The 144179-nt window shown below is 39.4% G+C and overlaps 5 protein-coding genes across 7 annotated transcripts in view; 1 reads left to right on the top strand and 4 right to left on the bottom strand.

Annotated features, from left to right (window-relative positions):
- Nucleotides 1–141, bottom strand: part of LOC306897013 (5-hydroxytryptamine receptor 4) — a 4613-nt gene extending 4472 nt beyond the window's left edge. The window contains exon 1 of the mRNA XM_079461460.1: nt 2–141. The gene's annotated coding sequence lies outside the window, so the exon portion shown is untranslated. The remainder of the gene's footprint in view (nt 1) is intronic.
- A 5510-nt stretch (nt 142–5651) lies between these two features.
- Nucleotides 5652–21037, bottom strand: LOC306898069 (atrial natriuretic peptide receptor 1). 2 transcript variants are annotated; one of them, XM_079463300.1, is made up of 27 exons: nt 20859–21037; nt 20214–20399; nt 19397–19518; nt 18951–19040; nt 18698–18843; nt 18360–18481; nt 18097–18243; nt 17870–18024; nt 17582–17717; nt 17383–17471; nt 17155–17293; nt 16149–16227; nt 15510–15606; nt 14880–14972; nt 14641–14718; nt 14360–14464; nt 13974–14045; nt 13716–13863; nt 13291–13443; nt 12990–13164; nt 10522–10665; nt 10156–10279; nt 9475–9543; nt 9203–9377; nt 8016–8114; nt 7643–7734; nt 5652–7314 (listed from the first exon to the last, which is right to left on the bottom strand). In XM_079463300.1, the coding sequence occupies exons 1-27, from the start codon at nt 20863–20865 to the stop codon at nt 7264–7266; spliced, it is 3093 nt and encodes a 1030-aa protein (XP_079319426.1). In that variant the 5' UTR covers nt 20866–21037; the 3' UTR covers nt 5652–7263. The 2 variants fall into 2 exon arrangements, with proteins under 2 accessions (XP_079319426.1, XP_079319427.1); XM_079463301.1 differs by having other exon boundaries at nt 20214–20387; nt 20859–20985.
- Nucleotides 21038–24197: 3160 nt separating this feature from the next.
- smox (spermine oxidase) lies at nt 24198–35076 on the bottom strand. The gene is made up of 7 exons (XM_079461419.1): nt 34906–35076; nt 31694–31928; nt 31097–31323; nt 27611–27784; nt 26124–26823; nt 25102–25262; nt 24198–24713 (listed from the first exon to the last, which is right to left on the bottom strand). The coding sequence occupies exons 2-7, from the start codon at nt 31899–31901 to the stop codon at nt 24561–24563; spliced, it is 1623 nt and encodes a 540-aa protein (XP_079317545.1). The 5' UTR covers nt 31902–31928; nt 34906–35076; the 3' UTR covers nt 24198–24560.
- Nucleotides 35077–49467: 14391 nt separating this feature from the next.
- On the top strand, nt 49468–84325 carry rnf24 (ring finger protein 24). Of its 2 annotated transcripts, XM_079463187.1 has the most exons (7): nt 49468–49882; nt 53973–54026; nt 62653–62802; nt 73800–73842; nt 73987–74028; nt 78099–78178; nt 80510–84325. In XM_079463187.1, exons 2-7 carry the CDS (start codon nt 54010–54012, stop codon nt 80655–80657), a joined length of 480 nt encoding a protein of 159 aa, XP_079319313.1. In that variant the 5' UTR covers nt 49468–49882; nt 53973–54009; the 3' UTR covers nt 80658–84325. The 2 variants fall into 2 exon arrangements, with proteins under 2 accessions (XP_079319313.1, XP_079319314.1); XM_079463188.1 differs by lacking the exon at nt 53973–54026 and having other exon boundaries at nt 49487–49882; nt 80510–84320.
- Nucleotides 84326–91695: 7370 nt separating this feature from the next.
- On the bottom strand, nt 91696–133994 carry fbxo41 (F-box protein 41). Its single transcript, XM_079462242.1, has 13 exons — nt 133772–133994; nt 120212–121184; nt 105038–105245; nt 103896–103969; nt 101300–101661; nt 99126–99349; nt 98896–99011; nt 97714–97866; nt 97499–97594; nt 97123–97241; nt 95605–95763; nt 93529–93644; nt 91696–92125 (listed from the first exon to the last, which is right to left on the bottom strand). The coding sequence occupies exons 2-13, from the start codon at nt 120928–120930 to the stop codon at nt 92063–92065; spliced, it is 2409 nt and encodes an 802-aa protein (XP_079318368.1). The 5' UTR covers nt 120931–121184; nt 133772–133994; the 3' UTR covers nt 91696–92062.
- Between the last annotated feature and the right edge of the window lie 10185 nt (nt 133995–144179).

The following is a 144179-nucleotide window of genomic DNA, read 5'->3' as shown; positions in this document are numbered from 1 at the left end:
CCTTCTATATAAAAGTCCTGTTTTCCCCTCTAAACTGTCATGTTTAATCGATTATTCTTTTCTCCATTTCTGCGGGATGCAGTGACCAACAGCGGCGGTGAAGTGAGGATGGAAAAGTGTCTGTGTTCATTTGCCTATGCCACATTAATAACCAAACCGGTTCTCTTGATCATGATGTAGGCGGGGCGTGTGTGGGTGCCTGTGTGTTGGCTATTAAGAGTTGGGCATTGTTATGCAAATCGGCCTCGCATCCGACAGATTCCCTGAGCTGTTTGCTTTATTCCGTATAGCCGATATAGACATCAAAGTCACCCAGGCTCGCTTAAAAAATAGTTGTCATGTTTTCTAAACTGAATGCATCAGATAAAGTAATTGCAGTTTCTAGCGGTGCACTAGTGCACAGAGTACATCAGTAAACATGCTGCATTCAGTGCATTCCATACTGATCTCAGACTGAATTTTACTGGGCTGTGCTATGCATGTCTGTACCAGTGTATCTGATCACACATCCTGACCTTTCACACACTAACAATAATGCTAGTAAATACTAAGCTGAGATATGGAAGAGGTAGATATGGATAATCAGTTTTCCTACAAGGATCACAAAAGCAGTCTAAATTAAATTAGACTTAAACAAGTCTAATTTAGTAAATCACTACTAATAAGCCCTCCGCACTAACCAAAACCTTTTACTTAAAGTTACTGAGTGCAGCTGTAACACGTCAGAGGAGAACTGGTCCTCCTGGCTAAGTCTGTTTTCTCCCGAAGTTTCTTCTCCATTTATTCATCATTGGAGTTTTGGTTCCTTGCGTGTTGGCTTGCTCACCGGGAGACTGCTTATAGATAAGAGATTATTTAATTTAGAATAACATTGAATTGAACATCACATTTAGAAATCTCTGCCAGATTTGCTTATCATACAAAGTAAACAAAAATAAAACATTGATGAGTCTTAACATTTCCAGGACCAAACAGAAAAAAGTATAATTTACCATTTAGCCGTAATGTCAAGTGAATGGATGAATTTGCACCACTGTATCATAATGTCGATTTGAGCGCACAGCCTTTGACGTCAACAGCAGAAGATTAAGGCAACATTTTCACGCCTGTAAATTCAAAATGTTTATTTTGCTCTCCTAACTATGTCTGATCACATGGTTTGTTGCATTTTATTATTTGCATTTTTTTGTCTACAATCAAAATCCACCAATTTAGAACTGCTGCGGTAGAGATTCATTTTTGTTTAAGCATGTTTAGACCATGGTGGTTCACCAACAGCTCGTTGCTCTCATCATCCTGAAACTGAAATGAATACATAAAACGAGCGATTACTAAGAAACGTTCTTGTGGATCCATTTTGAACATCTGCTCATGGCAGCTCCAGTGCTGACCTATTCAACAGCGTTGTGAGCCGACCAAGTTGCCCTGGCAGTTCGCAGGAGACAGAATGAGCTCAGATGTTCTTTTATTTTTTGCACAAGCATCAATACATCCAAAAGGGCTGGAACTCTTAAAAGAACTTCAACTTCTTTAAATGTATCAATAACAGTAGATTAATGCATTTGCACTTTTATTTAAAAAAATGTATCTTGTGTCACAAACCTATGGTATTGCTAGCACCGTGACTTCAGTCAAAGTGTGTTTACGGAAGTCGTGCCACTTGGCGGCCATTGTTTGCAATGCCTCTGTGCAGCTATTTACGTCATAGCAAATCCACAGTCCTATCTACTTGAATGGGGTAAGCCAGATATTTCTAAAATCGCTGGCAAAATTACAATTGAACAGCATATTTCCTATCAATGATAAAACATGATATAATATTAATATATTTGCTTCAGTGTGCACTTCTGACCAGTAGTTGAGATGCAACTGGGTGTGAGTAACTTGGTTGTCATGGAAACTCTGCTATATGATATGTCAGAAGTGTCAAGGGCTGATAGGCAAACTACCCCAAAATCTTCCGTCATCTTCCCCAGCCTATCCTACACGCACAGTTCTCTACCCTATGACAAACCCTGTTGTTCGATTCCAAAATATTTTACGCTAGACAGGCACATGAGGTGCTATGCACATCCCCCTCCTGTCCTAAACCTCTCGTCCCCTCCGCTGTGCCACCTCAGGCAGGTGAAGCATCGCTCTAGGTACCCGGAACGTTGGTCTGTGATCAAGTCTCTCAAGTGTGTAGGATGAGCTTTAATTAAACATGTGGGGTTTTCAATTGCTTCCAGATAAAAGGCACACTCGCTCCTTGGCGCTGTCTACAGTCCAGTCATTCATGTGTAATGCGAGTGTTTGTCAGGAGAGGAGAACATCTGTGCTATTGAAAAGGCAGATTGGGACCAACAGGCAGAGATGTGTTACATTGAGCTTTGTATAATGAGAGTTCTGTTTAATTATGAATATGATCAAGGATACTGTATGATTATAAAGCAGTAGAAATCATTGGAGACAATCACAGGCTATGTTACATTGTTGCACATGCTAGATGATAACTAAACTTTGCCGGGTTTTGCGAACATGGTAATGCATTTAGAGTAATCGAATTAATAAATTAATACTTGATTGTGTGCTTTAAATGTGTGCTTTAATTTTTGATTGTGTGCTTTTATCCAAAGCGACTTACAAGTAGTTTTTTTTACAGTGGCACATTACTGCAGGGCAATCAGGGGTAAGGTGTCTTGCTCAAGGGCACTTCAGTCATGACCTGCTGGCACTGAGATTTGAACCAGCAACCTTCTTATCACAAGCCCAACTCTCTAACCACCAGGCCACAGCACAGAAAAACTGAAATGTAAAACACAGCACAGTACATGGTGTTTATAGAACAAGTTAAATTATTCTAGTAAATCATTTCTAATAAATATATGATTCTTAATGGGTAGCCAGTGAAGGGTTGATAACATTGGGGTTATGTGATCGCATTTTCTGGACCTGGTTAGAACTCCGGCAGCTGCATTCTGAACTAACTGTAGTTTGTTTATTGATGATGCAGGAAAACCACTTAGTAGTGCATTACCGTAGTCAAGTCTTGAGGTCACAGATGCATGAATAAGCTTCTCTGCGCCAGCAACACATAGAATATTTCATTGTCAATCAATTTGGCAACATATCTAAGGTGGAAAAAGGCTGTTTTTGTGACATTTGAGATGTGATTTCGAAATGACAGGTTACTGTCTAATATAACGCCTAGATATTTTACTGTATTTGTTGGAGTAACAGTACATCCTTCAAATTGCAGGTTATAATTCGAAATATTCGGCTTACGTGTCTTTGTCTGATAAGTAATAATTCTGTTTTATTAGAATTTAAAAGAAGAAAATTGCAAGTAAACCAATGGTTTATATCTTCGATGACCTCTGCCAATTTGGATAGCCGGGAGGAATCACCTGGTCTTGATGAGATATATAGCTGAGTATCATCTGCATAACAGTGGAAACTCATTCCATGTTTTCTAATAATGTTTCCAATGGACGTCATGTATATGGAGAATAGCAAGGGTCCTAAAACCGATCCCTGAGGTAATCCATCATTTACTTTAATAATTTGATGAATCCCAATTTAAATGGACAAATTGATGTCTGTCTGATAAGTAAACCATTCTGAACCATTGTAGTGCCTGTCCGTCAATACCGGTATAATTGTGCAAGCGATCTAGAAGTATGTTATGGTCCACATTATCGAACCCAGCACTAAGGTCAAGCAGGACTAGCAGTAATTACATTAAATATGTAGTGTCACAAACACTTTTTATGATCTGGAATGGTCCTTCTTAATCCTTGACTTGAACTCAGGAAGGGACATCTACTAAACATCTAGGTTAGTTCATGTGACAGTGATTTGAGAGGAGTTTTGTGTTGCCAAGACAACGTTTCCAAAATTGTGGACTTCCTGCTGGGCATGTAGTGTCAACCATTTTTAAAAAGCTTTAACCCAATAAACAATTGTAATGTTGAAATACCATGTAATTTCAGTAATTTCTTAAATTATCCAAGGTACTAAAATATTGCGGTGATCTATGTTACAACAGGCTGTAAACCTTACAACTGTAGCTTTATTTCAAAAATATTTTCAGAAAAGTGTTCTATTTGTTTTGGTCTTAACTCTTTTCCATTTAAATGTGTCTGGGTTAAATTAAAATAATGCATAGACCATTATGATGTCACACTTTATCACAATGGAAGTGACCAATTTATTATAAGCTGTTTAGCAGAATTTAAACAGTAGAGCAAATTATATAAAAGCTAAAAGGCAATGGACAAACAATAATCGCTGTTGTCTCCAAAATATTAATATAGGCTATAAAACAACACTAAAACTTCTGTGTCGTTTTCAACCCATGGTTGGGACAAAAAGAAACAAAAACGTTAAATAAACTATATTTGTCTCAAACAATGGTTGGGTTAATTTAACTCAGCGGCTAGGTTTGTCCCCTTTTGAGGTAACGTGTGTTGGGAACCACCCTGCATTTTCTAGACTGTATGACATTTTTTACCTAATTACCTAATAAAATGGCTTGCACAAACCTGACAAATATGCTCTACTGAGAAGACAGTTTAACTCTTTAAACTAGATTTAAAAAACAGCATGTGAATTCTTTGCTGGAGAAAGCACAATATCATTAACACACTCCTCAGTCTGGCTAAAGTAAGCAGGATATCCTTTAATCTGTCCCAGGATGTTTGGGTTAAATTTCTCCTGTTGACTTGCCCCATGTAACAAGAACAATGATCTGATCAAGAATTTAAGGTCACTCATCGCAGCCTCTTATCAGGTCATCACCAAAAGAAAACAAGCCCATAATTGTTGTGCAGCCAGCAAGGTTGTACACTATGGAAAGCATTGACAGACTCCATAGATTGATGGTAACCAGGTCAGAGAGAGATAGACCCATCCAGACACATCTCCAGGACCTTTCTCACCCAACCCTGCTTTGCTCCTGACTAGCGCCACCCTCTCATCCAGCCCATGTTTGGGTGACAGCCAGGCATGCGGCCAAAGCAAACAAACCGCAAAATATCTTTCTACTGTATACATGACCTCGACGTAGCTTATAACAACATCGATTCAAAAGGCTGATCATAGGAAGGAAGCAACCCCATCAGCACTTTCAGTGTTTGAAACAAATCAGCCTTTTGGGGTCTCGGCTCATTGCAAAAGGACACGGTCTTTATTCAGTGATCCAGCTCCCGTGACAAGAATCTTAACCGAAGGGAAATTGCTAAAGTGGCCTTGGAAGAATGCCAGGAGTCCCACTTAAGAAATATGTTGTATCCTATATTGCAGGAAACAAGAGCGACAGGAGGAAAAATGAATTAAAGGAAAAACATGCCCAGAAGCTCACATTACATCTTTAAGCGATACAACGTGTCATGTGCAATTTGAATGAAATAACAGTAAATGTTCTGTGAATTTCTGATTTTGGAATGTTTTGATAAATGCAAAAAGCTATGCACAAACAGACATATCTGCATGCCATTTAAAAAATTTATATATCAGGAAGTTTTAAGGACTTTGGTGGACTCATGAAATATAAAATATCTAATAAAAAAATCATTATAATAATTTACTGTAGGGGCTAACCTTTAAGGGTGTACACATTTAACAATTTAGGTATTTAAGACTCAAAACTCAGAACAAAACAGTCTAAGTAAAAATATTTTAATACATTTTTAGTTTGAAGATTATATACAGGAAAATATTTCAGCCAACTCAGATAAGTTTCGTTTGAATTCTAAAAACAGCGCAATAATAATAACGCTTAAATGGATAGTTCACCCAAAAATCCAAACGTGCATGACACAAGAGATAAAATATTTTTGTTGATTGTTGATAACCAAACAACATTGGCACCCATTGACCTCCACAATAGACACAAAAACCACTGAGACATTTCTCAAAATCATATACATCTTTTAAATGACATGAGGGTGAATAACTGATAACAGAGTTTTTATTTTTAAACTATTTTATTTGATATTCTCACCCTAACAAGACAAAAATCGATTAAATGGCGCAATTCTATCAGTCAAAGCCTTGCCTAAAGAAGGGGGTAAAGGTTGATTATAACTGGGAAGAGTGTGCGAAAAGAGTAATGTTGACATGGATGGTTCTTTTCAACATTGGCAATTTGTAGACCATTAAGATTGAATCTGGAGTTTTAAGTGGCCTGCTGTCAACACGGCACATCAGTTAAGGGCTTTTAGTGAAAGCACCAATGGCTGTACAGGATGGGGACGGCCAGAGGGGGCAATGAATCATCGGGGGTCAACTGTGAAATGGAAGGGCTATTAATATATTGACCTACTCTGACCAGTGCTGGGTCCGTACAGGTAACCAATTATAGAATACATTCAGGGTTATCAGTATGAGTGGTAGTATTACTTTATTTGTAGGCTTCAAATATTGATGAATGTTCGAAATTGAATACGCAAACAACACCTAGAAGAACAATTGAATACAAAAATTGACATATCAGACATGATTGTTTGCTGTTGGCTATACAAAGTCTAAGTGACTTGCTATTGAATTGCAATTACAATTGTGCTCTGTAACTAAACCACAAGGGGCTTATCCTAAAACTAATTTAGAAAGTATAATTTTGACAGTCTGTAAATAACACTTCGCTATTTATAGCATAGTTATCCCAAAAATGAAAATTCTGTCATCAATTACTCAGCGACATGTCATTCTAAACCTCACTGACTGGAAAGTGAGCAATTGATAACCGAGTTCTTTGGCTGAAATATTCCTTTAAAATAAGAACAATTTTGATAAGTGAACCAAACTTTTGAGAACTTTAGAGATGAAGTATTTTTGTAGGCCAACCCAGAAGTTAGTGCCACACTTGTTCCCTCCACCAAAAGCCTATGCATTTTTCCCATAGACTTTTGGAAGATCCCAAAAAATAAGCTCTGTGATCTTTTTTCTTTTGAAGCCTAAATACAAATGCCAGAAGTAATAAGCTAAGATAAGGCTATAAACTGATTAAACTACTGTCGCTCAATATCAATGTCACCACCACCAAACAACTTAATGTCATAGATGAAAACATACAAATATTTAGATGACTATTTAACCATAGATCAATTTTTAAGACATTTAACTTTTCAAAAAATGCATAGACTTTGGGGCGTTGGAACCGCAAGTGCTAAAATGCTAACTCACTTCCGGGGTTTGCATACAAAAATAAGTCATCTATGTTGTCCTCTATTGCAAACAAAAATATACAAGTAGATGAGAAGGGAAATGTATTTAGTGGGACATCTAAATTGGATCTTCTCCCAAAAGCCAGAACGTCCTCAACCAGCCCTTTCCCTGAAATGGAAAAGAACAGTTCAGATTCTTCAAAACTGTTGTTAATATAAATCCACTGAGATCTATTTCTAGTTTCTTACCAGCTGTACCTCATTACTGAATAAATATTTCCACACTTTCAGAAATGATGTTTCTGTGTAATGATGTTTCGGTTATGAATGTTTAATTGCCTTACATGTTTACAGATGATGATATCATTTGATTAAAAGGTCCCAGTAAGAGTTTTGTAATCAAATGGATTTGTCACTATTAACGCAAGAAATTTACCGGATCTCAAAAAATCACATCAAGCATAAGAAGAACCAATAATCAGTGAAGAACACGATACCTTTATGTGAATGTCACCTCTCAGATCACAGTGGAATGTCTTGAAGGTGTCAAGCAAAGTCTTGGTAGAACTGCTCACGTGGATCTTCAGTGCTGGAGAAAGTCATGTAAATGTCATGATTCTCATATGTTTCTTATTGATCCTTCAACATTATATCTCTCTGCAACATTACAATGATAAAAATTGTATCAACCCTCAAGAAAAGACCAGCTTTGTCCAGTGAACTACACAAAACATGGATTGCTGACCAACTGATCTTTTCAACAGGGAGGTCAATGCAGTGAAACTAAAGTATACCACGGCATGTCTCATTTAAAATGCTTCTCTGACATCTTTAAACTCCTGTCAGCATGTCCTTCACCAGTAATCTTACGTAATCCACATGTCTCCATTCTAGAGGCAGTGTTCACGGTGTCTCCAAATAAGCAGTAGCGTGGCATTTTCAGACCCACAACACCGGCGACACAGGGCCCTGTAACATGAAATATGCATGTTTTTTTTAGGAATTGGATATTGAAAAATCTGTTCTGAGTTTGTGAACATTCTTAAGTAGTTTTAACAAACAGCACAAACAGTCCCAGTGTCCTTTTTTCTAGTTGCAACAGTACTTAACCTGTGGTTCTATACACTTACTAAATGAACGTATCAATGAATTTTTGTATATCTTTTTAATATGCGTAATTCAGGTGCATACAATGTTAAATTCATTTTATGTGAGACTATGAAAGTTTAAATCACTGCACAAGGAGACCAGCATGTACAAAACTGAACAATAATAATATAATGTAAATGCTTGCAAATAATGCAAAAAAGTCATCCAACAGCAATGTAAAAGACACGTGAAACCTATGAGGCTATCACTTAAAAAAAACTATTTTTGTACTGTTGTATTGCTTAAAAGATTATGAACTTGTTTTCTTGGCAGTATTTGAAGTCTGAAAAAATACAGAGCATCTTTTCTGTTATTTTGACCTGTTTCTCCAGTGCCCATTTTCTGCAAAGAAAGGCAAATATAAACGACATTTTATTTGAAATTGATTCAACAGCGTATCTGCGGAGCTATGAGGCATATCTAAGCCCATGCTTATTTACAGCCCCCACTTACCTATTTATCATTGGCAGCTGTGTTTTCAGGGCAAAACACTGACTCCTTTGAGAGTTGCTTATTTCGACCTCTGTTGTTGCAACATTAATGATCAATGCTGTTTTGCACAGCATTATGGGTAAGCATGAAGCGCATTCTCAGACTGAATGTGGCGTTTTCAGCTACACAGCCAGAATTGACATACAGTATGTTTGTAGCTGTTTAGTCCTGGAGGTCACCCTTTGTGTCAGTTTTCTTAAAGCTAGCAGCTTAGCCTAAAGTTTGTGTACCCACAGGCTAGAAAATAAAGCACTGAATGTTCAGAACTGACTGGGAACTTAAAAGCTTTTCCATGTTCAGAGATTTGACTCAGAATGAGCAAATTTATTAAAGTGGCTCTCACAGACAAAAGAAAGTAAAAAAGAAGTGATGTTTAACATAGTACACCCAAAACCTGTTCACTCTCCAATCATTACCTGAATGGACTCCAATGCGAACCCTCAGCTGCTGTTGAGGTACATGTAGAGTGTGGAAACTCCTCATGCCCTGCACTATAGCTAATGACATTCTAGAAATTTCCTTCACATGTTCGAGTCCATTTCTTATAGGCAGACCCGACACTACCATATATGCATCACCGATGGTTTCTACCTGGACACAGAGAAACATACATATAAAGCAGCCCATTTTTATTTTAATATGTCTCACAGGCATTCACGCTGGGTCAAAGTGTGCATTCTAGTCATACCTTGTATACATTGTGATTGCCAATGATATTGTCGAAATATGTGTACAGGTCATTCAGGACGTTTACAACCTACAAGAAAAGAAATGACAACGGTCAGTTTATAGCTGTCAGCCTGGATAGATGAATATAAACAGACACACACGTTCAGACATGAAAAGTTTCCAAAGGGTGACAATTGTTTTCCATTGGGGTTCGGCTGTGGGCAGCAGGAAGATCCTGAAATAAACTCATGTGAATGTATTATTTCCACTTTGAGATGAGGTAGCGAGCCAGCAGCTATGCTAACAGAAGCCCGGCATTCGTGACTGAAAGGAGATTTCCGCACTTGTGTCTTGTCGCCCTGTAATGCCAATAGGTCTCATGGGACATGTGAGAGCCATTTCAGAGCTGACAGGGCTTACACGGCATTTGATCTTGCAACAAACCCCCTATATATCCACACATGTACACACACACACACGCATGCACGTACAGACACACACACACTGTTGATAAGATTGTGCAGGTCTTTTTATCATAGAAGCTGGACTGTGATTACTGTAAATCTTAATGTCCCTTTGAATCTCAATAAAAGTAACGCAAAATTTACATTTGATGAAAAAATTTGTGAACTGTTTCCAAAAACCCTGAAAAACTTGCTGTCAAGTTACTTGACGAAACCTCTCTGACATGCATCCTTACCTGCATTGGAGTGAGGGAAGCTGACATGGCAGTGAAACCTTCGATATCACTAAAATAGATGGTGACGCAGTCATAGGTCTCGGCTGTCACTGTCTTTCCTGCTAAGAGCTGCACAGCTACGGATCTAAAAATATGCCAAGATTTGCACTTTTAAAAATGGAAGGCAAGGTAATGTTCATTACAGGTCTCATCACGTAGGCCCATTGTTAGGCCAGGTGCAGGTAAATATTTAGTAACATGATAGTTCAGAATGGAAAAGACAGACATAAAGCAAGAAAGACAAAAAACAGGATTTAAAGGGCAAATATAATGTGTAGGTAGGTTTGGATCAGGATTTTATGGTTATTATGTGGATTGGTGTGTTACCGTGGTAACATCTGCGTAAGTAGTCCCTCTGCCCGCTTCTTCTCCTCCTGGAGTTGAGCGGTACGCTCGCTGACTATCTCCTCGAGATTACACGCATACTGCTCCATGCGGGACAGCAGGTTATCTAGAATGTTCTCCGAACCCCTAAAACACACACAGAAATATGTACACACATACAACCAGATGATTACCCATGTCTATTTTTTTGCTTTTATATTATAAACCCGGTGACAATTCAAAGGAACAACATGTATCCACAAACAGATACAGTAAACAACAAATATAATACAAACACACATCGCTGACCATAGAAATACAGAGACGCCTCATTGACTGATTTAGCCCACAGCTGCAATGCCAACAGTGCCACCATGTAAGGAAAGGCAAGGTTATAAACATATGAGAGAACTTTGATTTTCACCTTATGACAAAAAACACATCAAATCATTTTGTAAATCATTAAGAAATGTAACCGATGCTGGACTTTTCATCCAGAAAATCTGCAGCTCCCCAGTGTTTACAAGGCAGACTTGCCCTCCTCACTATGACAGCACCGTTGACATACAACTCAGCAGCCAATGATTTATGATTGTGGTTATAGAGATACAGCTACACTCAAACTCTCTCAAACCCAACCCTAAACCTAAAGGACTTTGTTTTTTAAATACTGGTTGAATTACATTTATGAGAAACACTTCAATTCTTCTGTTACATATCCGTGCAAAAATTATATCGATTATTAAATTCAACAGTTAAGTAGATTTTGTTCCCTGCCTGTCTAGCAATGTGTGTTTATACATAAAATTGTCATTTGTCTTTTCAAAAGATCGATCACCTTTTATGAAGTTTATTGAGTTGGCTTGTCCGATTTTGGTTAAACGGCTTTAAAAATGGTAACGTGATTTCCGGCACGGGAACATAGGGAGTACTGATGCTCCCTGCTTTTTTGCGGAGAATTGTGGGAATTTTTAAGGATGTTTCAGTGCACTGGAACGATTTTACGAACAAGACGGCCCTTAAAATGGCCGACTTCCTGATCAGTGCCCTGACTACTGAACAAAGGAGCTGATTGAGACGTACAACTATGCTGCGTCCGAAATCGCAAACTGTGACAGAACTTAGTTCATTTGAATAAGTACTATTGGCTGTTAAAACAGTACGTTCTAAATAGTATGAGTGGGAATAGTATGAATACATTTTGGACATACTGCATCTGCCATGTTATTCCCGTATGCGCTTTGACCTATTTTTGATATACTTTTAAATCTGACCGTTGTTCAGCTTCCGAGGCACCATGGGATCGATAAGTGTCCGTCCGATCCACAGACATGAATCCCGGCAGAAGCAGTTGACCATCCGGGTATTTGTCGCCTACTGTATTTTGCACACTGAGGATTCTGACATACTATTCGTAACTCAAACTTAATTGTCTATTTCGGACGCAGGGCTAGTGTTGTAAGGGATTCTGTGATGGTGATTTGGTTGCTATGTGGGTGCTAGGGTGTTAAGCTGTTAATTAAATGCATGGTCATGATATTCAGGTCCTTGATATGAGTTGTGTAAATCTTCAACATTAAAGGAAATTGTGATTCATTATGAAAAGTACCCAAAACATAAATTTAGGTCTCAATGATGTTGTTATTGCAACCATTTATAGTGTATATTTATATCTGTTCATAATTTCACCACTAACAAGCAGTAATAAAAGTGCTCGTCAAATCATGTTTGCTAACTATGTTGCCCTGGTCATGCAGGCAAAAATAGCCATATGGGACAGAATTTGTTGCATGTTAATTCTCCTCATATTGTTCCCTGCCAGTCTCTCTCTCTCTCTCTCTCTCTCTCTCCAGGACCAGAATAAATGTTCAGTGTGACACTCAGTGACAGTGTTGCTCTCACGGGGCCCTGTGCTTACTGGGCTGTGTGTCATTGGTCCCCAGTGTTCTCATATTGTGCCTGTTTGTATACCTTATTAAGCCCTGTCATCTGTAAGTATAATTAATGAGCCTTTGTGTCTCTGCGCTGTTTTTATTTATCACCGCAAAAGTGCTCATTAGTCACAACTACTGAAACGAGTACAACGAGGAAGTGTGCGCTGTGTGCCACTGCTTCCATGTCAAGAGAGAGTAAACGGACGAGGTTGCATTCACGGTTTGTTTTAAGTGCTTTAAATCAGACTTGACCTGGGAATCGGACTTTACAAATAGGCGAGATTATATCAACAGAAACTCCAATAAAAGAACAGCGTGCAGAGAAGACCATAAAAGTCAGTGTTTCTTTCTCTGTTTGGTCAGCGTTATACAAGTGCCAATCATCGGCTGCCAATCAAATACCTAGCATAAATAGCATGACTCAACTGGCACAGTATGGTGGTGGACAGACATGGGTTCAACTCCCAGGGAATACACATACTCCACAGAATTACACAAAACATATGAACATGTCCTGTTTCGTGTCGCACTACAAACCCTTTCGGACAGAGTTTCTTGATGGCAGTTCTCAGAAAAGAGAAGTCTGGTCTCTCCGCAGGTTTTTCTCTCCAGCAGATGTTCAGAAGATCCTCCAGCTCCTCTTCACACTCGCCACAATCTGTGTGCGGCCTTAGAGGGCTGCAGCCCCCTGTTCTGACCCTCTCCACAATCTCTGAGAAAGAAAAGATCAAACGATCTCCATTCCTGTTGTCCATCTGAAGCTGTTCTCAGTTGGGGTCTATCAAAACAGAAAGCAGTTTTTGAGGCTCCTTAGGGGTAAAGGAGTGTATTGTCATACCTTTAGCACTGAATGGACAGCTGGGGATGTAGAAAGGCCCTCGGCGATATACAACTTCTTGAGCGATGATGGCAAAACTGTAGACGTCCCCTTTCTGGGTACCATTAGAAGGCATGGACTGCCTCAGCAGCTCCGGGGCCGTCCATAGCAGAGCTTAGAAAGCCAACATAGAAACAGAACATAAAATACTTACTAAATCTGACAGGGTTTAACACATGCCATTTAAATATCAAGCTATGTGTGCACGTTTACACAAATCGGGGAAGTCATTTACATTGTTTGTTCGATTGTAATACGTACTATATATAACCAAACCTTTTAAGAAGTCCAATTTAGAGTGAATTGGAGCAATGCTGTAAATTTGAATTAAAACACAAAGTCAAAAACACAATATCTGCAGCTATAAACGAATAGAAGATGCTCACCGGTCCAGGGGTCCTCTTTGTCTGAAAGCCTGAATGAGCTAAATCTAAAACCGGTGACCTTCAAGACAAAGCGACTGTCCACCACACAGCTGGATGAAGAAAGGTGACCGTGAGAGTGCAGAGGACTGCGATGCAAATAGTCCATACCCTACACCAAAGTCACATTGTATTTATCACTACTGCTATCCATCATTATACATTCATATACTACTGTCGGCAAAATCTATTTAAACTGCAAAATGACACAAACACAATGACCTTTATGATGTCCGACATGAGGGAATACTTAAAGTTCCAGTCCAGCTTGATAGAGTCATTCTTCAAAATGTCCTGCAAAATTTGCATAGAAAGATCTTATCACAATTCACATTAATGAACAGAATGGCATATAGCATATAACATTACAAGATGGTAAAATAAATTAAAATGCTGTGTTGAAAAGCTATGGTGTCTCAATTCTAAAATAAAATAAAACGCTGCAGTATAGATACAGATGTGCGGTCATGAGAAGAAAGAAAGATGTGCATATGATTAATGTCCAGGATATTAAATATATTTATATATTTATAATGTTGATACCAAGAAAGTAAATTTTTTCAATAACTTTTAGAAAGAAATGTATTATCTTCGCATCGTGGTTGTACCTGCAGGCTTCCTTTAGTGCAATACTCTGTGAGAATGAAAGATTGAGGGGTCTCCAGGCAAACTCCAATAAATTTACAGATATTGTAGTGTGTCAGATCTCTGCACTGTAAAACAAACACAAGCATATGCCTATGACTTCCAACGTGTTTTGATAGTTTGAAAACATCAAGGTGCTGGCTGAGTGGCTTAGTCGCATCTTATTATAGATTTAGATTGGTGAATGCACGTTGTGACGTTAATGAATATGAACGCATTTGTCAATGTTCAAAACAAGGTTTACCTGTTTAAGCTCAGTCAGCAGCTTGCTGTTCAGATGAGCGTTCTTCTCATTCAATAAGTAAACAGAACAAACGGTTCCCTTCATACAGAAAGAAAGTAAATTCAGGTCATTTGGTGAGTCATGTAACGAACTTGTTGGTTGTCATAAATCATGACATTGTGTCACAATTATGTATTGTGCACTATAGGCTGTATTACGTAAACTGGTAATATATAGTGTTACTTTTAAGACAATTTTACTTTGTAGATTGCAGTTCTTTGTGCAGAGGGCCTGTCCAGCATGCTGCTAATGATGGACTCCAAAGATGCCTGTAGGGATTTAGATCTGTGGGACTTAATCAAGAAGGAACATTTTACTATATTGTGCAAAGTTTTGTGTGTGTGCGTAAGTGTGTGTGACACTTACTGTTTACGTATTGATCAATGGAGTTTTCTTACAGGACAAACATGACATAAACTTGTTAATTACTATTACAATTACTTTTGATATTTGAAATTTTATGTAATTACAATGAAATTGTAATGTAAACTGTGACATACTTTTGATATTTGTTAGGTATGTAATTACAATGATATTGTAATGTAAACTGTGACATACCTTTGATATTTGTTAGGTATGTAATTACAATGATATTGCAATGTAAACTGTGACATACTTTTGATATTTGTTAGGTATGTAATTACAATGATATTGCAATGTAAACTTTGACATACTTTTGATATTTGTTAGGTGTGTAATTACAATGATATTGTAATGTAAACTGTGACATACTTTTGATATTTGTTAGGTATGTAATTACAATGATATTGTAATGTAAACTGTGACACAAAAGAGTAACTTCTGTGTTTTCATACTAATGTGCTCTAAACCTTTTGCCTAGTCAAGGGGTGGTGCTCCATCATTATGACATCAGCAGCACTGACTTCCCACAGCATCTTGGCAGCATCTTCCTGGAGTTTATACTTTCTGTTAATAAAAATTTAATTGTATGAAGTCTAGAGAAAATCCACAGACTCGTTTCAACAAAGCAACTATTTAGTCTTACAGTTCTGCGAGCCAGTGATAAGAGAATTTCAGAGGGCTTGACTCAAATAAGGGTCAGCACCAATATTTTGTCTGAATTTTGCCTGACATCCGTTAAACTATCTAAATTCATTGTAAATACCAAATTACAATGTTTTAACAAAATTCATTATAGCATGCAAGTGGCATACATCCTACACAAATGACATTTATAGCATACAACAATTTTCAAGTTCTTAAAGGAAAATTTTGATAAATTGTGTTATTTAAAATGTTCCTTCTGAAAACAGCATATTTTTAAAGGAATCAAAATCTATACATATTATAGTATTCACGAAGGTCAATGATGAAGGTCAGGCACCATCATATTATTGCAATTCAATTTATCTTGTCCGAGCTTGACTCTGCCATTTAAAAAGGTAAGTTACTAAACATACGGTCTGAAAAAAACACATGAAATCTAATATTTTATTAAAAATAAATACCTGTACAAAACATAGATTGTAAGAGTCCCTGTGGTCACCAAACCAGCAATAATGCCCAAAGCAATAAAGAATTTTCCGTCTGATAAAAACATACATTGCTCATTAGTAGATTTATTATAGCGTTCACTTGGTGTCAACAATCGAATGCTTCCACCTTTTTGTAGTAAGCAAACCATACATTGCTAGAAAAAAAGAAAACCAGACATTGCCAGAGGTAATTCTACACTGCAATATGAAACATATTCAGCATTCTGATAAAATAATTATGATTTGCTTTTTTTAAGTCCGTCCAGACTTTATTACTTTTACCTGTTACCTTGGGGGAGATCCAGTCGGTGGATTGCTGAGAAATCTAGATTGTTAGTGAATTGGAGATTGAGGTCTTTCAGGCATTGTAAATTATTCAAGACATTAGTTTTAATCAAAAAAAAATGGGGCAATGCCACAAGACAAGGATAGGGTATGAGAAAGCTGTGTGTGATGGTAGAGGTGAATGGGCTTGTGTGTAAATGGTAAAGATTGGCATTTAGTGCCCCCTGCTGGAAACAGCGTTGCTGAACAGATACGTTGTAAATTTGAGTTTGAACTTTCATTTAAAACCGAAACAAAAAATTATTTGCCGTTTTAACACATTTTGGTTTAGTGTCCCTTTTCGAAAATGATGTTCAACAAAAGAGTACGCTTTTATGTTAAAATACTTTCACCCCGCCAGCTTGTAGCCTAAACATTGTTCTGATTTATATTCATTTCTTGTGTGGGAACAATTGTTTTTTTTTTTAGAAAATGTTATAGTGTTTTAATTTTTAGGTACTGATAATCTCAATGGCTAGAATTGCATAAACATACCCTGTTAAACAGAGAACAAAAATGTTGCCTTAAATGTTAACTTTATAAGTAATTTATAAGTAATGTTCTTACATGACATAACTTATCTATAAATACACTTATTTACACAAACCGTAGACCTCCAAAAGTGGACGAACTGTGAACATGAAATTTCTTGTACCTAGATAGACACAGAGTTCTCCTCTAAAGCCACAGTCTGGAGAGTCTTTGGGTGGACTTGTCCGACCTCCAGGCCAGCTGATGTGAACCCCTTTCACTTGCATATATTTTTTACTAGTCCCAAAATAGTTTGCAATGATCTGTAAAAAGCAGGTTCTTTAACAAATGTGATTTAGAATAAAATATTAATTTTAATTGGTTGCGTAAACAGCATATGCTAGCATCTCACCTGAAACTGGTTTGTACCTTGGAGTTGTTTCATCATGTATGCTGACTCGCGATCTCCACTTGCATCCATAGTTACTTCTCCTTGGATACCTGTAGGTCAAAGCAAGGTGTTATGATAAATTTCAATTAAAAATATATCACAAGGAATTGTGTAGGATATGCTGCGAGCAAAACCAAACCACAGAGGAAGCACTTCTTACCTGTGATGGTTCTGTTCCACATTCTTCTTGTGATGGCAAAGCCATCATATGGGTCTCCATTTTCTGCCAAGGTTTCGTTTAATGCCTGAGCGTAGAGCCAAACACTGTCATGGGCTATAGCTGCTAAAACTGATACCTGTACACCCAATAAATACATCATACATCATCCATTAAACAACACATCTAATATATGGAGACATTTTCAGTCTATTTCAATCTTTCACCTTGACAGAGTGTGGTATATTTGTCTCTACTCTACTGCTGTTTATCTATATCAACTACACCCACCTTTTCATTATGACAATATGTATAGCCGAAGTATTTTTTTGATCTTCTTTTGACGATCTCTGAGAAAGCCTTGTACTGTTCACCATCAGGTTCATACAGAGACAGGAAAAACAGGGCCTTATAGGCTTCCTTTGCCACAAAGTCAAATTCATCACCTGGGAATTAGAAAATATATTATATTGTGTCGTATTTTATGAGAGTCGCAAAGCTTTTTGGTTATATAACACCTTGTTTCCAGTCAAAATTTCCAAACAACTTCTTGAGCCTATATGGTTCAAAACAGAAGAAAACGAAATCTCCGTTGGTCAGGCCTTTCTTGTGAGCTTCAATCAGCAAGCGCCGGACCACCTCTCCACGCGCTGATATCACAATGACTGTAAGTCCAAACAAGACTTTACTGTTTTATTATTTCCTATCAGGTTTTATGAGATATGATGGTTCAATAATGTGGCAAATGTAAAAGCTGACATAAAGATGAGATTTGCCTTACTGCGAGACACTTGGGTGATATCAGTTAAGATTTGGGCGCAGGTCGACGTGGAGTCTTGCGGGAAAGAGAAACGTATTTCTAGATACTTGGCCACTGTGATGTTATTATGGTCTGCTTGGTATCTTCGGAGAAAACAAATTTCAGTTAGGAGCTTTGCTATTAATTTGACCAAAAATGATAATAGTTGTAGTGCAAAGATTTACATGCCTATGAAATAAAACAAAATGTAGTGATTCATCTCACAGCGTGTACTGTATTTAACTGAATTTTTATAAAAATCACAGCTACAAATAAGCAGACAAGATTTGGCTTGAGTTATAATAATTTCATGGACACACCTGATTCCCTCAGCTGGAATATTCCATGCCGGCTTGCTGTCATAAATTATGCCAATGTTCTGCCAGCCAAACCTTTTACAGATCTCCACAAAGAAAGCTCCCAGTTTGGTAAAAGGTCCAAACACTCTTGTTAATGTTGGGTAGGCCTGAGGTCCATGGAGCCAAAACAAAGAAAGAGACGCAGCCGGTAAACAAAATGCATAAGATGCAACACAAGCAGATTCATCTTAACATCATGCACATAACAACTGACCTTTTTATCAAGAAACTGTTGATGGGCACATATGGGACTGATGACAGCAATGTTCCAATATGCTGCTAGTTTGGCAGTCACTGCACAAACCTTAAATAGCAAATGATTAAAACGGGATGATATTTTTCTTTTTCCAACTAAATGAACATTTCATAATTCATAGTCTTGTGATTAATAATATCTTGTGACGAATGATATTATAATTATTTCTGTGATTACCTTTTGATGCCCTTTCAATGTGATAAAAGTCGATTTTAAGATTTAATTAAAAATGTGCTCTTGTTGAAGACGGCTATCTTTATTTTACATCACATTGACTGAGTAATAATAAAGCCAGCAAGGGATTTTTATTTCTGAAACGTTTAGTTTCTGTTTGCTGGATTTCAATTTATTTATTTGTTTTGATCTGCAATGGTCTGGGAAATCATGCTAATGAAAGCACGTACGTTTGAGCAAGAAGGTCCGATGAAAGCGCTGTATTTGTGTCTATGGTAAAGGGCAGCAATCTTTCCAGGGCCACGCAGATCACTGCATTCATCATCCACATAATGATAGTCCAGCTGATGACCTGACACAAATCATACATCTGCATTACTCATTGGCCTACTGTACTGTTTTTATGTAATGTTCCTCATGCTATTAAGGAGATATTTTCAAAATAAGGAAAACGTTTTGGAAATGATACCATATGGCATATTTGTCCACCAACAATGGTCTAAAGATTTTATGAAAACGTGAAGCAAAATTTCAACTCTAATTAATATCTTGCATATCTATGTATTTACAATTATATTACAAGAAAATCAATCCGACATTTTGTACAAATATAACTGCATTGATGCACTTGATACATGTATAAGCATATAAACACTATAGAGTACTATTTAAAGCACTTCAACATTTATTAATCACAAAAAATTGGGAATAACAAAATTGTAACTCTTTTTTTGCCAAAATGTGTTGGCAATTAACAATTATTTTGTATACAAACTTATTTGTAAACATTTAAATACACCTTTAAATAAGATTAAATAAAATGAAGATCATAGGAAACATTTCAATCAAGTGTGTCAAAACATCTAAACGGTAGTGTATTTCAAAATGAATACATACAATTTTATAATTATTAATACCACCAAAAACTTGTATCCATAAAGTTGCTGCAGTTCTATAGTGGAACAGATTTGCCATATACGATAACGTGACATAATATAAAGTTGTTCTTTCAACAGCATTACATTTTCAAAAAGTTTGCTGACCTACCTTGCAGGAGGTCTGGACTTCTGTTTACCGCATTGATAGAAATAAGCGCTCCAGCACCAATCCGCCCAGCGCTGAAAGGACTGGATGTATTGGGCATGGAGATCAACAGAGTAAATCTGGCGCCAAGACTGAGAGGAACCACAGCCATCAACAAAACCAGTGAGACTGGAACTCCTAACGGAAACTCTAGGTGACATGTTACATATAAAAGGAAATTTATGTTGATACTTACATATTAAACGATATATATATATTAAATAATAACATTCAAATGGTAGCTGACAGATAAAAATGTAAGGGTTGGTAAATTGTCCAACAAATATGAAACCAAATGGCAAACCAAGGGTGCTAGACGTTTCCTCAGAACTAACTTTGAGTCATTTCTACAATTACTTCAGCCAAACTATTATCTTATTGGATGCATGAAGTGTATCAGATTATCTAATGTGTTCCACAACATTTGATCAGAAACAAATACTTCGTTTCGGAATCTAATATAAAGTTCATAAAGTAAAATGTTTCTTTATAATGCCATGACATACATTTTGAACTGTAATGGCTTTTAGAGTAAAAAAAATACAAAGATAAGTTACAAATATAAAACAACGCCTCTAAATAAATAAAAACAAAACATAAAATACTCACCACTCATTGCAGCTTTAATCCAGCTTCAATTCAGGAACATTTAAGATGAATGGAACAAAGAATCCAATCTTGTATATAAAACAACCTGTATCGGGGGTGGGAAACACATCCAATGATGAACCATGGCCATATGGTTTTGCTCTGAAACCAGCCATCCAAAACAAAGATCTCTCTAGAGTGACTGAAATTCAAGGTTCTCACATTAATATTGCTTTGTATCTCAGGCTCTGTTGCTTCTCTGACGTTTGTTTACAAGAATATGAGAAAACACTTATGTAGAGGCAGCTATGGGAATTCTCGTGTCCACGAGGTCTGGAAAATCATGATATGTGTTTAAGTGATACGATGTCTTTCTGTTTACATACATGAAACATATTTTAAATAGTTTTTAAACATTAATGTGACTGAATATTGAGCTTCATTAAACAACTGCTTTTGTGGGGGACATTTGCTGTGTCTCAGTGTGTTAAATACAAACAGAAATTCAGCATAATTATCTCAAATAGTATTCACTAAAGTTAACTTTCCAAAACCTTTTGAGGAAGATTTTCTTAGACACTTTCGATTTGGATCCAAATTCTCACAGTAAAAAGTAAGTTACTGAACGTTTAGGCCTCTGTCATTCTTCTTCTGTACATCGTGGGAATGGTCAATTGAGCATGCCCTTGTCATAATCCTGAAACATTTTAAATACATTTAAATAGTTGACAGGTTTGTCACACAGTGATAAAACATGGCTAATGTGTGAACAGAAGTTTTCCAAAATATGTTTATCTATGAAAAATCTAAGTTCTCATTGGGGGATCAGTTTATTATATAGTTGGTGAACCACTGTTTTAATTTCAAAGAGAACACAAAGCAAGCTAATTCTACCAAATATAGAACCGTGTACAGGCCAAGTCAGTGTAGGAGTGTTACTCAACCAGTAGATGGCAGTGAAAAGCTCAGAGGAGTGAGTAATAATAATTATGGCAGAAAAAAGAAACAACCAACCTTGTGAAAATAACCCCAGACCAGTCCATCTCTAATTTGACATTTTGCAGCTCAACAGAAAAAAAAAGTTAAACCAGCCAAGTATTATTTGGTCTTCTAACCAGGACTATGGACATTATTTACAGGTTAAACAGCTCAAACTTTCATTTTAGTCTTATGTACCGATATATTTATATATATATATATATATATATATATATATATATCAAAATTATACTCTACAAATACTGACAAAATGACTTTTAAAAGTTGTATTTCATATTCATATACAATCAACCTAAGCATTGTTTAGCCAAATCGGACCATATCATACATCTACTGAATTTTGTTATGATTTCTGTCGGTTTGGTATATCTGTCTTTTAATAAACCTAATTATTTGTAAACCCGTTTGAATTTAAAAACAGGGCGCAAAAAAAGAAAACAACCCACCGCGTACAGATAAAACTATTTGATTGGCTGATGGGGTGGAACTCAGACAGTACAGTTTGGTACACAGAAACAATGTTAAGTAAATTGAGGTTTTCTTGTTTTAATTAGTCATTTTGATATGTGTTACACCTTAAAAAAATGCCCAAAGGGTGGATATATAACTCTTGCTGCAGTTTGTGAATGAAAGACATCCAGTACTGGTGGTGTTTCAATGTGATGTTTTATAATTTGCCGTTGCTCACCTTTGCATTCAGTCCAAACATGCAGCCTTTATTACTTGATCCTATACCCACAGGGTTGTTTCAATCGTGCTTTGCTGTTTTGTGTCCAGTTGTTTTGACTATTATAAATAAGTCCCTTTGTTCTTGGGTAGAGCCAACAGCTTTTAAAATGACTGCATTCACTCCTGTTCCAAAAAAATATAATGTTGACTTTAGATTCCCTTGCAAATTTCCGCCCCATATCCGATCTCCCATTTCCATCAAAGATTTCAGAGCACGTTATCGCCTCCCAGTTTAATTCTCATTTATCTGAGAACAATCTTTTTGAGCCTTTGCAATTGGGCTTCCGTAAATTACATAGTACTGAAACAGCATTGGTTAAGATCACTAGTGACTTTCAGTTTTGATACTCCTTGACCTCAGTTCAGCTTTTGATATGGTTGATCACTTGTTTTAATTACTCGTCTAGAAAATGTATTTTTGGGTCTCTGGTATTGCCCTTAATTGGTTTAAGTCTTATCTCACCGATCATACACAGTGCAATGAGTGGTTTTAGATCTAAAGTTGGTGTTGTGAAATCTGGAGTCCCTCAGGGATCAATTTTGGGTCCCTTATTTTTAACATCCATCATTTTCCACTTAGTCAGCTTTTGAAGTCTCTTCGTCTAAAATGTTATTTTTACGCTGATGATTTATATACATTCGAAGCCCAATGATTGTGTGCATGTTGATTTTCTTTCTTAAAGTATTTCTACGATAAAATGGATGTTGCAAAATGTTCTCTGTCTTCACTAAGACTACGATTATGCTCATTGGTTCTCGCCATCAATTACATAAGGCTGTGTCAGTCAACATAACTGTCGACGGCTCTACCACAGAGTTTCAAACTAAACTTAGAAATTTGGGAGAGGTTTTTGATGCCAATTCAACTTTTGTGCCACAAATTCAAAACACTGTTAAAACATCATTCTTTCATCTTAGAAATATCAGTAGATTACAGCCAAAGTTGACGTTCTCTGTCGCTAACACCTTTGTGTTTCCCGTATCGACTATTGTAATGCGTTGTTGGCTGGGGATTCAAAAATTTTGCTGTCAGAATTCTGACAAGATCTATTCTAAGAGAACACTTCACTCCAAGTCTTTGCATTGGCTCCCTGTTAGGTTAAGGGTTGATTTAAAAAATCTTGATGCTTAGGCCTACTTATAAGTCTTTGTATGGGTTGGCACCTCCATATCTATCTGAGCTTTTAATTCCTTACTCCAGGGCGTGACCTTCGCTCATCAGCTTTACCGAATGTGATAAGGCAGTCTAAATCGCTAAGCACTTTTAAATCTTGTCTTAAAAAAATGTATGGTAGCTTTTACTTAATTTTTGTATTTTATATTTGCATGGTTTATTGTTAAATTTTATAATTGTGGATTGTTTTGTACTGAATTTAACTTGTAAAGCGCTTTGAGATGCACTTTAAAGGCCCTATACAAAAATAAAGTTTATTATTATTAAAATTATTATATATAGTCATCCTTTCACTAGAATAGATAAGTCTCATAGCTTTCCCAGCAAAGCACTTTGTTTAAAAACCCAGAAGGCTTTAATCTCTAGCTGGTAAATTGACTTAGTAAATAAAATTATGCCGCATTGTTCCCTATACAAGAGATAAAAATATTTTTTGATAGTGAAGAAAGAAAAGTAGTCACATGAACATACACTTTATTCATATCAAGTCTTTTTTGTTTTAAGTTTTTAAGACGTAACATTAAATACAGAAGGCACTTACAAAATTTTTAAATTATAGAAACATATTAACATTGATTAAAATTAAAGAAAAGGATAGGGACCAGAGATGCCGCTTCATTGGCAGACTCGTACAGTACATCTCAAGTCAAATCTACAGAATTCTAATCTAAGTACAGTATAAAGAGGATTTGTTGTTATTAGTTTAATGCCCCTACTAGGTTTTCATACATAATTTACTCATTTAAAATACAGATAGCACAAAACACAATTGTTTTTGTCACTAGTAAGTGGTTCTTGTTTTTCGTTGCAATTTGTTTCCTTTAAACATCAGGCTTTGTGGTTTCAGCACCCAGAGAGTACTGGTACAGCTCGATCAGGCGGTTAGCCTCCCTCTGTCCTGACAGCAAAGCACCATGGGTAGTGGAATAGTATTTTCTGTGGGTAGCCTCTCCAGCAAACAACACCTGTAGAGGCTTTGGAGAGATGAAACAAAGTAAGAATAGTCAGCTTGACCAATATTTCCTCTACAGCCTTAGGGCCGGTGAGCTATTTTTGACACAGAAAAGTAACTTAAAACTTTTTTTGCACAGTAACCCGCTGTGGGGTCAGACTGTTCCTTTCACTCCTAATTGGCCAGAGCCTCTCTGTGTGTGTGTGTGTGTGCGTGCGTGCGTGCGTGGTTGTTTGGCACACAGAGTTATGTAAATTTCAAACAATGACAAAAGGTGAAGAGGGCATCAACGTGCCTCTAAACAGGATGTCTTCCATTAAAATAAAAAGAACAAATCAACTGCCCAAGATAGACATCTACTTTTCATTTCTACTTAAGTAGAATCCAAAATGAAATGAATGTCCACTCACTGGAGCCTTTCTGTTCTTGTTATAAGGCATTGGCTCGGCCAGCTTTTCCACATCTCTGCCGCTGGAGCCCACTTGAGTAAAGGAGTAAGACCCTCGGATGTAGGGATTACTTCCCCAAGAGGAACGCAGGATTCGCCGTGGCTTCGGAATATTCTGGTTCCCTGTTAAAACATTAAAATAAGAAAATGTAAATTTTTTTAAATAATTATTATTTTGGTCACCAATTGACAAAAACTTCAGACCAGTAGACCAAATGATGAATGATGAGTTAATACACTATATGGGCAAAAGTATTGGGTCACCCCCTTCTAATAAACATGTTTATGTATTCCAGCTATTCCAATCAAAACAAATACTGATGCTACATCATACAATGCCATATTAAATGCTCACAATTCTTTAGAAGATCATGATATCCTGTAGCATTAAAGTTTGTGCTCATGTAATAGACTAAAGTAATCAAATTTGCTCATTATAATGCTTTTGTCCATACAGTGTACTCAACTTATACTTATTAGCCATATACGGTTGCCTCTTTAATGGATTCCCAACTAATATTACTTACATTTGTATTATTTTTCGGTCATAATGAGGAATAAACAGATCTTTCGGTTATCACTGCTAAGGTGTGACCAAATCCAATTCAACACACTAATTAGTGTATATAGGACTCAGCAGATTGTATAGGGTGCGTGGAACTGGATTAAGACCTACTGACCTAGTTACGGTAACAACCAGGTGACGTCATTGACAGAGAATGTGCTGACCCTGAGCTCTGACTACAGTACGTGTTCTGTAACTAAACGGTTACAACAGTAAACTCAGTACTGTTTGCAGAAATGTTCAACACTTGGGAACACTTGGAATTTCAGAGCTGAGTTCTTTACCATTAACCATTTATTTTTTGGGTGAACTGTCCCTTTAATCCGGGTACTGTGTGTTTGTTATTTGACATAGAGAAATGTAACTGTCTTTTTATTTGAAAAACAAACCTTTACACAAATCTTCACGCATATACTGACCTGTGAACTTGCGCAGCAGTTCGGTGCATATCTCCGCCACGGTCTCATCATCGCAAGTCTCCATGCTCAGCGCTTCTTCTCCACAGATCCATCCGCTCAGCATGTGGCCATAGCGCTCGGGTGGATACAGCACGTCAAAGCTGCAGATCTTCCTGTACCAAAGCTCTTTCGTGTACGACAGGCTCTCCAGCTGCGCCTCATCCTCCCAGACGAACTGGATGCTGTTGCACTCGGGGCTCCAGAAAGGCTCCGCGAACTCCAGAAAGATCTTGTCGGTGGTACTAATGCCCAGTTTCTGAATGGCCTGCGACTTGTCTTGAGGCAGGCCCGGGGAGAAAAGCGTTTCGTGAGCCTTCTGCAGGACGCCTAGAGAGGCCGTTACGATCACGTGGTCTGCCGGCAGACACTCGCCGTCTTCGCACTCCACACAGACCGGAGGGGGGCTGGGCCGCTCATCCTGGTTATGGTCGGCCTGGTCGGGGATTTCCTTTGCATCCTGAAAGCTGCAGTTCCAGTGGATGCGGCGGACGGGTTTGCTGAGGCGAAGGACTCGGTTTGGGATGTCCTGAGCCAGGATCTCAACGACTTTAATGAAACCGACCGGAATGACGTGGTGAGCGCCGGGAATCTCTGTCCACTCACCGAACTCGCTTAGAGACACTTCATCCATGCTGGGTGAACTGCTCTCGCAGCTCTCCACCTGAAGAACCCAAGAACATGCTTCTTAGCACCAAATCCACATAAATATGGCTACATATTACATTACATGTGTAGAGTTCAATTTACAGTTGTTTCTGTGCTCTCTGTAAATGCTTCAGCTCTGTATTCTAAGGTTACCGTTCCTGCTGTAAACAAAACAAGGAGGGCGTACCCTAGCAGGCACATGAACAGCTGAGAGCTTTTACTGGTTTTGCACCTTCCTCTCATGACTTATTGCATTACAGGACACCATTTCAAATCTGGTTTGCTTTTACCTCAAAAGTTCAGAGCTTTCATGACGGAATTTTAATCAGAATCATAGTGACTACTCTTACATAATAGAGTACAGAACATGAGATGTCATGAAGGGGATTTATTAAATAGTTGATTACAATTAAAAGTCCATTGTGAATCCAGAACATGTTAGAAATTACCAAAAAGTAGTAGGGCTAGAATCCAGCTCTAAAGTTTTGGATTTCACAATATGAAATCGCTATTGTGACAGTGTATAAAACGTGCGTAAGGATGAGCCTGACATCACTTGCATTACAAATATGAGAACACACGCAACAGTGCTGATGTCATCGAGGTGCAGTATATCAGTTAATACCCAGAACTATATTCCCTGTTGTGTTGTCTCGTGTCTTGGCTTGTTAAAGGGCTGGCGGACATGTATGTGGCACTTTCTTTGAATAGGACACATTGTGTGTATTTCGTATTTTATTTCCTTCATGTTCATATTTAGTCATGCACACACAAAAAATTTTTGACATTATAGATCTGCCCACCTTGAGGTACTGTTGTAGCATAGATAACTTGAGTTTCTTGGTGCTTTCTGAGTCATAAGGATCAAGCCTGATCTTCTTGCGCACAACATCCCGTGTGAAGATCCCCACGCTGTTCTGACTCTCAGCTCCCACTGGCTTTCCGTTCTGGAAGAACTCCTGAGTCAGCTCGTACACCTGCCCCAGAGAAGGAGAACGAGATTAAACCAGGGATATCCTTAAGTCATTAGATCATGGTGGTATGTTTGCCACGATCAAGAGTTTAATTGCATTAGTTGCAGTGGTTGCATTAACTTCTCTGTATAATCGCTGAATGGCTTGTCTGTGGCACTGCGTAGCTAGAAGCATTTATTACACCAATTAGATGGAACAAGAGAAAGATTGAGGGAGCGATACGAAAACAGCGGTTCAAGATGAGGTTACAACTGTGCAACAATTGACCTTAACCCTTGCAGCTGTGAGCGAGAAGTGACATGTGCTTTCTCTGAGGGAAAACAACTTTTTCACACAAGTGGAAAGTAGAACGCAGGGTATCACACATATTTTAAGTAAGTAAGTGTCCCGAAGTAAAAGAAAATGGTGCGGAGCAAATTCCTGTGTGATCCATTCATGTATATACAGTACTGCCCAGAGGAATGGAAAAACAAACATGAGATGATCTCATCTCACGTCTTTCTCCTAGACAGAAATGAGATCAAGTGAACATCAAATTGAGACATAAGGTTTAGTCTCCTGCTTATCACATGTTTCTCCTGAGAAAACTCTTGTTTTCTCCACTGAGATTCAGAAGAGATCTCCATAACATCTCACACTGTGCTCGGATTATTCTCCTTCGCTAAAGACTCTAACATTCTCCCATTTATCTCCTCTAAAGTTTCATAAGAGATCTCAATAACATCACACTGGCCCTCATTTATCAAACGATCGTACGCCAGAAAACTGTGTGTACGCTAACTTCAAAACTTGGCATTTATCAATTTGGACGGTTGCTACGATGAAATCTGACGACAGGTCTCAGCTCGTGTACACAAGTTTTGAGATAAACTGAAGGTCCGTCTATGCTTTACCCTTTTGATAACTGAAAAGGAAAAATGACAAATAGAAAAAACAATAAGTTAAGTATATCAATTCCAAAGCTATTTCTTATTTTCATTACATTAATAATGTATTTTATTTTCTAACCTTATTCTATGAACACGTAAATGTTTGGAATTACAAGGTAAACGGGTTCTTTTCCGTAAAAAAAATGGATGAGATTTTATGCTACTTTTTATGACAATTAAAATACACAATTAAAAGTAAAACATTAAAAACTACAATAAACAATATAAATACAGGCAAGGGTTACGTTTATCTATTTATAAGGTGATAGCTTCTTTGTTTGAAAAATATGCATTCTAATGAAAACAGACAACACGTGTTTTGTAATGTTTTTTTTATTTGTGTGATGTTTTTTTGTGCTTTGGTGTACGTGAAAGATGCGCACAGGGTCACAGCTCGAGGTTGCCTGGCTTTGAGTGGCAGGCTCCAGGCTGGTTTGTGGGGGCTGAAGACCGCTGGTTCTAGCCTCCGACAGGTCTGAAAGAGAAACAAATAAATGAAGCAAACATAATACTGTGTGTGCTTGATTTAAACAGCCTGAAATACAAGATTAGCAGCATTAGATTTTAAACATTTATCATCTTTAGAAACATGCATCTGTCTCCTCCGCCACAGACCCCCTAAATGAAGAAAATTGTAAACACATCTACATGTTTACATCTGCGCTGCAAAAATGATCAGTCATTTATATCTACATTAGTTTTAACATTAACACATTAATGTAGGCTAACTACAACATTGTTCTTCAAGACAGATTATGATAGTGTTTAAATGCACTATACAAACAATGTAATTTACAACAATACTTTAAGTGTTATAATAATAATAATAGTGAAACAATAATTTGCAGTTATATTTATATATATATATATATATACACATACATATCCAATAAAAAAATACAAACCTGATGAGCTGCAGTTCTGTTCACTATTCCAACGCTGTTGACCGCTGTAGTGATTGTCTTTCCAAACAGTTTTGTTTAGTCCCTTTGATTCCGCTTTTCAAGGTTAAAGATTCAATTTCTAAATCGGAAAAGTTCCTCTTTATGGCTGGATTACGTTTCTTAATGTCGCAAAATCGAGGGGTGGAGGCGTCTACACCCTGAATTTATAGGGGCATGATATGTAATTTATGATCGATTTCAGCCGGCGCAGTTATGAAGGTACGATTACTCGTACGACGGACTTTGCCGCACGTGAGCGTTCTAAACTCATTATTCTGCTAGGATCTATGCTGGTTTGTTTGATAAATGAGGGCCACTGTGTTCAGTTTATTCTCTGTCGCTTAAGACTAACATTTATCTCCTCTAAGGTTTCATTTCATTCTTATTCAGGTGCACTTTAAATATCTTTCATTGAAAATAAAATCCTCATTAAAAGTCACATTAGAACACATTTTTAATAAAACACAGGGTTAATGTGAAGAAATGTGCATTGTGTAGAAGTAGTACTCCAAATAAAGTTTAATTATAATTTTACATCAGTTTGTCATGTCAGTAAATATTTTAATACATTTAAACTATACTTAGTATGAAATAAATCTATTTTAAATTAATAGTTTTTTACTAGGGCAACTACAACTTGTTCTTAAGTAACTATTAAACAAATTATATGCAGCTGGCACAGTAAGACAAACCTGATACATAAATGAGACATGTTAGAGAATAATCAGCCCTGAACTAAAATAACTCCTTGTCAGAAACATAGCCTTGTGGGCAACACATCAACATCGAAGCACAGCAGCACCTCAGGCAGCACGAGTTTGAATCCCAGCTAAAGGTACTTTCCTCTTCCCTTACTGTCTCCTGTCCTACGGTCAATGAATGTAAAAAAACTATATAATAATCGTCACAAAAAACACAACAATAAAGGTTTTCCAGTTTTTCTTCTTTCCATGACTTTCTCATGTCTCACTTCTCACTACTTTTATTTGGAATTGTAGGAGAAATATCCGATACACTGCTGACACTGAATCACGAATCACAACTTTGTCTCCCGAGCTTAGAAAAAGCAACGAATGAGAAAAAAAATCCTCTGGATAAAGACAAAGGTATCCCTGATTTATGAGCCCTTTGCATCCTAAGGAAAGCTTGCACAACATAATCTTTCACATGCTCCAGTATCTTAGAGCAATCGCACTGAAACATAGCTTTGTAAAGTGAGACGAATACAAATGTCCCTATTTAGGTTAATGAGTCAAGAAGCAAACACCAGATTTGCATTGCTTTATACATACCCAAAGCAATTCAAGTCAATTTCATGTGTTTACAATGCTCTACCAGCTACAGGAGATTGATCAATTCAAGCCTATAGATTATAAGAGTATAGTATAGTGGCCCAATAATGTTCCAGCTCATTGGGTGTACTGTACTGTACTTTTCATCACCTCATTGTACAGGTCACTGAACTCCTCAACCAGGTCCTTGGGGATGCGCTTGCCGTTGTTGGTCTGGTAGTGGGCCACACCATTCTTGGCATAGAGGCTGATGCGGCCCACGCTTCGCTCCTCCTCTGTGGTATGCTCCAGCAGCCCATTGTCCTCGGCCAGGTGGTAGATGGGGTTCCCGTTCGCGCCATGGATCCAGGTTGCTCCAAGTTCCAAAGTAGCTTCACCTGTGGAGAGGAGTTGGAGCTTGTTATGATTCTACATTTTCATTAAAGAATAAAGGTGAATGTATTGACATTATCTATTAAACAATGACATGTCAATTTAATCACAGAACAATGTGAAAAATTCTGCATGCGATGAACTGATTATATATCCGCCCGAAATATGAAATTGACCCCTCCAGTCGAGCCAGCCTGGGAACGGCTTGTAATCAACATTTCTGATTTTAACACACTCTCAAGAAAGATGTGTTAAATAACAAGTTTTTGTGTGAGGTAATTTTAACACACTTGTCAATGTGTTTTGATTTTAGGATAAATAAATAAAAAGGACAACATAAGATTGAGTTGTCTTCAGGAAAGATAGGTTTCTCACCCTGCCGAATGCTTTGCACTCTGCCTCCGATACGGTCCGCAGCTTCTAGCACTGTGACATTGGCGAAGCCGCTCTCCAATAGGGTTTTGACAGTGGCGAGGCCGGCCAAGCCCGCACCGATCACTACTATTCGCGGTTGTCGTTGTCTGTGTAAGGCTCTACTAAGAGGATCATCAGTGCTGTCTGAAGATATTTCACAACTTTGCATGCCGTCCAAGCTCTTCTTCTAAGGAATCTGAATGAGGAGTGAGAAGGAGAGTGAGAAGGGGAGAAACCATTAGAGTGAACACAGCAGACGAATGAAGGGTGAGAAGGGGAGAAACCATTAGAGTGAACACAGCGGACGAATAATAGAAACATGGGAGGAAAAAGAGTCTTCCACTTTGCATCTTTAAACATGTGGTCTAAGGTATCAGGAGGATACACAGTGCCTATTCAGAGCACAACCTTAAATTAAACTTTAAATGGTTCAAAGTGTAAGTGTGTGGGTTTATATCGCCACCTGAAGTGTTGAAGACAAAGCAAACAGACCGGTGTTCAATTTGTTTAAACTTGACTTTGCCATCTCTGAACATTATGTTGGACAGAGCAGCGGCCTTACATCAACATGTCGTATATATACGGAGTCCATCACACCAGTGAATTGAAAAGCACTGTGAAAATAATTACTCTGCGATAGCCGCGAGGAAATGAATGTACTCTTCACATTTCCGTTTTCATATAAACACGCAAGGTTATGTGTGACAGCCGAAAGAAATGGACGCATGATGTTAGACAGACCTCATAAGAGACGTTTATCAAGGACCTGAAGTGGGGTAGAGGCTAAATGGAACAAGGTGATGGATACAGGATGTTATTATGGTAGACCAAATTCGACTTTAATCAGTAATGTTGTAATCTATCAGCTCATCAAATTGAAAGGAAAATGTACCACTGGATTTAGCCATTAACACCCACACATACACACACACCCTCATTGTCTCCCAACATTATCATTGTACCATAGAGAGATATTCGTTCACGTATGCTAAGTAAGAGATGATCTGAATAAATAGGATCTGAATGAATAAGGTTATCTAGTTTTACTGTGTTTTGAGACCTACAGATGGGATTTTTGTCTTAACATCCATCATGTGGGATTAACTAACTTTAAAACCCTTTTTTAGAACAACAGAAGATTGACAAAGTCAATAGGCTGTCCTTCCCTGTTGTCGCATCAGAGCACTTTAGTGTTTACCCTACAAATACAATGTGGGCGTGTGTGTTTCCGACTACCTGCATGTTTTCAATGACCATATTGAGATCATTTAACACCTTTATTCATCGCTCTACATGGACGTGTAAACGCGTTTGGAGTGTACCTGTGACGTTTAACAGACACCAGAGATTGCTGAAACACTGCTGTAGGCTGTAGAAACAGCTGTACCAAATAAAACGTCACTAAAGTCACACACATCCCCTTTTTCCATGCAGTGGTAACGGATGAGAGGGTTTGTATACTGTACACAAGAGGAAGTCCTTGACTCGTACTACACCTTATTTCAAAGCAAAAGCAGGAGGTCACTGATCTTATCTACTGTCGATTCATGTGTGACCACGTATGAAACTAAACATTACAATGCGCTTACAGAACAATCTGTTCCATTAAATTGCTTAACACTGGAAGTAACTTTTATAAATTGAAATTCTCTTTTTGGAGTGACCTCAAATGGCACATAGTTGATCACCTACACTGTAGCTCTCCTTCTTCCATTTTGTGAATAGATTTTTCTTTAGCTAAACTTTAAGCACCAACGCCTTAAACAACGATAGATATCTTGAACTTCATGAGTACTGGAAAAGGATAACTATGACAGGTTCGGATTCCTCACTTACCCCAGACTAATGCAGATTTTGGGGGAGGGTTTCCCGGACAGGGTTTAAACCTAATCCCAGACTCATTTTAATATCAGAGATGTCTTGATCGAAAACAATTTATACTGACATACCTTAAAATACATCAGTGCGATTGTTTTGTCTCAGTAATCTCTTTTGTAAAGTTTGTTTTTAAAAATGACATAAATATCCTAATTTAACGCCCTGGTTTAAAATATTCCCTGTTCACAAACCGCCCCCGGGGGTCGCGAACGCTCTAGATGACCTACAAATTATAACCAGCATCCTTTGTGATGCCTGCCCCTCATGTCTCAAACTGGACAAAGGACATAGGTCCAAAACATTGCCCTCTCCTGCATAATTTTTTTATACAGATTAATACATGATAAGGAAAACCTAATACAGATAAGATGGGTTCTTATAAAAATGCTCAATATTACGTTTTTACACTGTTTTACTAAAGTAACCCACGATGTTTGCAGTTATACAAATGGCACACTTACAGGGCCTAAGAAAACCATGGTTCATTTTCCAAAATGTCTGTGTGTTTGATTGTTTAAAACCAAACACAACCAGAACTGATGTAATGTATTATACATAATGTGACACACTTTCCCGTTTATGACAGTAAAGCTGCTTTAAAATGATCTGTATTGTATAACGCACTACATAAATACGCCTGGACTCGACATTTACCGAGCCTTTATCTAAAGAATCTTATTCGGACTGGGATTAAATGGTTTGAACTTTGACAAACGAAAATAAGCTTGTCAGTAGTTTGTTTTTATTGTTATGTTACGGATAGCTTGAACATAACACGAATGTGATCATATAAGTAGCTTTGTGCGCGAGAACCGAGGCGCAGGATCATTTGAGTTTCGATAAGTTTTGGTGCTGATGAAGTAGCGGCACAAAGTACACGCGTCCAGAGGAATCAGCGCTGCCACGTAAGTAGCCTACATACTGTCATAGGCGAATGGCCTTCATTGATAACCAAAAAACATATCCCTGTTAGCGTTTTAAACACCTCTTTCGTAAAATCAGCCATCGGCTTTTACCATATTACCGAATATTGACATGCCCATGTAACGCCGTAGTAATAGGCAGCTGAATGAAACCACAGACAATAGACTGCGCTTTCGTGATCAAAACGAAGAAATACCCCAAAATTCCGGATCCAATATAAAACACCGACCGAAAGCGATTACTGGTGGGAGTCAGTTTTGTTTACAATTCGGCTCTGATTCTCAATATCACCGTTAGAAACATTGAACATTAAAAAACACGGGTGGGCTACCGTATCGCTAAAACAGCATGTTAATTCGTATGGTCATTACCTGACTTTATCGTCTTCCGCGATCCTCTCTGTTCTTTGTGTATTCGCAGTGTCTCGCTGTGTATTTATGTGTCTTGAAACCAGAAGCAGCCAGTTTGGACGATGCCGCTGCCTCCTCGCTGAATAAATATGAGAATCTGTGACGTACCGCACAGCTTCACGAGCGTGACTCCCTCTTTCACCGTCACACACTGTTAAACTATAGGCTACACAAAGCACACTTTTCTTCTACTTTTCTATACGACAGAATGCAGTTTTGTTGAGACTTTTGTTGTCCAAGAAATGAGATGCGTGGATTGTAAAGGGCGAGCACAGCTTATTCTCTCCGCTCTTGTTATAACACAGGCTTCAAAGAAATGTGAGAAAACTGTGTGGCTGCTCTTTCAGTGTTTAACAAAATTTCTCACTCAGTCACAGAATAAGATTCATGATATGAATAAGACTGGATTTACAAAAGGATATTTAATGTTTAACATATGTTCTCCGTAGAAAACGTTAGGATAACATGTCATGTTTTAAAAGTTTGTTTGCTTTTTAGTTGTCCTTTAATAAATGTTACACACTGACTTAATGCTCAATGGTCTATGTATTTCACACACAAATAATTGATCAAAGTGTGATTAAAGAATTAATTTGACACTGCTGTTACAAGATTTACTTTAGATTAAAAGATTATAAGAAGCTTCATAAAACTAATGAAATTATGTGGCATCTCTTTATATGTGTATTCGGTTTAATCCCATCGTACCTTCTAGTATAATGACATATCGCTTATTGCTCCCTGAACTCTTTGTAAGTCGCTTTGGATAAAGCGTCTTCTAAATGACTAAATGTAAATGTATTCGTTTCACAAGATTCTAGCCAGTTGTTTGAGTATGAACTCAGTTTAGCATATTCATTTTACCAAGAAAAAATAGGAGGTTCCATGCTTGCTGATCAATACGTCCTTTTTCTGACAAATTGTATTGTTCATTTTGTTATGGTATCATGTTTATTTGCATGTATCGAATCATTACGTTTCTTTGTACATTACGTTTTATCCATGATTTACATGCTGTTTTACAAATATCCTTGACACAGCTCAATGTGTGTGTGGAACAGTGAAAAATCTTGAGCATGTCAAGATAATGCTTGAAGAATAAAATATGACGAAAATGTAAACTGGGAAATATAAGGTTTTAATGCTTATAATATCCATAAACAAAACTGCAAAATAACATGGCTCTCATGAGTGCATAGAGATTTATCAATAAATTCTTGTATATTCGTGTATGTTTAAAGGCAATTTATTCTTTAATTGGTTGACTGATAAAAGCACAAGAAAACCTTCTTGTTTGAATGTGAGTTTTATTTTGTTGCGTCATTTAGTTTCCTTTCATATAGTATGAGTTTAATCATTAAAATATCATCGGAATGATTCATTTAGACAGTTACTTGGCTCTAATTCTTTCAGGGATTTCACAGTGTGGCCTTAACAGACAAAACCATCACAAGGGGTCAAAGGCGTTCAAATGTTAAGTGATTCATCTTCAAAAACTCAGCTAGAACATTCATGCTAATTTGATTTGATGAAATGTATTACTTCAACCGCTTTCTCCTAATTTTCACATTTTCCTATTCCTGAAAAAGCACATTAGTTGACCCAATCAGTAATGTATGTAAAAAATCTCACACAGTAAAGAACCCCATGCAGCTGCATTAAAAATCCAGCCACACCGCATTTTACTGGACTTCTTTCACTGACCTAAAACCAGCTCAAAATCTGACAAGGCAATTTTAACCAACACTCATAAATAACGTACTGTATGTACATCCAGCATATGAACAGAAAACGGGGCCTGTCATATTCCGTACCGTGTAATTAAAGAGCAAAATTCGGCAGGCTTTGGTTGAAAAAATGGGATTAGCAGTGATAAATACGTTACAAGCTGCGTAAAACTATTTAAAACTCATGAATACACACACCCTTAATGAAACTGAGGATTGAATGTTCAAATTTGGAATTTTGCATTTTCAGACACAGTTACAAAAAAATATGGGAGTGTTTTATTGAGATCTCAAAGCTTTACTTTTAAATCAGGAAACGTTTCAAAAACCAGTAGCCCAGAGTAGTTACCGTAGATCACATTAATGTTGAACGTGTGCCTGGTGCTGAGCCAACAAAAAAATTGTCTGTCTGAGAGAACCACAATGCAGAGATTTCACCACACAGTCTGTGTTGAGTCACATTTACGAAAGGTACCTTAAGTCTATTCAGAATCTCTTGAGTCAGCAGTGAGATGTTAGGCAATCGGTGTAAAAATTTGCTGAAATGCAAACTGTGTGAGACAGAGCAACAACATGCTCGTAAACAGTCTGGCGAGCGCTACATTCTTGCAATCCTTAACTGATTGTTTAACATTTTGACAACAATTACAGATTTCTTTAGAAGTCAAAAACAAATGTGAATCAACGAATGTCAGGTGTGAGCATGAGGTTCTTTTAGTGAGACAAATGTCCTTGTTTGGGCGATACTGAAGACAGTAGTGGTGGTGGTTTGCAAAGGTGTGGCATTAGCGTGTGCAGTATTTCAATATCGTCATCTTAGACATGCAAATTAGTTTTTTTTTTAATTCTCAAAATTTAGTTAAACGCTATTGTTGGATAGAAACATTATCCATTGACACAGGGTCTTTATAATGCAGTGCAAACAATCCTGCATGCAGGTGTTACATGTACACAATAAATGTACCACAATCACCCATCATTTTGATACTGAATCCTACATTGAATCTTATTACTTGTTTCACACTAACATGAACACATTAAAAGTTATGTTACAGGGATAGTTAACCCACAAATAGAAATTCTGTCATAATTTACTCACCCCGAAGGTGTTACAAAGTTATGTAAATTTCTTTGTTCTGTTGAACACAAAAGAAGATATTTTAATGAATGCCGGAAACCAATCAGTTCTGGGTCACCAGTGTAGTTTTCTTCCTACTATTGTAGTCAAGAGTGCCCCAGAACAGTTTGGTTACAGACATTCTTCCAAATATCTTTCTTTGTGTTCGGCTCAATAAGAAAATGCATAGGTTTTGAACAACTTCTGGGAGAGTAAATTAGTCATTTTTATTTTCGGGTGAACTATTGCTTTAACATTGTAATATGTTGTAAGCATTTTGAAGTGAGCCATTTAAGGACCGCTAGCACCACCAAATTGCTAAATTATACATACAAAATTTCACAAATATCCATCTGGGGTTGGTCAACCAAACTGTAATTCCTGCCACACTATTCGATGAGTTAATTGTGTTGTGTATTGTGAGACAGGTCCCTCAAAACAAACAGGTATTTTATAGTGCAACAGTACTAAATTTTAAGAAATTCTTAAGAAGTAGCCTACTTTGGAAATTCAGAAAAAAAAGAATGATTTCAGAAGATAAACTTTATACCGCCTGTCAAATATCCCTGTGAGATCACTTGGGTCACTATAAAACATGTTTTCCACTTTGTTTGTTGTCCAATGATTATTTAAAAGCGAGCCAGACCAAACAGAATGGTTTCTGTTATGTGGCCTGCACGCAAATAGACATGAGTCTGCTGAATAAGAGGAACGCGGTGGAATGCTGTAATAGGCCTTTACCAGTGGACAAGTCTACTAGAATGACTCTTCTGTTGGTGTCTTCAGAAGAGTGCATAGACCACACATAATGAATGCTGCCCGCCTATAGCCTCCGTATAGCAGTCCAATTGGCACTGGCCGTGAGCCTCAACAGTACAAGAGAGAAGGAAGAAAGTGTCTTTATATTGATGCAAACTAAAAGCAAGCACAGGAACTGGGTCGAAGAGTTCTCATCAGCAGGCTTTTGTGGATGTTGGCAGTGGCTGATTTGTGGGCTGATCTGCTTTGTGGTTTCTCTCATCGCATGTTTAGAACGGGGATGTTTGTCCTGAAGGTGTTTGGATAAAATGCACCTCACGTTACTTAATGAAAACAAAAATCCATTCGGTGTTTCAGTTTCTTCCGCGTTTTAAAAGGAATGTTTACACAGAAATTAGAACTCTGTCATCATCTACTCACAAAGAATGTTCTAAACGATACAAGTGGATGGAGACCATGTTATTAAAAAAGGGATAAAATGTAAATTCTGTCATCATTTGCTCAACCTTACGCTCAAGTTTTGTTCTGCTGTACACAAAGCAAGATATTTGAAAGAATGTTTTTTACCAGATATTGGGCAACATTGACTACCATGGTAGAAAGAGCCTCAGTTTGTTTGCTTTCAAGTAACAAAACCTGCAATTTTAAGTCAATTAGCATTTGCTGTATTTTTTAATTACATTGCAGCTAAGTGCCTTGTGAAATACTTGTGAAATATTTATTTAGTACACGACTATATTTGAAAAATATTTTTGTCTGACCTTGCAGTACTCACAGTACCTCCAGAGAAAAAGATACGCAGCAGGCTAGAGCAACCTTGAAAGTCTCTATCTGATACAATATAGCCCAAAGTATATTTTTAAAGCTTGATCGGGTGTAAATGAATGTGAATTAGCATTCAAATTGTTTGGTTCAAGTTGTTTAGTGCAAAATTTACTTGATTCACAACGTACAAATTCATACGAACAAGCCACCTCGTAATATAGTTACAAATTCTCGTGAAACCAGGTTGTGGATACTGTGTGAACTGTTCCAGGAGCATTTGTGTATTGGTTGTGTCTTAATTATACCTTATTTAATTATCTAAAAGATGATTATGATGTTTATTATCATTAGTCTTTTTATCAATTTTATGTGATCTTTCATTCAGTCTATTCTCGGTTTCTGTACGTCTACAATAATAAGTGTCAATACTGTGTGCACTGTGTCAGTGTTAATTGAAGAACATTAGACTAATTTGTGTGTGACAGAAAATGTGAGGCGGGAGCAGAATGAGGTACAAACACAGCCAGTCATAACATGCTGTTCCTAATATGAGAGGGATTTTAATTGACACAAAATAAAGCATCAATTCTAAATTAAATGAATAACTTCCAGTCCAACCAGACAAGTCGAGACAGTGACATATTTCCGATTAACTCACTCTCCCTCTCTCTCTCTCTCTCTCTCTCTCTCTCTCTCTCTCTCTCTCTCTCTCTCTCTCTCTCTCTCTCTCTCTCTCTCTCTCTCTCTCTCTCTCTCTCTCTCTCTCTCTCTCTCTCTCTCTCTCTCTCTCTCTCTCTCTCTCTCTCTCTCTCTCTCGCTCATGCTGTCTTATCCTTTTGTTTGCCCTTCATCACAGCCCTGGTTGCGCAACACTTTTGGCAGCAGAGCATTCTATTCATTGTGGTTTTGTGACACACAGTGTTCTGTAACCATGTTACGAGTAAATCTCATTCACCAATGTGCCATAACTTATCAGGCCAGCCCACCCTCCCGTAAGCAGCTTACGTAAAGGGGTGGAGTGTTGCATCATTTCAATAAATATTCATGACCACAAGCTTTATAAATTCTTCCCCCTCACAATGACCCTGAAAATATACTGTACAATGATTGATCTGTAGGTTTCTTTGGATAAAGGCATTGTATCTAAATTACTCTATAACATTAAACACCACAAACATTTTCAATATAGAAGTACGTGTAACAAAGTTATACGCTGTGTAACAAATACATTATATTAAACAAAAAAAAGAAGAATCTTGGGAATGCCTGTCTCTGTGTATGCCTGTGGGTGATCCATTTAGTATCCTAAGGACCTACTCATACTGTCCCAATCGAACTGCGCCCCTTTGCCTTGGGGCAAACATTCATATATGCAATGTTTGGTTCGATAATATGAACTCTGGTACGATTGTTCTGTTAGTGCGGTTTATTTGTGTTTGTTCTGCGATCCAAACCCTGGTGCGCACCAGACAAGCGGGCCGAGACTGCTGAAAAGTTTGATCTCGGTCCACTTCAAACTACAGTAACTCTGGTGTGGTTCGATTGAAATATGAATGCAACGGACCAAAGGCCGAATCGAACTAAAAACAGATAGTAAAAACAATATACGACCCGAAAATCAAGATCAAGTGATTTCGTACGGATGATAAAATACAGTGTGAGCCCAGGCCAGCAGGGGAGTGAGAATCGTGCTTGAGCACAGACATCATTTACTACCATAGTCGGAAGAATTAAATGGTAGTCAAAGGTGCCCGAGACCTTAAATTTACTCCAAATATATTTCTCTATGTTCACTGGAACAAAGAAATGTATACAGGTTTGAAACAACCTGAGGGTGAGTAAATGGTGACAGATTTTTCGTTTTTGGATGAACTATCCCTTTTACAAAGGGAGTTTGCATCCTCTCCCTCCAACACCCTTCAATTTCCTTGCGCCTTCCGCCCTGGTGACACCCGACATCTGTTCTGCTCCTGTCTCCCCTTAGGCGTATCTGTAATAACATGGTCCATATCCTCCTGTCTGAATCATAGGAAGGAAGCTTCTGACAGTCGTGGACTCAAACAATCCTTTTCGGTTCTTCTCTCAGGTCTTTCCTCAGAATGGGAAAGACATTGATTACCTTCGGAGTCTCTGTGGGCGACAGGATGTTGGTTCATTTTGGAAATGTGTACTGGGGTGAGTTCAAAGCCCCACTGTACATCAGGAATCTGGTTCAAGGGTTTAAAAGGCATCAAACAAGGTACAGTGCTTGGGAGTTAGAGTGTGTTAAAGGGGAAGTTCACCCAAAAATCTACTTTGTGTGATTTTTTACTCACCCACATGAGGTTAAACATGTTTAGAGAACTTCCGGCATCTTTGGAGGACAAATGAAGATATTTAGGTGTCATACGAGAGCCAGGCCTTCTAATAGACAACATGGTGTCAGTTTTTGCCAAGGTCCAGAAAAATACTAAAGGATGTCCAGAAGAATGTACCCCTACAACAAAACACTTCATTATAAAGTGTCAGTCAACATTATAAGCTAAAAATATGAATAAAAAAACTATTGGATTATTATAGGCTACACTGTATATTGATTTAAAGAAAAAAAACGGCTCCAGTTTGAAGTACACAAGTTAACAACAACAACAACAATTTTTATTGTAAAGCACATTTAAAATAACCGAGGTTAGCCAAAGTGCTGGACATGACATAATTTCAGACAAATTTTAAACACAAGACATGAGTACAAAACACAAGTTAAACAAGTGACAGACTAGAAGATTAAAATGCTAAATATAAACTCTCAGGCTGGTTTAAAAGCCAATGAATAAAAGTGTGTTTTGAGTCGTGATTTAAAAATGTCAAGCCTGGGAGCAACTCTAACACGCATAAACAGATCATTCTACAACCTAGGGGCCACGATTGAAAATGCTCGATCTCCCCTATTTTTAAGTCGTGTTCTAGGGACAGATAACAATAGTTGGTCAGCAGACGATGACCTCAGGGGAGTATGCATCTTCAATAGATCATCTATGCAACGACCGGTTTAGACGCTTTCATTCAGAAATTTACTCCGGCAGGTCCCGTGCTATGTCTTTCTCTGACCCATTCAGGAAGGAGGACAAGTACTTGATGACGTCAATCCAGAGTAAGAGCTTTTAGACTTCAGACAGCTACTCTATGGGTAGAATGTCTGGTCTGGAGTAGCCTGTTACCTTCTAAGGAGAGCAGGCAAAATGGGGCTGGACTGTCACCTGTTTCTATTGAACATTAAAAACCTGAACCTGACCAGTTTAACATCCTTTTACAGGTCAGTCCTTAGAACATGGTCACTTTTTAAGTTCCTCTGGAGAAGCCAATGGTGTACAGAGATTTTGGCTGAGGGAAGAACCATTGTTTTTTCAACCCCTCATTGTACTTGAATATTTTCAATTCAGATTCCCTCAGAGAAGCCTTGTGGCTTGGAAAGATCACTAAAGTTGAACATTTAATCTCTGAAAGTGGATGGATATCCGCTGAAGCCTTAAAATTGTGCATGATGTCAGTTTGAGTAGCAGAGAGACTGATCATTCAAATATGGAATTGTAACCAGAGCAATCTGAGGTGGATACCACTACTCTTCCAGAACTGACTATTTCAGCTGATACGGGAGAATTGCAGGAAATAGAGGGTCGACTGCTCTATTTCACAACACCTCAGCTAGGTTTTTTTTGGTAATACAGGAAAAAAGGCTCTCTATGTTCTGTGTATTAAAGTGACTCATTTTCAAATGCTTGAAAACTTGAGGGAGTCCAAGTGGCGGGACATTTTTGGCTCAGGCGCTTCCCCTAAAGGTAGCAGGAGGACACAAACCTCCTATTGAGACCTTCAGTGGAGGATAGTGCACCGTATATTAGCTACAAACAGACACAGAGCACACCTTGATCCACAGGTAAGGGAGGGGTTCCCTTTTTATGGGCTGCAAGAGACAGTGTTTCACCTTTTTCTTAACTGTTTTAGACTGCAGCGTTTTTGCAAACGCTTATGGTTTTTCTATATTTTATATTTGGGCAAGCACAATTTGCTATTTTGTTGTCACGTAAAGGGAAACTACTTGGCTCAGGATTAACAGATGTTGTTTTGGTTTTTAGGGGATTGATTAAATCCCTTATTAACATAGAGTATGCTTTTTACAAGTCTGGTGATGACTGGGATAGTTTTAGATTTAAATGGTGTAGTATTTGTGAAACTGATTATAACCGTTGTTTTTTCTGAGAGTTGAATGTTTGTAAACCTGCACTTCCTGATGCGAGGCCACCTATTTTTTTCTTTTTCTTTTAATAATTTAATGAATGTTTATCGAAATGTGATTGTAATTAAAGAGATTGTAAAAAACGTTTGCTGCTTGATCATATCACACTGAATATTTTCGGACAATAAAGAGTCCTATAAACGTCTTAAACAACATTGAGGGTGAATGAATCATAACAGATTTTTCTTATTATTTATTTATTCATGCAATATTTCTTTTAAAACTGGAATGGCCCACTGGGACTTTGAACACGCCTTTTTAAGTTAATTTTCTTAAATACAGCTAAATATTATAGATTTTTATATTATATAGATTTTGTAATAAGTTAGAATGACACAGACACAGTACTTTAAAAGATACAGGGGATCTTAAGTCTATAGCAATTGAAAACATCCATATCATAGCACAAATCAGCAAAGTGCTGTAATGCTAGTGGTGAGTCTTGTTCCATGCAGGTTTCATCTTGGACAGGCATCTGAACACGTCACCTTTACAGCAATGCAAACGTCACCACTTTTCCACTAGCTACCTTAAGCCCCCGCTCTACAAGAGACAGACTGTACAGTGCAAAGATGGGCAACTTGTCTAAAAATTACCGTGAGAAATTGAAACGGTCCATTTTGTTCAAGCATGCACATGCACCAATCCGAAAAATGATTTGACCTTAAGACACAAAGTTTATGGTACATTAACCTTTAACCGCAGATTTATTGCTGAATTGAAATATGCTTTTTTTCTGTATATGTGAAGTAATCAAGTAACTTGGTTTGAAACAAACAGGCCTTGTAAATCCCTTACCTTTCTATTTCTAGCTGAATTTGTTTATAATCAAACATGGAATAATATTAGAAGCTAAAGGTCGAGATGTTCCTACGCCCTGACTCTATTGCATGCTGTAAAGTGATACTGTAAACAGTCCATCAGCTGGGTTAGTCAGCATACCTTCACAGCCAGACAGGTCAGACCCTGATCGAGAGACATGGATCATATTATACACAAACACACGCTCACAGTAACCAGACTGAGGTTAGTGATCGGTAAAGCCCCAAAGAGCACACACAAACACTTTAAACCACAGTGGGGGATTTAGTGCACTCTTGTTTAAAGAATACATAATGAATGCATAAGCCTAGTACAAAAGACTGAAACGCAGTGAACAAATACCTGGAGCTTCACAGTTTTACTTTTTCTCAAAGGCTTTATGAAGAATTTAGACTTTTTTACATGTAGTTTTTATGTACAAGAAAAGACAAATGCATCAGTGTTAAATGTCACTCTAGGCTCAGATCAGAGGAAACCGATCACATCACCCAGAACTAATGGCCGCACATGGTCATTCACATTTTCCTAACCGACCTGTCTGTCATACAGCAGATGGACCGGCAGCTGTGAGTTTCACAGATACATGCTGTTATTCTCCAGTCAGCCAAGATCACCAAACAGGCTCAGATCACAGAGGCAAGAGAACTGCAGATGTACACGCTGTGATACTCAAGCTCTGTCCAATTGTTCAGTTTTCTCCAATGAACATACACAGGTTCTGCAAAATTCTGCTTGTAAGTTAGATAAGTCAAGTTAACAATACAATGCATTGAGTTAAAGGGATAGTTCACACAAAATAAAAAGTACATTTAGTAAATATATGATTTTAACGAATATATGGGAGTCCTTTTAAACGCACTCTGTAGAGCAATTGGCCCATTTAGGGCTAGCCTACTGTAGAAACAGCATGGTGAATTTCATGCAAGGGGACACGCGGTGTGTGTAGATAGAAATAGCTCATTCTGATGTAATAAAACAATGCTTGATAATGTAAAGTCTTTCCTCAGAACACATATTTATATATATTAAATTGCATTTCTTTCAATTAACTTCCAAAAAGATTACACATTGGACTTTCACATGTGTCTAATTTGCAAGCTGCAAATAAGGGGTCATCTAAGTACTACTTGTAAGCAACCAGAGCAATATTATTCAGGAACAACCAAGTATCATGAAATGCACATACGTAAGCCTACATATGAATACACAGCATATAAAAAGTTGAGAGTTAGAGAGAGACAATGGGAGAGAGTTAAATTGCTCAATGTCCACATCTCTTCATTAGGTAAAGATGCCATGAGGATGTTATGCAACTGTTCTCTAGCTGTAATGCCAAAGGCTCGGCTGTGAAATGACTGATGGAGCTCTTCCTAAAGGCATGCAAATAGACAATTTGTCAATTCATTGGGGGAAAAACAGCATGTTCACAGAAATGACTTTGCCTGATATACAGAAATATCTTTTGTCGTTATTCAGATTTTTAGAAATGTGATATGCTCACACCGTGTCTGCACCGGACGCGACTAACCCAATGTGTCGCGCATCATCCAGTGTGGACAAAATGTAAAATTATAATGAGTTCTAATGCATTCTATTATCTTTTGTTGCATCACGAAGCGTCCGGTGTAGACACGGTGTGATGGAGCATCACATCAGGTAAAGTCCAATAGAACAATAAGTGTATTTGCTGCCACTTAGTGGAAACACAGATGTATTAAACATTTTGACAAATGATTGATTACTGAAAGTTTTTTAATTAATAATTTGTGAAATATATTTCGACACAAATGACTTTTATTATTATTTAACATATAACATATATTTATTTAAAATATACAGATATCATAGATTTTTCGTAGTTTATTATTGTACATTATTTGAAAGCAAAAAATTACTTATAATTAAAATGCCTAATATATAATATAAATATTTAAGTAATTGAAAAACCCAAATGTATTCAAATTAAACACATAAAATGCTTTTGTAAATGTTTACATTATGAAATGTTTTTTTATGATTGACACTATAAAATAATGGTGTTAATATACTATAGCCATATTGCACTTTTTTGCCTCATATATTTAGACACATTACCTAAGACTTCATCTTTTACATCATCATTCTTACTCTTGGTGTGCTAACTTTTGTCGCCCTCAGATGTGTAGTAAATAAAACTCCCTGTAATTGTCAGCGGATGCTCCACATCACATTACAGAAACACTATACACACACTCCTAAATGGTATGCTTGTTGTGTCAGCTCATCTTTACTTATTAACATTTGTATAAATAAAAACATTAGAAACACACTCATACATTTCTTTTGCAATGACTTAAATAGAGAAACCTTTAGTGACTGGCACCAGAATAGAAGTCTGCAAAGATTATGGATTTGGCCATCCACTGTTTATTTCTAAGTGTATTTTTACAGCAGACATGAGTAAATATGAATCAGAATAAGCTTTATTTGCAAAGTGTGCACACACACACACACACACAAGGAATGTGTTCTGGTTCAAATAAACCTGAATTTAGTTTGACCTTTTTCTCAAGTATAGTATATGATTCTCAAGTATAGTATATGATTTTGCTTGTTTTTGCCATGGACTAACTTATTCTTATATTGTTGTCTCTACCACCTACTTAATTCTAACATTTTCTCCCCAAAAAGAGACCAAATATAACAGATCACATTTTGATTTAAGAATGTTTAGATATTTGTAGCATAAAACAAGACAAAAACAATTAGTAAGAATGTGATTTCTTTTGCAGTGTGGTTGGATGAGGCTGTTAAGGAATGAGATGGCCTGCGAGAAGAAGCTGTTTCGGTCTCTAGATGTTCTAGTGCGCAGTGATCTGTGTTGTCTGACTGATGGCAGGAGTTCCAACAGGTTGTGTCCTGGGTGGGAGGGTCTTTGGAGTTGTACAAGTCCTGGAGATTGCACGGGGCACACAAATAATCCTCTAAGCTGTTTTAAAAGCCTGTTGCAGTCTACTTGTGCCTGATTTGGTGGCTGAACCAAACCATCCTGTAATAGATGTACACATGACTGATTCAATCACAGCTGTATAGAATTGTTCCATCAGCTCCTGTGGTAGATCAAACTTCCTCTGTAGGCGAAGAAGGTACATCCTTTGCTGAGCTTTTCTGTCGCCCACTTCAGGTCTTGTGAGATGGTAGTGCCCAGGAACCTGAATGACTCCATAGATGTCACAGTGCTATTGAGAATGGTGAGGAGAGGGAGTGATGGAGGGTACCTCCTAAAGTCCACAGTCATCTCCACAGTTTTTACTGTAGGCCTATTAAGTTCCAGTGTATTAACTGGTGGAGATGGTACAAAACCTTTATACATAAAAAATAGTTTAAATGCAACATATTAAACATGTCCACAAGCAGTGCATTTTTACTCTGCCACAAATGTGATTGCAGTTTTCAAACACTAGAGGGCAGAAAAGATACAAATCTATCAAAAGTAGGCCTGCTGTACACATATAGCCTCTCTGGCGACCATAGAGATAGACTATAGATATAGCCCCCCATTTGTCTCACAATTTCCTGCTCTCTTTTGACTCTTAAAAAATGATTCATAGAACACCACCTACATATCCTACTTATAAAAAAATCAAGTGGTAACCTTCATCACAGTAAATTGTGAAAGACTGCGAAATGTTCTCTTTCTCTGCCTCACGTATGTCGGAGATGAGTCTATCCAAAGAATTTCTACAATTCAGATCAGCAGGGTCAATGAATACTCTAGTCTGACTTCCTGATGGCATCATTGAACGGGTATTTTTCCTATTCACTGGACCGCATCACAAATCACAAGCTATGAAATAAACTCTCAGTCAAGTGTTTGGCCACTTTGTAATTGAAAGCACATTGTGAATTCAACACAATTGGCTCCGTAATAACACAAGACATTGCTACTTTATGAATTTGATCTATGCACATTGAATAGAGTTGTTAATGAAAAAAACTAATGAGGAAATCAATGAGTGTTATAATAGTCTCAAAGGGTAGAAGAGCTACATAAAAACAGATAAGCGCAAGCAGTATAAAGAACGAATGGATGGATGCACATTTTAAGCAGTGAATGTTAAGGCATCAAGTCAAACATGATTAAAGTCAGTCTGTTTAACTTTATCAGTCTGTAGCATGCGTAATACTTCCTGCCGCCGAGTTCTCTTTATAGTCCACATGTCACTTGATTCTGTGCTAGTCTAGTGCCCGGTGTGGCAACCTCAATAGTGCATTGTTAGTGCTGCCATCCCGATCTCCCGACCCTACCCCAGGAGGCTATTCACGAGTTCCCATAATTCCGCCCAGTTGGCTCTGGTACAATATGTGTCTGTCAGTGGTACCTCATTGGCATGCACTGGCACACGCGCATAAATGTTTCTACCAAGCGTGCCCACTCGCTGTGCTTGGTTTGGCGCCGGGCACGGATTTGAACACTGTAATAGGCCAAGATTCATCTAATATGAAAAAGTTGGCATTTGCATGTCAATGGAGCATTTATGTTGTTTACACATGTGTTAGTTCAAGTATTTTATATATTTATTTAGAGAAATTGCTAAAACATTTCAAGGTACATCTTTAATTGATGTTTTTTTAGCATGAGGATAGTTTGTACATGTACATTATTTGTATTTTTATTACATTACAGTTGCGTTTTTGGCAGATGCTTTTATGCAAAGGGACAAAGTGCATTCGCTTTTAGTAAATGTGTTCCATTTGAACCCGTAATGCTTCAACAAAAACAACCCACTAAGCCACAGGAACATTAAAGAGACTTTCTTAGCCTATTTTTCCTGGTATATTTGATTTCACACCCCAAACATGTGGTACCACAGAAAACCTCCAACATGTTTTAAGATGCACAGATCTTAAACAGAATCATTTTCAAGAGGTAATAAGGACCATAATGAACAAAAATAACTGCTGGACGTATAGGAGGACGCAATGCTTATAGTATACTCTGTCTAAGGAGATAAACGTAGCTGAAGCTAGGCATGTTCATCCCCCTCCCTGACAGCATCCGCATCGCTCCCCACTCGCGCAGACTGAACTGAACTCTCTGTGTGATGCAGGAGGAGGAGGAGGAGGGACGTATCGTGAGCTACGTGCAGAGTTCATATATTCACTACCGAAATTCTCAATCGACAATCTCATGCAGGCGCACACCAGGAGGACACACAACCGGCAAACCATCAACCATCAAACAATCCGATGCGCGTTCGCGTTTTCAATTTGTTTTACGAGCATCTACAGAGGTTACGTTCCGCGATGCTTGCGTTTAGATGAACGTTTACAGATTTGTTCACTAGCGCCCCAAAGGGTTTACGCGGGTAAAGGAGACGTGATCGATTACCTGTTGTCAGCGAAAGGTGCATTATAATCCGGATCTAATCTGAATTTGAGCGCGTTTCATCCGATCGGGTTTGCGATCGAGCAGGAGTGGCGGACGAGCGGCTGGTAAGTCCTCAATATTACACCATTTCTAATAATAAACATTCATGCGTTTATTATAATTTACTCGTTTGGGCACATGTGCCTTTTGGCATGTTTGCGCTTTAAAGCGCACCGTGTGATATGCGAACGTATTATTATTATGACAAACCTTAAACCGCTGTTCGCTCCTGTAACGTTACACTCTCCCGTTACGTTAGCCCGCTGATAGCAGGGTTGCTAGCGGCGAATGTCAGCCCGTTTAAGTGTTTACTGGAGTTGTTACACAAAATGATATTTATGTGTATCTCAGTTATGTAAAAGTGCTCTTGTATTTCTGCATTGAAGAGCCGTCGTTGCCATATATAGACGCAGGGTAGAGACACCGCCTACTATTGGACTAATACAGATTATATAGATTACAAATCCAGCAATAATTGATCTAATGCAGCTCAGATTCTCAGAACGACGCTTATCGTGGGGCATGTGTACAGTTGGAAGGCATTTTGGGGTTGAATGTTCGTTCATTCACGTGTGTTGTCAAACTTCTCGACGTCATCTTCATGATGACAAAAGCGCACTTTTAGAATGTTCGAGACGCGCGCTGTTTGTTAACCACGTGCTCTTGTTGCTCGGTGTAAACACAGTAGTAACCACAGTCACATTCATTTGTGTTTTAATAAATAACACCTCGCATTTATAGTTCTACTTTGAAAATGTGTAGGCCTAGTTCTTACCTTCACCCAACTAAAAATGAAATGTTTCTTATAATGTTTATTTTTAAACTTCAAATGAATTTAGCATGAGGGTTAGTTTCTTTGTGATAAACCCTTACAATTGTTTTACTTAAAGGGATATTCCCCACAAAATGACCATTGACTGCCATAGTAGGAAAAAAATAAATGGTAGTCAAAAGTGCACCCGAACTTGTTTTCCTACATTCCTCATAATATATTCTTTTGTGTTCAGCAGAACCAAAACAAAAATGTTTTCCTACTATGGCAGTCAACGGTGCTTCACTACTGAAGCAAAGAGATATATTCCAAATATATCTCTTTGTGTTCGTCCGAACAAAGAAATTTATACATTTCTGGAACAACTAGAGGGTGTGTAATGTTCATGAAATAATGTTCATTTTAAGGTGGAGTTACCCTTTAGGAGCCTATACGTTTATTGGTGTGACCTTATGTAGTCATGTTTAATGAGTCATTTGACATATTTAGGATTTATATTATATTCAGATTCTTCTTACCTGTATTTGTTTAGTCAACAAAACTTAACGTGGAACCAAATGGATCAAGTTGTGTGACAAATACATGTGTAGTATGTTCTTCCATTTCAGAACTTTTTAAAATAATGATTCATATTAGCATAGTTTACCTTTGCTGTCCTGAAACCTGCATCATACCTGGGTTGTTACCCACCCATTTTACATTCCAAAACATTTTCAACATTTTACATGTCAACTTTGATATAGTTTGTCCTTCCGAATCATGAAAATACAAAGAACAGCATTCGTTTTGAATTGTTGTCACAAGCGCAATACATTTATTTACTTTAATGGCTTCTGACATCTCAATTCATCAAGTGCAGGTCTGGTATCCCGAGCCTGTGCATGTTTTTTCAGTCTAGATGGCTGATCAACATCTCATAAGAACTAATCAGGGACTTGTTTTTGTGCACAATGTCCAGAGATGTCAGTCTGCCTTTTGCTATCCTGGCTGCCTGGCAGTGAACAATGAAAGAGCAGTCCCCTATGGTGAAATGGTCATTATGTGACCTTATGTGGAGCTGAACTAAAAAACTATGAAAGTTTGCCTACAGCTCACAGTTGAAGTTAATTCGTGAATAATCGACCCTCTAATCTCTGATGTTAGTTTGTAAATATGATATTAAATCCATTGGTCATTTGTCTTGTTAAATCTTTTAACCAATTACGAAATGCTTTTATGATTGTTTGCTTATGACTTACACGAATGTAGCTTTTGCTAATGTAACTGTGAGGCAACTTAACATGCAAATAAGCTTTTGAACGAGATACGGCTGATTGCAGAACCATACGTCACAAAACAGCAGTCTCATGCCGGAAGTGGGCGGAGAGAACCTTATCAAACTACTTAGCTTTGTGAAGCGTTTCAAAGTTGTGAGCTATTAATGAGTGCGTTTACATGCACAGTTTTTCTCTGATTATGCTTAATAAGCTGATAACATGTGAGGTCATGTAAACGTGTAAAACGGTCTTCTTTTAACTGGCAAAGTTCATAAACGGCGTAAGCAAAACCCTCTTTGCAAAGGTAGTTTCTTGCCCATTACTCCGATTTCGTGTTGCAGGTTTTCTCTCAGTTTTGTTTATGTGCGCATGTCTTACAGCACAATAGTAAAAGTCCCAAACAGAAGTAACAGTAAATAAAATCAGCTCTCGAATCATGCAGTTGATGTAGAAATGACAAAATGAAATACTATTATTGCATATGCAGGTACTGCAGACATGAAAAGAGATATAAAAATACAGATTCTGACCGATTTCCCGCAAAAATGTAAATTACTATACGAACTATCGATGGTGACGTCACTTCACACGAGAAACCTGACAAGTGTTACGTTTTCTGCGTAGCCTTTTATTGATATGCATGTAAACACGTAGAAAAAACTAACACGAGAAACCTGGAAAGTCTCAAACGTCCACGTAAACACAGTTATCTTCGTAGCCTGTTTATTACGTAGCATGTAAACACGTGAAAACAGTTTTCTTTTATAAGCTGATTTTTAATAGATATCCGTGTTAACATGCACAATATAAACAGATATGTTAAAATCAGCTTATCAAAGAAAACTGTTTTCACGTGTTTACATGCTACGTAACAAACAGGCTACGAAGATAACTGTGTTTACGTGGACGTTTGAGACTTTCCAGGTTTCTCGTGTGCAGTTATTTATTACGCCGTTTATGAGCTTTCCCAGATAAAAGAAAACCATTTAACCCATTTACATGAACTTAAAGTGGCAGTCCGTAAGTTCTGTTGAGTAAACATTTACTAAAACCAATTATTGAGCAAGTACATGAAAGAACGCTCTTTAAAACGGTGTCACTACCCTTGCAGGGTTCACCACGGAAGCTTGTAATAATGGTTTGTAAGCTTTCTCTCTTTGTTATGATAAATGTAACCTAAGCACTATTGGCACAGGATTTGCGTTATCTGGGGACCTCGTGTGATTTAGAAATCTGTATTTCTAATGATAAAGGACCGTACCTGACAGCATTTGAGATCCGCGGTCGAGTTATCTTCCGTCTGATTCGCGTCACAGGAGTTTCCATGAGAAATGACAAAACCACTCCCAGCCAAAACGGCAGTTCTGCGCTATTTGGGTCTGTTTATCTTTTTAATTGTTTCGTGTTATATCATCAACCATGTTATCTGTTGTGCTTATTATGAGCTACTGATGTACAGTACAGTGAAGATTCTCACCAATTCACTGTCACAGGCCACACGTGACATATGACTCAAAACACAGAGTCACATCGCGTGAAGAAAATACCTCTGCACATCCCCTGGAGTAGCAATTACAAACAGAGATGGCGACAAAGAGGCCATTCTTACGGACAGCCACTTTAATTGTTGTTTTAATTAATTAGTTAAACTATATTTTTAGTTAACAATCATTTAAGAATTAACAGAATTTTCATTGTACATAATACCATTTACTACACTACACATCATAAACTTAACATTACAAAATCAAACAAAAGTTATAGCACAGAAGGCACACAATTAACAATAATAATTGTTCATAATAATAATAATAATACAAAAAGTGTAATCCTTCTGCGCTATGAGGTCACTTCCGGCACGAGATTGCTGGCATGGTGCTGTTGCCTTGTGACTGCTGCGACATATGGCTCTGCTGTTCTACGATCGGTCACTATTGTCACTATACTCATAATTCTCATTAATTCTAAGACTAATTGTTTCCCTCACTGAAATGGTTTTATTCAGGCATATTCATGGACGAACGTCCTAGATATTGGGGTGTTTTGACAATTTTCATCAGCTGGATTTGCATGTTCGTTGCAAGTTTTTAAACAACACGGATGTGAATTAGTCATCATGTTTTGCAGGCTCCTGAGTTCTGAATCCTGTCTAACATCCACAGAGATGCTATATCTGCCAGTGTAAGTGTTAGTGCACAAGTTTACACAATTTTCATGTAAAATGTATTTATTAAGTAGTGATTCTGGACATTTTTAAACAACTGAACTCAATGTCATATACTCAGCAGAGACTAAACTGAAACCCTCACAATCCATGTTTGACCGATATGGATTTTTTTCAGTAGACTGAGCTCTCTGTATTGAAGAGGCATTATGTGTGCGTTTGTGTGTGTGCGCATTACAGGATGAACGGGAAGATGAGAACTGAAGCCAGGAGATGATGTTTGTGAGAGTCAGGGCTGGGGTCTGTGAGGGAAAGCCATTGAGGAATGCAAGCTGAGGGGTGAACTGGGGGCAACAGCTGCTGTTGTCACTACTGAAGCTTGTTTGTGACATCTTATGTTACTGTTTAAGCTCATTGCACCAGACACTTGACTTCTAATATAGATCTAGGGTCACCCTCTGCGATCCCCCCCGAACAAACCCTCCATAAAAGCAATGACAGATCTGTTCTCAGATCAGTACATGAAGTCAGTTTCTGTGTTCAGCATGGTAAAGATCATCAATTTATTAGCACAGTATTCATCTAAGATCTAGGAATAAATAACATTCTTCTTTTTACACAATGAATTCATACAGTTCCGTTTTCCTATGGAGCTCTTATTTCCATTATTTGACTTATTTTCATAGCTGCCTCCACATCTTTCATTCACAGTTCTAATTCGGCCTAAATTAGATTGATTAACACCCGGAGCCTGAATTAAACAATCTCACTGCCCACGCTGAGCTAAAACAACTTTCCTTTATATTTATGTTTGATATTCTAGAGATTATTTAGTTGATATAATGAGTTTCTCCCTGCTGTTATAACTCAGAAATTGAAAGTGCGATTTTAGCTTAATTCCGGTTTGTTCAGTATGTGTTTCTATAATAATAAATGTAAATCGAAACTTATCCTTTTAAGAGAAAAAAATTATCTTAAAGGCATAAAAACAATAAGTGTTTACTGCTTGATTGTTGTTTAAAAAAAAGAAAGAAAGAATAAGTTTGACAATTTTGACATTGACCAAACAGTTTTCAAAGATATTTTACTTACATTTAATGTGCTTTCTATGGACATAAAATTACGTTTGTAAATGTCCTTTGATGGGGACTTCTCAACGTCTTTGACCAAGATAAAGGCGAATAAATAATTTAGAGACTTTTCAATTTAATTAGCATTTTTAGATGAGTTGTGGCCAGTCCAGTGTCTGTTGAATTTCAACAAAATCAAACCGGAGGAGTGACGAAGTCAACCAACAGCAAATATGACACATTAAAAATTCAAGATTATCACATATTTCTTTTCTATAAACATGTAGATATATATCTGCTGTATTTGTTTCTTTCCAAATAATACAGAGCACCTTTTCTGTTATTTTGACCAATTTCGTTTTGTTTAACTGTAAGTTTTGTATATGTGTTTTACAGACATTTTTGCGTGAGGTTGTTTTGATCGTTTTTCTTAATAGAAAATCACTAAAACTTAAAGTGTTTATGAAGTTGACACGTTCATCATCTGATGCTGTCTAATATTGCTCAGAGTTGATAAACTCTGTAATTTTAGGGAATATCCAGAGGCATTGGGCGATTTTTACTTTTATTTAGAAATGCTTCAGAATTGTGACATTGACTGCTTCTTCGCTTTCCACAGTTGAATAAAGTCCCATACGATACAATTTGTAAGATGAGATGAAAGACTTGTGATCACGTATTAACTATCCAATCTGACACTGTCAATGCCCACATCACTCCCCTTGCGGTGCTGGAGGCCCTCTAGTTTTGTTATAATATTAAGTTTCAAATGTGCAACTGGGATAACCAGGGCTCAAGGCTCAGTGGAAATTTCCATTTCAGACAGAGACAGCAGTCTTTGTTCTGGTGCAGAGCCTCGCTACAAGTTGCTGGAACTGGCTTGGGACATTGTTGCGAAAGAGTGCAAACAGTCAGCTTTCTCCCAACATAAATAAAAGACAAAAACCAATACAACCTATGATAAACGGAAAATCAGTTGCGACCTCTGATTGAGCAATCCACACTTTACCTCAATTCTGCCTCGAAAGGTTAGCAGCTTTTATAATGCACAAACTGTTCATTGAGTAAAAATATTAGCTAACAATTTCTTTTAATTTGCCTCTGTCTGACTGCAGACAAGAATCAGGAAGTATAGATTTCTTGTAACAGATGCACGTTCTTTCATCATTGTGGTGTGCATATGTTTGTGTACACAACAGCAGCACCATCTTCTCTTTCTTTGACCCCCTAACGTTCATGTTTAAATTGTGATAAAGGGGGAACGATCAGCTTATAATGTTTTGGTGTGGGAGCAAACAATCGCCGCTCGATAGGGGCATGTTGCCAGAGTAAATACAGTCAAGGTTTTACAGTTCTTGGCCTTGGGATATTGAACTCCTCCTTTGATGGGGTGGGGGGTAACAGCTCTCCCTACCCTCCCTGTCATGAATTATTACCCAAATTACTCAGAGTTTTCTTTTTGCAATTGGATAAATATTCATGAAGTTTAATGTGAATGACTTGAAACTGAGGGATCTTTGCGTGTTTTGTGATGCCCGAGTCCACGTCAATAAGTTAAGGGTCTCTTAGTGAATGTGTGAAATATCTTCCTGTAAAATGTGCCGCTGGGTCTTGCTGCCAGGCAAGGTATGATAGACCATTGTCGGGGTGTGTGCCGAGGGTCTGCTTTAGTGACATTCACAACATGATCGGCTATGCAAACACTTTAGCAATCAGGCTTGCACACTGAAGATCTTTCTACTGCAATAAACACTTCCTTCCATTTGCATTGAGAGTCAAAGCGAGACATGACTTTTGAAAGTGATAGTAAATGTCAGAAAGTTGTTCTATGCATATCCTTGGCTGGCGTGGTCAATTGTTTCAGTAGAGAGAAAAGAACATTGCAAAAGAAAGAGAGGTTTCAGAAATACCCAGGTACTCATTTTTAGCATCGGAACGATTCTTGCTTTACTGGGAACATACTTGGAAATTTTCAATGATTTCTCAATATGCGGCAACTGATATTAACGCCATCAAACTGAAGAGCAGCCGAAACAACTGAGTCAAATTACGAAAAATATGGCATCTTTTTCCTCAAGCCTCCGTATCATAGTCCACACCACAACGCGAAAACAGCATTTTCAAATTGCTCTGTTTTAGTGATAAAGACACCATCCTAGTGTAAGATGGAAAGCCACACAAACAGTAAAAGAGGTGTTTTACGAAAACTAATACATATTAGTGTGAACAGCTTCAACACAGATTTTTCACTAACAATTTCTAGTGATATAGATAAGTGGCGGTTAGAGACTCGGACTAGGTCACGTCTCATTTGCGTGATTCGGAGTCGACTCTCTTTTTTACAACCCAATAACTGGACTTACAACAGCAGACGGCTTACTTTCAAACACGGCAACATAACACACTGAAAGAAAATTTTCATGATCTAATGATAATTAATCTAAATATCTAAATAATCTTTCTACAACTGGTTTGTCTTGGGTGGGATTGTTAAAGGGAACCCAGTGTATAGAGAGATGTATGGGTTAATGCGTTGTAATAGCCTTACACTACTAGCATTTGTCGTTAGGAACACATCAAATAATTCTTTAAAAAAACCCTAAATGTAATACAAATTTTAACCTAAGGATGCCGGCACGTAATTGTCTTCTCTTCCACGGTCATTAGCTGAGGCAGGCTAATATTCACGTGTGCTTTAATACAGAATAAATTACCTAACCGCAGGCATCTTATTATTGTGTTTATCAGTATATACCAATAATGTATAAAGTATATGCTTATGGCGGATGTCTTACATAGTCTTACATTTCTTAAAGGAGGTAGTTTAAAGCTATGATTTAACGCAATCTTGCTTTGAGCAGACACTTACTGATACTGAACGCGTTCTTCTTTTATAGCAGGCAGGCTGTCTGGTGTCAAGAGGACATACCGCCACCTATACCTGTCCCTGTCCCTGTGTGTTTATATTTCTGATCTTATGTGTCACGTGTCATATTTTACTGTTATATATGGAAAATGTGTGTGCTTCGCTGTTGCTTAAGAGAACAGGTTTAGGTTGCAACCATTCGATGTCACAGATTTTGACGCAAAAACAAATGGCGGCCTTAAAGTAAAAATATTTGTTCAAAGTTTATGAAAAATGTGACAGTTACGCTGGTTTTCTTTTTCACAATTATAAAGTCAATGCCATTGTTCATATATTAAGCCCTTCACCACTCCATACCCAAGGATCCTTTTAAGGCTTAATCATTTTTTATCTTGGCTGTCAGTTGTTTATATTATTCTTATCAATGAACAAATGGTTTGGAATTATATCAGAGTTTAGCCAAGGCACATTCATTGGAATGTGTTATTGTGGCCTATGGTTTTGTTATGTAATATTGCAGAGAGAGAAAGCAAATAGTGAAGGACGCTCATAATTGCAGTATGTACTAAGAGCTGGAAATGTGTTGATTTACAGTACTGAAGTATCTTCAAGTTCAAATTGCATTATGGTTTGACAATTGAAAAGTCAGATGAAGAAAAGGTACTAAGTTGATGCACGGTAATGACAAAATGTCTACAAGATCTTTATTTAGTCGATAATAGTCAATAGATGGACACACATGATGAATAGATGCATGGTTTGATTTACTCAAAAGGATTTCAACTGTATGTGTATTATAATTCGAGTGCTACACTTAGATTATTGAAGATATTTCTGGATATCAGTCAACTCTTGAAAAATCGAAAACAAGAAAGAGGTGAATATGGGACTAGATAATGGGTTTGCTTGCTATTTTAATGAAAACAAACAGAGCTTTACTGCTCAAGATTATGATTAACTGTATGTGAATGCATGTGTTAAGTCACAAGCCTTATTAATGAATGAGGGTTAGCCTTATCTAACTCGACCGACTACATGAGAAATGGCAAATGCAACACATTGTCAACAAGCAGGGGCTACTTTAGACTACATATTCTCTCAGTTATAAAAGTGACTCAGTACTCTATTGCAAATGCTTTTCCTCTTCTTTTGGACGCGAAAATACCATTTGGCAGCAAGCAGAGGGTTTTAGAATGACCTGATCTAGTCTAAAAGGCATGATGGGAAGGAAGGGGCAAAGGAATTAGATCTGGCACAAAAGATCAGACGAAAAATGCTGCTTTGTTTATTGGCTGCCTTTCGGTTAGTGCCAATGGCCTGATGGACACCTCAAAACACTTTTGTGGTTGGAGTTTTGTCCACAGCGAGACAGTGGCTCCAGGACACATTTGTTCTCTTGTCCAGCAGATCCTTATATTGAGGAAAACTGTCACTCCTGTATAGATGGTGTCTCTTCAATCTTGAATTTCCTCCACAGAGGGTCTCTTTTATTGCACTCATTATTGTTCTATTCTTCCCATTAATATTTTGACAAGTACTTTCAAAACTTTTTGATTCTTTGACCTAACCCTAACCTTCAGTAAAGGATATTCCCTACAGAGGCAAAAGTCGAAAAGTTACATAATTGTCAGACTGTTGTCCGTCCATCAAGCCTGAAACAGGAAGGAAATATGTAAACTTCTTTAAAAAAACATCACAGGAGCACACTAGGGGAAACCCTTTACATTGGTACATTTTCAGAATGATGTCATCAGCATACAAGGAACTAGGCCTTAAACAGTTTCAAGAAATAGTTGTATCAGGCGGACGAAACGCAGATACGTTACACATTTTTTATGTATACAGCTTCTGTATACACGTCTCTGTGTAGATGGTCTCTCAGTTCCAGCACTGACCATCCTGTTGTAAATAAATATTTTCTTGGCATAGCTGGGTCTGTTATCGATCTGTTACCCAGTTGCCCATGAATCCATTTTGATAGCATTATTGATTGAGTTTTGTAAAGCTATGTGGAGGAGACAGTTGTGTCGTAATGTATCTCATTCTATGCTGGGTTTATACCAAAGCACAACTGGATAAGGACAACATCTCAGACAATTTGAGTGTAAATATGAGTTTACAGAAGTATAAAACTCAGAAAGTCTCATACGGAGAACGTCATACAAATAACAAGTGCTGGAAATAGCAGAGATTCACTGGGGGAAGTTGGGGACATTTTTAAACCATAGGTGCATAGAATGTCACTTTATTTAATGTTCAGCGTTTGGGGACATAAAAGACATTCTGTGATGGAACGATGTGCCCCTTGAAATCCCTCCTCCAATTTCCAGGATTGCTAATAACCTTAACTTTCTTTTTGTTTCCTTGTGACAATTTTCCAATTTCCTCATCAGTGAAATAACATACAAAATACGAATAAGATACAATAAAAGAGACAACTTTTTCAAAGTTAAGGATACTCTTCAAAGAGAAAGGTATTTGATCTGATGTCTTCCCAAGTTTTGTCATGCACTCTTGACTATAAGATATTAGGGACTTTAAGCAACAGCTGCGGATGGAACAGCTCACATGCCATTAAACCACCTTTATCTGCCTAATTTGTCACATAGTTACTATGTGCTGAGAGTGTGCGCATTTCTTATAGGTTAACTCTAAACAGACACCGCATCATAATAATATATGCATGCAGTAGGAGCATGCCACCAGACCCCCGTAGAGGAACAAATGTTTAGCCCCCATAGTCTCAAAAAATTCTGAGGGAAACACTTTATCCCTTGTGCACAATATTAATATACAAAGCACAATATTAATATACGGGTGAGATCTTCAATCGCTGGAGGGTGTTTTATTGAAGTGCCAAAGTGATTACGGTTCAAAACAAGCAAGGTACTTATTTCTGTAAGGACCAGAGAGACCAGGTTCAACATACATGCGAATGATATGGAGTCGTAGCTCAGTGAGTTCATCTGTCTTCCCGTTCTTTTACACCCCGGGAACGAGCCGCAGGTGCTGATGACCGCCGGTTGTGTCGGGCTGATTGCCTCCGTGTCCATGGCGACGCTTATTGAGCGATGGGCGACTCGCCACACCCTATAAAATAACTATAAACCAGTGTGTTAAATAGCCACGAAGCAAAAAGACAGCATGGACACATTTGGCCCCCCAACATAGCCAAGAAAACAGACAGTGCTGTTTACCAGAACATATCAGTACACAATGAATGTTGTTATTGAAAGAAGTCGGTTGTTGATTTTCTGTTTGGATGTTTACAATCATTGATCAGTAAGCTGAACACATTGGAAGTGTCACGGGGGAATAGAAAGAGAAAGTAAATATCTTTAAGTAGAACTGGTCAGTGGGTATTAAGGTGAAAGTGGTGGTGTTTTACAATGAGTCAAAGACTCCCACACAATCAGACAGGGCCAAGACACGAAGTAAACATTAAAATGGAAAAGTCCAAGTATGTGTGTGAGAGTGAAGTATGATGTGTAACACCCAGCTGCATGGTAGTTCTGTTTGCTCACAGTCTAGCATGGGCCGGTACTCTGGTCTTATCTACTGAAGGCATGTTCAGACATGCTCAAACTGGGGAAGTGAAATCCTAAAGAATCCCACTGTCACACACATACATAAATAAATAAACAAAGACACATACACACTTGAGTCATGTGGGGACCTTTTAATACTTCAGTTCTTAAAGGTCCAATGTCCTATTGACAGAAGTAATCTAATACACATAACTGTCTTCAGAGGTGTGTAAAGACCTTACATAATGAAGCGTTATGTTTTTATTAGCTTAAAAGGAGCTATTTCTATCTACATATACCGGGGGTCCCCTTAAATGGAATTCGCCATGTTGTTTCTACAGTAGCCCTAAACGGACAAGATGCTCTGCATTGTGCGTTTCGTACATTTTTCCCCATTGGCAAAAAAGCTAAGCTTTTTAGTACTATGCCAGCGACCGCAGTGCTTCGAAAGAGAGGGCGAATGGGTAGAGTGAGCATTTGGTTGCAATTCTCAACTTGATCGCTAGATGACGCTAAATTTCATACACTGGGCCCTTAAGTAGTTGCATAACGTTGGAATTGCCCATTCTCATAAATGTACAACTATTTTTACAATATTACCGTTTAGTTTGAGTATTTCTTCAGTGTGAAATACATATCTCGCAAATAAACGAAAAATAAAAAACATGTTCAGAAGGGACCAAACGAAAGCTGCGCTGAATCTTAGTACATTAATTAACACTAATTTCCCACAGATACACGGTGTGGGTATTACTTAATAGCTCCTGCAGGACCAATGTTCTCAAACTCTCCTCTGGAATATTACATGCGCTACCCGATGCACTGTATAATGCATTAATGAGTTTATTCATTGGTCTGCTGGGTGCACAAGCAATTGTTGTGGAAATGGTCCAGAAGCGAAGTCTAATTGTGTATCAGATCGTAATCGTAATGCGGAGAGCATTTACCAGTATATGCACTGGCGAGGGAGATTTTTCTCTTCTCTATAAATGGATCAAAGCTCTTAAGATTGAGCTGGCAGTGCAATGATAGATTACTGCACTAATGGCAGCTTGGTCTGCAGGCCCTTGCGCCGGCATTTAGTTTTGCGATCGATGAATCACTCTCTTTTGTTTCTCTCTCATTCTCATGTTGGCCCCGAACTCACCCCCTTATTCCTTTCTCGCTTTGCTTTCTCCAGGTTATCCATGACCTCAGATTTACCGCATTTCAGTTTCAGGATGCCGAATATAGGGTTCCAGAACCTTCCTTTGAACATCTACATTGTCGTCTTTGGGACCGCCATTTTCGTCTTCATCCTTAGCCTCCTCTTCTGCTGCTATCTCATTCGGTAAGACCACCTCGATTTTCTACATGTGTGGACGGTGGGTGTTTTTAAACAAGATATGAAATGCCATACAGTAGCTTTGCATCCTCTTCATCATGTTACTGGGTTTGGAATTTGCAAGCGTATACCAAAGTGTCCGAGATGTAGAAATTATATTATCATTTTAATATTAAGGGGAATGTCATATGCTGACTATTATTCCACTGCTTTAGCTCACACCACAATCACCGGGGCTAATTCTGCGCGACTGGCGCTCATCCAACCGAATGTTTCATGCAAAAAGTAGGAAATGGAGGGGAGTTTAAAGACTTCTGTGAGAGGATAGAGGAAAGCTGACAGATGGTGGTGGGGAAGAAAAGTTCTCTTTCATCTTCGCACCATGTCCGCAGCACGCAAGGAAGCTTTTATCATGCTCGCTTTGAAGACTAAGCTAACGTTGAATTTCACAGCCGTAGCTTAATTAATAGTGGTTGCCCAAACAGGAATTGGAGATAAGCGAGGAACTTGATAGAATTACACAATATAGATTATTTCTCTAATTACGAAGAACGTTCTTTGAAAAAGGATTTAAATCGCCTCAATTAACATTTAAATCCGAGCTAATCCTATGTTTTAACACAGCACCAAGTTTGCTTTGTTGTCAATTTGTTTTCATTGCAATGCAGCCATTGCACTAGAGGTAGTTAGCGTGCACTCAACTTGTCTGTAAACATTCTTAAGCAAAAGATGATTGGAAAACAAAGCAATTGTATGGCATTTTTTATAAGAAGACCACCATTATTTGTTATTGAATGGTTGTGTTACATTTGATGGTTTGATGTGTGTTTTAAATGTATTAACAAAGTTTATCATAAAGAGTGAGAAGGTCAAACAGCACAGTTTGGAGAAGCAATAACTTACTGACTTGATAATCTAAAATAAATATATATTAATATATACAAATTCCTGCTTCAAAAATATAATCCGAAGGACATTGCTTTACTGAGTAATGTCAAGTTACTCACCTGAATGGTAATAGAAAAACTACCCACTTGACCACAGACTTCAGGTCTGCATAACATAGCCCCAATGTACAATTGTATAGCATTTCTTACATAAAATGGTGAGATCCAGCAGCACTCATCCAAATTCACCCCAACCAGCGGGGGAGATGGTAAGTTCCAGTTCCCTTTTCGAGAGCGGTCACTTCGACATTGCAGAGACCGCATATGAAACTCCTCCTCTTTTTCACTTTTCCTGAAGTCCTATAGGATAACGCCAGTAAAAAAACTGGCCAATTGTCGCAAGACATGCACAGTATGCAAATACTGACGAATCTAGACAGTATAAATACAGTGCATGTGACGACAATCCTCAGAATCTTCTTTTTCACGCTGCCATCGTTGAAGACGCAACTAGTACTTCTTTCACCGCATCCGATGGCTTCATTTTGTCGTCTTTGCGCGGGCACCATTGGCCCGCAGGATACTCACGAGCACTGCATTGCCTGCCTGGGCCTCACTCACGCGGAGGATGCATTCTGCGAGTCTGATTGCGCGCACTGTGCGGACCTGCCGGCGCGTGTCTTAAGGACTCGCAGGAACATCGCTCGTGGACTCATAGGGTCGAGGCTCACCGCCGCCAACGAGCCGCTGGTGAGTCCACCCACCCCACGAGGTGGCGGCGACGACCCGGCTCCGGGCCCCCGTCCTCTGCCGTCACCTCATTCCCCAGTCCTCTACGTGGACGAGAGCCTTCGCCCCCGAGGGTTCTCGAGAAGGCCGTAAGCGAGCTCGACATTGCCTGGGATTCACCTGTGGAGCCGGCAAAAAGTAGGTTCGACTCCTGGTACTTTCAGGCGAGCCACCGCCAGACCACGTCAAAGAGGAGTGCGCCGTTTTTCCCAGACGTCTACTAGCACGTGGTGAAATCCTGGTCTGCACCTCAAAGCGCGCGCGTTCATGCTGCTACGACGGCCATGTTCTCCCACGTGGTTGGGGCTTAAGCCCACGGTTACGTGCACATGCCACCAGTCGAGGAGACCCTCGCTGCTCATCTGTGCCCTTCCACCACCTCGTTGGGCTCGGACCCAGGCCTGCCCTCGAAAACCGTGCTGGTTTACCGCCCATCTTGCCGGTGAAGCCTACGCGGCCGCAGGTGAGGCCGCCTGCGCTTTGCACTCTATGGCGGTGGTGCAGGTGTTCCAGGCTAAGATCCTTCCGTCGCTGGATAGCAGCAGCCTGGAGGCGGACGCCACGAAGGGTCTGAGGGGGGCGACCGACTTCGCTCTGATGGCTACAAAGCGCACCGCAGAAGCTATCGGCAGGTCTATGGGGTTCATGGTCGTCCTCAATCGTCATCTGTGGCTTACGTTGGTGGATCTAAAGGACGCTGATCGTAAGTCCCTTCTGAACGCACCAATCACTCCCTCCGGCCTCTTTGGTGACGTCGTGGAGTCGGTAGTAGAGCGTTTTGGTGAGGCGCAAAAGCCCGCCAAGGCCATGAGTCACGTGCTGCCTCGAGAGGTCGGTGCCATGACGGCGGAGCGATTTCGGCTGCCAAACCGCCGTCCTGACGGACCTGGGAAGAGGAGGAGAGAATCCGTGAGCGTGCCGGCGGCACCCAAACGCCGCTGTTTGCAACAGTTTTCCCCCGCGATTGCGGGCGATTATTTCAATGTTGTAAGTGTTGTTTGTGTGAATGCAATAAAAACACATACCTGTTCACAAGAGGACCTCTTTCCCCCTCACCCACACAATGCTGCGTCCCTTGCCCTGCCACGGTGCAGCGCGAAGCCGCAGTTAGCCACAACTATAACCAGCCTTCCCTCGTCCACGGACGCTCCCGTGGACGAGAGACCGCTGGATTTTCACGCGCGAGCTTTTTTCCCGCCAGTGCATTTAGCCTCGCTGGGCCAGCGCGCTCCCCTAAATGGTCCGCTGACGGTAACCCCCGATCAGATACGGCCATTATGTCTGTTTCTGGACGCGTGGAAAGCCATTCCAGGCATCTCTCTTTGGCTACTAAACGTGATAGAACACGGGTACGCCCTGCAGTTCAGGCTCAGACCTCCCCGCTTCAGCTGTGTGGTCCCGTCGCTTACGTCAGCGCAAAACACGCCTGTGTTGAGGCAGGAAATCTTCAGCCTGCTCGCGAAAGGAGCGATCGAGCGTGTCCCTCCGAACGAGCGGGAAAGCGGGTTTTACAGCCGGTATTTTGTAGTGCCGAAGAGAGATGGTGGTCTGCGTCCGATTCTGGACTTCAGACCCGTCAACCGAGCGCTTCACAAGCGAGCGTTCAGAATGACAACTCTTAAACAGGACTGGTTTGTATCCGTAGATCTGAAGGATGCGTACTTTCATGTTCAGATAGCCAAGCGCCACCGAAGGTTCCTGCGATTCGCATTCGAGGATTCAGCGTACCAATTTGCTGTCCTCCCATTCGGGCTGGCATTAGCTCCACGCACATTCTCGAAGTGCGTGGACGCGGCGTTTTCCCCTCTCAGAGCGAGCGGAACGCGCATTCTCAATTATCTGGACGATTAGCTGATTTTAGCCCACTCTCGGAAGGCGCTAATCGGTCCCACGCAGATGCTGCTTTGTCACTTGACATCCCTGGGGCTGCGCGTGAACATGCAGAAGAGCAAACTCACGCCGAGTCAGTCTATAACGTATCTGGGGGTATGTTTCGACTCAGTGGAGATGCGCGCTCGCCTCTCCCCAGAGCGGACGGAGTCCATCTCTTCAGCTCTACATTTGCTCAGGCCGGGCCGGTCTGTTCCCCTGAGGGAGTTCCAGAGGCTTTTGGGTCTCATGGCGTCAGCGTCGGCGGTCTGCCACCTAGTTCTTCTGCACATGCGACCACTACAGTTCTGGCTGAAGGCTCGGGTTCCATGGAGAGCATGGTCCTCGGGTCGGGCGCGAGTCCCGGTTACACTCAGCTGCCTCGGCGCCCTGAGTCCGTGGCGCGACCCGAGCATGTTCAGTCGGGGAGTTCCCCAGGGGCTGGTGACGAGACGCACAGTCGTTACGACGGATGCGTCGTCCTCGGGATGGGGCGCGGTTTGCGAGGGCATGCCGGCATCCGGCCTTTGGTCACAGTCTCTGAGGAAATGGCACATAAATCGCTTGGAGCTAAAGGCGGTGTGTCTAGCTCTTCATACTTTTCAGTCAAGGCTGGAGCAGAAACATGTTCTGATTCGCACCGACAACATGTCTGTGGTTTCGTACATAAATCGCCAGGGAGGGATCCGTTCCGGAGCTCTTTTCAAACAGGCGGCGGGTCTCCTACTGTGGGCAGATCGGCATATACTCTCTATCAGAGCAGCGCATATCCCCGGTCATCTGAACCGCGGAGCGGACATGCTTTCGAGGGAGGGTCTTCCGCACGGGGAATGGAGGCTTCATCCTGACACAGTCCTGTTAGTTTGGGAACGCTTCGGGAAGGCGGAAGTGGATCTATTCGCGACAAGCGAGAACGCACACTGCCCGTTGTATTTCTCGCTGATCCACTCCCCCATGGGGAGCGACGCGCTGACGGTGCGTTGGCCGGTCGTTCGGCTTTACGCGTTTCCTCCGGTAATTATTTTACCCCTAGTGCTGTGCAAAATCAGAGAGGAGTCGGCGTCGGTGATTCTCGTCGCTCCGTTTTGGCCGAATCAACCATGGTTTTCGGACCTGAGGGAGTTGTTGACGGCACCGCCGTGGCGGATTCCCCTCAGGAAAGACCTGTTGTCCCAAGTGAACGGCACGATATGGCACCCCAGTCCAGAGTTGTGGAACCTCCATGCCTGGCCACTTCGGGGATTCTAACTGCACTCCCTCAGCCTGTACTGGATAATATTTCGGAATCTCGTGCGCCATCTACCAGACGTTTATACGCTCTAAAATGGGGGTTGTTGGCTAAATGGTGCAGCTGTAACAATATCGACCCGACTGATGTCTGTCACAGTCCCTGTGTCTGATATTTTATCTTTCCTACAGCACAGGCTGGACAACGGCGGCCTCCCTTCAACGCTGAAGGTTTATGTGGCGGCTATCGCCTCATTTCGTTCCCCGGTTGATGGGCAATCGATTGGTAGGCACATGCTGGTGGTCAGATTCCTCAGAGGAGCGAGGAGACTTTTCCCCCCGCGAACCCCTTCGGTGCCACCTTGGGACTTAGCGCTGGTGTTGAAGGCTCTCTCTTCTCCCCCCTTTCGAGCCTTTGGACGCGGCTTCTGTAAGAGAGCTCACCGTTCTCCGTCTCGCCCTTGCTTCGGCTAAGCGCATAGGGGAATTACAAGCGCTCTCAGTCGGCGCTGATTTCATTTCGTTTTGCACCCGGCGACTGCAGCGTCACTCTCCGGCCAAAATCGGGTTAGTGCCAAAGTCCATGTCTACCCCTTTTAGAGCTCGGGTCATTTCTTTGCCCGCTTTGTCTTCCGAGTCGTCAGACTCGCAGGAGGCTAACGCTCAGAGAGCGGTCTGCCCGGTAAGGGTCTTGCGGGCTTACATTGATCGCACGGCCGGGTTTCGGCAGTCTGAGCAGCTCTTTATTTGTTTTGGTGGGGGTACTAAGGCCGGGCTGTCTCAAAACAGAGGCTCTCTCACTGGGTGGTGGACGCTATTACCTTGGCGTACGAGAGTCAGGGTCGGAACTGCCCCTTCGGTATCAGAGCTCATTCGACTAGGGCTATCGCCCCTTCGTGGGCCTGGTCTAAGGGCACATCTATTCAGGACATATGCTGTGCAGCTGGCTGGTCTTCTCAGAATACTTTCGCCAGGCTCTATAGATTGGATGTGTCCTCGTTGGCTTCTCAAGTCCTCTCGGTGAGTGCTGATTAAGCTTTATCTTCTACCTTGTATTTCTTATGCTACACAGTTGTTGCCGCATTGCTGTTTACACTGTGCTTGGTGTACTTATGTTCGCTATTATCTCGCCCGGGATTCCGTGCTAGTTCTACTGCTGTGGTGTCTGCCCTGTTCAGCGCAGCTCGCTGCGTTCGTTGGGTTTGGTTATGCAAATTTGCCAAGAGGCCAATCTAGCAGTTCATTGGCGTACTCAGTGATCTAGCAGTTCATAGGCCAGTTTCAGCCAATCAGCGGTTAATGCTTGGGGCGACCTCGCGAATGGTTGATTTGTATGCTCCACATACTTTGTGTGTTATCCCAGTTGTCGGGCTGTTTTTGCTAGCTCTCACGGCGGGATTGTACTATCGTTCCATATGCGGTCTCCGCAATGTCGAAGTGACCGCTCTCGAAAGGGAACGTCTCCGGTTACTTTCGTAACCTCGGTTACCTGAGAAGCGGGAACGAGACATTGCGTAGATCGCCGTGTTCGCCGCTTATCACCGGGCGGGCGTTCTCTCGTAGATTCTGAGGATTGTCGTCACATGCACTGTATTTATACTGTCTAGATTCGTCAGTATTTGCATACTGTGCATGTCTTGCGACAATTGGCCAGTTTTTTTACTGGCGTTATCCTATAGGACTTCAGGAAAAGTGAAAAAGAGGAGGAGTTTCATATGCGGTCTCCGCAATGTCTCGTTCCATTTTCTCAGGGAACCGAGGTTACGAAAGTAACCGGAGACGTTCTATTATTTTTTACTTTACCTCCCCCCTCACTGTCCATTCAAAGGTGTATATGTAGGTTTTTATGGTCTCATATTTATCCTCAGGTCTTGCTGGTAAATAAAAAAATACTGGATACTTTTGTCAGATTACAAAGTCATTTACTAAAACCAGATCCCATGCTTCTAAAGATACAGTCTCCCTTGCATGTGGTCAGTTTACAAAGATGCAGAACTTCCTCAATGAACCAGCATTTAACAGGCATTGCCCCAGTACAAAAATACACATACTATGGTCTTCAAAATAGAAAGAAATGATCACTACTATGTTGTTAAACAGGTACATGACTCTTTTCTTTTGCAGAGCATGAAAGATGATATGTGAGAAAGTTGGTTTTGTGTCTATACGATGTAAGTCAATGGGGTCCATTGTTGTTTGGTTACCAATGTTCCTAAAATATCTTCTTTTATCTTCTGCAGAAGGAAGTCATTCAAGTATCAAATGACAAAAGAGTTAATAAAGGATGAAATATTTTTTCTTTGTTGCGCTTTGAAATAAATAAATGTAATGAAATAAAGCTAACAAAATATCAAACCAGGTGCCACTTGATTTGATGAAAATGGCACGAGTACAAGTTTTTAAATGAAACATTGAACAAAATATATACATGTTTACTTCGGTCAAATATTACTAGAACATTTTGTTACTGTGTTGACCTACACCTGTGGTTACTTTTCGAGGACAAAGTATCAGTGTGAACTTAAAGATGAAATTGGTAAGAAGGTTGTTTCTATGATTCTGCACCAGTAGTGCAGAATGGAAATGACAACAATTGCAAATTCAGCAAGTACCAAAATAGCCCCCACGCGCATTGCAACATTTTTCACCAGCTATTTTTATATTTATCTTCTCTTGAAACAATAGATGGGAAGTTGGCTCATAAGAAGCATTTTATAGCATTTAACAGTTGCGTTTTACATTACGAGAGGCTGCCCTTTTAAAGTCGAGACACTTCAGCTTGTTTATTTGTCAACATGAGCAGCTATTTTATCAGGAACATTGCATCTCCAGAATGGACAGTCGTAAACCCGTGAGCATTCATTATGTGAAGGACATGTGCGTCGTGAGATGGAGTAGATTTGTGAAGGACGTCGTGATTCAGGACAAGCACGCAGCCTTAGACGAAGCCACACTTAGCAGCCGTTCATCAGCTACGACACACACATGTGAAATGCCCCTGTGTCTGGCAAACAGACACTTAGAGAAGATAAAGAGTCAAATTTCACACCCACAATTTTGGTTCAGCTACAGTATTATGCTAGGTTAACACATGACCCTTAGTACTAGGCTATTTTACAAGAAGTCATGAGGTTTTAAGCTAGCTGCGAATTCATCAGTATTTTGTCTTGTTTTCCAGTAAAAATATGTATGCTTACTTATAATAAAATACATTGCGCTGTTGTGTAACATGTTAAGGTTTGTTGTTAATGAATATATTTTTAAATGAAAAATTGTTCACCCAAAATATATATTTTTTTGTCATTTACTAATTTCAAACCTGTATGACTTACTATCTTCTCCAAAACACAAAAGAGGATATTTTGAAGACTGTTGGTAACCAAACAACATTGGCCCCCATTGCCTGTCATTCTATGCACACAAAACCACACCACCTAGAGACTTCTCAGAATATCTTCTATTGTGTCCCACAAAAGAAAGAGTCATTTACAGGTTTTGGGTGAATAAATTACAAAATCATTTTTTATACTTCAGTGAGACATTTATTGTCACTCAGTAAGAATTCAAAAAAGATATGGTTGATAAAGATAATCTTTGTAAATGGCTCTCAAAACCTTAATACTGGAAGACATGAGTAAACACTGACCAAGAACAAGAGTTTAAACCAAAAATACCCATAAACCATCCAATCCCTCCAGCAATGGGAGTTTCTGTAGCTTTACCTGCTGGTGTCTTTCAGAATGTCAGATTTTCTCCTAGACTGTGCTGCCTGTTTTACAGGTTCCTCTCACTCTGCTGCGTGAGGTTAAGCTTACTTGTAATGGAGGTAAATTTTACAACCACAATTTGTCTCCATTCTCATATCTGCTTCGCTCTCTCTTCACTTTTTGTAAATGTATATTGTCTTTCATGAATCTATTTCTGCCTGGAAGGCTATGTACTATACTGTATGTTGTGTTCACCAGCTGCTTACCTTTATACAGGACAGAATAACGGTCAAGTCTGAAAAAATGTGTATTGGTGTAATGTATCTTGTTAAATGTTATGCTGCATCTAAATGAAAGAAATTCTGCAAACCAGCCAACAAAAAACGAATGTGATTTTACAAAGCTAACTGGAGGAATTTTCTAATAGACATCAATAGCATTTGGATTGACTAAACACCATGTCTGTGGTGTTTGCTGGTTTTCTTTAAATAGGCGTTTTCTACACTAGAGACTCCTCTATCTTGCCTGACGGATTCCAGTTATTTTCCATCAGGCATTCCCTCGCGCACACGCAAACTTCCTCAACATCAAAATAGTTTTAAAATGTCTAGCCCTTTACTGCTTGTATTTCTTGAGTTCCTGCCAAGAGTGTCTGTATATAGTTAAGTCACAGAGTACAACATTGCAGTGTTGCGGGTAAAAGATCCTGATTCAGCCAGGTTAACACTAAAGTCTGGTCAAGCAGACCCTCAGCTCAGGCCAGTTTTAGTTTTTGAACACATGGGCCTTTACAAGCTCATACTCCGGGCAGGGCATGACACTTGTAGACATGAATGCAGCCAATATCAAAAGGTTCGAAGCGAAAGTTCTTATCGTTGGTTATTACTTATTTATACAGTTTTACTAAAAGGAGCATGTTTTGAACAGGGACAGTTCACACAAATGAAAATTCTGTCATCGCTTACTCACCCTCTAGTTGTTCAAAACTGTATACATTTCTTTGTTCTGTTGAACACAAAAGAAGATATTTAGAAGAATATCGAAAAGCAATCCGTTCTGGGGCACCTTTGACTACTATTGTAATTGTTCTACTATCAGTTGCTCACATACTTCCAAAGATCTTTGTGTGTGTGTTCTACAGAATTCAGAAATGTATACAGGTTTGGAACAACATTATATTTGAATGATATGATAATCATTTATATTATACCACGGGGCTGTTGAATGCTTCAATCTGATTGGTTGACAGACGTTCGATGGGTATGCATTAACTTTCTGTAAAATGCACAACTATGAAGGTGTTCCAGGTATGTTTACCGCATTACAGGTCAATATCACTTCGCCAAGTTTAAAACAACAGAAAGGTTATAGTGTAGCCTACAGGCCATTACCGCACACAGCACCCTGCTCTTGATATGACGTTTATAATGTCAAACTTTACTGTTAATAGAAACGTGTGCAGTTTCGTTTCAATAAACAAAGCATTTCAAAAACAAGAAATAGATACACTGAAATTGGGTAAATCAAATATGTAAATAGAAAAACAAAATGCATAGCCTACTGGCTGCTTATAACTGATAACAAATATATTTTGATAGACCTACACTTTCAAAAGTTTCCGTGATTGTTTTACTGCTGAAGATAAAAGCCAGTGATAATGACTGATTTATTCCTCGTATTGTTTCTCTGTCACAATACTGCAAACACGCAAGTGTGCGCACGGTGTCTAACTCACACACACACACACACACACCACGTGACTCAAGCTTCCGAGTCCCTTCACTCTAACGGAAATGAAATGCGCGAGAAAGTGGTCAACGCGATCAACAACATTTTAAAGACGATTACATGACAAACTTTGAAATGAAACTATTGGTGTGGTAACCGTAGTATAAGCTGAATAATTGACCCCGTCCGTTCAATTATCCGAAAGTTAATTCACACCTGAGGTAACATTATCACCTCGGGGTGTGCATTATCTTTCTAATAGTGGAACGGGCCGTCGTCAATTATTCCTTAAGCAATATTATATTATTAATATTTAATGTAACCAGTAAAAAATATCGCATGAAACATTTCATATGGAAAATTTATTTAATTTAAAGCTGGTTTTGTCTTCATAAATTAGTATGTGACTTAAGCAGTATCTTTTTTGTCAAATGAGATCCAGCCGTGTGTTGACCATACAGCTATAGAGATCACTGAAACTTCAGATTAATATTTTTAAATATCATGGTTCACTATGGAGTGAAAACAGTATCTAATCCTCCCACAAATGCACGTAAAAGATCCACATTGTGCGAGTCTGGATCGCTCGCGTGCATTTGTGAATAACAGTGTGTGAATCTGGATCTTTTATGAGCTTTTGTGGGAGGTTTAGATACTGTTTTCACTCCGTAGTTCACATGGACGATTTTGGTGTTTGTTTAAAGATAATTTTCTGTCATCAATGTCTTTTCACAAAAAAATATGTGTTAAAAATATGTTAAAATGAATTTAACATGAAAATCTATTTATTCTCTAGGTTACGGCACCAGGCGCACAAAGAGCTCTATGCATACAAGCAGGTGAAAACTTTTGTCTTTGTGTCTCTGTCTCCCACTATAACTTAACTGTATTGTATCAATGTGGACCTTCAAAGTAAAATGTAAATATTTGTACAAAATGTAACAAAACTTTAATTGTGTTTTTGAATTCTTTTTTTTGCACAGGTTATTCAAAAGGAAAAAGTCAAAGAATTAAATTTACATGAGGTGAGTGCCCTCTTTCTTTTCTCATCCATTTGTACACACACTTAAAAATATATTTATAAATTTTGGCACTAATCTTTATGGGGAGATTTGACCCCCACACTTTCCATACATACACTTGTGTTTGTGTATGCCTTTATGTAATTGCTTGCAATAACCTACATTCAAGAACACATTATTCATTCAGTATGTTGTTTGAGGTGGCGACACGACACAACAGACCATTGAATTAGTAAAGAGCCTCTTCACATTTGTGTTAGCTGCGAATTACTCTCATCACTGCCTAGTTACACAGTAACCATGGTAATCAATGTCAGCGATGACATTATCAAATATCACTTACATTTTACCTTTGGGTGGTTACAGAATATTTAACCCAAACGACATAACCCAAATGACAGTAACAAACATTAAAAAAACACTTCAGTAAACTCTAGTATTCATTTATAAACTATATTTCAAAACCTACGGTGGATACTTTGAACCATACAGGGAAAAAATAAAGTATAATGTACTTAACCATGTCAATAAACCATCTAACCTGTACAATTTAAGTACTGTTTTTACTAAATTAATATTTAATTTTTATTATTTTACTAGCACATTAACTTCCATTTACTAAAGTAAATAATAAACTCAGCGGTCGAATTATGAAAAAATTCAAAGGGTATGATGTGGTAAAACAGGACCCTAGTCCATTGAAAACAAAGACCTTTACTACGATATCTGCGCACTCTGTGTTTAATAACAATGTGTGCTAAAGATAGTCCATGACATGTTTAACCTTCACCTCGATCCCCTGAATACTGCTGCTATCATTTAACAGGCCACTGTTCAGACTTCATGGGCAAGTGCTAATGAAATGCTAGCGGCGATGTTGAGGTGCGAGGGCAACCGAGGTCTCGCTCGCCGATCTAACGCCCTTGGAATTTCCTGTAGCCCTCCAATCTGTTTCTCGCAACAAGGAAACGTTTTCAGTCTAAGGTCCTGCTGTATTTTACGCTTTAACCGGACATTATTTTACATTGTCCCTCTGGCCGCAAATGTGCATAAACATGTTATCTTTAAACAATGACACGGTCATAACAGTAACTCCTCTGTGTTGTGCCACGCTGAGTAATTATTTGGCCCACTTGTCGCTTCTGGCATTTCTCATTTGTATTTGATACAAACAGCACTTGAAATGGTCACACAAAGGCTTTGTTACCATTTAACTTACGTTCAAAACACGCTCCTTAAATGTTTCTTAAGGTAACAATGGCCATTGACCGGACCAGCATATGTATCAACAAAACTGAAGGGCTCGTTCACAAATTCTACTTGTTCGATATTCTATCTTATTCAATATTGGTTAGTTTATTCAATATTGGCAAATTATGCTGCCAGAAACCAGTAAGGATTTATAATATTACTCTCAGCTCCAGTCAAAACATTTGATTATTTTGTTTAACAAATCCGAGATTTTCTCTAAAGTGACTAAAAGCAGGAAAAGTAAAAGGAGTTTATCAATGTTTTCAGTAAAACCAGTAATACTTAGAATGCATTGTACTGTAGGTCAGTGTGCATATAACGTGTGCCTGGCAAATATAAATGTTTAATATTATTTGTCTGTATACACTGTAGCATCTAAATGTTCAAGAGTCGGTAAGCATTGCTTTTAAAATCTAAATGAAGCAGAAGCAGGGGGCGTTTTACATGAAGTCATCAGAGGTTTGTACGGCAGACATATCCTGCAAAAGAAGTAGTGACTTCAGGTATAAATGTATGTTATGAGACGCTATTCAGCAGAAGCATATACTTTAGACAGGGCATGTTACCACAACACTTTTCAGAAAGTAACACAAAGTAAGTTACATCTGCTGGTTAATCTTGTTTCCATTTGCTCTGATGTTAAGAAAGGTCTTACATAAAGAGGCGTGGGCTGGGCTAGATAAGCCATGCGGGAAAAACAATGTTATGATTGTATGCTCAGACATGAATTCCCACCAGCACAGCTGGGTTCAAGAAACGTTTAGCTATCTGCTTTACATATACATGTTACATAAGCAGATGCTGCGCTCCCACCCCTGTCCTTGATCCTCCGCTACGTGAGGTGCAATTGGAACATTAGGTTCCCGGAAGACACAGACGCCTTATGATTGACATGCAAAATCTAGCGTATACACCAGACGGTTGTCATGATAGCTTAAATATAGATCCCCGCTTGGCAACCAGTGAGAACATGGACATAAATATAGCAACGTGAGCAAGAATGATTTATTGTATGCAGTTCCACAGCAGTGACGAAAATAAAGCCGCACGATTTGTATTTTGAAAGGCTCGCGCGTAGCTGCTGCTCTCTAGGTGAGAGATCACATAGATGAGAGCAGAACGGTGAACATTAAGGTTTATTTACGGTTGTTAAAAATCACTCCGGGTAGTCGTTTTTTAACCGCAGACGTGGCTCTTTCAAGTTAAGAGGCCAGCAGAAAAGGGGAGGGACAGAGAGGAATTTTTATAAGAGGAAAACGCGTAGCGAACTATGGTGACATACCAAAAGCAGGGTCTGTTATTTACATTAAAAAAGGTTTTGGTAGGTAAATGCTTAGTTAAATTAAAGAGATAGTTCACCCAAAAATGTCAATTCTTAACATAAGGGTGAGTATCACCATTTACTCACCCTTATGTCATTCCAAACCGGTTTAACTTTCTGTCTTCTGCAGAACACACAACCATTTGCACATCCATTAACTGTCGCATCACTTCCTAAACGTTCGATGTCCAAATTTGCTCTTTTTCAGGAAACTGAAAAAACACTGTACTTTGTAGTAATTGAAACTGGATGTTATATTATTCTAATACAAGTAAAGTAAATTACAAAAAAGTTTCCAGCAAAATTGTACTTGTTCAATCTTTGATCACATATTGTGTGCGTGCCAGTGTTGTCTTACACCATAAAACCACTGATGCATTATCTGTTTTGTGTTTAGTGTTATAAAGAAACACATAAAGACAAATGTTTTTTGTCCCATCTCCGACCCATTGTTATCTTTCACAACCCAGCAATGTGCATTCAACAGTCTCTAACGCCGAGACGTGTGCTCATCTAAAACAGACAACCGTTGTTGACCACCCCCCTGGCCAGAGTCAATGAAACCTAAAGCACAGCATACACATTATATTGTTAAATGATACACACTGAATTGTATAGAACTGCAGTGACACTCCAATGATAAGCACTGTTTGTGTGAAATCTCTTTTGTTCTTTAACAATTATTACAGTTGTTCATTCACTCTGCCTTTATTTACTGTCAACAAGTAGGGTAATGAGGTATTTACATTGCAAACAGCTCATGTTATCTAGGAGGTCCTCTATAATAGATAACGTAGATGTTGCATATCAGTCCTAAGTTTATAATGATAAGGGGCTAAGTCAAGGCGATCATGTCGGCATGTTTATTCAATTGTTTCCTTTGGACACTCAGTGCCGGTATTCGACAGGGTGCCGTGAGTTGAAAAATTCTCAACTTGGGACAGAACGCTCAGCCTGCAGCAGGAGTTTTCAGCCAGGCGCCTCAGCCACGTCAAACACCTCGGTGGACACAGCCCCTAATGTGCTATTGTCACAAGATGTTATTGTCAGTTAGCTTTTGTTTCCGTTTGCATCTATTGTCTTTTGCATGAACTTTGTCTTTTGTATGACGTTCCTCTGGAGTTTCCATGAGTTACACAACCTAATGCCTACATAGAGGCCAGAATAACATCACATGAATGGTGAATGTGTTTTCCCTGCGTCCTATAGCACCAGGTCCAGACTCGCAGCAATCTGACAATATTTCAGTGATGTCTACATCCCCGAAATGTTGCCATTTGTTGAGATGAAATGCCATATCTAGACCCCCAACTGCTACATTTCCCTGCTAGATGGGAAGGGCACGTCTAGAAAAGCCAGGATGACATCATCATCTCTGCTCACACTGACTCATAATCGTTCAGGATCTAAATCATCATGCAAATGACATATTGAAACCTGTAGTCAGTGGAACAGTTTTCCTTTACACTTGAGTTAAAAACGGATTGTTTTCTCTTCCCAGATTTGTGCGGTGTGTTTGGAAGAGTTCAAGCAGAAAGACGAGCTCGGCATCTGTCCATGTAAACATGCTTTCCACAGAAAGTGAGTATCCAGGCAGCTTTCTTAAGCAGATGTTATGTTTGAAAACTACAGTCATTAAACATGTTAGCACAATCACACCACAGTTTGTAGTGCAAAGCTTTTTTTGCAGCAACACATGCAATTACAGTTGGAGCGTCAAAGACTGTTTGAAAATGTTGTGTTTGTTACAGTATTTAAAACAATGTCACTTAATTATGCAATTGTGCAATTTTGTTTGGATAAACCGTTTCTGCACCACCAAACAAAATTCCCAAAATAATATTTGCAATGACAGTAAAATCATATTTTTTCAAATGCTAACTCGAACACAAAGTTCCGACCCGAGTTTCTGACAGTAAACCAATCTGCCATTGATGAGCTGGAGCTGACGGGCTGTATGTCAAAGTAAATGCCAGAGTAAATGTGAAAGTAAAGCTTGGACACCGATCCCAAGAGGCAGAAGCTCTCTGATCTTTCTGAGCATTTCACTTTGACTTCACGGCAGCTAACCAGGCTTCAGGGTTCAAATGGGTAGATAACGTTATATACTTGAAGTTCTTTTAGGATGTCTTACAAAAATAGTGAATATATATAATACAAAATAAAGTGAATATAATCCCTCTGGGATTTCATAGACATTTATTTCTATCTGTCAATCATACTCCTAACTAATACACAAACTTGTTTACATTGATTTCAAATGAACAATTATTTTGCCAAGCAAAACGTTCAAGACTGTACTTCAAGAGGAAACAAGAAAATCTGACCTTTTGCTCAAATGAGTTAACATGTTTAATATCACAAATTTGCTTACATTTGATTAGTGAACTATGCCATGTTTACACCTGTTATTAGGATCTTATCGGAAGAGCCAGGAGACAGCGCTTAATGCATCTCCTGTGACCTGTGTTATCCAATTATTGTCGTGACTTCAGTGTTATTATCGAGGGTCTTTGGTTTTTTGACTAGATCATTCACCATGAGTGGATGAATAAATGTTGATAAAATAAAAAAAACGAAAGCTTTAAGATCCGTCTGGCGTTTTTCTCTTACGTACTTTTCTCTTAGTACTGTGGCAGTGCCATGCATCAGTGATGATGTCAGGGGCAGTACTGCAATACTGTTATATTACTCTTTTAATTACTTTGTACAATAAATGTAATATGTCAAAGGTTATTACAAGTTTTCATGCTATATTCTTTGATAATAACATGGCTTTCTATGTAGTAATTGTACAATTTTGGAAACACTTGATCGTTGACACAATTGCTAAAATTAACTAGTATATTTTGTTAATGTTAGTAAAAGCTGTAATTTAAATGGACTGGATTATTAAATGCTGTAGATGTATTGATCATTTCTAGTTAATGTTAACTAATGCATTAACTCATTAATGAAATAGTGTTACCAATTACCAACTAACTGTTAAGAAATACAACCTTTTTGTAAAGTGTTACCAAAATCTAGAAAGTTTGACCACTGTAGATTTGAATGCATTAAGTTTTAGTTGTCATTTAAATAGATTTAATACATTTAAATATGAAATCTTATTAGTATATGAACACCTTAGTTTGTGGTAAACTGTGACATTTCTCTCACAAACCGAAGTTGTTGTTGCTGTCCCACGAGGGCGCTGGCTGATTTTAATAAGACACCAGATTGACCTAAATACAAATATAACATGACACTAAATCATAAGATGTGTATCATATGATTTTGCATGTCACACGGTATGATGGATGACACAGACATTCACTCCCTGAAAAGTTCTCATAACACTTTCCCAGCCAGACGTAGAGAGAAACGGAATAAATCTGGATCATAAATGAAGGATAGAAAAATAGAGATATGGACTTCTTTGTATATGTCGTCTATTTAGAAAGAATGTGTACTACTTTTGCATGGGTTATATCAATGCCCCTATAAATTCACAGACTCATTTATACTAGGGATCGGTGGAGTGAGCGGTTGGTTGCATTATATTACTGACTGGACCTTTAAATGGGGACTTCTGTATCATAGATCTGTTTGTGATCCTGACGGGGCCGAGAGGGCCTAAAATAGATCTGTGCTTACAGTGAATTATTTATCAGCACTGGGATCTCAGCTTGGCAAGATTTAACTCCGTTTCACATTCCACAAGCTTGTTCACATTCTATTCTGCTAGTTCAGACCCGTTAAAAACTATGTCATATGAGATTATTGTGTAAGAGGAAATAGAGGAAAGTTTGTATAGTGTTATACAGCCACCTGATATCACTGCTGCCGTATTTGAGAAATTGTTGCCATATCATTATCAAATTTGACTTCAATCTCCTATACTGTACATCCCTCTCTTTGTGCCATTCTCAGGTGCCTTATTAAATGGCTGGAGGTGAGGAAGGTATGCCCGCTGTGCAACATGCCTGTCTTGCAGCTGGCTCAGCAGCAAAGCATGTCCGTGTCCGAACCCGTGCCGCCGTCACAGCAGCCTCTGCCCGGAGTGGAGAACCTGGTGTAGCCCCTCCTGATTCTCCTGTGACCACCTTCACACTCCCTTCTGTACAGGTACAAGATCACATCCAAGGACAGACTGCAGGACTTGTCCCCAGAGCCACGGAGACCTGTGACCTGCGTGTGTGTTCTGCCTTGGTAACTTTACAAAGGACTCTCAAAATGCGGCAGTCATTGAGTTAAACATCTTATATTTGGGTTTGGCTGTGGTATAATGAAGAAGAATCAAGATTACATTGCCAAGCCATGTTTATAATAACCAGTCCACACCAAAGCACTTTTTTTGAGGAAACCATTAAGAGGAAAAAAAATACAGACTAAAAAATAACAAGTTTTTCAACATGCACTTTAAATAAACTCAAACCTAGTTGCTTGTGATAGTAGCAAGATTTTATTTTATATTTCATTTCAGAATTTTTTTGTTTGTATACACAGAGCCCCAGAACAAAGCATTTTTTTTTACTAGGGAGGGTAACGTTTATACTGTATATTTAAGGGACAGCAGCTCTCCATTGTGTATATGTTTGTCCGTGTGAATGTTTGTATATTGACAGTCAGTAGAAAGCGAATTAGTAACAGCTCATGAACAAAATGAATCTAAAAAAAACAGCCAATTATTATCTGTTTGTAAATGTTGCTTTTGAACAATGATCTTGGACTGTTTGTTGTATTGTGATTATTGTCATGAAGTTAATTTAACTGGAAAAGAGTCTGCAGGGCTGTATCGGTAGATACGGATCACTGACTTTTAGCTGGTGGCCAAAAATATGATTAGAGAATTTGTGAATTTGGGTCTGGTTGTGACCCATCAGTATTTGATCTTTGCGTGACCTTTTTTAAAATGTAGCTGTGTTTAATACACACAACCATACACATTTGGTAAGTTTATTTCATAAGGATACAACCTATATAGAACTGAATTAGCCCGATAAACATCATCATTCCAAAACCTTATTAGATATGCTAAATAATTTGGTATTGACTTCCCACCCAAATCAGTATGGCATATTTAATGTAACAGGCATCGATGGTATTGTTAATACAGTATGCTTCAAATGTTTAGGGTCACTTACCCATTCTTTCTTTTTGTTCCCCTTTGACATATTTTTAAAAAGCTAACTTGGCATTTTATTAACCAGCTTCTTAAGGTGCATTTCATAAGGTGCAGTTCCCATCTATACTGGGTTTTTATCGACTTGTTTCTTTATTATTCGGTTCAAGTCATCCCAAGGTTAGTAAAGTTGACTAAAACTATTAAAACAATTATATTTTCTGAAATAAAATATTTGCCTATACATGTTTTGAAAATAAACAAAAAATGATAAATATTGCCTTAGGAATTAACTGAATTAAGCTTAAGCAGTTATGTAGTTATCTTAAAATAAAGAAAAGCTAACGACAAAAACGCATAACACAATTGCAAATAATTAAACTTAAAATTATATTAGAAAATAATATCAAAATTAAACCCAATTCAAAATATTGACAATAAATCTTCTATAAGACTTAAATGAAAACTATAATAACTGAATCATCCATTAAAAAAAATCTGATAAATTTGGTAAATAAATTGTTTTTTTGACTACAAAACTAATTTAACATTTCAGCATACACCTTTAGATTAAAGTGAAGTGTAGTGTAAAAAAACTACATTAGTGTAAATGTAGTGTCCTTTTAAAGCTGTCCCAAACTTTCCATTTGTGGGGGAACTAAACCTTTGCACCTTTTGTTTTTTCTAACTGCTCAGTTTAGTAGTTTCTGACTTGTATTGCCCATCCAGAATCTTGTTTTTAGTTCAGTTCTTAAGATTCCGAGTACTGCAGGTGTGTTATTGCGTTCATGGAAACATTTGCAAATTAAGTAAAAGATTTTACATTTAAACTCAACAAAATATCCCAAAGCATTCATGAATTTAAATATATCATTGGACATTTTGTCTGTTTTTAACGAAATCACACTTTGTATCGCATGGAGATACAAACTCAAATCTGATGTGATGATGTCATAAGTACCGGTGAATACTCATATTATAGAACCAGATGACAGTCTAGTCTAGCATCATTCCAGCATCTTTCAGAGTGAGCCACACCGAATCAGTTTTTTACTCTGCCATCATGATCAAGGGCCGTGACCCCTCATAGAGACAGCGCTGGTCTACAGCAGGTCTCTGCTCAGAGCCTGCGGGGTGGATGCAGTCAGCAGATCTGAGCTTTTCTTTATTCTCTGTAATAGGATAGAAGCTCTGGCTCTTTCCCCACTCTACAGTGCAGCAGTTTTTTTCTCCGAGTTAATGGCAGCCCTACTTCACATGGGAGGTTCAGATTGTGATTTTTAGTTAAGCCTATTTAATGTGAGATTTTTTATATTTTATTAGCATTTGTGTGAGGAAACGCTTTTATTTCCTTAATGTTTTTTTATTTTTGATCGGTTGGCTCTGGTACATTGTCATTCATTGTCTTACCGATGTGTAAAACACTGATGGTTCCTTCACGCATGTAATTCCTTATCAAGTGTTGTTCAATTCGGTCCTAAATTAGAATCTGTTATTTTTTGGCTTTTTAAACACAGCGGGTCTTAAAGGTGTACTATGAGTCACTCAGATAATGAATGTATGCATATAGAGAGCTGTGGTTTGCTTGTCATTATAATGTGAAAGTAGTAGATTGAGTCGCATCCGGTCTGGTGGTATCGGTGCCTCGCTACACAGGCAGAAGTGGGAAGTGATTTCATTTATTGTGTGCTCAAATGTAAAGCTCTAACATTTGAGTAGTTGTTTCTAACATCCCTAATTTGGGGATAATGGAGATGTTTGCATTGTTAAAATGGTAAAATAAAGCCACAATCTTACATTTGAAAGCATATCCAGAAAACAGAAAAGGTTTGTATGAACAAAATTAGTGTGTTCATACTAAATATGTAGTCTTACAGCACGTTGGGAATGTTAAGTGATAGACTAACGTATATCTTTACCGTGCATATTCCAAATAATGTTTTCTACTGAGCATTTCTGAGAGTGCCATATCCGGTTAACCCGTTTTTATTTTGAAAAGGTGAAAATGAGATTTGACTGCTATTGTAGCCCTTTATCATGTTATTGGTTTCCTGTTGTTGTGTTGTTTTGATGTTTTTTTTTTTCATAAAAAATGCTGTTGTGTAGGATTGGCACAATTTTAATAGAATATGATTAATGGCCACTAAGGTACCGTAATCTTTTTTTAATTATTTGATACGTGGTTACTATTAAAACTGCCAGTTTATAAGTTGTAGATGATTCTTGTAAATCTCCAAGTCATTAAAAAGATAATTCCCCTTCTTCTCGATGATGCCTGCTCACCACTCTATCGCCTCATGCTGAGATGACCTAATGCGGCCCCACCCCCTCACCATTCCCCCAATTGTGACATCACGCGTCTAAACATGATGAGCCACACCAATTCTGAACACCACGGTTTTAACACTGCTTATGTTTGTGAATCTCACAAACATGTTTGTAAAAGTAAGAATTCTGCAACAGAATATTTTCTGTACAGTATTTGTAAACTATATTTTTGTATATTTAATCAACATTTTGAAGGAAAAAAAGATGCGTTTTTTGCTAATTTTGTGTTTTATTCATTAAAAGATGTTGCATGTAACTGACTTGAATTGTAAATAAAGTTGCCAATTTTTGAAATTGAGGATATAGCTTGTTTTATTCAAACCCAGCATTCTCACTGAAGACCAGCCAACAGAGCATGAGACTTCATGTGAGGTGTGGAATGCATGTGGGAGGAGGTCCTACATCCAACTGTGGCCTCAGTATGAATCCACATGTTAATGCAGATGTCTCTTACTATTATTTGGTTTTAAGCAAATATATATGCATATATATATATATATATATATATATATATATACACCAATCATCTGAACTGTTATTGGAAGAATTCTTCATATACCGCTTTAATTGTATACTTTATATACATGCACATCAAAATTAATAGGCCTAAGAGTATAGCTTCAAAGAGATCGAACTAAAGCAGAACCATCTGATATTAAGCATACACCATTAGATGTTTAAGATCATGAAAACATTTCGGACAAGTAACAAACGTCAACCTCTGAGGTTGCACCTTTTTCACTAACTGATCCTAGAAGATTCGTTTTAATGGCTTTTATTGTCCATCCAGACTCTTGTTTTTAGCTCAGGTCTTCAGTTTAAGAGTACTGACATTACTGTTGTGTTAATCTTGAACCTAATTTCCAAATATTTATATTTTTCATTCAAATTAAATTGAACAAAATATCCCAAAACATTTACGAATTTAAATGTGAATTTGGTAAGATGGTTCAGATCCTGTTGGGGTCTATATTTTTCTAGTGTTTTCACATTTCTCACAAACAAATCAGACCTCGTATTGCATGTATTGTATTGTTTGGCTGAATATTAAACAGACTGAGTAAAACAGTGGGGCCCAAATACTTCTAGTAAAATTGCTTTTATTGTCTCTCTTTAATTTTTGAATGATTTGCTGGAAAAATGTGCACTATATAGGAGATAGGCACAGCTTAAGAACCCCATTAAATCTACCGAGCTATGAACTACTGAGCAATACTTGAGAGGTAACCCAAAGATTGTATGTCTTAACTATTACTGCCCGTATTTAAAACATGTTGATTTTTATTAATATGTTTTTTAGATGAAGTTGGATAAATTTAGCTGGTGATAGAGGAACTGTGCCTTGTAAAACAAGTAGGCTACTTTAGATATAAAACAGAATGGCAGTCATTCTTAAGGATAATGGCTATATTCTCTTAATGCAAGTACTGAGTAGATGCAGCAAAATCTTCCTGAAATATTGATTCGCAGAGAGAAACTGGCCTCAAACCCACACAAGCAAAAGCACGTGCACACTGGTTATCTGATCCTGAAGACCAGCTTTTATATATATATAGGTGACCTTGATCTAAATAAAGCAAGCATAAATGTATAACATGAACACACCCTCTCTCCAGCGACTCGCTGTGAGAAATTCCAGAATGTGCTTGAATGGCCTTTACACTTTCTTTGACCGTATAATATGAGATTGCAAACCTTATTCGCAGTATGAGGCTGCAGCCATCCAATGCAGGCGAACACCACTCACATTGTTTACATCTCCCTTCGTCCTACTAACCCACTAACTTATTCTCTTCCAGCATGTACTTTAAAGACAAGTTTTAACACGGCGTCCTCGAAAGATAAGGTGATAGAATAGCAAGTTAATGCTCGATGAGGTCAGAGGGTCATACTGTACACATTACACAGCTATCGGTTTCTTTCTCGAGGGGAAATGTTTATATCATATACAGACTTTCGCTAAACCAATAAACTTAATGAGGGTAGAACCAGGTTTATATGTAAACAGCAATGTTTGCTATGAATTGTTACAAATAATTGCGAATCATTAACCAGTTTTAACAAGTAACACTAAACTGTCATTCAGGATTGTCTGTTTAAAAACCGTATGACAGCATTTATAAAAAAATGAAGAACTTTTACAAATGTTACAATCTCTCAGGCTGTGAAGGACTGAATTAATAGCGAGTAGATAATTATATTTACATAAGTATGCTGAAGCATACACACAAGCTGTACTCTTGTGACCTCTGGTGGACAAACCGCAATGTGTGTACATAGTCAGTTGCTACTTGTACCAACATGAAAATATACTGTGTATATCAGTAGCCTACTATAGTAAACTGTACTAGATTTTATATAGGCATTCTGTAGTATAATGTAAGTACATCCCACCCTTATGAAATGTAACCATCGTTTAAAACACAAACCTGGTTTCACTACAGTAAAAATAAAAAAACATGGTTACGACACTTTTTTAATTTTAGTCAGGCAACATTGGGTCAGAGAGGGAGAAAACCAACCAGTGGTTTTGTTTAACCAGAAACTCTTTATATTTCAAAAAACAATTGGTTAAAAACCCAGCATAGGTTAATGTACAACCCTACTACAGTATTCTGTAGTATTACCTAAATTGATGTGCTGTTTTAAATAATGTAGTATCATTATTTTAATATTTAGTTTAGTAAGGTTATATTAGTATTGTTATAAACGCTGGATGCACTTTTTCCTTTACAGAATATCGGGAACACTTCTATTTAAACTATCTAATTTTACAATCTAGTTAACTTATTAACTATCATAAGGATTTTACAATAGTTTACTATTGTAAATACTATAGTGTACTACAGTATGTTTTCATGTAGGAAAACTAAAACTATAGTAGAAAATTCAGTAACCACAATTTATGATATTTGTACTGAAATGTTGAACTGTGGTTTTAAAAATATATTGATTCAGTATTCAATTGGTTATTCTCGACATGTATTTAACATTGCATCAAGTATATGTGCTAATCGTGATTAACTATTGTAAGGAAGAAGTATGTTTGTTGAATATCAGCTAATAACTATACTGACTGATTGGTGCAGGGCACCTTTATTAACTTTTTTTATTGAAACAAACTGATCTGTCTATTAATTTATGAAGACATATGAAACGCAAAGACTCACACAATATGAGTATATGTATCAGGTTTTTATTATAACTCATAGGATTATGCCTGGAATAAAATGGCATGAGATTTGGAATGTAAACAATTCCATCACACTCTTATATTCAGCTTTTAGCAAACTGTGATAACGGATCGATCAGACTCTAAGTAATGCTACTAAGCAGACCACAACAATACAACCAATGCTAAAAGTCTGCAGTCAGTTGCTCCCACAAGGCAAAGAGAAAAGAGTTCATAAAGTGAACATTTATCAATAAATATTAAAGCGACTAACTTTGGGTGATGAATTGTCTTTGTATGCAATGGAACAGGATATGCTGGGTATTCATTAAAGAATGTCAATTCAATTCACTCTATCAGCTGATATAAAAATGCAGCACAATTCACAAGATTCCCGAAAGATGTCTGAGGTATGCGTAAAAGCAGTTGAAACAAAAAATACAATCATCCATTCAAGCAAGAGCCAAAGTTGCTTTGCCGAGTTGCTAAACACATTTTAGCTAAAAAACGAATGGCACAAAGCTGGGAAGGGTACAGTTCCAAAAAAACAAAGAGGCAATGAAATCAAAGAATAAAATAAATACCAAAACAGACAAATGAAAATCATATTCTGCACATACAGGTACGTATGCATTGTAGAATAGTCATCCCAGGGCTGTGGAGTTTGTATAGTTTTATTTTGCACATACAGTACGTTGGCATTTTGTTTTGCAGCAGGCTATTCCAAAAACATAAATGGAACAAAAAAGCTTCAAATAATTCTAGTATTACACTATTATTAGATACATGTTTGCAGATTTATGTCTTTTTGAAACACTGGTAACAATAGTTCATTGATTTGCAATGGTTACAAATACAGCTACACATGGAATGTCACAACACCTGGCACCTACAATAGCTAACACCACTATAACTGATTGTTTCAAGAAGTTCTTGTGGTATAAAAACGACTGGTTATATAATGGATATATTTATCTTTCTGAGTGCTTCAGGTCTTTCCGGGTAAAGTGGCATTGTGTTTTTACTAGACCCCTTTCTTTATCAATAATCATTTAGAAATTATCAGTTTACAGGAGATCCGTTACAAATCAACACAATTTGCCTAAAATCTTTTCAGATCAATCAAATGTTTTAGCTGATCACCAAGTTCCAAATCTCTTGAATAAACTAACAGAATCAGATCAAAAAGTGCTTGTATTTGACCTTAATTTGGTTAAATATATTTTTTAATTCAAAGTGCTCTTCGCATTATTCACCTACTGTATAGCACCTTGTCCTGACACCAAAACAAAAAAAAAATTTTTTACATGACCAAGCATTATACCATCATTTTGTTACCATTTATTTATATGGCAGGTTAATGCTATGCATCAAATAATTTCATAAAAACTATCAAAGGGATCGAACACTTGTCATGAAAAGCTGAAAGTCTTCTGGTGCAATAGTTCCAAATGAAAAAGGTCCAATATGAAACAAAATATAACACCAACAGCTTAATACTAAACATTAGCAGTTGCTTTTTATTGTAATGGTGCAACGGTTACTAAAAAATATGAAAGGCAGCAAGCAGTAATCCAGAGCACTCACATCTCTTATAATCTAATAACATCTACAGCAGAACAGTTGAAAAGGCAACATGATATATAATGCTTTAGCACAAACATGCCATCATTATAGACATCTCTTTTTATAGAAATAAATAGCTGAAATAAACTGTACTCTCTTTTTAAATTATTTCCATCTCTATAGTACTCTGATACACTTTCCTTATAAAGCATCTATCATACACAGCATACTGCAAATTTAATACTTTTCAAGTTCATCTGGTCGATACGAACGCCATGCTGTAAATCCTTTGCGGTACCCTTAAACAGTACAGATGCTCTTTACATTACTTTTAGAATATTTACACCTAATTCCCTTCGTATAGAAACGACATATACATACAGTTTTTACAGTCTTTAGAAGACAGGAGTGCCAGTACATGGTGTTGTGGGTAGGTTTCAGTTTTTTGACTTTCCTCCTGGTGTGGTTTCCATTCTGGTCCACATTTCAGCAAACAAAACCAAGAAGCAACACCTTAAAAATCACTTCAAATGAACCTTCGTCTTCGCCGACTGTAAAAATAGAAATACTCTCAAGTTGAAGCTCCGTGATGTGATTAGGGAAGCAAAACATTGCACAATGTAAGTGCTCGCCTTCACCGAAGCACTTCGAGTGGACCGTTTGAACATCTATTTCAGTTCACACACAAGTCGAGCAGCAATGCCTGATGGGTAATGGCCGAGACCATTTCTTTCAACAGTATTATTGCATTTGCACGTTTTAAAGAAACAAATGGTATACTGTAGTTTCTCTAACATTTCAGAAAACCTGAACACATTTAGTTATCTTTTGCAAGCATGGAGTAACACAATAATATATTACCAGACACAAAGCGTCTATAAATCAATACATTTCGACTTTGTGGTCTGATGTGACTGCACTGGCCTATTGTAGATATCATCATAATTTATTCCAGAAGTCAGGCAATAAAAGGTCTTCAAAGAAACTGATGCCTAAACCCAGATATATCAGTAGTGAATTCCGAAGTCTGAAAACACCCCATGTTATTTTATTCCTTCTAAGTGAATATACAGCCGCAGGAAAAATTAAGAGAGCACTCCAGTTTTGCCTTTGAAGATATATTTATGTATATTATATTGAATTTCTGTCAGTAGATTCTCCAGAAAATCACACACAGAACTTTAAGAGGTGTATAAAGACCTTACGTAATAAAGCGTTATGTTTATATGACCTTGTTTCTACAGTAGCTTTAACAGGACGAACTAATCTACAGAGCGCGTTTCATAAATACGTTTCATTTGGCAAAGAAGCGAAAAAGTGTCAAAACCTGTGTCAGCCTCCGTAGTGCTTCGAAAGGGAGGGGTGGAGTGAGCCGTTGGTTGCAATTCACAACATCACCACTAGATGCCACACAGATCCTTTAAGTAAAATTATTAGTTTACTTAGACACACACCTATAAAATAATAAATCCAGAGACAACTGGAAATCATATAGGATTGATATCTTAAATGTTCCAGTCGTATATTTTCTCCAATGACATTTCCACTCCTAAACTATACGATACCCCCTACTGTTATATTTGTGTTTTGCATGTTCATGTACCACCAAAAGTTTAAATGCACAAAACTTGTCTGCTGCTGAAATGTTGCAAAAAATGCAAATAATGCTTTCTGAAGGCAAGTTATTCAGAGACAAGCAGCTGAAAGAAATGAGCACCTTCTTCTGTGCACACAAAGATTTTGCTGCCTTCAAGTCATTTCAACTTTATATTTTACAATGTTTTGTAAAAGCATCAAAATAAGCATCAACCTTCAAAGTCAAGCAATAAGTTAAGAAAATGTAAAGTGGCGAGATGATATGATTTATAAAGCCAATTTGATTGCACTTAAAATTTAAGGCAGCAACAAAATTGTGAGTGTGTATGTCATCAATAGCAATTCATTTCCACTAATAGCTTCCAAACCAATTCAAAACCCGACTGCATTTTTCACAAGTCGTGCACACCTGAGCTCGGAAAACTGATTACAGATAAATAAAATTAAATCAAAATTCACGTCAAATCGATTCGGATCCATAAACTCAAGTGTGAAAGTAATCTAATTCATCATTGGGTTGCATCAATGTCTACAGTCATAATTCACAACCAGAATTCCTTATTCAGCAGCGTCTACATTTACAGCAGTTCAATGGCCCCAGAGTAGAGCTGTGGATGCAGCGGACGCAGATCAGAAGCAACTGCTTGAGTTACACACAACACATGATATACTAGTACTTCTGTCATTTCAATGTTAAAGGTAAGACAAATGGAAACACGTTTGTAGTACAGCACCCTCACTACATGAATTTGCCCTTAAATTCTCTTTAGATAAGTGCACACCTGGCATGGTACTGTATGACAAAAAGACCTTTTAGGTTCGACTGAAAAAGTTCACTAATGGCACATTGGGTATAACCAAAATGGTAATAAGAACACAATGGAGCTATGGATGGCACGTTACGGAGAAGGCTTTCAACAAATCCTACGAACAGCCACAACCCTCTGTGGTGTTGGCAATATGACTAAATCTTGACACAATGGGGCAGACGAGCTGATGAAAGACCATCCTGGTAGAGGAGAAGTTCTCATGTTGTTTCTCTTCTTTATTCTGTACAAACTCCTGCTTACAGACACAAGATAGCTGTATGTAATAGTTGTTTCTATGGAGAAAAGGCATCCCTAAATAAGGATCTCAGTAAGCCATGTCCGAAGCTGGTGATTATGTTAGAAATGTCCTAGTAATGTGGTCGACCGAAGCATCGGGTCCAAACTAATTATCCTCTTGCCTTGAGTTGCTGGGAAAGCATTTGAGTTCATCGACCCCTCTCTTAAATGTGCATTTTTATATTTGTGCTGTTTGGATTTGTTAATTTAATTTTTTTTTATGTTTCAAAACCGAGACGTCTCCCAACTGCAGCTTTGTGCTCTGAAGCAAGAGAAGACGTTCTCTGAGACCTTAGGAAAGTTTAGTGCATTTGGCCAGCAGGAGAACACATCTTAGTCTGTCATCTTTACCTTTTTTGAATTGCGTCAGTTTTTCTAAAGGTTTGGTTATCAGTCTTTTTAGACTCCTGGATTTGGTGGCGTTACGTCAAAGGTAACAGACGTTCTTCCATCTCGATGTAGTTGACCGGTGGTTGGAGTTCCAACTGATGCAGAAGTGTGTTTCTTCCTCGTTTCATTGAGGACAAGGTTTACTCGATCGGTTTGAAATATTCTGTGAACCTTTATGTGGCTCGGACCTCGACAAAGCAGAGTTAGCACAAGCCATCAGCCTTCACGTGGAGGATTTTGGAGAAACCAGGCCTCTTCTTCAATGCCTACAATGAAATACATTTTGAAATGAAATAAGGAAAACTTTTGGTGTCTATTTTTCTCCATTTTAAAAGAAATTTAAGCTGCAAACATTTTTGTCTTCACCTTTTTAATGTGAAACTACATCAACATGCAATAGTCTTGTTTAACACTCAATTCTGAAAAGCCTTTGTTCTGAAGGCATATAAATGAATGTTTGAAATAAGTTATGTGGAGAAAAATATAAAAAGATATATATTATTACTTTATTAGAATTTTTTTTTTATTTAAAATTTTTTTTTTATTTAAAATTTTATTTTTTGAAATTCACCAACACTACACTGTAAAAAACTGTAATTTTATTGACATTTTATTTCTGATCGAAAATGGTTAAAAAGCAACAGAACTGAACTACTTAAAACATAATTTGCATCATTATATTTTTGTTACATAAAAATATTGTATTCCATCAGTGGACCAGAAAATATATATATAAATAAAAGATATTGTTTTCAAGTAAAACGACAGTTTTTCATGTTCATTTACATACAACTTGTCTATTTCTATATTTATTTTTGACAACATTTCAAAAATAAAATGAGTTAAAATTAAACTAATTAAAAACAAAACACTTAATAGAATGTTTAATTTTTTATAAAATATCTAAAAATTTGGTTTTGATGAGTTCATTATCATTTTAAAATATCAATAAGGAATAAATAAGTGACCATAAACATTTAGTGTATTGTGTCTGGCACAGTAAGACTTAATGATGTGACTTAAATAAGTTAACATTTCCCTAAGTATGAGCTGTTTTCGGTTCTGCATATCCTTTTTACATGTAAAGGGATTTCATTCAGGCACAACACAGAAAAGACCATCAAATACGAAAAGTACACTGTCAAATTACTCATTTACATCTGGTGACAGCTTGCACACTAATTTTACATCTGCCTTAGCGCTGATGTAGAAATACACTGTGGGCACCGTATGATCAAGTACAACATATTTTAAGATGCAATCCGCCATCCACAGCAGCCTATTTCAGCCCTGCCTGTGTGGAATAGCACTTCTGCATGCTGTAAATAACTTTCAACTTGAGTTTAAATGTGGGCTGATGTCACCTTCGATCAACTTCCTTCCCCTTTCCTCTCCTAGCTCATCTACAGTCATATGAAGCTTCCGGTGCCCTCAAAGAAACCGTATGGATGAGATGACTCAGTTTTATTTGACTCACGGTTACTAATAACAGCAGCGGTGGAAGTACTCCTATGATTTCACTTACTCATGTTGGATGATGTTTCAGACATTAGAACAACATCTTACAGAACAACTTAAAGTCTGGCAGAGAGCAAAAACTGTCCTTTTGGTGCAATGCATTCGCCTCTGAGACCCAAAATAGAAAAGAACTGCATTGAGTCTTCCTCACCTGAAGCTTATTCACCATTTCGTCAAACAGTTTTCTTGCCTCGGGACTGTTGGGGTCTTCAAAGTAATCTTCTATACCAATCTGCACTACAATGGACTTTAAGTTACGACACACACCTGTGAAGAAAGACAAGAGAGTGGGTGAACAAATGAAGGAAGAGGGTTCAATTCACAGGAGTATTTTGTGCTGTTTATAAGAAATCGTCTAGTAAACATCAACTGCATTAAGCAAACATTCATGAAATGTTTTTCCCTTTGTTGAGAGGAAGTAAAAAATGTGTTTTGGACTCGGTTCACACAGCAGACAAATCCATTTTGGTTTTCACAATGAGACACATTTAAAGATCATACCATAAACAAACACATCAGGTATCAAATTTGGAAGTTTTTGATGTTTAGACAGATTTGAGTCAGACATACTAAAAAGGTCTACTTTTGGTTAAGCAAAGCATTAAAGGGACACTTCACCCAAAAATCGAAATTGTCATCATTCACTCACCTTCAAGGTTGTTCCAAATCTGTATACATTTCTTTGATGTTGAACACAAAATAAGACATTTTGAAGAATGTAGGACAGCAAACAGTTCTGACAACCATTGTATTTTTTCCTACTATGGTAGTCAATGGGGGGCAAAATCTGTCTCGTTATAAGCATTCTACCAAATATCTTTCTCTGTGTTCATCAGCACAAAGAAATGTATACAGATTTGGAACTCGAAGGTGAGTAAAGGATGACAGAATTTTAATTTTTGGGTAAACTATCACTTTAAAACAAATTTAGGTGTCAAAATAGCATATCTGTCTCATTCTGTCCAAATACATGCAATCACAAACTACTTTTGAGATAAGTCCCGATAAACGCCATTTGAAACAATTTAAATATAAGTATAATAGTAAAAATTGTAAAATAAGTGGGATAATATGTGGTTAAAGAATAAACAATAATGAAACCATGCCACCTGATGCAAATTACAATGAACACAAATTAAATTGTAAATGTGGGGCCGCCATCTTTGAGCTGTGTGTGTTTAGATTTCCGGTGAGTCACTATAGCTAATGACAGTCGTATTGCGAGTGTATGCGACGAGTGTGCTGTTTTGACTGGCTAATATTTGTTATGGAAACCAAAGGTACAAGCATAATGTGTGCAGTTAGAGGTTATTGCCATAATAGCCAGTACAAGCGCAGAAAACATCTACAAAACATTTACTTTGACCATGATATACGCACCACAGCTGAATCTGGATGTCGCACATCCTATGATCTGCATCCATTATTCATTATTTTAGCCTACTGGATGTCCTTTCTCCTGGACAATTGATCTACTTGACCAAAATATTAATAAACTATTACTAACGTTAATTAATTAAACGTTCAAAGGCATGAGTAAATGGGGAGAGTGACACTGAATGTAAAATATCAGATTATATATAATACATATTTAGCACAACTAAAACAGTATGCAAATAGTGGTATAATAATAATAGAAGCAGTTAAAATTGAGCATTTGTATATGTATTTAGCGGTTAAAAACGTAATGGGCTAAAGCAAACCTTACCTGCCAGAGGATCACAGCTGCATGACTAACAGTTACAGGACTTGCCCAGTCATTACATTATATTTTCATTCATTTGGCAGAAGCTTTTGTCCAAAGCACATTTAACATTTTGTCAACACGCTAAAGAGAGGGCTACTGCTGGCCTTTACCAGGCCATGTTACTGGGAGGATTAAAGCTGATGCAAGCAAGGGAGAGAGTGAACAACATGAATGTCTTTATTTAATAAACATAAAAACACAGTTATTGGTTAGTATATTTTAAGTTGTGTTTAGAAAGTTGTGATGGATGCTGCGGCTCGATGGAGACCCCGATACAAGAGAAACCAGCCGTCTCCATTCTTACGTTATGTGTTTTAAGCACGCTCCCGTGGTGACACACTTCCATTGTTTACTACCGAATAATACACAAGTCTTAACACAAAAAGGAAGTACGTCACCTTGTTTAATTCCGCATTCAAAAATAAGGTGTATTGTTGAATAAAGTACAGCTGATGAATCAGAATGAGTATGTGGACTCACTGTTAAAGTGCAGCAGGGCTTTAGGAGTAACAGGAGTGGATGTGAGCACCAGCATCTCCAGACCCTTCAGGCCCTCACGACACATCTCAGCGGCCACTTCCTGATTTATCTCGCTGACATGATCCAATTCTAATACCTGCAGCCTCATGCAGTTCCTCGCTGAAATCACACACAAACACAGAGGGTTATTGCAGTCCTTCTGGAAATGGAAACAAGAATCAGTTGACTCGATATGACCCAAAGTTTAAGGACATCTACCAACTCTCACGTATTCAACCAGTACTGTGGCTATATCTTGAGTTTGTTGAGACTTGCAGACTTAAACATTTGGTTTTGTTTGTCTTGAACATTGCGTATTATGCTGATTTGACCACGTTATTGTTGTCAAACTCATTTACACAAGTAAAACTGTAATAAATACTTGACATTAGGTGAGAAGAATACCATACAGCCGTGAAAACAATTAAGATGTTGATGTTTGTTTCATTCTGTGAACTACCAACAATATTTCTCCCAAAGTTTCTATTTGCAAATAATAAAAACTGGAAAACAGGTGAAAGTAACAGTGTGCTCTGTATTTTTTCAGACCGCAAATACTGCAAAGAAAACAAGTCACATTTACTTTTACTACGCAACACAGCAGTAATATTTGTTCACATTTAGGAAGTGATAACCTCCATTTTCATCACAGTTTTCATGCGTCTTGTCATGCTGTCAGTCTTTCACATTGCTCTTGGATGACTTTGTCACTCCTGAGGTTTGATTTTGTCAAAATTCAACAAACACTGGACTGGAATGGCCACAATACATTTAGAAAAGCTGATTCAAATTTTTTCTGGAATGGTCTCTTGCATTTTTCCATGGCTGTATACACACACAGTATAATGAATATATTTTGGTTCAGCACATGAAAATGCAATGCCAAAAATATATGCAGTTAATATTTCAATAATGATCACAGAAAGGGAACAATTCTGATAATATACAGCATCTGTAGACAATGAGGATTGTCAAAATTCAGAAAATGCGGTTGTAATGCTGCAGCTACACAAGTCAATAAGCAAATCGAATGTGGAAAAAGAAGTACAATCTCTTTACCTTATTGATTCAGACCTATGAGAGGTATTTAAAAGGCTCTGCTGATTTTTGAATGCACTGTACCAGCTGCAGTAACTGCAGACAGGAAGTCTTGTGATTTTCATGAAGGTTAAAGCCATTATATCTAATTGTAGATGGTACAGTAAAGTAGGTAAAAATGCCCTTCACTTAAAACATTTATTTATAGCCTAGTCATTTTCTTCTGTTTCAATCACAGCAGCATGTTAACATAAATGTGTCATTTCCTTTAGCGTAATTGCAGGCATCTCTGTATCCCAGAGTGCCATGTGAAGGTCAAAACAGGTACCACTTTGCACAAAAACTACCACACATATCCAATGGTTTAAACAACAACCTGACAGATCTGTTCATTCGCTTTGTTATACACAGGAATTAAAACACTCATGTACTCTCACTCACCCAATGAAGCCAATCCCTGTATGCCACAGCCTGCCCCGCCCACACCCAGAGCTCGCAAGTGTGGCCAGCATCTGCCAATGGTCTGCAGGCACCGGTTACTAAAGCGTGCCGGCTGTTGACTGTAAACAACATTTCAATATAAATTCATCATATTGTAAATAGCTTTCTTTTATTTGCTTATTTAATCTAAGTGCAAGCGTGACATTTCATGCAGAATCAAGTTGTATGATAATATTCGGCATACTGAAATGATTTGATAGTGCCAATATGATAAATGCTTAAATAGGCTGTATTTATACATTTAAATTCAATATTTAGGCTATCGAACATTCATGTAATGAACAGAAAAACAAATGAGTACGTATTCATTTCTTACCATGGATGTAACGGCGCCACCTGTAGTGAGATGATGTCTCTGCAACCAGCTCCCAATGCCCAGATAACCTCCTGTCCAACAGGGTCTGTGGCACTCCTAATACACACATCATTTGTGAGAAACACTCATTGAAATTGACCTGTATCAAATAATCAAGAGCGTTTTGTAATAACATATTAGCGAGGAAAGGTTATATAGCCCCCTTGTGGACAAACCTGTATGTGACAGCCTGAAGTGCTCGGCAATAACAGCTTGCTAACCACAGAGAGCGATCAGTCAGTAGGTTAGGACAATGAGACACCTTCAGGATGAGTAGATTACTGCCAGAAGCTTTCAACGTGGCCTCCAGACCCTCCTCAAGACACCCACTAAACAAAAATAGAAAGGTTGATGTGTAGGTGGCATACTTAAAATCTGGACTAGTTCACCCACTCTTTAAAAAGACGAATTTTACAGATCGTTTCTGTTATTTTCCATGTAAAGTATAAAAAGAATCCGGAATTTTACTGTTTTAACAGATTTTGTATTTTTGGAATATGAACACATATGAAACAAAATTACAGAAAGGTGCCATTTTAAAGGGAAAACCGCTATTTTACAGTTTATTTCTGGTTCCTCAGCTTCAAGATTTTAACAAGATTACATTTTTTTTAAGTTTAGTTTTGAAATACGGTCAAAAACTGCAAATACTGCAAATTTACAAGAAAAACAGGGAAAATGTTATTATATATCCTAATATCCACCAATTTTACAGGAAAAACTATTATTTTACAGTATGTTTTTGTCGCTCCGGATATTTTTGCAGTGCAAGAAATGACAGTTCTGTCTTCTGTCATTTAACCATCATTATGTTATTCCTGTATGACTTTACACCTTCCTTGAACATGAGATGTTATTTTTGTATATTTACAATATATGATGACACTTCTATTCTCATAATGAAAGTGAATTGGGATTTACTGTATCATTTAGTAACATAAAAAGTCACTTTAATCTTCTCTTGAGTTTCACAGAAACACGAAAGGCATGCAAGTTAAAAAAACACGAGAGCCTGCATATAGACAGAATTTTTATATTAAGGTGAACTGTCTCTTTAAATCCGTTGACATACAAGTCCAGTATGGCTAATGCAAAGAAATATTCAAGCGGCTTTGGACTGTCACTCACGATGAGGTGATTTAGCAGAGCAATTAACAGGCACCTCATTCTGTTCGCTTCTCAAGCTAGACAAGCACTTCACAAGTGTCAGATTGTGTGAGTGAGCGTGTATCTGTTTGGTGTGAAAGAGCGATTAGGAACACGTGCAATGAAACAGTGATGAGAGAAGGCGGAGGTGTGCGGAGCCGTGGGAAGTCAGCAGCCACGCGAGGGCAGGCACGGTGGAATGCTTTGGTTACCGTGTGCTCTTCAGATATTCCTCCTTTGTTTCTTTTTTACCCCTCTGTCTTGGTTTGAGGTTCTGGAGGATCAGGGAATGCGTCTGCGTACACCACTGAGACAACGTACACAGGAACTAAAACATAGTGAGAAAGTTAGAGAGCTTTTGGCCTTATGAAAATATAATGCAAAATGGCTTAGTCCGTCACACAATTTTAAAATATTTATCTCCATAAAGTGATGCGGTCACCTTCGAAGAGATGCGAGCGTTCTCCAGAAGCACCCGGGTCCACACCGCTGGATGGCGAGCCACAAACCTCCAATCCCGGCACACCTCGGCCGCCCTCAAGAGCGTCTTAGTGTCCAGGTAGGTGAAGATGCAGAACAGAGCAGCACGTATCTTCAGCACCTCGGGACTAATCACCTCATTGACTTTAGAGGGACTTTTTTCATGTCTGCAAGGCTTGTATCCTCCTTCAGATAGAAAAAAAGAGGAAGACAGAGGAAGAGAAGACATAAGGAAAAGAAGGGTTCACACAAATATTCTGTCATTATTTATTCACTCTCGAGTCAATCAAAACCTGTCTACGACAATTTCTTCCATGATATTGTTGAGAAATGTCTCAGGGGTTATGTGTCCATACAATGGAAGTCAATAGGGGCTCATATTGTTTGCTCACCAGCGTTTCTCAAAATATTATCTTTTGTGATCTGCATAAGAAGATCTGCTTTTTTCTCCATCCTGCATTACTAAACATGGCCATATGGTGGCGTCAAAGCCACATTAAAAAGGACACTCACAAGGGTCCACGGGCTGTTCTCACTGCCTCCCACAGGTGCTGTACATCCTCCAAAACATGCAATTCACAGGCCACATCACTATCTCACAGTTCAGACCTGACAGACGAGTCTCCTGAGTCATACAAGCTATATTGAAGATCTAATGAGACGGAGCCTGTGAAAAAGGTGTTTGCATCATTTGCCTAAATTTACGCTTAAATCTGCCAAAAGCCGTCATGCAAACAGGCTGTAGTCTCTTTTAAAAACAACATGACAGAAGCTGTAAGCTAAAGGACGGTTGCTGGCAGAGATTTCCCAGGGCTGCTTTATCTACAATCTTCTTTTCTCTTGGAATCATTCCTGAAATGGCATGTCTTCTTTAAAATTACAGAGATGGAGAAAGAAGGATAAAGATGCATCATGTAAAGGTTATTTTTACATGTTTATTGAAACATAACTCAAGCATTGTAAGCTAGAAGTGATTTGAGCGGCAGCACAAATGAGCGAATGTAAACAAAAAGTATGGATAAGTCAAAGCGGGGCTAGTTGTCACAATTTTCCGCAAAAATATATCTCAAAACACATAGTTTTTAAGGTAAATCTCTATATATTCACAAACCTAACAATCTTGGCCTCAAATAGTATATAAGACCTTTCCGCCACAATCTTTCAGGAAAAATGATTACACAAGGTAACAGGTTTTGAGGCACGTTGTCACAATGGAACCTGCCATTTAACAGCCTATTGTAGCATTTTTGCCAAATCTGAAATGATATTGAAGCCAATTTATGATACAGCAGAATCTTTAAAAACAACATATAAGCCCCCGTTTGTATTTTAAACCTGTTTGTTTTTTTGAAACCTGAAAAAGAATTTGGTAACCAAACACTGTTCGTCCAGTCTATGTCAATGGGGACGGATGGTTTTCTGTTACCAACATTTTGCGAAATATCATTTTTGTGTTCTGCAGAAGAACGTTTAAATAATGACAGAAGTTTCATTTTGAAGGTAAACTATTCCTTTAATATGTGCCTGTTTGTTTTATTTTGCTCACATTTACCCAACAGCTACTGTAAAAAGAGTTCATGCTTGCATTTACATTTGTAAAACATAAGAGGTTTTTGAACTAGCCTAGGTGTTTAAAACAAACACACCAAACTGATTTGTAGTGTTTGTGACAGCTTCTTTTTGTGACAACTAGCCCCAGTCTCCTTTATAGGTCAGTCTCTTGCATATGGTTTATGATTATGCATGTGAGTGTATCGTAGAATGTTGGTTACTCATGCCACACTCTTCCCACACTGACCTGGAGTCAGTAGGTGTAAAACTGTGATTATTACTCATGGCATTCTGACACATGCTCTCACTGCACCCTGGCTCCTTACGGCATTTACACTCATGCTGACATGATTTCCTCAGGCTGGGATCCTGATCCTCTGACGTCACAGTATCGTCATTGTTTAGACAGTGGAACCCGGGGCCCTGTGCCTGACAAACTGTGAGCTAAACGTCAACCACAGACAGTTTCATTTTACTACAAAAATGTTTTCAAATGTTTTTGTGCAAAGCCTTTTAACTTTAAGTTGGTCCTTGCTGCAGCTTATTAGATTTCTGCCCTCATCTTGCCCCCACAGGTCAACACACCTGAAGCCAGTCTGTATCCCCCACGGATCTGCCCGTGCTGCTGGCAATCTGCTCTCCTGTCCTGTTCCCACAGATCGCCTTCGGACTCGGTGGTACGGGAGCCCACATCTGACACGTCGCCCTCTTCCCCCTCTGTGCTGTTCCGGTATGGCCGACGCTGCCAGTTCTGGATGGCCTGTTTGCGGAGACCCCAACTCCGGGAAGCACCCGCTCTCTCGTAGCCTCCACCGCCTCCCTCCCCGAGCCGGCACTGGACGTGATAGTACTGAGCATCAGGGCAGTCCTCTAGAGCGTGCAGGTCTACGCTGTCGCTGTCATACCCGCCTGAACCTTGAGACATGGACTTTCCTCGTCCTGATGCTCTGTTTGGGAAAAGCACAGACGAACAAAGTTAGGAAAGATTTGGAAAAAAAGACAGCCTTCGTACATGACACAGACATGTCCTGAAATTTTGGTAGAGCCACAAGTTAAAAAACAATATACATAAAAATAAATCTCTGCATGTAAGTATCAAAGAAATTATTCTAATGAGCAAATTACACGATTCAATTTAGGATACAGGATTGTAATGATTTCTCATTAACAGATACATTACTAAACTCAGGCCATTCACATTGCATTGTGGCTGAGGAATGTTCTCTTTTAAGGCTTAGAGGAGGGACAACATTTCCACTGGGACATCCAGCCAGACATTTAGTCACTCTCCAGATGTTACAATCCAGAAGCTTTCCCTGAGCCTTAAAGAGACATGGTGCTACTGTAGTCACTATTCAATGAAAGCAGATAATAAAATGGCGATGAGTAAATGATGACAAATTTGTCCATAAAGTTTAAGTTAAGGTTCAAGTTACAGTCAGAACCATCAAAAGAATTAATACTAAAACTCTTGTTATCTATTAGAGGAAGATCGTGTTAAATTGTATCTTCTTGTTCATATTTATATATAGTAGGGCCTACAGCTAAAATTAAAAGTTTAGCTCACATTGACTTCACTCAGACAGAACATTTCATTTGGATGATTTTAATACCAATTGTTTATTTAATGTCTTTATAAATAACAGATGGAGGATGGTGCTTATGTCATAATGAAGGATCAGCAGTTTCAGGTATTTCCGTTTTCTCTAGTCTGATTCACGAGGAAGACCTGTGGCATGCGTGATGTCAGTTTTTGGGACTCTGGGCCAACCCACGCTTCGTTCCTTCCCAGTCAGAGCACCAAATGCCACTACACACCTGCCCATGCCCATGCGCAGACACACACACGGATGGCCTTATGAAACAGATGGATGGTGCTGTTTTATTCACAGATCAGAACACTGGTAAAAGATTAGCGATACAAAGGTCAGATTTGGTGCATTAAAGAATAACATTAAAGGTCGAGGCTCTAAAAATAAATAGTGTAATTTGTTTGCGATGCATATGAATGGCATAAGTGTCTGGTTTAGATAAGCTCAATGCTGTCAAACTAAATTTGAATTGTTATAACTAATAAAATTCATCAAAATGTGACAATTTTACATTAATAATTATTTTACCAGAACAAAAGTGCTGCTAATTCCTACATTTTTGCCAGGTATTTTAATGACTTAAGTTGATGATGTAAAATCTAAATCCAGAGCAGACACCCCCACACACACAACTGTACAAAAACATTTAAAGTAATGCACTTATAACTATCACTTCCGTAGCTTTCGGTACAGCCTGTTACAGTCATAAGCTTTTTCATAAGCATACAGCTTTTAGATGCTTGTGTTTGCCTCAGACAGCAATGCGTTTCTGTGTCTGTGTGTGTGTGTATATCTCTGTGTGCAATTTGACTCTTTCAGCATATCTTCTGCATGGCTGAATGATTACAGACGGGTTTTACCCTGAGGAAAATACCCTAAGTTTTTTTCCAAGACTCATAGCGGATAAAACGGGCAAAAACTGATCTAGCGTGTGTGAGATTTACCAGGAGATTTTAATGTAGTTATACTTAGATTATTATACAGATTACTAGTATGAATCGCTCTAGAACTGAGTGGGTCCTTCTTTTTCCCAAAATATAAAAAATGAGCCAAAAAATGTTTTATTGGCACGGAAATATGATCTATTGATAGAAATGCAATATAATATACATATTCAGAGGTGTATAAAGAGTGTACACAATGAAGCGTTAGATTTTTATTACCTTCGAATAAGCTATTTCAATCTACATACACCGTGGGTCCCCTTGAATGTATTTTGCCATGTTCTGTCAGCCGTCTTAGTGTTTGGAAAGGGAGGGGTGGAGTGAGCAGTTGGTTGCAATTCGCAACCGTGCCGCTAGATTTCATTGACTGGACGTTTAAACCTGTTGTAAATGTTCTGTTGGTTCTATTTCGTGTCATGTTAAAGAACTGAAACATGAAGTTCTACTGGCGTTGAACAAGCGTTGAAACAAGTTTACTTCATCCATAGAGGTCTATAGATTTTGATCTATTTATTGCTTTTGTTGTAACAAAAGTTGTAACCAACTGTTTTAAAACCAGTTTCTTCAGAGTATGATATTAGAATAATATAAGAATTAAAATAGACAATTGGCTTGCAGGCAGAATTCTGTTATCGTGAGACTTACGCAGTGCTCGGGGAGGAGCGTCGATCGGACACTTGGTACATTCCCCGGGATGCCCCAGAGATGCTGGAATTTCTCTGTAAGAGGAAGAGTGGGAGATTGAGAGAGAAAGAGAGAGAGAGAGAGAGATAGCGTGAGTGTCTACATAAATAAATATTCTAACCATGATGCTCACTTAACAAATCAGAGACATCCAAACATCAGCAGGTGACTGACAGAATCAAAGGTAAAAACCCAGAGCTGTCTAAAAAGAGCATTATGGAATTAATAGAGATACATGGGAGAACGTAGAACCTCGCTTTCAGCCTAGATAGATCCCATTGGCGTGGCTTGGCCTTTTTTAAGGGTACTAAAGCCCCCCTACAGTTCTAGCTAAGCCCCTCTAAATATTGTGAGTAATTATGGAATCTTTACAAGAATTCGAGATCGCTTTATAGTCCCCTTTAAAACTCTTATTATGGAAACGGCGGCAGGCTGCATTATTCAGTTCACAGTGACAGCAGCACAGGCAATTTCCAATATCTAGATATCGGATGTTTGAAACCATTCGGAAGACTTGAAGGGAAAGTCCACCCAAAAATCTTAATTCCGTCATCATTTACTAAGCCTCGAGTTGTTCCACCCCTGTATAAATGTCTTTGTTCTGATGAACACAGAGAAAGATATTTAAAAGAATGCTTGTAACCAAACAGTTCTTGGCCACCATTGACTATAGTCGGAAACATTACAATGGTAATGCTACATTCTACAAAATATCTTCTTTTGATCTCAACAGAAAATTTTCCTTTCTGGGTGAACTGTTCCTTTAAGGCACTTTCTTTCTGTCATTTAATTTGTCTACAGGAAAGACCATGGGATGCAACTCAGTTGAAAGAGTATTTGTCAGTTTCTACTAATTGGAATAGCAGTATTACTTTACATAAAAACTGATAAACAAACTAGATGTTGCAATGGAATCTTTAAATATAGGAAGTTTAATTCTCAAAGTGCTTTCATTGGAGCTGGACAGTTTTTCCTAATTTGCGAGGCGGTAGCAACATCGGAAACACAACAACATAGATTGTGTTCGCTCTGTGCAATTCAGTTACCTGTACTTTAACTCTCATTTTGAAATAAAGTCTAGGTTTTTGTCTTTGTGGCTGTACCTGCCGTCCATTATGTTTGGATCCCTGCAGGCTGCAGTGTCCCAAGCTGCCATTAGGAGTGGTGGTACAGCTGCTGATGATCTGGAGCTGTTTCTCAGCGCGGTCAGCCCGGTCCAACAGCTCCTCGATGAACTGCTGAAGACGCACTTTGGCACTGGCTTCACGCACAGCTGTTTCCTGCAGGAACTGGTCAATTTGGGACACCTCTCTGAGTGGAAAGAAAGTGAACACGTAAGGCAGAAATTAAATTAAGTTAGGTACGAAATAATGCATAAGTTAATCAGACAATTAAGCCTGACCTGGATGTGAAATGGGTTTTCATTTTTTGACCAAACTGGTTGCTCTGGAATAATTACTATGCCAAAGGGCACTAAACTAAAGTTGTCAAAGTTGGTTTCTTAACCATGTAAAGCATATTGTACACCAATGGAAAGTGGTGTTTGTCAGCAACCATTTGCCAGTGTTTCCTGTACATTACCGAATCCATACCCCTATTAACAAAGGCATTTCCCAAAAAAAGAAACACATGCTACTGCAAAACCTGTCACAACTCATCAAATCGGAAATGGGCATCTACTGTAAAGGTAACTGCACATGGAGTAATACATTTGCATCTGAAATTTTCACACGTTAAAAACTAAATATGACCTCACGTTTACACACTACCTCGGATATTTTCGTCCGTCATAAAAACATTCAGACTGGGTTTGATTTTCTGCGTTTTTCGCATTCGTAGCAAGCATTTTGAGAGCTGTTTTGACAATTCAAAGACACCATACAAACAAACACCAAATACGGAAACACGCATACGAAAATTTCGGACTGTATTTGCAAAAATCTTTACACTCATCCCCTTCCGCCTCCCATTTGTCCCTTTTCTCATGTTTGTTTATCTCATCCAGCATTCTGCAAATTCCCGGAGCATCTGGACAGCCAGTGAAAGCACAGCGAGTGTTATCTTTGTGTAGGAAATGTCTCTGCAAACATAAACACTGTGGACATCATAACCTCTACGTTTCCTGGCTACTTCGTGTTTGTCCCCCTGAAAACTACATAGGCTGCAGTTTGAAAAGAAACAGTTGCTGCACAAGTTTTGGAAATTGTAATTATTCACGAGAATTGAAAGCAGGGACATGTCTTAATGACATTTATGTAATTGTGTAATCTCAAATGATAAATAACAGTGATCCATATCAGACGGTATTAAATTATCATGTCAGACTGCAGTCTGTAATTCAAAGATATGGAGTCCATCGCATAAGTATTGTTACTGCTACGTTTCTCTGGCATCAAATTTATTTTGACAAACTTAATGCTTATACGAATGAAGAATAATCATTATTTTTCATTTAAAGAGCTACATAAAAAAGTATGCATGTAATAAATGAGTACTAGAAACTAAGTCATACTGCGGCTCTTCAGCATTTAATTTCTTTAATGGACACTATAGATTTAGTCCATATGTACATAAACAAAAATACTTTTCTATTTACTAAAAGACAAAATAACGAAAAGAGTATAAATGAGAGAATTGCAGGGCTATGTGGGGACAAGGTAGGACAGTGTGTGTTTACTCTGTCACACATACATCTCACTGTAATAGTGTCTTTCCAGTAATTAAAGGGCCGGCACCTAATTTCTTTGGTCATTTATTTTAAGTGTGTATTTGGCTTTAATGTGATTTGCTGCTCAAGGGAGAGCAACACTATAATTCACATGTATTGTACTGAACGATTTAGTTTTTTTATGTCTACAAGTACTGTACGCAAGTCTACTCTGAATATTGAATGTAAAGAAAACCATATTTTCGCTTTTCTCTGGGATGCTTAAGACTTATTTTATATGCAAGGGTTGCAAAACTATCTGTCCAAAAAAACCAACAACGGAGAACTGGCCCCTAATACTACCCACAACAGACTAGCAATAAAAAGTAGCACATCATGACCCATCAATATTTCTGGTCACAACGTCCTGTTTTAAAACTGAAATGTAAATCACACAATTTCATGGATCTTTATAAGTACCTTTAGGGCAAAACAGATGACTTCCTTGATATTAAATTTTGGCCTTCATCAATTACAAAAACAAAATAATGGAGGTAAACGATTATACATCCAAAGCGCACACCTTTCCTTTACAGTGGTTCAACACTGCTATTTCTTTACATTTAGTTTTCAGTCAAATTCAGAGTTTAAAAGCAAAGTTTTTTCATTTTCTAGGTTGTTTTAAAGCTGTTAAATAATAGGGATCTCAATATTGGCCAAAATAATTGCAAATATGATTTGTGTCATAATCAAGCAGCCCTATATGTAAGAGGCCAAATAAGGATAGAAGAAGCCTGCTGAGCTAAATGAACATAGCAGATGAGCAGTTGTGCTATTTTTGCGACAAAATTTTACTACACCGTGTCTACACTGGTTGTGCCGCTCTGAATCCAGTGTGGACATAATTTAAAATGATAATGTGTTCTAATGCGTTTCTAATGTCTTTTGTTGTGTCGGTTTACGTCCGGAGTAGACACGGTGTTACTCTGACAGTGTAAAAGGAGCTTTGAAAAGCCTCAGTTCCAGGGTCAAACTATTTTCTTTTAATCAATTTCTTTTTCTCTATAAACACTGAAGATTCAGTGGATTTAATGACTGATATACTAATATATTGAGAGGGGACCAAAATAACGTTGTTATAATATTGGTTTGTAATACAATTTTATGATATCAGAAAAACATGTAAAGAAGATTTGTGACATTTAAAGAAATATTAACCCTTTATAATTATGATTACAAGAAATTATAATAAAAATAAATATAATATTGATAATATAAAATAAATTTAATTAAAAAAAACATATCATACCGGCCAAATCTACAAATTAAGTACTAGGCAATATCCTGTTTATGAAAATAGATCCAATAGATACTGTTTTTGAAAACAGACCTAGAAAAGCACTGAGTAAATGAAACAGCTTGACATATTTTAATGAATCTCCTGCTGTCTGCCCTCATCAAAACAGAAAGTTTTGGAGCTGACTGAAGCATCTTCACAGGGAAACATACTTAGCTGGTCAGAAAGCTGATATCTAAATTCCAGAGGTATTTTTTGGAATGCATGGAGACCACTGGTACGGCTAAAACTGTAAGACCAGTTTTTCTTCTATAGCTTCTTATTGCAAATAAACACACATGTACAAACTCTATAGACAAGATCAGCAATCATAACATAAAACCCAGACCATCACAACTACTGCACTGTTCAGAGAGATTTCCTGAAAAAAAGTGTGATAATGATAACTTCTGTGCTTGGTTACTTTCACATGGAACTTATCTGACAGCAACAGATTACAGCTGCATTAGATATGATGTACTGTATTCACAGCCTTCAGCTTAGCACTGCTTAGAGAAACCTTGATCTGTCACTGACTACAGAATAATTTCTGTACTGGTTGCCATGGAAACAACTACTCGATGGCTGTCAGATTTGTCTTTAAACAAAAAAGCTTTCTTATTGCTTTACAGCTACAACTAACAGTACACGATGGTTATAATAGTGATTTTATGAGCCATTTCATTTAGTTTGAAGGACAATATTCCATTCAACCTGGATTCGACGACTATTCTGCGATATTCTTGGCATGAGACAGAAATTGTGATGAGATGGTTGAATAGGAATATGGGTTTTTCTGAATCCTGCATTCTACATAAAACGATATAAGACAGTATGGACATCTTGTATACCGTGCCTGCATGTGATCTGAAGCCTGAAGTATTTACAAATATTCATGATTTTCAAGCTAAAAAAGAACTTCCTTGTGGGTGTTGCTTGCATAAGGAACATTCACAAACTGAATTTGAATTGCATACACGTTCCTTAAAATGATATGAGAACTTAAAAAGGTATTTTCAACACTGTAAAGGGCAAATACTAGTATGTATATATATATATATATATATATATATATATATATATATATATATATTTACAGTGCCCACTTATATTGGCACCCTTGGTAAATGAGCAAAGAAGGCAAGTCATCCGAGTTCATTTCTTCATACACCACTAATTTTCTATAGTGTTCAGATCAGGGAACTGGGATGACTATGGCAGGTTCCTGATTTTGCTTTCAGTGACACATTTTTTGTTGATTTTGATGTTTATTTTGAACCAGTGTGTTGATGGAAGATGTAACCACGACCCCATATATAATATTTCTAGCAGAGCAAGTCAGGTTTTAATTTCTTTATTTGTTGTTATTTGATATAAAACATGATGGCATGTATCTGAACAAGATATCCAGGACCTCTGGTATAAAAGTAGGTTCACAAAATATTTCCTTAAAATCGTTTTATATTTTGTGTAGTTCAACTGAACTATATTGCACATCAGAACTTTGGTTGTATCCATTATTATGAATGATTAAGGGGGTTTGGGCCCCTTAATTGGTATAAAATGTACATACCAATGGAAATATACTTGGGAGAAATTTTATTCCGTTTCTAAAGGTGCCAATAAATGTGACCCAAAAAAAATTAATGATGTTATATTCCCCCCCTTCAAATAGTTTTACTTTAATGAAATTATAAAAGATCAAAAGGAGAAACAATGTATAATTGTGTATATATATATATATATATGGCTTGTAATTCGATTTTCTTTTTGCAATCATAGTACCTTTATTTAGACTTCATAGTCTCCACCTTGTACACTGTGTATATATATATATATATATATATATATATATATATATATATATTTACACACAATTATACATTGTTTCTCCTTTTATATAAATATATAGATTTGTATTAGTTTAATTATACAGTATATTTTTAATTATCAGATATAATGATATATATCTGAACCCAATAGGGCTTCAATTTAGACAGGAGATGCAAAGGATCATCATAGGATTAAGATGAGTGGAAATACAACCCCTTCCTTTGACATGTACATGTAACATTCATATTCATCACGGTGACATTTATTTCAAGTACACATTAAAATAGCAGCAGAAAGATAACCAGCAGCTCACTGAACAAAAGAGGTTATGTAATGCTGTAAATAACACATGGTCCCCAGAGTACAAATGACAATTAGATACACTAAGATATGAGAGGGGTGTAAAAGGGCTTTTGGAGAATGGTAAAACACATACAGCTGAAAGTTTGAACAATTACATAAGAAATGTCTACGGCAATTTCACATTATTATTACTATACATAAAATGATCCTAAAATGTTTTTTTGTGTTGGGAAAATTAAACTGCAAAACTATGAAAATCGTTATTGTTGATCCCTGTAGTGGCTATGGTGATCATTCAAGACAAAATACAGACAAAAAAAGGGAAGGCATATGTGAGCCCTATTTTGAACAAAACACAGGATAACACATACACAGTGTACAAGGTGGAGACTATGAAGTCTAAATAAAGGTACTATGATTGCAAAACGAAAATCGAATTACAATCCACAAACCCTTACATTTGCATAATAATGGAGGCAATGGGCACCCACTCTATGAATATTCATATATAAAACAGCTGAATAGAACATTGTAACACAAATGAGCTTCCAATGAGAATAAGAATAACAGTATCCTGAAGTGTGAAATTAGCTTTAGCAAGAATCAGGAGTGTAATGCGTGTATTTTTGCTTCCTATGGAAAACAGAAACAACAGACATGACATCTGGGACCCGTTTCAATAAGGAGGTTCAAGCAACACTGAGTTAAAATATGAACTCGGAGTTGATTTACTCAGATAATCGCTACTCTGAGTTTTCTGTTTCAGAACAGCTGGTTTCAATGAGTTCAATCCACTCTGAGTAACTTCACTCTAGGTTACGCGCGTTCATCGCGGCTTTAAAAAGCCATCATCAATTGAGCGAAGATAACACGATTCACCATGGCAACGCCACGTGACAAAAAGCGCTCTGTTTATTTCTCGCCAGTCGAATTGGAGACACTACATCTATATATATATATCTATATATATATCTATATATAGATATATATATATCTATATATATATATATATATATATATATATATATATATAAATATATATTTGTGATATATATTTGTATATATAAACATTTATACCTACTATTTTTGTCATGTAGGTGCAATCCTTCTGCAATAAAAAGAACATGGCAGCAGCTGAAAATGAAATATAAAAACATCATTCAGTCCGGTGAGTTTAAATGCTCTTGTCAGTAGGATGCCTGACTGGGAAATGTTTGATATATTTAATAAACTGGCCTTGAAAGTTATGAGGACATGAGAACCGAGAACCTGGCTATAGAAGACAAAAAACTGGCCATGCTTGACCCTGCTCCAGCTGTATAACGAAGGCCAGCTAGTGAAGAGCTGTGCTGTGTGTAAGCCTCACTCCCCGACCAACAGAGACGCTCGACTGACAGACGCAATAGGGACTATGGTCTTTAGGCTCCTCGTTAGAGCGCTCGTCTCTCATTCGGACCGACATCTGTTCGAAGCCCGCGCAGAACGGGGCGACTGAGACCGGTTACATGTGCACCCAATCACAATGGGAAATCCTAAAGGGTATTTGAATTATTAGAGGTGGCAGCAAGACCACATTTATTTGATCAGCCTAATTCAGAAAGACACTCACCATTCACCTGCAATCCTATGAAACTCCTCTTTGATGGCTCTCACAGGAAACTTAACAAAAATGTATAAAAAGTGCTTTGACAGAGTACTTTTCTTACTGCTCTACATACAGTTGCCTTGCTAACGTGTTCTGCATCCCCGGTGTTATAAAGAAAGCTTCCGTTAGCAAAGAAACGTAAAGCCATACAGAGAATCTGCTCAGATGTAAGAGCGCGACCCCGACGAGTGAGGTTTGTGATGTAAGGATGAAGCAGATTATGAATATATTTAATGGACTGTACAGAAAAACTGTATCGCTCAAATAAAGAATCCTCCGGATATGATAAAACATCCAAACGGGGTTTCACCATATATTCTCTCCCAACGTAAATTTAACTCTCTCTGAATGAATGCAGCTTCCTCATCTACGGGTACTGAATAAACGGACATGCCTTTTTAATGTATGTGTTACAAACTTGTGCGATTAAGGAAAACGAATGAAAAAACAAACGGCGAAGGCAATTTCAACACCGCTCGCGCTTCTAAAAGGGGGCGGAGATTGTAACAAACCTCGGGTAAGTGGAATAAAACTGTTGCCGACCAGGTTAGGTTCACAGAGTAGGTTACTATGGTTACTCACTCTAAGTATAATATACCTTGATTTCTGAAATGGACTTGACTTACCCCGCGGTCACGGGTTTGATATACCTCGCGTTCTGAAACTGAAAACCCAGAGTATCCCATTTTCTGGGGTTAACTTACACTGAGTTTGCACTTACCCTGCTTTCTGAAACGGGTCCCTGGTCTTTTTTGCTTACAATAATCATGCAGCTTAATTATGATGAACAGCAAACACTACACAAATATATGAAGTAAATACCAAAGTTAATATGTGATATTGCATATAAAATGTAATTAAAATAAGCAAGAATCACCAAGAAGGTAAAAAGCAACTAATCCAAAACCCTGCACACATTGCAGAAGCAGATCAGAGATCAGTATGAGTTGCAAAAATTACCAGAGTGACAGAGAGGAGGAAAAAGACGATAAAACCGAGACAGTGAAAGAGGAAAGAAACGAGGCCTCTGTACCTGCCAACAGTGCGTGACAGGATTCTCAATAACACTTTAATCCACAAGCAGCTGCAAATCAATCACAGGTCTATATTTCAGATGAAGCCCTGCTGAGAATATCCCACTCAATATTACCCTCTAAACTCAGACCACTCCACTGGCTAAATCGCCCTTCTTTATCCCACGTCTTTGTTCAGTATATTGAACAGTAATTTAATATTTTATCTGAATGGGAGATTGATAGTGAACACTTAGAGCAGGAATTTAACCTGTTAACAATAGGATGTTTTTCAGTCGTGCAGATTTACTTCTTTTATTTTCACTACGAGTTTATCCTGACAACCATTATCATTTAAAAGCTTTTATTGTCAAGAATTGGTACCATTATACTCACCTCAGATTGTCATTGCATTTAAAGGTCCAGTGTATGAAATATAGCGGCATCTAGTGGTGAGTTTGCGAATTGCAACCAACGGCTCACTCGACTCCTCCCCTCTCCCTTTCGAAGCACTACTGTGGCTGACACAGGACTAAGTTGTCACAATGCGTTGTAAGGATTTCTCCTTGTTCGTCTCAGTTAAGAGTTAATAGATAACTATACAAACTGGAATTTGCATCATATACCATATAGTGCATGATGCATTGCTTACTTTTTGTCTACCTTGTACCTTGTGTGCCCATAGCGAAAAACCCACTTGAATATGTGCATCTGGAATGGACTCGTCTTAATAAACTTGTAAAAACAGAGGTATCTAGTGAAACACTAAGCCAACTGGAGGAAATGGGCCATAGGGTAGAGTTAAATTTGCATCCGATTAGACAGAATCAGTAAAAACGTGCACCATTGCAGCCCACAAGTGCACAAATCTTATATTATTAAACAGCCCACCTGTGCACAAGAGTTCCCTTTCTGTCGGTCTCTCGACGTTGTGTCGACAGAATGGGGTTTGACTTGAGAACCTACCTTCTCTGACTGACTTGAACAGGCCAATGAAAATTGGCGAATGAAATTTGCATGCCGGACTCCGCCCCCGGATATCCGGGTATAAAAGGGAGCCGGCGTGCCGCATTCATTCACCTTTTGTTCTTCGGAGCCTTCGCATCTCATGCTGACGACTCTGCAGACAATCTCTACGTGTTGCTGGTCTTACGACGTGGTGCAGCGGACTGTCCCGATTCCTGTGACTTCCCCTGGGCGTCTCGGCAACTGCCAAAGCGTATCTCTAAAGAGCGAGCCCTTTTCAGGGCTTAAGACATTCTACAGCGCGGCATGTCCCGCTGTGCTCGTGGGTGCGGCGCACTCATCGAGGAAGGGGACGGAGACGATGTCTGCCTCAGGTGTCTGGGACTCCAGCACGCTGAGGCGGCATTTGTGGATACATCTTGCCCGCACTGCGGGCGGATGGTGATTCAGACATTTGCGGTCACGGGTGGCTGCGTTCTTGCGAGAATCAGCCACCACCTCGAGTGCTTCCCGTTTTGCGGCAGCAGCGGCATCAGCCCTGCCGTCCGCTTCGGCGAGCACCGAGGGTGATTTGGGGATCACCGTGAGCCTCAATCCGTCAGCCACCGGCTCGCGGACCGTTCACGCCCCACCTCGCTCGTCTGACCGTCCCGGAAGAGGCGGTACGCCGCCTTGTTCCTCCGTCACGTACTCGGACACGGGGCGTGACGACGATGAGATGTCGCTCGCAGCATCGGAGGGCGACCTCCTGGCATCCGACCCCGACGAGTCCTTGGAGCTTCCTCTCCCGGGGGGTCGAGCTCAGGATGAAGCGGACGTCGAGATGTCAGCCATGCTTTCCCGGGCCGCCGCGAGTATTGGGCTGCAGTGCACCGCACCGCCTCTTCCCCAACGCTCGCGGTTGGACACGTGGTATCTGGGGACCGGCCGTGACTCTAAGCCACGGTCGGCGCCGGTACCATTCTTCCCGGAAGTGCATGAGGAGCTCAGTCGGACTTGGAACGCCCCCTTTTCGGCGCGTGCACGTCAGACTGGCTCGGTCGCCCTGACTTCCCTCGATGACGGGGCAGCTAAGGGCTATGTCGACATCCCACAGGTGGAGCGTGCAGTCGCGGTGCACCTGTGCCCGCAGACAGCTGCCACCTGGAGGGATCGACCAAGGCTCCCTTCCAAGGCGTGTAAGTTTTCGGCATCGCTGGTGTCGAAGGCTTACAACGCTGCGGGTCAAGCTGCCTCGGCTCTTCACGCCATGGCCATCCTGCAGGTCCATCAGGCCAAGGCGTTGAAGGAGTTGCACGAGGGAAAGTCCGACCCAGGGCTAATGCAGGAGCTCCGCACTGCCACTGACCTCGCTCTCCGGGCGACGAAGGTGACGGCGCGAGCCCTGGGTCGTACGATGTCCACACTGGTGGTCCAGGAGAGACACCTTTGGCTCAACCTTGCGCAGATGCGGGACGCTGAGAAGGTTCGCTTTCTCGACGCTCCCATCGCGCAGGGTGGGCTGTTTGGTGATACGGTCGAGGACTTCTCTCAGCAGTTCTCGACTGTAAAGAAGCAGACGGAGGCGATTAAACACATCCTGCCCCGCCGCGACCCGGCCGCCTATCGTCCGTCGAGGTCCCGCGCGGCGTCTGCTTCCCAGCAGCCCCGCCCCTCTCCGACTCAGACTCCGGCCCCAGCGCCCCCTGCACAGGCGGCCTCCCGGAGAAGGACGTCGAAGAGGAGAGCACCATCCCATCACCAACCTCCGCGGAAGCAGAAGCGTTCCTGACGGGGTGAACCCAGGGAGATCGAGTCCACCGGGCCCGACCCAGGCAACTACATCGCCGGAGGGTCGGATTGGGACGGTGCCTGCCCCGTCCCAGCAACACCAGCCGGGCCCTTTTCAGGGCCTGGTGCCCACATTCTCACGAAAAGAGCTGTCTCTCCCCCTGGGTCTTTCTCACAGCCGCTCTCACCCTCCGCAGGACGGTGCTCGGCTACCCCACGTTGTGTTTCGGCGAGACACACGGTTGGGTATAACTCTCAGTGGCCACCAGCACCCTCAGTCAGACGGTGCGGTATGCCGCGATATCGCCCGACAGGCACCTCGGCAGAGCCGCTCTCCTCCCCGGGGTCCCCCCCGCGTCGAGGGAGCCGTACTGCCAGCCATCGAACCACCCCCCACGGGGGCAATGAATCAGATCGAACCTCTGGTCCCCCTGTCTCGGTACCTGGGAGCCTAGTTGGCTCTTCCCAGACCGGCACGGTGGCTAGAGCGAACGATCCGTCTCGGCTATGCGATTCAGTTCGCCAAGCGCCCACCCAAGTTTCGGGGCATCCTCTTCACATCAGTGGGAGTAGATGCTCCCGTGCTTCGGGCCGAGGTCGCTACCCTTCTGGCGAAGGGGGCGGTCGAGCTCGTCCCTCTGGCCGAGATGTACTCCGGGTTTTACAGCCCGTATTTCATTGTCCCCAAGAAAAGTGGCGGGTTGCGCCCCATCTTGGACCTGCGTACCCTGAACAAGCACCTACACAAGCTGCCGTTCAGGATGCTAACGCAGAAGCGCATTCTGACGTCCGTCAGGCGTCAGGATTGGTTCATGGCGATCGACCTGAAGGACGCGTACTTCCATGTGTCCATCCTCCCTCGTCACCGGCCGTTCCTACGGTTCGCTTTCGAGGGACAGGCATATCAGTACCGCGTCCTCCCATTTGGTCTGTCCCTGTCTCCTCGAGTCTTTACGAAGGTCGTGGAGGCCGCCCTCACTCCCCTCAGGGAGCAGGGGGTGCGCATACTCAACTATTTCGACGACTGGCTCATCTTGGCGCACTCGCGAGATCTGTTGTGTGCACACAGGGACCTGGTGCTCCGGCACCTAGACCATTTGGGGTTACAGGTCAACCGAGAGAAGAGCAAGCTCTCCCCTGTGCAGAGCATCCTTTTCCTCGGTATGGAACTCGACTCTGTCTCCATGTTGGCACGTCTTTCTTCCGAGCGTGCCCAGTCGGTGCTGACCTGCCTGAAGAGCTTCAGGCAGCAGCCAGCGGTCCCCCTGAAACATTTTCAGAGGCTCCTGGGACACATGGCGTCCTCGGCGGGGGTGGTCCCCCTCGGGTTGATGCACATGAGACCGCTACAGCACTGGCTACAGAGCAGAGTTCCTTGGAGTGCGTGGCACTCCGGCAGCAGGCGCGTCCCGATCACGCCCTTCTGCCGGCGCACCCTAACCCCATGGTCTTCTACGACCTTTTTGCGGACAGGGGTCCCTCTTGGGCAGGTTTCGAGGCGCGTCGTGGTGACGACCGACGCCTCCCTGCAGGGTTGGGGTGCTGTGTGCAACGGGCACGCAGTGTCGGGTCTCTGGACGGGCCCCCGCCTGCGCTGGCATATCAATCGCCTAGAGTTGTTGGCGGTGCTGCTTGCACTGAGGAGGTTCCTTCCCCTCGTGCAGGACAAGCACGTGCTGGTCCGGTCGGACAGCACGACTGCTGTGGCGTATATCAACCGACAGGGTGGTATTCGTTCACGGCAGCTATCGCAACTCGCCCGACGCCTCCTCCTGTGGAGCCAGCAGGTGACGAAGTCCCTGTTAGCCACTCACATCCCGGGCGACCTGAACCAGACAGCCGATGCGCTCTCTCGTCAGTCGACGCCCCGTGGAGAGTGGCGGCTCCACCCCCGCGCAGTCCAGCTCATTTGGGTGCAGTTCGGGCAGGCATAGGTGGACCTGTTCGCCTCCCTGGACACCACCCATTGCCCGCTTTGGTACTCCCTGACCGAGGCCCCCCTCGGCACGGATGCTTTGGCGCACAGCTGGCCGCGGGACAAGCGGAAGTACGCCTTCCCCCCAGTGAGCCTCATTGCACACGTCCTGTGCAAGGTCAGGGAAGAGGAGCATCAAGTGCTACTAGTTGCGCCTTACTGGCCCAACCGGACTTGGTTCTCGGAGCTAATGCTCCTGACGACAACTCCCCCCTGGCCGATTCCCCTGACGAAGGACCTTCTTTCTCAGGGGAAGGGCACGTTGTGGCATCCGAGACCAGACCTCTGGAACCTCCATGTCTGGCCCCTGGACGGGACGAGGAGATCCTGAGTGGTCTACCCCCAGCGGTGGTAGAGACCATTGTTCAGGCTAGGGCCCCGGCCACGAGGCGGTTATACGCTTTTAAGTGGCGCCTCTTCTCGTCCTGGTGTTCTTCTCGTGGAGAAGACCCACGGATATGCTCGATCGGGAGCGTGCTGTCCTTCCTGCAGTCGAGACTCGAGAACAATCTCTCCCCTTCCACGCTGAAAGTGTATGTAGCCGCAATTGCCGCTCATCACGAACCAGTTAGTGGGAAGTCTCTGGGACAGCACGACCTGGTCATTAGGTTCCTGAGGGGCGCGAGAAGGCTGAATCCAGCCCGTCCACGCTCCGTTCCCTCTTGGGACCTCAATGTGGTCCTGGCGGGCCTCCAGAGGCCCCCCTTCGAGCCCCTCGGAGATGCCGCTCTTTCTCATCTCTCGATGAAGACGGCTCTCCTAGTGGCGCTCGCTTCCATCAAGAGGGTAGGGGACCTACAAGCATTTTCCGTGGCCACGGATTGCCTAGAGTTCGGGCCTGGTCAATCTCACGTTATCCTGAGACCCCGGCCTGGCTACGTGCCCAAAGTTCCCACCACTCCCTTCCGGGACCAGGTGGTGAACCTGCAGGCGCTCCCTTCTGGGGAGGAAGACCCAACCCCTTCCGTGTTGTGTCCAGTACGCGCGCTGCGCCTCTACTTGGACCGCACGCAGAGCTTCAGGAGCTCTGACCAGCTCTTTGTCTGTTTTGGAGGTCAGCACAAGGGGAGGGCTGTCTCCAAACAGAGGTTGGCGCACTGGATCGTGGACGCCATCACTATGGCTTACCGATCACAGGATCTCCCGTGCCCGCTTGCAGTGAGGGCACACTCCACCAGGGGTGTGGCCTCCTTGTGGGCACTGGCGCAGGGCGCCCCTCTGGCAGACATATGTAGAGCTGCGGGTTGGGCTACGCCCAGCACCTTCGCGAGGTTTTACAGCCTCCGCGTGGAACCGGTATTTGCCAGAGTCTTACGAGACACCGCCAGGTAAGTTCCGGCAGCCGGTGGGCGTACGCCTGCGATAGCACCCCTCCACAGGTGAGACGTGGTGCTATCCAGCCTCCCCTCTTCCCCCCACGTGGGCGAAGAGTAGGCATTCCATCCATCACTAAGCACTCCTCGGCGGCGGGCTCGGCGGAGCAGCCCTGCCTCCCTTGGCCTGTTTCTGAGCTCTAGCAGTGACTCAAACAAGGCCTAGTGCTCCACACGTAGTAACCCCCCCACAGGGCGGTTCCGTCTGATGTCTTCTCATGAATGGCTCTCAATCGATGGCCCATGACCTCTCCCAGGTGTACTTCACCTGCTCGCGACACCATCTCGTGTCTGCATGTCTCCCACGTGCTCTCCCCTACCCGGTGAGACCGTGTGTGAATCTCCACTAAACTCCTCCCTGCGGTAGGAAGTGGTCTCCGTAGCGCGTTCCCTCAGGGGGGAATCACGCTTCCCAGTGGCCCTTACGGTGCCGGGCGGCTTCTCGCTGTTAAGAGAACTAGGCCGCCGTCCGTGACGGCCGGAGGAAGGGGCTCCCATCTTGTAGGTAAGCTCTGGACCCCTTCCCTTCCACTGGAAGGTTGCAATTCATGCTAGCGCCCACGTTTTGACACGCCCAGGCCAGTCAACGTCGCTTCGCGAGGAATTGTGACGCGGCACAGCGCTGTGGCGTTTTCCGAGGAACCCCATTCTGTCGACACAACGTCGAGAGACCGACAGAAAGGGAACGTCTCGGTTACGTATGTAACCTCCGTTCCCTGATGGAGGGAACGAGACGTTGTGTCCTTCATGCCACAACGCTGGCCGCCCGCTGCAGCAGTCGGGGCAAGATCCTCAGGCTCCTCAGCACAAAAGGTGAATGAATGCGGCACGCCGGCTCCCTTTTATACCCGGATATCCGGGGGCGGAGTCCGGCATGCAAATTTCATTCGCCAATTTTCATTGGCCTGTTCAAGTCAGTCAGAGAAGGTAGGTTCTCAAGTCAAACCCCATTCTGTCGACACAACGTCTCGTTCCCTCCATCAGGGAACGGAGGTTACATACGTAACCGAGACGTTAATCTTGCACACAACGCAATGAGAGAACAAAACTTGGTTTTCAAAGTCTTTGACCATATATAGGCACAGTTAGAAAACCAGTCTGGAGCTCAGAAATGTTCTGGACCTGTTATACGAGATTTAGACATTTTGGTCTACCACAGCTATGATGGCCTTTCATTAACATAATGGATTTTTCCATCTCTTACAACCTGCATACGACCTTTGGGAAAATACATTATAGCCAAATTTGACGTTTTAACTGTAAGAGCTGTGTGGAGTTCATAATACTTGTGTGACTGTGTGTGTCAGCACATTTCCACTTATTCTCTCAATTTCTGAAAGGTGCAGAACAACTGTGACTGTTTGTTTTTTGGCAATCAAATTACCGGCTTTCTAATGTTAAAATCTTACAACTTACTGTTGTTTGTGTGACAGCTCCTGTTCCTTGCTAACCAGATCCTGCTTCAGACTGGCTAGCATCTCCACGGACACATCCACCTGCCGCAAAAGCTCGGTGGCTTTGTCTTCTAGGTCTTGTTTCTCCTGACTGAGCCTCTCGCTCTCTAGCTTGGCCTTCTCCAGCTCCGAGCTTTTCCTCTCCAGCTCCGCCTGCAGACGGCCAACGCGCGTGGCGATCTTTTGCTCCACCTCCTCCGACAGCTTCTCCAACCTCTCATCTAGCTCAAGCCTCTCAAACGCCCGGGCTTTCAAACGAGCCAGGCCCTCCTCGTAAGCTGCCTCCACCGCGCTGGCGGCCACGTTAGCGGCCACTGCGACAGCGTTGTTCCCTGTGGAGGTCAAGCCATCGCCAGAGCTCATGGCTGTCTTCACCAAAATCTCGCCCAGGGGAAACTCCACATTGGGAAGGTAGCAAGCGGTAGAGGAAGGGGCGAGACCAAGGTCCTCGCCCGAGCAGGGAAGCTCGCGGTATGGAAAACGAGATTCAGCAGTTAGGGTTCCGTCGGCCACTAAGGGGAGCAGTGCAGCGGCATTGCACACACTGTTGGACTTGGATAGCACGTAGAGGGTCTCGTAGGTGTGGTTGTACTCCAAATGGGCGCGCAGGGAGGACAGACTTCGGAAGCGCTTGTGTTCCCCACAGCGAGGACAACGGTATGGCAGGTCCAAAGAGGCCATTCCACGCTCCTGCCGCTGCCAGGATGGAGCACTCTGCTCACGCCACCAAGCACTGCCAAGAGCAGGCAGGTACAGTGGCCAGGCACCCCATTGGACCACTCATCTTAGAAACAATGGGTTTGCGAGCGGCTGAGGAAGGAAGAGGAGATCGTCGTGCATTCTCCTTGAATGAGTTCTCCAATGATGTCTTGACCACCGTTAGGTCTCCTACCGCTTCACCTAATTTGTCTTCCTTGGTTTCCCAACCTTTTGTCCTAGAAAAAGCAAGAAATGAAACAGAACAACACAATTCAATTAACAAATAGAAATAATTTTGTTGAATTATTGCTTTGATGGCTAAATATACAGCAAATTCAATGAGAGTGCACAGCCATGCATTGCTTGCAGTCTGACAAATATAAAAGGCTAATATAAGATCAGTTATATTTGTGTATTTCAATTTGCTGTACAGATGAGTGAAAGATAAATACCTCTTCCTCAAAGCTGCACAAATGAAAAACTTTTGTTTTTTTTGATATCATGTTTGCTAAAGAGAAAGCTGAATTAGGTCTTTGGATAAGTTCCAATAAAGGGAAAATTTATAACTAGGGTCAACCGTACATTTCTGAAGCACAAAAATGATTTGACCTAAAAAAAGAGACTGCTATATACACAGACGAACTGAACAGCGTCCAAGACTTTTTCAAAGTATGGTGAGCATCTGGATCCTAACCTCTTACATACATCGAATAGCAAAATGACCCATGACTTCTTAAGCTAAAACCCATAAAGTCCATCCAAATGATCATTAAAAAAGAAGAAATGTAGTATAGAAGAATGTCTAGCTAATTTACAGTAAGAGAGAGGTAAAACAGAAATAGGTCAACTGACATCTCCGATCTCATCCTCAAGGGTGCATAGAATGGTATCAAATGGTGAATTTGCTGAGGGTGCACTCATGTGCTCTAATGGAAGGGAAAATGTTTCAAAAGGTCATGCATGCCTCCATCTAGCTATACTGCCTCTGTCAATATGCCACAATTCAAGGTGAGTACTTCCTGTAATGTTCAGAACAGTTTAACAGGGATTTAACAAAACAGCTAAGAAGGAACCAACTATTTTTCACAGGTTCACATGTCACAATAATACAGCTCATACTTAGGCTCTTTATCAACGCAAGTATAAATACTCAATTAATCCCCATTAATGCTCCATGTCCTGCATACTGTTCCAATTTCCCGTCTTATCATTCCCACAGTACTGCGCATGCCGCAGATAAGAACGAGCATTTAGCTAAAATGATGAGAACCTGAACTGCACACATGTTAGCGGAATGGATTTCAGACCAGGTCCCAGTCTAAGCCAGTCAGGCGTAATTCAGTCATCTGGCGATTACGTTAGCGTAATTCCCAAAATTAATCTAAGAGTGTAAAGCGAATCATATGTTGTCGTAGGAAATGCGCAGTTTATTTAACTTCGAAAATAGTTTGAGTAACCATGACAGCCAAGTGTATAGCAAGTGATTTTTTTTGTGACAGTACATATGTTTATACAGTGCATACGGAAAGTATTCACAGCACATTTTGTCATGTTACAGCCTTACTCCAAAATGGATTCAATTCATTACTTTCCTCAAAATTCTACAGACAATACCCCATAATGACAACGTGAAAGAAGTTTGTTTGAAATCTTTGCAAATTAATAAAAAAATTTAAACAAAAAAGCACATGTACATAAGTATGCACAGCCTTTGCTCAATACTTTGTTGAAGCACATTTGACACCAATTACAGCCTCAACTCTTTTTGAGTATAATACTACTTTTGGCAAACCCCAGGCGGGCTGTCGTGTGCCTTTCACTGAGGAAGGGCTTCCGTCTAGCCACTCTGCCATACAGGCCTGATTGGTGGAGTGCTGCAGGGATGGTTGTTCTTCTGGAAGGTTCTCCTCTCTCCACAGAGACATACTGGAGCTCTGTCAGAGTGACCATCGGGTTCTTGGTCACCTCCCTGACTAAGGCCCTTCTCCCCCTTATGCTCAGTTTAGCTGGGCGGCCAGCTCTAGGAAGGATGGAGTTCACTGTGCTCATTGGGTTCTTCAATGCTGCAGAATCTGTGATCTGTGCCTCGATAGAATCCTGTCTTGAAGATCTACAGACAATTCCTTGGACTTCATGGCTTGTGCTCTGACATGCACTGTTAACTGTGGGACCTTTTCAAATCATGTCCAAACAACTGAATTTACCACAGGTGGGTTCCAATCAAGTTGTGGAAACATCTCAAGGAAGATCAGTGGGAACAGGATGCACCTGAGCTCAATTTTGAGTGTCATGGCAAAACCTGTGAATACTTATGTACATGTGCTTTTTATTTTTATTAATTTGCAAAGATTTCAAACAAACGTAGTTTCACATAGTTAAATTTTATTTTAAGCTTTTGGCTTTATTCTTGCACGATAGTGAATAGGCACCAGACAAGAAAATAGGGAAGAAAGAAGGGGTGTGGGATCGGGTCAAGCTCAAACCCACATCTCCATGAGAACATGTGCACATAAAGCTGAAGTGTATAATTTATGCATCAATTCAATACCATCATCAAATAAAATTTCAAAACAAAATGCTGCAAAAAGTGTATTCAGTTCAAGATTAGGGATGCATCGATACCACTTTTTAAGGATCGAGTACGATACCGATACTTTTTCCCTGGTACTCGCAGATACCGATACCGACACAGATGCTAGTTTTTTTTTTTTGTGGAAATTTTCTAAGAACAACACAATGAGACTTAGGAACATATCAGCATCTTTATTTTTAACAACTTCAACTCATATTTTGAAAAAATAAATCAATCTTATGTGCTCATCAAAAATTTTCAAAGCCAAAATTCACAGTGTCCAATAACCTCCAAAGGGCAAAACCGAGGACATAAGCATGCAGATTGCCATGCATGGGTCGTCATCAATGATTTTGAAATATTTCCACACTGCTAAGCGCAAATGAAGCGTTAAGAGAGAGTGGTTTACATGTTAAGTCAATGGACGCGATAGACCTACTTGCGGTGCGATTCACGCGAATGAGGCGGCGTGAATTGAGCGTTCGCGTTATTCGCGTGAGTTAAAAAATCTGAATGCGAAAATTTTTGCCACGTTAACAAATCAGGAGCTTGCTCTAGTAGGGACGTGATTATGACATAGCGAGCGGCGGCAGAAATCTGAAACAACAATGAAGGACTGCGCCTCTGGACCCAGACACGGCGCCGAACAATCTACGTCTATCTTCAGCCTTCCATAGCACATAATGCGCAGCTACCTGCTCAACAAAATCCGTGTCCGCCATTTCGCATAAGACTGGAGCCGCCTGCCAGAAGCCCCTCCCATGACGTGAATTTCACTCGCGAATAAAGCGAGTAAACTCAAAATGTTCAAGCGTCCAACTACACACGAAGAGAGCGATTTAGGTGTGAACACTCTATGACATTGTGTCTGCTACGGCAGGTGTCTCTGTGTGCACTGTGTGGAACGTTCTGACAATTACGTCACGTGAGGTATCGGGGAATTTTTACGAGTACGAGTACATGAGCTTGGTATCGGGACCGATACCGATACTGGTATCGGTGCATCCCTAGTCAAGATTGATGGGTTTAGAATGTTTTAGGCACAAAACAGCAAATCAGGTTGGGAAACCAGCTAAACCAGTCCAAGACCAGTGTGGGCAGGTTGGGAGGCCATCTTGGCAGCACTAAATCGGTTTATACCAGTGGAGACCAGCTTTAAGCTGTTTTTGGTAAGAACTTTCAACATTTTTACTCAACCACATCACTTACATACAAGTGATCGAAGTCAGTAAACTGAGTTAGCTAATGGATGGCTCACCATTACTGGACAACACAGCTAAAGGGATCAGCTAAAAGGCCATATTAATGTGGTGAAAATCCAAAGACAAAATCCAATGTCCATCAAAATTCCTGCTCCTCAGTAATCTCAGGTGGTCTTTCTAGAATGAGGAGATCTCCATGATGTTTCAAACTGTGCTCGGTTTGACAACACAAAGCCTTAAAAAAATTATTTAAAAATATTCTTAAGCATCTCATTAAATGAAAAGAAAGTCTAAACAAGTCTATTGAGGTCTAAAAGCAAATGAGCAACAGAAGCTGCATATGGGGTTTCACCATCATACTCCTGTATAGGGCTACAATTTTATCTCAAAGCAAAAAAAAACTGAGGGACAGAAAACAAATATTAAAAACCAGCTTAAACAACCTTGTCATTGTCCAGAGCACATTTGCTGTCACTGGTCATCAAACCATGTTCAGTTACCTTAGTGAAATTTCTCTACCACACAACACAAACCTGAGCTTTTGCCCTGGAGCTGCTTACTTATTTACCAACATCATGATTACATCACCTTTTAAGACTCAAATTTTCAAGAAAATCGTCTGTAATAAAGTTCGTTAGAAGGGAAGGAAGGAGGCGGGAACCGGCGGACATTCAAACAATAAAACTTGAATTAAATAAACAATAAACACGGAAGTACACGCTGTCGCTTGGTCCTCAGCCCAGCCGAGAGGCTCTTCCTCGGGGTGCAATGCCTGGGTTTGTCTCTCTCTCTCTCTAACCTCCTTCATGCAAAGCTGAGCGAGACAAAGAAAATCTTTTCATTACTAACAGGGTTTGAAGACTCTCTTGTCTCAGATGTGTAATGGGATAACAAAAAAGGCTTTTGATTAGGGTCGTCTTTGCAAGCATTAAGAGGCTAAGGAGCAAAAACATAAATAAAGCCATCTTGAACAGCATGCAGGCATTTAAGATTGAGTTATAATCATCTGCTTTCAGAGGTTACGAACGAGGGCCTGCTATGATGCTACATCACGATCAACATTCCTGAGATTGGCTTTGACCTTGATGAGCAGAGAGCTGTTGATGTCTACCAAGATGGAGGTCTATTGTTGCCACGGATACGAGCTCAGAATGTGAAGCACAGAGAGAAATGGATACAAACAAGCCAGCCAGCAATGATGAATCACTATAGGGGCAACAAGGAGAGAAGGACGGGGGATAAGTCAAAGAATGCAGGAGGATTGTTGGAATCAGCTGAGAACAAGATAAGTGGATACGTTTTTATAGACAAGGACATACAGTAGCAACTTCAAGAGAAGAATGCGAAGTGGTGCTGAAATGCTACGGAACACATCGTGACCTGCAGATTTTCTGTAAGTTTATTCATCAGATACTTTTAGCATTCAGCACGCTCTCGCTCTCCATTATCTGGATTAGTACAATATTAAAGTACATTCGCATGTATATCTTAAGTAAAACTGCTCTGCAATGCATGTGATCCACGGATTATTAACTGGAGAATAAAAGCTAGTTTTAGTGCACACACCCTCTCACTCTCTCTCCAGTTTAACACGGTTTCTCTCCTGTTTTTGGGCGAGTACAATATTAAAGCACATTCTAGCATATATCTTAACTTAAACTGCTGCATAAGCAGCAATGCTGTTGAGTCAAAGCGCAAATGACGCGATTCATGCGCATATGCACACCATTTATTCAATTTTGACGAGGCGCCCACTCACGATTCAGTAACGCATTTACGAGAATGAGAGAAAGTTGTTTGAGATAGGCCTATTTTGTGATCGGCACTTCATAACACCTGTATAAACCCTTGAGATCCAGTTATCAGCTGTTTACTCTGTATTTTTATACATATGTTGTATGCATGCATACTGTGTACATAATTATGTTAAATAATCTGTTAAATTATTCAGTTGATATCTCCAGTGTACTTTTACACCATCACACTCATGGCTTGTCGCTGAAACCTAGTTATATCAGGTTAGTATTTTACTAAAAGTCAACTTCAGTAACATTCAGTAGCAGAACTGATGACCAACCAATCATAATATCAATAGGAGCACATGTGCATCCTAGAATAATCTACAGGACTTTATACTTTCTGTAAACATATCGTTTGTAGCATGTGTACATCCTTAAATTTGTGAAGTTAATTTGTTGAATTTTTTCGGGATTTGCATGTTCTGTATTTTTGCAGAACGTAGAGATGATAACTTACAAAAATCTTTTGTCAGAAGACCAAGAAATAGCTATAGTATTGTGTGACGAAATTGGACCAAATGTGCCTAGGATCTTATGTGCATTTATATATTTATGCAATTGTATTCTGTATTGTGTTGCATACCCTTTTTATATTGTATATTTTTCCTAAAGCTCATTGTTGCATTTTGCTCTTTCTGCACTCTTTTAAGTTGAATATTGTAAAAATGTTGACTGTCAATGTCAGGGATGTGTTGCGGGTATAGAGACCCAAGCGCAATGATCCAACCATATCAGGACCCAGCAGACAGAGGGATCGTTGCGGCAGTTGTCGAAGCTGCAGGTTCCCCTTCAGGGTCAAGGCTGCCGGGCTCCCTTCCAGAGTCGGGGCCGCCGGGCTCCCTTCCAGAGTTGAGAATGCCGGACTCCCCTTCAGGGTCGAAGCCGTTGGAATCCCATTCCCTCCACAGATCCCGCCAACAATCCAGTCCGTGTCTGCCGGCTATCCAGTCTGTGTCTGCCGGTTATCCAGTCCGTTTCTGCTGGCTATCTAGTACGGCCTACCCTGTCTTCCCCTTGTTTGGACTCTTGTGCTCCCCCCATTGGACTCATGTATCCCCGTATTATTTATCGTGGTTCCCTGTTTGTTGGTGTGTATTACCTGCCTTGTTTGTGCCTTAGGGAGCGTCAAGCTTTTATTGACCTAGTGGCAGAAAACAGAAAGTCATGTTTTATGTGAAGAGAGGCAATTATGGCCCTTATGGCCTTACATGCAGTGTCTTTTAACAAAATCAAACCTCAGGAGTGACAAAGTCATTCAACAGCAAATGTGAAAAACTGACAGCATGAAAAGATGCATGAAAACTGTGATTAAAATCCAGGTTATCACAAAAAAAATGTTGTTGAACTTTTCTACATGTACAAATATTCCGGTTCTATTGCTTAAGAGTGAATATGAACTTGTTTTCTCTGCAGGATTTTAGGTCTGAATTCATTCTATCTTCATTTTCTGCAAATAGAAACCATATTTTTATTAGAAATTTGGGAGAAATATTGTTAGTAGTTCACAGAATGAAACAAAAATTATAATTTTAACTAAAAATAGTAAATAAAAACAGATAATTTTTAAAAAGTAATTTTGAAATTATCATTTTTTTCCGCAGCTATATTTATTAAATCCAATTTTTGAGGGTACTACCATATGACACAACACATTCACATTCATTTTGAGTTTATGAATTTATGCCATTTATGAAAAAAACTTGACCAAAAGTGGCTTCAATAGGGCTAACACGGTATGATTTTTTGTTCTAACCGCGGTGAAAACGCAAAAAGATTTTGCAGTTTGGCGGTTAATCACACCCAACCACTTACCTCCACAAAAAAAGGAAAATAAATTATTACAAGAATAAGAACCAGAGAAAACAGCAGAAAGAACTACGGCGTAACAGCCAGTGGATATAAAAGCATGCAAACTTTGAATAATTCATCGTTTGTAACAGAAAATTATCATTGATGTTATTTAAAAGCACTTTTTAAGCGTAACTTAAAAAGGGAACATCGAGGTAGCCTATAGGCTAGTCTACTCTGTACAAATGTCGCCTGTTGTACAACTACTGGGCCGCTTAAGTGAATCGTCAAGTAGGCTTAGTGCTTCCTTATTTTTCGCACTTCCGTGTTTTTTGCAAGGAAAAACAAACTAATTCACTTCGTCTGTTTTCAGGGAGGCTTTTAAATAGGGATGTGCACGAATGTTCAAATATTCGATCCGCAATAACTATTCCAAATTTAAAAATGCTATTCGAATATTTTATAAGACCCTACAGTTGTCACGTCTAATTTAACGCTGCTTCACTACATCTGTAATGATTTTATAATATACAGAAAATGTAAAATAATTATTTGTATGTGTTCCTAAATCTTTGTTCACTCAAATCGCAAGCTAGTTTAAATATTTGTGATAAAAACTGAGCCACATAATTCGTTAACATTACTTACATTAGGTATAAAAATACCAACCATATATTTAATGATTAACAATAATAAATGTATTACCTTTATAACTCTGGAGTGTTTGTTCTTTGTAAATTCATTCAATAGTTTAAAATATATTAAGTAATGCTTATTTCTTGAAACCAAATGTACATTTCACTGCAACTAATGTTAATGAATTTGCCTTAGCATAAGACTGGTAAATTTTTCCATACCTAAAAGCCCGAATTTACCTTCAAAGAAGGAAAGGTTCAAAAGGGTAAGGGTAATAAACAATAAAGCCAGATATTCTTGTCAGATCTAGGGTTTGTTATATCGGTAGTTAGAAGACCAGGGCGTTTTCTCCGGTCAGCTTTTTAACCGACTGAGGAACTTTCACCAGAGTAAAATAGGCCTATATGCTTTTAACAAGCAAATAAATAAATTAAACACTGAAGCATCCGAAGAACGACAGACAAAAGTCTTTTTTGACTCACTTTAGGTTACTCGGAACTCAGAGCAATGTAAAACACAATCGCTCCCGTCTGAACTAAAACTGCTAATCCTTTTTTCCGCGGGTCCAAACTACCGTAACCTCTCTACGTCTAGCAGTAACAAACACCCAGTGTATCTGCACAAAAGATACAAGAATAATACATTTAATAAAAATCCTTAAAGCCTACACATGATTTGGTCCAGTCTTTGTAATGTGCCAGGGTTCAAAACTCTTACAGGTTGCAGGTTAGGTTGCATTATATTTTGTGATTTTGCTTAAAATGGAGAGCAGGCCAAATCCGAGAGAGTGGTCCACACAGATATTGATTTGAAGTCTACAGTACTGTTGAGGTCACCCTGATGCGCTTGCCCTGCAGCTTCACTGTTTCTTTTCTTTGAAGCTGGTAGTTTCTCATCATGCGTAAAGCTGGATGATGCAAGCCATGTCGCGGCGGGTAAAAGCAGAGATCGCTTAACCCTTACAGTCTGTCCTGTTGTGATTATAAATCAAGCAAAACAACAAGCAACTAATTCTGACTCCAGCACAAATGAAAAGCTACAAATCTACTGACACTGTAGCAGAACTCAGTATCACGGAGTGGCATGCTTCACAGTGTGATGAGAACAAATTTATCTGTTTGTGTTTCACATTTACTGACAGTAAATCATTTTTAGGGGATATCACATCGTTTCAAATCTAATGTTTGTCTGTTACACTCATCGATTACAGTAAAAAGGGAAGACACACTAACCGACTGCCTCTGATATTTTACTCCGATTCCCATTCACGTATTAACTGAATTACAATGCATTTTGTTGAGTTACTTGAATGTGTGATGTGTCCCTAAATGGGTTTCTGTAGAAAGTATGTTTGTGCAGAGCATTTTTCCATTGAATAAACACAGACCTCCATTATTTTTTTTGTTGTTCAACTTCTGCAACTTCCTCTGGTTCTCAAACGACCAACAGGCTTTTCTTGTCCACAAGAGGCCAATTCACTTAAACACAAATCTGAAACATGCACCAATTGCATTATTCTACCAACTTTCATATGATGCCACAATACCCAAATTTTTCAGCCCCTCTCCTCCAACCACTTGTCATATAGTGACTACTTTTCACGTTCCATTCAATTCCAGCTCAATAAATTCAAGCTATTTTATTACATTAAATGTGCCATTTTGGGATAAATACAGTACATCACCTAACTCAGATTGAATACTGGACACCAAACAGGTGTGCCATAGTGCAATATTGAAAGTGTTCATAGACACACAACTCTTGTGTAAACATAATTATCATGGCAAAAGGTGATGACATCTGAATTTATCTGTAGTGTGTACATAGCCTGATAGAATCAGCTGGCAAAGATCAAGAATCACAAGGACAATACTAATGCTATTATGAATCGAGCAAAAAGGCTTTATAGCTGCCACAGCAACACTAAACACAGTGATGGCCACAGTGGGTCCGGATGGCTTTTTCCAAAAGTTGAAGCTCCAATAGCTACAGACCTGTCTGGCTCATATTGATCTGTGGGATTTTCATTGAGCCATTATCCCTCATTACCCACAGCTCATCGCATGCTACTAGTCTGGGGAGACATCCAGATATAACATTAAAGGTTCGCTCACATTTCCCATCCTGTACCACTAGCTAATGCAGAACAATTGATTACACAATTATGTTTTACTCTATACAGGTGAAGCAAACATTGACAAATAAATGAAATGACACGAAATGACCAAAGATCATTACTATTGCGTTTACACAAACAATTAAAGTCCAGTGTCTAATTATTTGAAGGATCTATTGACAGAAATGCAACATATATATAGCTAGGTGTATAAAGAGCTTACATAATGAAGCGGTGTGTTTTTATTTTCTGAGAATGAGCTATTTCTATCTACATACACTGCAGGTCCCCTTACATGGAATTAACCAGGTTGATTCTACAGCAGCCCTAAACAGACAAATAGCTCTACAAAGTGTGTTTCGTAAATATATCTCCTTCTGCAAAGAAGCGAATACGTGCCGACATGTTTGTACTGTGTCATTTGCCGTAGTGCTTCGAAAGGGAGGGGTGGAGTTTGCTGTTTTTTGCAATTATCAATCTCACCACTAGATTCCGCTAACATCTCCACACTGCTCCTTTAACAAACATAAGCACTGTATTCTCTGGGCTCTGTTTATTCTCCATCTTGATCAACACCGAAAGCCTGCAGCTGTATGCAAAAACTGTGACAAAGTTTTAATGTTGCCATCATTTTAACACCAACCAGATTGGTTTTATAACCACTCTACTGCAACTGTAACATCAATCTTTTTTTATACACAATTCAAGCAATTTTAGGTGAACACAAACAAAGTGTAGGCATATAATGTGCAAAGGACCTCGCCCTCCACACATTAATTTCACTTTGAGAGATTAAAAGCTCATTCCGGGGGCTGAATTTGAATAAAGAATTTTGCATACTATTATACACATGGTGGATTTATAATCTCAAAAGTCATAATGCTAACAGTTAGCCCTATAATCTGTTGAATTATTGTATAATCATCTTTCACTGTCGCTCATGTTTTGAAAAATTTTATCTTTTTCTATACTATGGACAAAATGTAGCAATACCCAAAATGTGCTAAACCAAAAGGCAATATAACCACAGGGAGAATGTGCCAAAATGACCTGACTGGTATGCTCATCAGCTGCCTGAACAGAAATAAAGTCCTAGCTTCCTTTGTAGCAACTGTACTTTTATGATATCAAGCACCTAATCCCAGCTTCTGTGGATTTAATGTGTGATACACCAAATGTGTACTTTTATAGCACAGTCATTATGAATGAAAGTCCCAAATAAACTCTTGGCATAGGTTTTAAATTGTGAGGACTGCATCGTCTTAAATTACTTACATGACCCTTATGTGCCTTCATCGAGATTCGGGGTTCAGGGGCACAAAAGATGCACAAAAGGTCAGTTTAATATGCACTGCCATAATCAGAAGAAATAACTGCATACAGGGCAGAAATAAACCAGCCTTGAGCATAATTGAGATCAATAAAAGTTCAGACACACGGGGCAACCAGTGCCATCACCCAAAGTCATTTCAAGTTAAGTCCCATTATTGAGTAAAGCTAAGAAATCTGGTTGCATTGGTAAAGATATATTATTTAATCAGAACCGATAATTAAATTATACACGGCTTGACTTATAATAGTAGACTAATGCAATAATGCCTCAAAATAAAATGAAAAAAGAAACAACAGTGCGAATTAAACTAGACAAACCACACATAATGACACATGGCAATCTGTTTAATCACATTACTTTGCTTGATTCAATCTTCATGGACTGTCTGGTCTTTAAAATCATCTGGAAACAACTTCAGTCACTGTGGATCTTCACTGATGTAGCCTATCTCAGAACATATTATTCATTTCCAAATTCCTGAACTTCTTTAATTAGACAATTTCCAAAACAAGTGGAAAAAACTGTGAACCATTTCCAATCAGATCACAGGTTATACAAACCTGCCTTTACTACAATTACTAAGATCACACACAAGCAAAACTGAACAAGTAGCCTATTTAATATATTTTCTGGGGAATGGGGACGATCTTTCAAAATAATGTTTTTTTTAAGATACAAAACATAGGTAAATAACGTCTTCCATTCATGTTATTGCAAACCTGACTTAACGCTAAACAGCAAATAGTGGAACCGATTACTTTATAGGCTACCAACACTGTTTACTGTCAATAGAATCCAAAGGATAACAAGCCAGGTGCATTACGGCCAATGCTGTCGTTTCGATTCCAACATTTTACTAAATAACCAGGATCTGAGCGTTCCGTGTCACTGACAGCTGATTCAGTCATGAGCAAACGTGTCACGTAAAATACGGTGTTCACGGTAAGGGTGGAGACACCTAAAGGATCAGAAATGGAGCTCAGTTCGCTCTCTCTCCTGGGTTCGAGGATGTGTGAATGATACCGTATGCGGCTCTACCTCCTATTAACTGAAGTGATGCCACATTTAATACGGAGCAAATGTAACAACACCTACTGCACCTCAAGCACATCGGTGATATGCTTATATGCATATCTTCTAAGGCATGTTACCTCGCTGTAAATTCGTGCCCGACGGCGCAACATCATCGGCTCAACAGATTTTCACCATTTTTCCTATAACGTAAGCGTGCCCCGGTCCGATTCCGCCTTCTACAGCCCCTACACGATCGGCGTTTGCTAGAACCACGAAACGTCCCTAAAACGATGCCTGTGAACACGCCGTTCCGACTGTCACCCTCCAAAACATGTTACATGTGACAGAAAGTGTGCCTCTCACCTCGCGGATCTGTGCCCATTTTCCGCCCGTGCCCAGCAGCCGATCCGGCAGGATGACGTCACGAGCGACGCTCTCTGCAGCAGAGGGCGCGCGCGCGAACACGCGCAGAGCGTGGAAATTAGAGTTGAGCCGGATACTCGGCTGAAACGAGTATCCGGTACGGATAAAGCATATTTGCCGAGTACAAGTATTATACGAGTAATACGAGTCAATATCTGTGCTCGGATGGAATAAAAATCCTCATTGGGTAGCTGACTGTGTCTGCGTTCTGTGATAGGCTAGTCACAGCGCCCCTCCCTTACACATACAGATTTGCTGTGTCCCGCTCTGCTCACTCACACACAGAATGCTGAGAAGAGAACAGCTCTCTTTCTCTCTCTGTCTCTCCCTCAGTCACTCAGGTTCGCGGGTCTTTTCCGTTAACGTTTAGGGTTTCTTCAGCTTCAGGTTTGTTTTTTATTTCGTTTTTTTTTGCAGTACTTATTAACAGAGTTCTGGTAAACGTAGGGTTTGTTCAGACGTGGTGCTTGGTAGAACGCGACTAGCGTTGCGTCTCTGCCTGTCTGAGATTTTTTTTCTTTTTTTAACCGTCTGCTGATTCTAACCAGTTTTTTGACTTCAAGCAAAAAAATAAAGTAAGTAAGTTAGTGGTATAAATGCGTATTCTGATCAACGGGTTCTGATCAACCCATAGCAATTGCATGATTAAAAATAACATACTGGTTAAAGCCCCGCCCCTTTCAAGACAACCCGACCACTTCCTGGTTAAACCCCGCCCAATTCCATGTTAGGCCCCGCCCAGTCCGAGTACAGATACAGATACGGATAATTCATATGGTTAACAGATACAGATACAGATACAGATAATGCTGTACTCGCTCATAAAGGGGCGTGTGTGTGATGCTCACCGCAATGAAGGGAACACATGCCCTACTTGTGCTGCCATTGGATGTGTTTCTGTTTTCAGAAGGACGCGCACGAACTTTTCAGGAAAAATATGACGGGTTGTTTTATAATAACAGACGGTGAGGATAAGTGAAGTGAACGGATTTCTCATTGTTTTCTAACCAGGGCTCGCACATTATAGAGCCTCCTATTGAGGCTTGAGCAATTTAGTGTGACGTGAACACCCTGATGCAATGCAATCTTGAGTAGCCTACTTATGGCATCTAGTTTGATCGGCTGTAAGGTTTTCGTAATTAATGTAGAGTTGTTACGTAGTGGATGCCCTGTCCGAAACCTGAAACAGGTGCAGATTGTGAAGGACATTAGGACTATAGCGTCATCTTGTGGTGACATTGTAAATGTTCAGCCTACCCAAAAATCTGTCTACTTAGCAGGATCGATATTATATTCCTGAGGGCTACTTATCTGGATCGCAACTGAATTATTCAAGCTAAGCAAATTAAAGTACGGTATGTTCAAATCACAATGCCATACAGATATCTCAACATTCTGCTGAAAAAACTTTTGTTTTCCCACGTGACAAAGTTAAGACATGGGTGAACATCATTTGAATTTTGACATTTTCTCTAGCCGATAAAATGAGAAAATATGCGTTTGTTATTTTTATTACCTTAATACATACACCGTGGGTCCCCTTACATGGAATTCGCCATGTTGTTTCTCCTGTAGCCCTAACCAGACAATCTGCTCTACAGCACGTTTGGTACATATGTTATATCCTTCGGCAAAGAAGCGTAAACGTGATGACTTAGTTCTGTGTCAGCCACCGTAGTGTTTTGAAAGCGAGGGATGAGCGAGCCATTGGTTGCAATTCGCGGCCTCCGTGCAAAATTTCATACACTGGACCTTTAAAGGTCTATATTCGACTTATTTTTGTGTCTCACTGGTTTCGAGCATAACAAGATAACCACTGATCTAATTAGTATCTTACACAAACAGAAAATATATGACGGGACTTTTATCAAATAGTTAACAATCATGTTTGTGTGCATGGTGTCCTCGTAGCTTTCTTAATACAATCAGTAATTTCTCAAACACCTGCTGCAAATGAAACACTATTCTTCCCGACTCCCTCCACATATACACACGACACACACACATTCTGCTCAGTCTTTTTAAATTCAGACTTTTCAAAAAGTGACAACCACACTATGGGCTAATGACTAGCCTGTCATCTACCTTTGTATTTTGATGGATCCCATTCATGCCGTGCTGTGCTTTCTGTAGCTTTTTAGCAAAAAATGCTTACTGAGGATATTATTAGCCTCTATTTGCTTGGCCACGATAGCGTGTGTCTGAAATTTGCAGCTTTCTTGGTGTACTTTAAACAATGACTGGATCAGAATCATAGAGAAAAGCAGGGATTACATTAAATAAAGACTTTGGGCGCAAATGCATGATAGTTGATTTCTCTATATGTTAAAAGGCATAACTAGGGTCAATTGAATTGGATACACCTGCAAACAATACACATTTCATACAATACAAATTTCACATATCCTGTATTATAAGGATACTACCAACAGGGGGCGGCAAAAGCTAAAGCTTCTCAAAAGGGCAAACAACTGCATGGACCATAACAACAAAAGTGATGTTGTGTTATAGAGACCCATGACAAAAGAAAATGACAATTTACAAAAACCTACCTGAATATTGTGTGGTTATTTAAAGAGAAATACAGTCTTGTATATTTCAATGTTATAGGTGACAAGTGATGTTTAAACTGCAATCCTACTGCAACTTTCAATATTTGCCTTACTTCACCCAACAGTGCAGTAAACTTAAACGCTTGAACAAATTAAATATCAACACCCAAGTACATGAAGATGGGCAAAAGGTTTTCTTAGTAATTGTTTATGAAACGACTGAAATAATTTCATTCAGAAGCTATCTACAATCTAGCAAATACTGAAAGTTTGTTTTCTTCATGAAATTTAATGAACCGAACAATGAGAAAGTATTTTAACTTCTGAAGTATCTGCCGTAATATAACTCTAGTGGCTATTGAGCATACTGAGAGAACAAAATAAACAAACAGGGTCTAAGTGAAGGGCATGATTGTGACCGGCACACAATATGCATATCAAGCTAGATTATACGCCACAAAATATACTGATTTCAAGGATCATTAGCTTGCTAAATAATATCTTAAAGTTGCACAAGAAGGCAATTTTTCTAAAACAGTACCACCTCATTTGAAAACCTGCAAAAACGATAGTAATCTTTATCCGTTAATGACAAATGTGTGAAAATCACGTTCTGCAATGACAATAGTACAGACCTCTGCATTCTTAGCTTGAGCCACAGATGTTGCCATAGTAACAGAGTATATCTTATCAAGTATGGCTCTTGTGTGTGTGTGTGTGTTTTCTGGAACTTATTTGGGCTTTCAATGTAGGTATGACAACAGGCTGTTGAATTGTTACACTGATTTGCATGTTAATAGATTTAACAGCTACGGTGGTTTGTTTAACCCCTAGCAAGGGTAGCATCAATTTACTGTCATATAGCCTGAATTAGGATCAATATGAGCTTTTATGTAAATGGTATATAACACTTGTAAACCAAAAATAGAGTCGCTTCAGAGGAGGCTGAATCGATGGTGCATTTTACACTAACAAAAACAACCAGTTTGGTGCTGATAAAGAATAATCATACCACTGAATCCTGTTTGTATCCTGAAGGAATTTACAAGAATGGCAGATTAAACTCGCCTGCAATCCATGACTTTGAGGTTCTTGTTCTTTGATGCACTGTGAGTGACAACATACATGAATTTATAGTATATTTCCCTTCTTTGCCTTAATTCTGCAATATTGGTATTACAAGGCGGGTGATCTGCGACATGTTACATATCCAAAAAGATTATATAGTTTGAACCTATTGCACTTTTATCCCAGCTCACCTCTGGGAATCACCTGGCGCACAACCCATTGTCAAATATAATGAGGGTGTTTGATGTTATGGCACTTTTATGGACGTATGCCGCTCTGAACATAAGAAAAGTATGTCTCGCCTTTGCTGGGTCGCTGCAGGAGCAATGCTGAACCGTGATGGCCTGGACAAATATCGGGCAGTTTTAAAAGAAATCTTTATAGATCACATATAATTTATTAAATTTGGAGGACACAGTACAATTTAGTATAAAAAGTAAAACAATTTGCATTTAAACATATGCTTGAACTTCCCCAGAGGATTTCATTACTCAGATGTTGCTCCTTCAGGAGATTTCATGAAGTTCTGAGTTGTTTTATTTAAGTATCAGCTTAGTCTCAGATATCATAAAATTACGTAGGGGAAATAAACACATAAACAATTGAGACAATTGTTAAAATACATTAGGGCTGTAAAATTCTTAAAGATTGTCCAGCTGAAATATTTATGTGATTTCTGGATTTGGAAAATGCTTGAGTTCGTATGAGAAGTGTCACATTCTGACAGTAACTTTTATATAAAAAACAGGATTATTGATATCGTGTTAACTCTGCACATATCATATGGTAAATAATTCAGCAAGTGTTGCCTTAAGAGTCACAATGGTTATAAACTCTCTCACTAGTCCTAACCCTCAAATTATAAGTGTAATTTCTTGGCCAGAAAAGGAGAAAAGACAAAATTAACAAAAGTAAAGATGAATTTGACTGATAGAACTGTGTTAATTTTTATTCAATATCATGATAATCTTGTTACAGTGTTTTCTTTTTTTATTTGTCACTGTAACCGTGAAGTAAAATCTTTAAGAATACTGACTGCAGATTTAGGAAATTCAGTTTGTGACTCAAACTTGTAACTTATTCTTGAATTCTCTAATGGGAACATTTGCCAAATTTTTGTGTCCTTTTTTCCTTAGTAGAAAAAAAACTTACCTAGAAGTTTCCATTTGCTCTCCATTAAGTGTTATCGAGGTCTGAGAAGAATAATTGAGGTTTAACAGAGATCTAATCTGTGGTTTTCTTTTTTATGGAACAAAATCATAGCACATGGTAAATTTAATTTAAAATGCTGTTGCTGTAACAGTCAAATGGTTTTGAATGCAAACACACAATGTGATTGTATTTGTCCATTGTTTCTACAGAAAAAAAAATTCTTCAGTAACCGTTGTGAATTAACCAATACATTTGGAGGCAGAGGAATATGGATAAATCAAATATCAAAGTGCCTAATTTTATCATGGGTTGCTAAAAACCAAAGCAGACATCTAGTATACCCAATGAAGGATGGAAGACGGATGTTACGCCTGTGAAGATCTTCGACGTAGTCAATTGTTAGGCTGAGCCATTACTATGGCCATCACTTACTACAAGAATCCCAAACCACTGTATTTGGTTAATACTTAACCTGTACATCCTGCCACCAGCCTGTTAGACATAAAGAAGCCAACAGGGCAGAGCTGCCCAGTGAAGGAAGAGGGTTTCCTCTTTGGGGCATGTGTCCCTCCTCGAGTGATTACCAATGGCTATGAGACTGACGCTTCATGAATGCATTGAGCCATCAATCCAGCCCACTGCCACAGTTTACTGAGAGAAGGACGAGAGAAACAGCAGTGCGATCTGTCTCCCACCTACTTCTAATAGATCTAAATGGCCGGTTGACTCTAAAAGGATGTAAACAAGCAGTGAACATCAATAGATTAGTGGTGCTCCTGCTGTTTGATGCATGGTACCCTTTCCTTCAGGCTACAATCACATTCCCATGTTTTGAAGATTTTATTTATAATACATATATATATATATATATATATATATATATATATATATATATATGTGCTTCTCTGCACATATTATATATATATATATCTTGTTTGATTTGTCAGCACAATAGACTGGATTAAAGTTGTGAAAATGGCCGCAAGTGTCTTTGTTGTTGAAAAACATCACATTTACTAAGGTGAAGATTGTGTTGCGTCCAGGGATTGATGATATGTTGAATTCGTATATATATCCGAATGTGATTTTATACAGAGATCAGGGAAGCTAAATCTCAATTGGTAACACTTCCTCTCAGTAGTAAATGCCGATAATTACTGCCGAGAAGAGAATGCATCTGTCCTCCCAATGGCTCACAAACATCTCACCTATTTGCCCTCACGGGAATAAGAGAAGAAGGTTTTCTAAATTGAGGAAGCGGCCATCAGTCCCTGTTATGCTTTAAAAGGAAATTTCCTATTTAATTTGCACACGCCACATCTCCTCCACCTATGTCATCGCGGTAATCAGCATACCATGTATGAAGTCAAATAATTACAGTATTTATAATGGCGCTGTAATTAAGAGAGTAATTGAAGAGCTTTTGTAAATGTTCAAGCACTGCAGGATACTAGAGAAGGTCAGTTTCATCCTGTGGTACGGTCTTGCCTACCTGCTGGCCAAGTGGAGTCCTTAAAGAGCTACTGTGTTTTCACAGCAAGGTCCCAAACAGAGAGACCACAACCCACATTTCATGCCCAACTCACCCCCCCCCCCCTTTCCGTGACAATCCATTTTCAGTAAAAAGCCACAGTGGGAGGGACTGTACCACAATTTAAAGAAGAGGGGGTGGGGAGATAACAAGGCTCTTACAGTATCTGTTGAAAACTGTGGAGAAAAACAGAAGGAAAAATGTTTTGCTTCTCTGCACATATTCCCAAAAGACCAATAACAAATAAAACATATTTTGAAATCAAACCTAAAATGAACCAGATTAAACAAACAATTTCATATTTTTCACAAAAAGGAGAATGTGCACCAGAGACTGTTAAAGCTAATTGCTTTACATGCCCAATGACTTTGGTAATGCTTTGAAATTTCACATGTAATGCGTAATGCAGATGAGATACAATAATGAACAAACTATAAACTTTGAAATAATTTCCTCAAACAGATTATATCAATTCAATATGCATGGAACCTTTAAAAAGTATCCCTTGCTTACAGGATATTTATTGGTGTTATCTGCAGCCTTTAAAATGTTTCTCCGTATTTTAGGAAAAAATACTATATTTTAGGGCTGTCAAACGATTTATCGTTATTAATCACATCCAGAATAAACGTTTGTGTTTACAGAATCTGTGTCTATAATAATAATGTCATAATTTTCAATCAGAAAAGAGCAACTACATCAGGAATAATGAATGTCACTATTCAACAGTCACATAACAGGATTTCGGCAATACAGGTAGCAAATTTGATTTGAACACACATTGTGGAGAATGCAGCAGACAGGTGTCCTTATGTCGGAGAATGGTCTTCAGCTTCACATTAGATTGTTAAATTGTTAGAATGATAGACAGGCGGACAGTCAGATATCCACACCCAAAGTTTCAGCACCAATGTTCAATCCTGTCATAAATGTTAAAGAGATATTTCACCTAAAACGAAAATCTGTTATTATATCTGCCGTTTTTCTGTGAGGCGCAAACAATGTCACCCATTGACCTCAGTCACAATTCATCTCAATTGTATAGAAAAGAGTTCATATTCTTTAAAAACACAATTTCATACTTTATTTAACAGTATAGCTGACCTATAGTGCTTTACAGAAATATAGAATACAAGCAAATGAATTAAAATTCAATAAAATAAAAGAACGTTCTTTATGGGTTAGGTAGAACGATTTTCACTCAAAGGACCTCTGCCCGCAACAGATTCTTGTTTTTAGCAATATCAAAACCGTTTAAATAGGCTCTATAAATAAAGAATGGCTTGACACACCGCAGAGCACAGTCATTCTTGTAATTTCGACAGCATTCTTATGTGCAAGCACATTGCAGTATTTTTACAACAAACTTGTCAGTTCACCAGCCTGTTCCAGCTCGAATATATCCGCATGAAAAGCGATACCTCTATCCACACTCAAATTATATATGTGCACACGGCTCATGCACATATAATGGCACATGATTCATAAGCAGAGTTTTGAGGAATAGTACTGAAAGTGTATGTATAGACAACTCCCGCTGAGCCCTGACAGTGTGAGTTAAGCACACCCAACCCACTCATTTGCTAATGCCCTTTTGGAAAAAGGATTTCAACTATTATATTCTGATAGTGTGGGGGTGGAGGGGGGGTTGGGGATGGCAAAAAAACCAAAAACATGCAGAAATGTTTTACTATATAGAAATTTTCCATAAACCTAGAAATCTATCAAAAAACTGAGACCAAAATCATATGCTATAAATAACGGAGAAATGATTCCTGGTGATTCATAAGCACTACAGCGCTAGTTCCAATAGCAAATTCATGGATGTGGTAAACTTCATTTGAGGTAACTGTTGCCTCATCATAGCACTCACTCATTTGACGCTATCTATAAATCTGTGTGACTCTAACAGCCCATCTTCATCTCTTAGTTTTAATCACGGTCCCGCACACTTTCAATATCTATCCATATCTGAATAAACACCATGCTGTTTCTTTCCATTTATCTTGCACAATTTCATCCTCTCTTTCTCTTTCTTCACCTCTTGCATTCATTCTCTGACACACGCTGACATGGATGGCCCAATGTGACATAGCCGTCGCTGGCCAAGCCTCATTACCGCAGCACAAATGTCAGCCACACCACAATCACTGTCCCACTGAGAACAGGGTAACAGTCTCTGTTCAAGGCTTTTCCTGCCTTACACAATGTGCCGTATGGATACATGGGTATTTTAGCATTTAAGTTTAAAGTAAAGTGGTGGATAATCATGGTGCTTATCATAACATTGTGTTTCAAGATAAACTATTTGTAAGTTGTAAGAAAATGCAAGTTGGTGATTTGTGGCAGATAATATGGATTTCAGAATAAGGCTAGAAAGTGGCTGAATGGTTCATTTAAAAAGATGGGCAAAAGAATTTGAATGAATGAATCTTTCTTAATGTTCTCCAACATGCAGTCATATTATAGAGGCCAAAAGTAAAAAGGCTAAGAAACTCTATTATGTTGATAATCTCTTGGGGTAATATTTTGTAATCAATCAAATGTCTTTATAAACTTTCCACATGTGTTGTTTGGACTTTTTCGCCGGTCCTCCTGATATTCTTCTTAGAGCTGAGCTACAATTTATACCTGGAATAGAGATCTAAAAAATCTAGATTTTACCAAAGGTTTTCATTATACTGGTCAGATGTCAATATGTGAAATGTCGCTTAAAGTCACTCAAACACAATTTCCCAAAATCCAAAAAGTTTGTTGGGTATTATTGCTTCTGGTTTGCACATTTAATTCACATAAATTTGATGTTGTCTCTCAAGAACATGCATTGTTTTTGTCACATTGCACATTCCATCTTTTAAAATAGAACAGTGAGAACTCACGTTTGTATGTTTATTATGAACTACACTCAGCATTAAATGAACACAACATTGTCCATCGGCAATACTGGAACTATAAAAAGACTTACTTTTCTGTTTGTAGGAATGTTCTTCTCCACCTGCTTCAAAGCTTATGGTGTTATATTGACAGCGTTGCATTAACAGTTTTACAGTTTAACAGTTTTGAACTGTTCTGGGGTCTAAAGGCTCTTTGCCTCCACCGCACCATCAAGGACAGCTCTGAGCCGTTCTACCATGTGATTGAATTGCTTTCAGGCAATTCATCTCACTCAAAACGTTCACCTCTACATTCCGTTTTGGCGCACCGTGACGCTTAACCCTTGTTGCCATAGTGATGTTTCACCGTGGAAAACAGCAGTAGCCTGGACGAGACTCCTTGACCCCTTGGATTAACTTGCCATTTAGTGCGGAATAAAAACACCTCGGCAAGTTCTCGAATCTCTCCACTAGTGTCTATCCTGACCGGTAATATTAATGAAGAAATTCACTTTCGGAACAATGGTAAGAACCAAACACTTAAATGTTTGCATAACGAGCTCTTTTACCTCGCCACTTCTCCATCTTAATCATTTGCACTCTCCAAAACACCCACACCCTTCTTCACGATCGGAGACAGGACCGTCGGGCCAGGGAGCCATCCGATGAATTAATCCGCTAAGGCTGATTGCCATCAGTGGCTTATGATTATGCACCCTGATTACAAAGCCCACCCGAGGACCGTGCTACGCCGGCTACACATCGTCAAGGTGGATATAAAATCACGCAATGATTGCGCTGGGATGGATCAATCTCGCTGCCGCATCGTCTTTTAGCTTAGTCTGAAGTGCAACTATGATTAATAAGGTGTACTTGAGACCTATATAGCTAGTAGCACTTAACAAGACCTCCGGCTTTTAAAAGTCAGACTTGACGCGTCATAAAACAAACACTTAATTTGAGCGGCATGGAGAAATTTCTTGCACCTAGAAACCTAGACAGGCAATGAATCAACCTATATATAAGCTAGTGTTTCCTTGTACTTAGTCCTTATAACTAGTCCTTTAGTAGGCTCATTTTAAGTTAGATGACATAGCATCCTTAGCGACAAACCCAACACAATCTCACGACAAAAACGTAACTATTGTACGCTGTGACCAATTTTGGCCAAT

Source organism: Barbatula barbatula (genome assembly GCF_947034865.1).
Source record: "Barbatula barbatula genome assembly, chromosome: 8".
NCBI classification, from domain to species: Eukaryota; Metazoa; Chordata; class Actinopteri; order Cypriniformes; family Nemacheilidae; genus Barbatula; species Barbatula barbatula.
Note: the sequence above shows the minus strand (reverse complement) of the source record. Positions and strands in the feature narration are given on the sequence as shown.

Excerpts from the sequence above, each read along its gene's own strand:
- rnf24 (XM_079463187.1), top strand. Across the intron at positions 62,803-73,799 it reads TTCTGCTGCTATCTCATTCG|GTTACGGCACCAGGCGCACA; the intron begins GTAAGACCACCT and ends TTTATTCTCTAG. Across the intron at positions 78,179-80,509 it reads AAACATGCTTTCCACAGAAA|GTGCCTTATTAAATGGCTGG; the intron begins GTGAGTATCCAG and ends TGCCATTCTCAG.
- fbxo41 (XM_079462242.1), bottom strand. The coding sequence starts at position 120,930 with ATGGCCTCTTTGGACCTGCCATACCGTTGTCCTCGCTGTGGGGAACAC. Across the intron at positions 97,242-97,498 it reads GTGGCGCCGTTACATCCATG|TCAACAGCCGGCACGCTTTA; the intron begins GTAAGAAATGAA and ends TGTTGTTTACAG. Across the intron at positions 93,645-95,604 it reads AGCCCTGCTGCACTTTAACA|GTGTGTGTCGTAACTTAAAG; the intron begins GTGAGTCCACAT and ends CTTTCTTCACAG.
- smox (XM_079461419.1), bottom strand. The coding sequence starts at position 31,901 with ATGCAAAGTTGTGAAATATCTTCAGACAGCACTGATGATCCTCTTAGT. Across the intron at positions 31,324-31,693 it reads AGTGCAAAGCATTCGGCAGG|GTGAAGCTACTTTGGAACTT; the intron begins GTGAGAAACCTA and ends TCCTCTCCACAG. Across the intron at positions 26,824-27,610 it reads TGCTACAACAGTACCTCAAG|GTGGAGAGCTGCGAGAGCAG; the intron begins GTGGGCAGATCT and ends TGGGTTCTTCAG.
- LOC306898069 (XM_079463300.1), bottom strand. Across the intron at positions 13,444-13,715 it reads CAAAGAGGACCCCTGGACCG|CTCTGCTATGGACGGCCCCG; the intron begins GTGAGCATCTTC and ends TGGCTTTCTAAG. Across the intron at positions 9,378-9,474 it reads GCAATCACAATGTATACAAG|GTAGAAACCATCGGTGATGC; the intron begins GTATGACTAGAA and ends CTCTGTGTCCAG.